The following is a 144,179-nucleotide window of genomic DNA, read 5'->3' on the forward strand; positions in this document are numbered from 1 at the left end:
AGGCATTGCCATTCAAAAGTTGTGTTTGTGCCACATCATGTGTTGAATTATGCAGGCCAGGGCTTACTTGCCCCCCCCCCCAAATATATTATTCAAGTTGGTACCCGTTTGTGTGTGTGTGTGTGTGTGTGTGTGTGAGTGAGAGAGAGAGAGAGAGAGAGAGAGAAACAGTTAATTCTTTGAGAATAATTAGTGCATGGAAAGCATTTTTCTGTTAGGTAGGTGGTAGAAATTTGATGGAGCTGAAATTTTAGAAGCATTCCTAAATTTAATTAAATGAAAAAATAAAGTTGGCATTGTAATGCTGTAGCACCCTGCTTGTGGTTAACGCTTAGCTGGAATGAAATATTCAACGCAGCAATAGAGAAATTAAAATAATAATTTATTTGTCAGACAAATAATGATATGCACAGTGGTATATGGTTACCAAAAGCTCTGCCCCCTCCAGCCCTGATGGCCAACACTTATATTTCCTCAGCCCAGCCCCCTTGCTCCTCCTTTGGCTGCCTCTGTCCAATCAGCCTGGTTGAAATTCCTATTGGCTGTTTGCTAGAACCAATCATAAAAGATACACCCATTTCCTATTACCTTTTATGGGAGACAAAGAGCTATATTTCCTTCTATCCATAAATGGCAGACAAGTAGCCATATATCTTACATTTGTCTCGACAAGGCACCTTAATTAACATTTCACCTTTTGCCCTATTCACTGCAAAACAGATGGCTCAAACAGATGGCTCATGGTTTAAAATTCTATCTAAACAGAGATCTTGGGTTCACCTTCTCACACACCATCAATGAAATAAGAATCTAACATAAGAATCTAACATTTATTACTTCCTAAATCCTTTGCATAATTACATTAAGCCAATAAATTTCATACATAACATAGATAGCTTTTTAGAAGAAAAGGAACTCAGTAAAACAGCTTCAAAAGCAGCCTCTTCAATTTACAACCCTCTTTCCCAGCCAGCTGCTTTTCCCATTAGCTCTTGCCCTTTAACCTTAGGAAAATATGACTCGAGTCGGATGGGAGGCACATGGTATTATTTTCTAATAAACAATAAATCTTACTATTTACCAACTCTTAATTAGTGTTTTTGCAGCTTGATTGTATTCTGTAATATGTAGGGTCAATATAACCTTTGCTCCCAGCCTGTAATTTCCTTTTTACAACTTTGAGAAATTTGTCTCCTGGTACTGCTATAAATCAGGGGAGCCCTTTTCAGGAGAGCAGGAAGATAAACAGCTGCCAAAGTACTTAGCCAGCTGCTTTATGCCTGCCATGAAACATACAAACATTTGCAAATATATCTTTAAGCTCATTTTAAAATACAGGCCTTGATCGGATGCCTCAATGCCAGCACTTTCAAACCTTGACATGAACATATTGGTAGCTGTTGTTCTACCTTCTCATTTTTAACTTTTCGGCACCGAACCATCTGTACTGTAACCTTGACATATTTTGTGTCAATTTGCAAAGAAATGAAACAAACATTGATGGAATGACTGTGCGTGTGTATGCACACACACGCACACACTCTTAAGACTACATATCCCATTTTTGCAGTGTGACAGCAAGTGAAATACGAAAGCATGAAAATAGCTGGGATCTTTTAACAGTTTAGTTAAGAAGCACATCTTACTAATCCTCTGCCAGTTTTTAGACCATGTTCTCACTTTTATACAGCAAAGACTAAGCACTGATTAATTTGTCAAAAATTATATTGAACTTTATCTTTCTGAGAGATCTGGATGATCTCTGGCTTATCTGTGATCAATATTGGCTGTGGAAGCAGAATGGTCAAAATATCTGAAGCGTTATTTCAACTGCATGCACAAAAATTGGAGGAAAACCTTCAAGATTTCTGCTTTTTTTGCTCTCTCTTTTGGCAGGTTTGAGAGATTTGTGTGATTCAGATAGAGTCAAAGTTATCATCCTTATATATTATAAAATGTCAGGAATTGGTAAATAAAATTATTATGACTGATAAGATAAAATTATTTCTGCTGGTAGTACAGTTCTCCCTTCTGGAATGCAGTAGGTTGTATAATTATTTTTTTCTGATCTGGACCATATTCATTTGTGATACAGTTAGTTTCACCCACGTCTTGCTTCCATGGTTTCTGTGTGCATGGGTGTTAATAATTCGCTGTAGGGAAGACATAGGGTGTGTGTGTGGGGGGGGTGAATTTGGACAGAAATAAATTCAGAAATGCTCTGTGCTGGACACACAACTGCCTGTCAGTTCACTTGTAATGACAGGTCACACACCTTTCTTTAGAAATCTGCTTTTTTTCCATCTCAAGTTTTTGATCTTTTTTTGTAATCACCTGCTGTTCATTGTTAGCAATGTGTGACATTTTATTTGGGAGTTTTGCCTTTGCAGCCTTAGAGGAATCCTCCGCTAGCTAGTCCTTGGTCTTTACCATCCTGACAAGTGTTCAAGCAGAGCTTATCTTTTCTTTTTAAAAAAGTGTGTTAACAACTCTCACGCTAGCTGCACCAGTTGTTGCTTCCTCTTGATAGCATCTGAAACTTTTCTCTCTGGAAGTGTGTATTTTATATAACAGTAATGGTTTAGAAGCCAGCGACCCGCCGTGCTTCTTTTGGGTTCCTTCAGTAATGGCTCCTGCTGAGACAAATGACTACGAGGTCATATACATCTATTTCAGAATACGCCTTCCCTCTGCTATTGTCTCCTAACAGCTTTGTCCTTCACATCCTGCGCGCTGAGTCTTCCTAACAGTATTTACCAACAAAAATATGTGTGCACATATCCAACTTGAAGAGCCAAACTTGGAGCTACTGAATGTCTTGCTATTTATGTAATAGTTCACCAGGTTATTGATGAGTCCTACTGACGACTCCTGTGCTGCAAGGCTAGATTTCATATCTACGTTTTCATTGCTAAGTAATAGGATGGGGGAGAGAGACATCACAGATCTCAAACACTACCGATGGAGCTTAATATTAGAACTGATACAGTGCAGTGGTTATGAGCATTGGCCCTGAACCAGAAAATTGCTTGCTCTTGATATCTGTTTGGAAGCCACTCCTTTCCGTCAGTAGCATGGGCATAATCCTGGTATAGTTTGGGTGGTTGATTTTAAAAAATTGCCAAGATTGTGTATATGAAGCATTGAGGAAAGATACTAATTAAATTAAACTTCATTCGTTCCGGAGGTCCATTCTTAACCTGAAACTGTTCTTAACCTGAAGCACCACTTTAGCTAATGGGGCCTCCCGCTGCCGCTGCGCCGCCGGAGCACGATTTCTGTTCTCATCCTGAAGCTAAGTTCTTAACCTGAGATACTATTTTTGGGTTAGCGGAGTCTGTAACCTGAAGCGTATGTAACCCGAGGTACCACTGTACTGAAACCAGGTTCTGCAACAGCGGCTGGATCACATGTGTGATGGCTTTTATCATCCTCTTCACTTTTCTCTTCAAGTGGCAATCCCCCCCAACCCTAAAAAGTTCCTTCTTGAGAATGGGAGATGCTTTCAGAATAATACCCCATAACACACATCATTGTGTAGACATGGAACATGTGTGTGAGTCCTTCTCTGGGGAATATCACTTATGTTTTTGCGCATGGAACTTAATGGAACTTTTATCATATTCATAAGATCTTTTAATGTCACTCATTCACCAATGATATCAAAGGCTCTGGAAATTAGCTTTAATGGAGAAATTCATGAAATAAATTCATGTCTCCACTGCTCAAGCACATAGAAGCACATTGAAACAGTTGTTAGTTCATGCCAGTGGATCAAGAAGGCAATGGGACATGAGAGGAGGACTGGAAGAAGAAGAAGAAGAAGCAAAGACCACCGCTTCCTTCTATAATATTATAATATATTGACTTGGATCCACATTTGCACACAAAATCCACCAACCTATTTGTAGGTAGAAATGTTGGGGAGGGGACAAATATATGGGGAACGAGCTGGAATTTTCCTGTTGTTTGCTGGAAATCTCCCTCTCACTTCAAACAACTTCAAAACAGTTCTTTATAAGAAATTTCAGCCCATCTCTAAAAACATGTTTGCTTGACAACCTTAAACTGTGTAACCTCTAGTGGTGGTTTTCTTGCATCAGTGACCCATTAAAAAGCAAATGTCATGGGCAGATTTTTGATACCAGCTCACAGTGCTTCAAACACAGTGTTATGTATAGTCAATTCATGGCAAAACATCAAACCGTGATTAATCAAAGGGATGAGAAATTAAATGATATGCATGTATATATGAAATGTCCATCAGAGAGTGGGTAAAACCACAACATTTTACCAAGATTTGACCTTTTGTCAGGATTGGACAACATCTGAAAGAAAACTGGGCTTAAAGGTAAAGGTAAAGGTACCCCTGCCCATACGGGCCAGTCATGTCCGACTCTAGGGTTGCGTGCTCATCTCGCTCAAGAGGCCGTGAGCCGGCGCCGTCTGAAGACACTTCCGGGTCACGTGGCCAGTGTGACGAAGCTGCAGCTGGCGAGCCAGCACCAGTGCAGCACACGGAAATGCCGTTTACCTTCCCGCTATAAAGCGGTACCTATTTATCTACTTGCACTTAAGGGTGCTTTCGAACTGCTAGGTGGGCAGGAGCTGGGACCGAACGACGGGAGCTCACCCCGCCACGGGGATTCGAACCGCCGACCATTTGATCAGCAAGTCCTAGGCACTGAGGTTTTACCCACAGCGCCACCCGCATCCCTGGGCTTAGTAAATGACAAAAACAAGGCTATAAATAGATAGGCTGCACCTTCCTGATTCAGTCCTAACCATTATCTCCCTTTGCATCCTAATAGCACTGTCAGCTTAGACATGATCGAAGGCTTTATTTTGAAAATGATGCAGTGAAAAATCATGTACTTTTTAATCCACTTGCTTCTCTAAATTGATCATTTATTTTAGAAATATCGCCTATTCATCAAGCTTTATGCCTTTAGTTCTTTGATGGGAACATTTGGTGCTTCTTTGCAGTGCTTAAGACACAAATGCTAATGTTATTCTGTTAAGCTACTATTAAGAAGACACCATGTGTGTTCTTAAATATACTTTGTAATGCAAAAAGTAAGTAGCATCAGATTTTTAACTGGGCAATTGGAATAGTTTAATGATGAACTGAGCAAAGGTATCTCGATGCCTAAGTAAGTTGTTAACCCTGATCTTCTTCCCCAAACTTTATAACTAGATGTTTTACATCACAACCTTATACAGATCCATTTAGAAGTCCAAGTAAGTTCAACTGAGCTTACTCCCAGGTAAGAATTCAATTTAATAATTGTACTGTTTGCTGCAAGAGATTTATAGCATACATGAACTTATGGACAATCAAAGAAATATGCAGCTGAAAAGCAGTACATTTAAAGTGATGTTTGTGGTGAAATGGAAAACTGTTGATGATTCAGTCATGTCATAATCTCTGCTTAATACCCATCAAGCAAATATGAATGTGTGGACCAGCCTATCAACACAGTCTTGATGCCCTCAGCATAAATGAGTAGAACTGCAAAGTGTTTAAGACCTCTTCTGGTGTTCAAAGATGTTAAAGGTAAAGGTAAAGGTACCCCTGCCCTTACGGGCCAGTCTTGCCAGACTCTAGGGTTGTGCGCTCATCTCACTCTATAGGCCGGGAGCCAGTGCTGTCCGCAGACACTTCCGGGTCACGTGGCCAGCGTGACATCGCTGCTCTGGCAAGCCAGCGCAGCACACGGAACACCGTTTACCTTCCCGCTAGAAAGCGGTCCCTATTTATCTACTTGCACCCGAAGGTGCTTTCGAACTGCTAGGTTGGCAGGCGCTGGGACCGAACGACAGGAGCGCACCCCGCCGCAGGGATTCGAACCGCCGACCTTTCGATCGGCAAGTCCTAGGTGCTGAGGCTTTAACCCACAGCACCACCTGCGTCCCCACGTTCAAAGATGTTACATGGGTTCAAGTTCCATAGGGGGTGTGAGCAAACGTACATTGGGCCAACTCCAAATGTATTTGGGACCTCAGCCATTCCTCTCTCCTCTCCCAACCTTCATGTGCTCAGCGCAGTTCAGTGCTGTGTTAGAATCCTCTCCTGCACTATACATTTAAAGCAGGATCCTACCACTTTACACAGCCATACCCACATCAGTTTCTCTTCCCTGAAATTGCCAAGGCTTTCCCCAAGCAATCAGAGACTGTGCCTGTGCCTGTGGGCAGCCTGTCAATGCTCCACCCATTTCAGCCATCTTCTGGTTTGGGGAGAAAGAGGGAGAGATACCTGTGGCACTTTGCCAGCCTGACTCATCTCTCGCTCTTGACCTCCCTCCTCCCATTGGCCTGCTTCATCTTCATCTTCTGCTCCTGATTCTTGTCTTTATTTGCCACAGGTTCTCTCAGCTCACTAATCCCTGGTCTACGGCCATACTACCCTGAACATGCCCGATCTCGTCTGATCTTGGAAGCTAAGCAGGGTCAGGTCTGGTTAGTACTTGGATGGGAGCTCACTAAGCCCTGCTCCCTCTTCAGCCTCCAACACTTCCTCTTCCTGGTCTTCTCCCTCTTCTCCCTCTGACCACTCATCATTGTCCTACCGCCACTCCCCAGGCTCTGAGCCTTCTTCTCTTGGTGGTACCCAAGCCAGTTCCTCCCACCATTCCTCTGTGTCCAGCCAGTCCATGATACCTGCTTTACACCTTTAGGGTTTCTGACCAGTGTTGATGAGGCAAATGCAGGTCTATAGCACCAGGTAAGTGTGAAATTTCAGAGAGAAAAGGGACTGGCAATGAAGCAGTCAAAGCACTCCATTCTCTCCTGTCCTCATCAAATCCAAAACGCCCCTTCCTGAGGGTACTTTGCACGAGAGAAGGATACATTAGGGCTTCATTACTGACAGCTGCAGTGGAACGAGCAGTTTGCCCCTTGGGTAACATTAGGAGAGAGTTTAGTGTACAGTCAAACCCAGTCAGCTTTGTTGTGTCTTTTACTACCAGTGTCTGAAAACTAACGGTAACTATTCACGGAATCTGTCCCCAAAGGGAAGTTTGCTGGATTTTTTGAATTATTGATGTCAAACCTGGGCCTTATATTACAGCAATGACCCATATTGCATGCAAAGAATCTGGTTTCAGGCAAATGCAAAACTCCCAATTGTCATAAGGTTCATTTTTGGTCATATTACCACTTACCAGCTTCACATTTGTCATACTCTCATTAACAATCTGAACCTCGGGGAATAGCCAGGATTTTATTAAACTGACACAGCGATTCCAATATAATTTCTTCTCCCAGAATTGGGTCTGATTTTCATATTTCTCCCCGTACCTGAGAATGCATAGCCAAACAGATGTGTAACCCATCAAATGTGAAGGGTATGCCTAATGAAACCACACAGAGAGCCAGGATGATATAGCTGTTTAGAGTGTCTTAGATGGAAAGAAGATCAAGTCCCTACCAGAAAAGAATGGCAGATTAAATTGATGGATCATGCTGAAATGGCAAAAATGACCGGAAGAATCAGAAATCAGGGAGAGAGACCAAAATTTTAATAAGGAACGGGGGGAATTTATAATTTATCTTGATAACCATTGTAAACAGCTAAAACCGTTAGTAGGATTGGAATAACACTTGTATTTTAATGGTGAATAGTGGACATAATGTAAAAGATTTGGATTACTATAAAAGATCTAGGACCCATAAAGGGGAGGAGGGAAGTCCAGGAGATTCCTTGGAATCTTGTCTTTGTGTTGTATGTTGGATATGTGATTGTAAAAGTTTAATCTGAAAAACTAAAAACTAAAATAAAAATATTTATTTATTTATGTATTTATTTATTTATTTAGAGTGTCATCAGAGAGCCAGTGTGGTGTAGTGGTTAAGAGCGGTAGTCTCGTAATCTGGGGAACCGGGTTCGAGTCTCCGCTCCTCCACCTGCAGCTGCTGGGTGACCTTGGGCCAGTCACATTTCTCTGAAGTCTCTCAGCCCCACTCACCTCACAGAGTGTTTCTTGTGGGGGAGGAAGGGAAAGGAAAATGTTAGCCGCTTTGAGACTCCTTAAAGGGAGTGAAAGGCGGGATATCAAATCCAAACTCTTCTTCTTCATCAAACTCCAACTCCACCATGAAGCTCAATGGATGACCTGAGTCAGGCAACCCGAAACTCGGCCCTCCAGATGTTTTGGGACTACAACTCCCACCATCCCTAGCTAACAGGACCAGTGGTCAGGGATGATGGGAATTGTAGTCCCAAAACATCTGGAAGGCTGAGTTTCATGATGCCTGACCTGACTCATGCTAGATCTACACAGGTATTTTACACAGGTATTTCAATGCTCTGAAATTGCTTGGGGTGGGGTGGGGGGAACCATTGTACAGCTCACAATGGAAAAAATAATGGATTTGTGATTTCAACTCTACAGCGCCATCTGGTGCCACAGTGTCACAATGCATTTATAACACTGTAATTTGACTAATTTGACTAGGGACGCAGGTGGCGCTGTGGGTAAAAGCCTCAGCGCCTAGGGCTTGCCGATCAAAAGGTCAGCGGTTCGAATCCCCGCGGCGGGGTGCGCTTCCGTTGCTCGGTCCCAGCGCCTGCCAACCTAGCAGTTCGAAAGCACCCCCGGGTGCAAGTAGATAAATAGGAACCGCTTACTAGTGGGAAGGTAAACAGCGTTTCCGTGTGCGGCTCTGGCTCGCCAGAGCAGCTTCGTCACACTGGCCACGTGACCCGGAAGTGTCTCCGGACAGCGCTGGCCCCCGGCCTCTTGAGTGAGATGAGCGCACAACCCTAGAGTCTGTCAAGACTGGCCCGTACGGGCAGGGGTACCTTTACCTTTACCTTTTAATTTGAGCAATATAGCTGAGTCCTTGGCGTGGCAGGGACTTATCTCATGGAATATCACTCACTGCCTCTTTAACTCTCCTGCTGTTGTTGAGAGAACAAAATGGGGAGGCAGCAACAATGACAAATAAATAAAGTCAACAATCCAATAAAATTATGGAGGAAGTTTTTAAGAGAGTTTAGAAGCATTAGTTGGGAAAGGATAGGACTGTCACTTGAAAGGTTTTCAAAGAGTTAATGTTTAGTCCACAGATGCACAAGCATTACTCAGTAGAGTGTATTGCTTTTCATATTCATGTGTGTGCATTTGTTTTTAGAATTGTAAAATGAGAATTGGGCCAAAGAAAAATGGAACACAACCACCTCCTTACAATTAATAAAATATATTCATTGTTCAGGGATCAGATTTGATAAATTTGGGGTGCCATAAAGGGAGGGTTGTATATATAATTATGGAGCACCGCACATGCAAGCACAAAAAAGTTCAAAATGTGGTATCTGTGCAGACAACAACACCCCAAGATTCTTTCCCCCCTTTTAGACAAGTTTGTAGTCCCTATGGTTATGAGATAAAAGCTGAAGACAGTGGGGAAAATATTTGGCAAAATCTCAGAAGTCAGAGAGTACCCAAGAGCCAGCCGAGGAGAATTTGTATACAGTGGTATCTCGGGTTAAGTACCGTACTTAATTCATTCTGGAGGTCCGTTCTGAACCTGAAACTGTTCTTAACCTGAAGCACCACTTTAGCTAATGGGGCCTCCTGCTGCTGCCGCGCCGCCGGAGCACGATTTCTGTTCTCATCCTGAAGCAAAGTTCTTAACCCGAGGTACTATTTCTGGGTTAGTGGAGTCTGTAACCTGAAGCGTATGTAACCCGAAGTACCACTGTATACCATCATTTTCTATTAGTAGTAGTAGTAGTATACCCCGCCCATCTGGCTGGATTTCTCCAGCCACTCTGGGCAGCTTACAGCACATTAAAAATTGTAAAACATTAAACAATGTTCTTAAAAGTTCAGCACCAGATAGTCCTCATCAGAATGAGACTGTATTTCCACCACAAAGCAAAAGAAAGTTGTCTTCCTCACTTTGCTGCATTTCAGAGCCCTCCCAGCTGTTCACATCAGCTTCATGGTGTGAGATTCCCTTCTGTTTGTGTGCGCACTAGGTGGCATTGATGGGGCAGGGATGTCTTTACCCTACGCAAAGGCCAGTGATGAATTAGGAACAGCCTAAGGACTCCAATCAGCGTGAAGCTGGTTTGAGAGAGAAAGTATACCATCAAACAGTGGTATTTTATAACGAAGTGCAAGATACTTTTTTAAAAAAATAATTTTAATTTGGTTTTACAAGTATAGAATTATAACCATACAACCATACATATCCATATTTAAAGATTCCTCCGAATCTCTGGGCTTCCCACCTTCCCCTCCATGGGTCCTAATGTCAACCTTTTCAACTGCGTATTGTTCAGTAGTCCATCTTTTATGTCACTCCATTTTCTCCATAGCATTTGCTACATTACAAGTGTTATTGCAGTTCTGCTGATGTTTTCATCTGCTTACGGTGGTGTTATGTACTGAAGTTCTCACCCTGGGCCAGCAGGGGGATACTGTAGATAGTTATGCAAATGAAGGATCGAAAGTGACGTTCAGTGATTGGATAGTTTTAGAAAGTTGCTACAGTAACTGTTGTACTGGAGCTCTATATAAGCAGGCTGACTGAACCCTTCAGTTCAGTTCTGTTCTGCCTCTGATTAAACAAGAGCTGTTTGAAGAATCACTGTGTCGTCTGATATATTCGCCCACAACTTAACAAGTGGTCTCCAAGATACGTTATAATTTCCCCCCATTCTTTGTTAAAGTTTTGGTCTTCTTGGTTCCTGAGCTTTCCACCAAGTTTTGCCATTTTGGCATAGTCCAACAGTTTAATTTGCCATTCTCCTCTGGTAGGGACTTTGTCTTCTTTCCATCTCTGGGGATACATATGTACTTTGGATAATGCTGTGTGAACATGGATTAAAAAGGCCTAGCACTGGATATGAAGTGAGTGCACAGGAAATATGCTTGCAAATACATCCTGCATCAATTGACTCCATTGAAAAGCCCTATGTGTGGGATAATATGAGGGGACATGAAGATCCTAGGTTTGGTTTGGGACCACATTCACATAAGGAAGTAGCCCCCTGATGCCGCAGTGTTCTAGAGCTGAGGCAGCCCACCCTCTGCACTCAAGTATTCTTCCACTTGCATTTTCTTATTGGGTTCAGGCTGGGGGAGGAAGAAAACATTATTCCCATATTGCCAGAGGAAGTGCCATGCTTAAGGGCTCAAAGGCTTGTAACCAGAAGAAATGTAATCATTCAGCAAAAAAAAAAAAAAAAAAAAAATTAAAATGAAATATATTAAGATTTCATACTTGAAAATATTTTAGAAGGCATCTGGGGATACGCTGGGGAAAAAATTGAGAAGCAAAAGAAATCACTGAGGAAGTTATAAAAACACTTCCATTTAATGAGGCAAAACAATTCAATAATTCAATATAATGATATATGCTGACACAGCCAGGTGTGATGTATCACACATAGGAAACTTCATAAAGATGCATCATTTTGTACAACAGCTTAAAACTCTTGGAATAAAATAAAAGCGATACTAATTAATCATATTGATTTTGAATTATCTGGTGTGTTAGCTGTAGATTGGAGAATCAAGATGGCATGTCCAAACTCCCACTGGTTTACTCACAAGCAATATTTTTTAAATGACAGGATAATCATAAAAAAGACCAGCACATTCATTGATGAATGTGCCATTGAAATGGTCCAGACATATTGAGGGAAATTAAAATGGGAGATCTGGAGGTGTCTTTGCCATATTCTTTAGGTTCTGATTGTGTTCATACATGTGAATATCCATAGCCCTGTTCAGATGTTTTCAATATTAGGGGGCATTAGGGAGGGGTATGTGCCTGTGAAGGGGGATTCTAACTTGTGCTAGGAGAAGATGTTTTAAATACTCCATGCAAAGAGGACAGGCTCCTAGTTTGTATGAATGTAAAGTGTGTTAATCCAAATGTACTTACAAGTCCCCTTCAGACCTTTCTGCTCAAAGTGGGAAGATCAAAGATATGATATGGCCAAAATACATATCTTTTCATGGCATGCCTCCAAATATTTCCAGTATCTAGAACAGGAGTCAGCAACCTTTTTCAGCAGGGGGTCGGTCCACCATCCCTCAGTCCATGTGGTGGGCTGGACTATATATATATATATATATATATATTGGGGGGGATGAACTAATTCCAATGCCCCACAAATAACTCAGAGATGCATTTTAAATAAAAGCACGCATTCTACTCATGTAAAAACACCAGACAGGTCCTACAAATAACCCAGAGATGCATTTTAAATAAAAGGACACATTCTACTGATGTAAAAACACACTGGTTCCTGGATCATCTGTGGGCCGGATTGACAAGGTGATTGGGCCGTATCTGGCCCCCGGGTCTTAGGCTGCCTACCCCTGATCTAGAGATTAATAGTGTCATGGATGACTAGAATTTTATTTTATTTTATTCCATCTGTGTTCTGGTTGTCCCAAACACTTAATAGTGCCAGTGGGGACACTGCTAACAAATCCTGTGTTGTTATTTGGTTTATTTTAATAAACACAGATTCTGCAAAGGAGGCTACCATAGGACATTCCCACCAATGATGAAAATGTCACCACAATACTATTTTGAGCATAGCTTCTTTTGAATGCTGAAATTATATTCATTGTAGGATTATCCCAAGTTTTCCCCCAACCAGAGTCATCTGGAGTATCTCCTATGTCACTTTCCCCACAGTCTTTTAGGCTTCGTAAAAATATTCTGTGTAGTTTAGATGTCAATCCTGTCGTGGATAGAACACTTGAAAGTACAAGTTGTTCAAAATCTGCAAGATGCGGCCAGCTTGAGCCTCGTTTCATGTTGTGATATAAAAAAAGGTCATTTGTTTTGGGGCCAGCCAATTACACCCTACGGTTCCAAGTTTCTCCTGCAATACCCTTCCTCTTATCTGCTTGGAGTTCAAGTAAAAATCCTTTAAATGATATAACCCCGTTTCCCCCCTCCAGCCATGGTAGTATTGGAGTCTGTTCTTACTTTATCATCCTGTCTTTTATGTATATAAAAATAATAGGGTAAGCAGATATATGGATAGTAAGTTCCTGGGTGAAGGAGAAGAAGAAGTTCCTATAGAGGTGAGAGACAGGAGGAAGTCATTGTGGGCCTGGAAGCTGGAGCTCCTTTTTCCACCATACTACTCTGAAATAAATCTATTCACGTTTGAATTTACCTAAAGGACCTAGAATCCTACTGGGGAACAACACAGTGAGGATATGAAAGGGGCTAAGCTTTTCATACTACAATTGTACATCTTAAGGGTCACCTCAGATATGCAGATGACACAACCTTGATGGCAGAAAGTGAGGAGGAATTAAAGAACTTTTTAATGAGAGTGAAAATGGAGAGTGCAAAATATGGTCTGAAGCTCAACATCAAAAAAACTAAGATCATGGCCACTGGTCCCATCACCTCCTGGCAAATAGAAGGGGGAAAAATGGAGGCAGTGAGAGATTTTACTTTCTTGGGCTCCATGATCACTGCAGATGGTGACAGCAGTCATGAAATTAAAAGATGCATGCTTCTTGGTAGAAAAGCAATGACAAACCCAGACAGCATCTTAAAAAGCAGAGACATCACCTTGCCAACAAAGGTCCGTATAGTAAAAGCTATGGTTTTCCCAGTAGTGATGTATGGAAGTGAGAGCTGGACCATAAAGAAGGCTGATCGCCGAAGAATTGATACTTTTGAATTATGATGCTGGAGGAGACTCTTGAGAGTCCCATGGACTGCAAGAAGATCAAACCTATCCATTCTGAAGGAAATCAGCCCTGAGTGCTCACTGGAAGGACAGATCCTGAAGCTGAGGCTCTAATACTTTGGCTACCTCATGAGAAGAGAAGACTCCCTGGAAAAGACCCTGATGTTGGGAAAGATGGAGGGCACAAGGAGAAGGGGATGACCTAGGACGAGATGGCTGGACAGTGTTGTTGAAGCTACAAGCATGAGTTTGACCAAACTGCGGGAGGCAGTGGAAGACAGGAGTGCCTGGGGTGCTCTGATCCATGGGGTCATGAAGAGTTGGACACGACTAAACGACTAAACAACAACAACAACAAGGGTCACCTTTAAATAATGGTTAAGTACCCAATCTAAAGTCTTTAACTGTTTGCCCATTAAGAGAATAGTATGTATTAGAACTCCCATATTGTACAGACCTTTTCTATATAGCATCCCTTAACTAGACAAAAGTTATTTTCCCCCTACTATAACATTCAAATGGAGGAAGGTCCTCTGATGACAGATGAATCAGTCTGTTTCCATTTCTCTGTTTCTTTTCAGTGTGGTGTAGTGGTTAAGAGCAGTAGCTCGTAATCGGGGGAACCGGGTCCGCGTCTCCGCTCCTCCACATGCAGCTGCTGGGTGACCTTGGGCCAGTCACACTTCTTTGAAGTCTCTCAGACCCACTCACCTCACAGAGTGTTTGTTGTGGGGGAGGAAGGGAAAGGAGAATGTTAGCCGCTTTGAGACTCCTTAAAGGGAGTGAAAGGCGGGATTTCAAATCCAAACTCTTCTTCTTCTTCTTGTCTTAAAATATGCTAAACCCGGTCTGCCACATTTCCACAGCATTATGCAATTCTTTAAGATTAAGAAATTGTGAAAATTTGTTGCATTTTAGCACTCATATACACATTTTTGCCCAATTTGCATGTTTTTGCAAGCAATTTCCTCTAATATATTGCATTTTATTGCTATTTTCACTAATGTATGCACTTTTATGCACCCCCCCCCCCCAATATACACATGCTTGTACACTAGATTTGGTGGCAGAACAACACTGCAAAAATCAGAGAACTGTTAATTGTGAAGGCTAGCTGTCTTTTGGTTCACCTAGTGTTTGAAGAAGTGTCAGGGAGGTTTGCATTAAGATGTGAGCACAGCTTAATTTCTCCCCCCCAACTCTACTTCTGAAATCCCTTCAAACAGAGAATTGCTCCCTGCATAGTAGGGCACCTGATTCCCCCATCAGGAATTTTATGTGGAATCTGAATTAGCTAGTTAGGGCTTGGCACAGAATTGTGTCTTCAGTGATCTATAACAAGGGGGTGGTTTTGAAAATAGAAAGACAATGCACTGATAATTGTTTAAGAAGTTGGGCAAAATTAATTGCCTGGCACACTAAAGCATGGGACTCGTAGAGAATAAATCTGTCAGTAGCCACAAGCCATGAAGTCTGTGTGCGCTTTCCAGTTTCAGAGAAACTGAATGCCATTTGATGAGGAACACAAATGGAGCAAGAGATGTGATGCTCATATGCTGCTTGCAGGCATCCCATAAGTATCTGTTTGGCCATTGTAAGAACAAGATGCTGGACCAGATGGGGTTTTGGTCTTATCTAGCAGGAATCTTATCATGTTATAAAATCATCTGAAGCAGCGAAGAACTGGAATTTAAATCTCTTTTTAGTTTTCATGATTCTCCTTTTGACTGTCAGATTTTTGGAATTTGTATGGGGTAGAAATGTTCTCAGATTCTAAATATACATTCTCTCTTCTTGTTCTTCTTCTTAAAAAAATAAAATAAAATTATTTATGCTTTTCAGGTTTCTACATTTCACTAATTTTACAATCATTTTAACGTTTCAAAAACTTGACTTCCTTCCCCCTCTTTCTGCAGTTCCTTAAATTTATTTTTAATATCTTCTGCATCTCCAAATTAACTTAAGTTGCTCATTTATTCTTCTACTTTAAATATATACTCTTAGAAAACTGCAGGTTATTACAATAATCCTGCCAATGTTCTTATCTGTTTACAATTTATCTGTAAATATTCAATAAACCCAATCTAAAGTCTTTAACTGTTTCCATTCTTTTATAAAACGTTTGTTATGTTGATTTCTTATTCTTCCAGTAAGTTTTGCCATTTGTGCATATTCCATAAGTTTTTGTATCCATTCCTCTTTTGCTGGGACTTCTTTCCATTTTGGGGCAAGTAACATTATTGCCGCTGTAGTGGCATATATGATTAAGTTTCTATACAGTTTGGATAGTTCTGTCCCTATAATTCCCAAATATACACTCTTAATGCATTAATAACATCACAAGCACGAGGGGTACCGCTCCTCTTAGTGCTACCCAAGCAGAGCTGATGCCATAATGGATTCAAATTTATGGGAAACATAACCATGATTTCGGAAATCAGCGAAGCTTTGTGTCTGTACAGAAAATCAGCTGGTGCTATTTCCCCTCTGCAATGCATATGGAAATCGGATTTAAATGCGGAACAGTTGGCATTTCCAGAACAGCTTTATTGAAAAACTGTGTCTCATTATAATAATGTATGGGAAAATGCTATTCTGGTGTGCCAAGGAAGAATTCACCATTCTTCAGTAATCTCAATGTGCTTGTTAATAGTATGGGATAGGAACCCAGTGAGCCATGATTTTGAAGCAGATACACCTGATCCAATATGCCCAGACCAATGAGGGGATTGGAACAGGGTTTCACTTCAGAATCAGTGCCTTTCTAGATTCCCACTCCATTACAGATTTGCATATGAAGTGATCTGAAGACTGCTTGCTGTCTTTTAAAGAGGTAATTTCAACCACGTAGGAGCAGCTAGCTAATATGCAGGGCCACTGTGCATATTGAGATCAATGTAAAAAGTATCTCTTTGAGCGATATGTCTTGATGTGTCATCGCTCTCATGTGTTTGCCTGTGCGCTCTGCATTTTATGTACATTTTACATTTTAAGTTCAGTTCTCCCAGGGCAGCGGTGTCAGTGCTATGCTAATACCTTTTCTTCAATTTCTCAGAAGTTTTCTTCTCCTGCAAAAGGGGCCTCTGTTTCTCTGCCTCTTTCACATGGGTTCTTATAATTTATTTATTCTTTTGGTGGGTGCAAAATGGCAGACCCCCCAAGCATCCCTATTTTCCAGGGACAGTCCCAGATTTATAGAAGCCGTCCTGGTTTCTGATTGAACCTGGAATGTTTCTTTTCCTTATTACATCCCTAGTTTCATCAGAGAAATGTTGGAGGGTATGGTAGGATGTCCCTATTTTCATCAGATAAATGTTGGAAGGTATGGAGTTATGTGACCCCGAGCTAAGGAGATAAGTAACTATACAACTTTTCAAAGACATCTGAAGGCAGCCCTGTATAGCAAAGTTTTAATTTTTAAAAAATGTTTTATTATGTTTTTATATGTGTTGGAAGTCGCCCAGAGTGGCTGGGGCAACCCAGTCAGATGGGCGGAGTATAAATAATAAAATTATTATTATCATTACTATTTTGGAGTAGAATGTCCCTATCTCCATTGGATCAATATTGGAGGGTATGATATCCTTTAATTCCTCCTTGAGGGATAAGCACATTGCCTTAAGCACATCATGATTCTTTAAACACCTAGGACGTATCGGCACCCTTACTTGTAAAAGGAACTAAGGAAATTCCAACTGCCTCTGTAGGCACTCTAAACCATGTAACATATTGTTTCTTATTACATTTGCTGCAGGTTCAATGGCTCCCAGTGGCACAGATGCTGTTATTGTCACATCTATTTGATGGATGCCTTTTATTTTTAGAAGAATTTGGTTGGAATAGCTGATTAGTGCTTCTATTTTCTTAATTCAGGAGTTCCTTTGTCATTCTAATAAACAACCAAATATATGTGTACAAAGGGTAGGGAAAGCTCTCTTAGGCTTGAATTCCTGTTTAGTGTTACAAACTAACACCTTTTCTAATTTAGCATCAGAATGATCACCTTCCCTTACTCTGGTCTCTATTTGTTCACCACTACAACATGCCCTGTGGACTAAGAGTGCAATTACATTTCAGTAAACCTACAATCCAAAGAATATTTAAAGGAATGTGCCTTTTGAATAGAAAGTAGGCAGTTTTCCATTCAAACTGGTACTATCATAACTCTATTGATTACACCCTCCAAATTTATGACCCTGTGAAATGTATTGGGGTCTGCATTGGGTCTGTGTGTACCCCAAATGATGAGATGGGTCAAGGTGATTCAGGGCAGTCTTTCACGTTTCACTGATTCAGATTACACTGTTAACAAGGCATGTGGTCTGCTTAACCCTCTCAGTAGCTCTGTTGCCTTGATTTTTCCATAAAGCCTAAACCTATGGCCACTCCCGGGATGCGGGTGGCGCTGTGGGTTAAACCACAGAGCCTAGGACTTGCCGATCAGAAGGTCAGCGGTTCGAATCCCTGCGACGAGGTGAGCTCTCGTTGCTCGGTCCCTGCTCCTGCCAACCTAGCAGTTCGAACTGCTAGGTTGGCAGGAGCAGGAACCGAGCAGTGGGAGCTCACCCCGCCGCAGGGATTCGCACCGCTGACCTTCTGATTGGCAAGTCCTACGCTCTGTGGTTTAACCCACAGCGCCACCCGTGTCCCTTGTCACAAAGGTAGTTTAAGGCAAAAAAATACTAAATCAGAGCTTGACACCTCCCTTTCTTGTGACAGTTGCTACTTACAGCAAGGCAAGCATCTTGACAGACCTCTCCTATTTCTTTTCGTAAAAATTAGGGAAACATATGTCTAACATTCAAGAGAGAGGTATGTATTATAGCATGCCTGAATCATATTCATGTGCAAATTCCAACATGGAAGTACAAATAAAAATAAAAATAAATGAATTATTGCCCAGTAACATCTGGATCCTGACCTCCTTATAACCTTATAATAGAAGCTGAATACTTAGTGAGGAGCAGAGCATCTGATCCCAAATTATTGAATCCAATGTAGCTCAAAGTTAAAGTCACTTAGTGGTATAATTGTTTGGGGTTGGTGAAATGTTTGAGGTCAGTGGCATTTGCACAAGAAATTGCACAAACAGGTTGCTGGTACATAACTGCTTTATTAACCCATTCCTTCTAGACTCTTAATCTCAGAGTCATGGGTTTGAACCCCACACTGTGCAAAATAAATATCCTGCATTGCAGGGGGTTAAACTGAATGAAGCTTGTCATCCTTTCCAACTCTACAAATCTATGATTCTATGATTAGATTCCTCTGTTGCACAGCACAAAAGTTCACCCATTCACTAGTGGAAGAGTCCTTGCACTATTGGACAGAGAATGATGAACACAGCCCATAATCCTTCCCCTTTCTCCAGTTTCCTGAACAGCTGATTGATGGATTGTAGCTTTTTTTTTGTACAGAAGTGCTAAATTAGACTGGGGAACAGAGATTAGTCAAGTTTATTGTTTTTGGTTTTTTAAATTTTTAATAGGAAAAAGCTATGTACATCACAACACAATATTATACCTGTCACTGCATAAGCAGTTCCCATTGTTTTCCATGAGGTTTACCCCCAGGGAAGTTTGTAGGATTGCAGCCTTAAGTCGTTATAGCTAATTCATAACTGTAAAAGTGCTCAATAAATTTAAATTTTCAATAAATGCTCACAAATTTATTGACAGCTGCACGAATTATGATAGCTAGAAAGTGGAAGGGGCATGATGAATACAAAATGGAAGAATGGTATAAAGAGGTGTGGGATATAGCTATGAATGATAAATTAACATGTGCCATTAAGGTAAGACCTGTCAATGCATAAGCAGTTCCCATTGTTTTCCATGAGGTTTACTCCCAGGGAAGTTTGTAGGATTGCAGCCTTAAGTCTTTATAACTGTAAAAGTACATTCATTCAGACACTCTTCAGCAAAAATTGAGCAGTCTCCACCTAAAACTATTTCTAAACATTATAATCAAATGATGATTATACATGGTTTACCTAATGATATGCTGGACTGTTATGTCAGAGGCTGTTCACCTAGAACTATATCTAAATATTATAATCAAATGATAGTTATGCATAATTTGCTTAAATTTAAGCTACACAACCAGAGAGGTAGCCATGTTTGACTGTTGCATCAGATAATGTGGACTTTATTTCAGAGAACCTTAGGCCATAACACATTGGTTAGTCTATAAGATCTTTTACTTTTAGACAGGTCATAGGTTGTTTGTGTCTCTCTGTGTGTATCTAATCTTTAAAAACTTGGAAACACGAAGAGAATGATTTAAAAAGATTGTGGAGTTTGTTGCTGAAATTATCATATCAAAATCTATTAAATCTGAATAGGTGGTGCATTTGTGTGCTCAAGATGAGTGGGTATTAAAAATCAAGAAGCACAATCCATTTCGTTGAAAGTAGCTCCATTGATCTCAGCTGGACTTATAACAGTCTTGCCAAGATAAGACACATTCCAATGCTTTTCAGTGTAAAATACAGTCCAATCCTATACCTGTCTACTCAAATGTGAGCTGAGTTCAATGAAACACACTCCCAAGTCAATGGCTATAGAATTGCAGCTTTACTCGTGACCCCTGTCTTTTGGTGGGGCTTTTGGATGGCTGCTGTTGTTTTCCTTTTGAGAGGAAACCATAGACCTACCACAATGCATGAGTTTCAAAAGCCGATGGCAATGTATGGAGTCAGGCTGCTGTTGAAAGGCAAAAGCCCCATTTGTGCAAACCTCAAAGGTCAGTGAAAACAATTCCACCTGGAGGCCATTACACTGTCTCTGTCACCCATAAGATCATTATAAGCAATGCAGTTGTTTTCCACTGGGGACACATTCCTTTGGTCTGTAGGTGGCAGCAGCCTGCTACAGTAACGGCCTCTGCATTGTCTCTTAGCGGACTTGGGGCTTTCAAAACTGGGATTAGTGATGCAATCAGTTATCCCTGCCGATCATTTGCTTGAATCTTGCAGACCTAATTGCAAAATACTTCATCTTCTGCTGGTATGAATAGGCTGCAGGTAGAGCTACCATTGTTAAAATGCAGAGAGTTCCTTATCCGCTGCTACAAAGCTTCTGAGAATGTGAAGCAATCTTACATCACCGGGGGCAAAGCTTACTGATTAAGGGCCCCTCACATATTACATTTTAAGGTGAACATCTTCAGGATTTAAGAGAACATCTAAAAAGCATGAATTTGACAGGGTAACAGACTCAGGACATTTCCATGCCAACTTGGAGATCCCAGGGTTGGCATCTGGGGCCTTCTGTCCTTCTAATGTATGATGCTTGTCAGGGGTGACCAAAGATCTGTTATGACTCTATGCTGAGTGTGCAATAGTCTTGCTGCAAACCTGGGTTTCTTCCTGTGCTAACAGCTCTCTGTGAAAACAGAGGACCCAAATGTTCTCTATTTCACATCTACTTCAAGTAAGTATGGGTGAAACTCACTAGAGTTTGCAATTCCATTTCCTCATCTTAAGTAGCAAGGTCCCATGGCCAATGTCATACCCTCTGACATGACTCTGTTCCTGCATGAATCATGTGACCCAAGATATATCATGGAGTCCCAAATTGGGATGCCCTGGTTTTATTAGGGCAGTTGATGAGTACGCAGTACAGATATCAGTTTGAATATTTGAAGGTTCTGGATGTGCACCCACACAATCAATTATATTTATTTTAATTGGTTTGGATTCCCACTTTTCTGAAACAACATTCAAGGTTGCTTTCATCTTAAAACAGCAGTGGGGGGACCTTTCAGATGTTGCTGGACTATAATTTCCATCATCCCTGAACATTGGGTAACTCATTAAGAGTTGCCTGCCAGCAGCGGGCATGGCCAAATTGGTCAACACATCCTCACATCTGTCTCACCCCTTATATACCCAACCTATCAATCTACTCTGCAGGGGAAGACCTCTTCTATTCTTCTTCTTTGGTGATCACTCTTAGCCAAGTAAGATTGTCTTCCATAAAGACATGGTTTTAACAGTGAGTCTGTAAGTGACTGTGGAGGCCAGTTCTGGATCCACACTTCCTTCCACATTGGGGGCATAGGTTTCTGGGTGGGAGTTGATCACGGTGAGGGTTTGCCAAATATGCCTTCTTCTTAGCATGTCTCTTCCTTTCATCCTGAGTTCAAGCATCTTCAAAGCACATGACACCTTTGGAAAAGGCTGTTCTCCAATTGGAGCGCTCCTGCATGTATTATCCTATATGAATCATGCATTGATTCTGCATGATGTCGAAAATGGGTCTATACTATGGTAGCACCTACCTTCTGAGACTTGTTCCCATGGCAGATACTGTCTTTACTATATTTCTGGTGCCTGGTGAAGACCTATTTCCCACTAAGTCTTTTATGTGGAGATTTTAAGGCCAGCCTGTGTCTGTATTGGATTTGAAATTGGTTTTCTTTTTGATGCTTTGATTGTTATCTGTTTTCGGTGGTGTCATGGGAAGTGATTCATAAATGAAACAAAGTAAACAAGGTTCCTGTCTTCCATGAAAGGATTCATTCAGTGCACCTGGCCTAACGAGAAAAAGGCAATGCTGGTCCTAATTGTCACCAGGCATCCGAGAATAAACCTGAATTCAGACAAAATCCAGACCAAGATCCTATTCAGAACCCCTTCTCACTGTCAACCACCCACAGTCATAACTAGCACTTCTTACTTGAACTTTTTGTTTGCATTTATCTTCTAACCCTTGAGTTCCATGCACTGGTTAGATATTTTGTTTTAAATAAATAAATATTCAGGAGTAACCAAAACTGCATTAGAGACTAGGATACTTTGTGGTACAAAATGATGTTAGAGGTTTCTATAGGTCTTTAAAGTCAGCAGTAGGCAACTCTCTTCAGTCATAGCAGGCGAGGAATAATGGGGGTTGAAATCCAACAACACGCAGAGGGGCACTTTCTTGGGAACCCCTGGTTGGCAGCATTACAGACTTCCATGCATCTGTGGAACAATATCTACCAATGAATTAATAAATCAACAAATTACATTTTGCCTCATCCTTGACTCGCTTAGGTACTGTATATTTTTTCTTAACAATATGGGCCTATGAGGTAAGCTAGGCTGAGAGACAGTGAGTAGCCAAAGGTCACCAGGTAAATCCCATGGCTGAGGAGGGATTTGATCCTCCCAATCCCAATCTGATATTTTCCTCAGCACACTCTGCTTGGCTTCTCTTAAAAGCCAAGGAATTTTGCTGCCTTCGGAAAAGTATGACCTTGTGAGAAACATGGCTTGAACAGATCGTGAAGTCTGCATTTTGGAATCTAACCACCACATCATTCTCCCTGAAGTCAGTTTTGCACTGTTGACCCGTAAAGGCCTTGAAATTTACTTCATGCTATGTGTGGGCTGCTTTTATTTATTTATTCCCCCCCCCCTTTTCTTTCTTTTTTGGTCCTAATTTGTTCACATGTTGCAACTGGCTCCTTAGAAATATTTCCACTTCCTTATCTGAAACATTTTGTTCAACAGCCTCTAGCTTCTGAATTTAGATCACATTAGCATATTTGTGAAAAACAAAACAACTGGCTAGCTTTCAAATGTCTTTGCTATATGCAAGTGCTAATTTAAGGACAGCAGTAAAAAAAAAAAAAGCACACAGAATGTTCCCGGGTAGCAGGAAAAATTATACATTTTGTCTGACCCTTCTGAAATGGCTGTCTCGGAAGCATACTCTTCTGAGTTGGGCTACCTCAATAACTCTGAATGAGTAGTCAGGGACATTAATTAAAGAGTCTCAACGGTCCTTAATGACTGAGAGATATCAGTCACATTCATGCAGTTGCTCAGGTGTAGCATCAGAAGTGGGTTTGCTGTGTTGCCACTGATCTTTGCATGTTGAGCACAGAAGTCTGTAGAGGGCTCGACATGAGTGTGAAGTCAAATTCTTCAGGTGTCCAACCATATGGACCGTCTTTGTGAACTCCCTTTGCAGACCTCAACATTCAGTCCCAAAAGTTGAGAGTGGCGTGGTGGTGCAACATCAAGAGTGGGCCAAGACGAAGCACCTGACTCTTACTGCTACTTGTGAATTCTCTACTCACCAATATAGTTTAGATTTTTAGCCTTGCTCAGACCACAACTGAAATACTGTGTCCAATTCTGGGCACACAATTTGAGAAGGATACAGTATTGGCAAGATGGAACGTGTGCAGAGGAGGGCAACCAAGATGATCAAGGGTCTGGAAACCAAGTCTTATGAGGAACAGTTGGAGGAGCGGGGTATGTTTTGCCTGGAAAAGAGGGTATTGAGAGGAGATGTGATAGCCATCTTCAAATATTTCAAGAGCTGTCACGTGGAAGAGGGAACAAGCTTGTTTCTCCTGCTCTGGAAGGGAGGACCCAAACCAATGAATCTGAATGACAAGAAAGGAGATTCTGACGAAACATCAGGAAGAATAGTTTGGATTTGATATCCTGCTTTATCACTACCCTAAGGAGTCTCAAAGTGGCTAACATTCTCCTTTTCCCTTCCTCCCCCACAACAAACACTCTGTGAGGTGAGTGGGGCTGAGAGACTTCAGAGAAGTGTGACTAGCCCAAGGTCACCCAGCAGCTGCATGTGGAGGAGCGGGGAAGCGAACCCGGTTCACCAGATTACGAGTCTACCGCTCTTAACCACTACACCATACTGGCTCCCAGGAAAGGCCTTCTGACAGTAAAAGCTGTTTGACAGTGGAATTTTCTCCTTCTGGAGGTTGTGGACTCTCCTTCCTTGGAGGTTTTTAAGCAGAGGTTGGATGGTCATTTGTTGCGGATGCTTTAGTTGAGATTCCTGCATTGCAAGGAGTTGGACTTGATGACCCTTGGGGTCCCTTCCAACTCTACAATTCTATGATTCTAATTCTGTGATAGCTTAGCAACAAGCTTTCAGAAGCTGACACCTCTCAAAGCTTAAAGGAGGATCAGAGAAACAGTTTGGAAGCAGATTTTCAGTATGATTTGAGACTGTAGCATTTGGGATTCTGCTTTGCATTCAGAAAGTCCAAGGTTCAATCCTTGACATTGCCAGGTAGGGATAGGAAAGACTTCTGTCAGAAACCCTGGAGAACCTCGATCAGTCAATATTAAGCTAGACTGACCAATGGTCTGATTCAGCTTCCTATGTTCTATGAGACAAGGTCAAAATGTTGCTTCTTAGGTTCTTATGAGAAAGGGCCAAAGTAGACATGTCAATTATGCAGCTCCAGCTTCACATGGATATTTTTGGTTCTGTAAATACAGTGGTACCTCGGGTTAAGAACCTAATTCGTTCTGGAGGTCCGTTCTTAACATGAAACTGTTCTTAACCTAAGGTACCACTTTAGCTAATGGGGCCTCCCGCTGCCGCCGTGCCACCGCCGAACAATTTCTGTTCTCATCCTGAAGCAAAGTTCTTAACCCGAGGAACTATTTCTGGGTTAGCGGAGCCTGTAACCTGAAGTGTCTTAACGTGAGGTGCCACTGTATAAGCTAAAGGGAGTTCTCAGGAGCATCAGGACTGAAGGGACTGAAAAGGTAGTTGTTGTTTTTTAATATGATTTATTTATTACGTAAATTTTCTATTTTACAATTTCAGAGAAGCATTTTACATCCTTAAGGTATCAATGACTTCCCTTCTTCTCTTTCCATGGTTCGTTTTACATATCTTTTAACCCTGCATATTTTACAAAAACTGTACCAATCGGCTTTCCATTATTACATCCATCAAAACTTATTTACACTGTTGAATTTATCTTGATGCTGCCAGCATTTTCAGCTGTACACAATTATTTTCCACATATTCAATAAACGCTTTCCAATCTTCTTTAAAGGTATGTTCTTCTTGTTCTCTTATTCTATATTTTAAGCAAGTTGTGCATATTCTGTTAACTTAAGTTGCCAATCTTCTTTGGTTGTGACCTCACTCATTTTCCATTTTGGGGTAACAAAACACCAGCCACAGTTGTTGCATACATAAATAACCTTTTCTAACACCTGGGAATTTCAGTCTGAATTATCCCCAACAGAAAGGACTCTGTTTTTTGGGGAAAAGTAGTTTTGAACATTTTTTTACAATTCATTATATATCATTTCCCAATACCCTTTTACCCTTTTACATGTCCAGAAAGGTAGTTTAAACCTTTCCCCTTCTATGGTCCCCATGGAAACCACCATGTTGAAGCTGCTATCACATTGGGAAGGGAGACTCAACAAACAGCATTTGGAGAGCAGTTTTCACCAGAGTGTGGTGGTGGTGGGGAAATTAAAATATTCCTTTCCACCCTCTGCAACCCAGTGCCCACGGCGCCTTCTCTGCAATTCCTATTTATGTAACACAAAGCACACAGACAAACAGATCCATGCAATTAATGTCACATCCAGTTTGGTCCATATAGAGGAGCCTTTCTCAACCTTGGGTCCCCAGATGTTTTTGGCCTACAACTCCCATCATCCCTAGCTAGCAAGGCCAGAGCTCAGGGATGATGGGACTTGTAGTCCAACAACATCTGGGGACCCAAGGTTGAGAAACACTGATAGAGAGAGAGGTAGAAAGGTGTGAATTGGCAGAAAGCAAAGCAACTTGGAGTTCAGAAGTTTCTTCTGGAGATCTAATGTGTTTCAGAAGGATTGGACAAAGTGAAGGAGTAGTGGGTTGTGAAACGACACTCAGTGATTGTAAAAAAATGGCCAAGGCTGTAAGCCTAACTATGTCTACTGGGAAGCAAGTCCTACAGAATTGGAAACCAGTCTTTCTACACTATGCAAGATGGCTTGTTCCATAACCCCAAGGCTCCAATTTGCATAATGGAGAAGACATGCATCCTTTCCCATGCACTAGTGGTGTCACTGCTGTACCCATATGTACAACCACCTACTTTGCACAATTTTTATTTCACTCTTGTGTCAATGTTATTGAATATAAATTCTCTTAGAGCTCTAATTTCCTGCTCTTAGCCATCTCTGGTGATCAGAACATGTGAACCAGAGCTCAATCTGTTTTCAGCCTTCTCTGCAACATACTGCAACCATATATAATGCAACATTCCAGTATTGTTGTATTTTCTGGTGTATGTTTCTTTTTATCCTCACTCTGTCCCCAGCTCTACATATGAAAAATGATCCTGTTTACTTGTTTCGTCCAAAGAGAATTACATGAGTCACTTACCCTATCCGATCTCAGTGTTTTATGCTTGTTTTTGTCATCTTCTGTGTCTTAGTAAAGGCAGCAGCAAGCAAGCAAACAAACAAACAGCAAGCAAATAAGTTGAAGCCTGAACAGCAGTTGTGGCATCATGGAGCAGGGATAGATGACTCTGTCAATTTCGCTTACTCTCCATTTCTCTCTTTTTCCCCTCCAGATTAAGTTTCACTTCTCCCACTCTTTCCATACCAGTTTGACATTGTTTTAAAAAGGTAAAGGTAAAGGACCCCCTGACAGTTAAGTCCAGTCACGAATGACTCGGGGGTTGCGGCGCTCATCTCACTTTACTGGCCGAGGGAGCTGAAGTTTGTCCGCAGACAGTTTTTCTGGGTCATGTGGCCAACATGACTAAGCCACTTCTGGCAAAACTAGAGCAGTGCATAGAAAGGCCATTTACCTTCCCGCTAGAGCAATACCTGTTTACCGTATTTTTCGCCCTATAGGACACACCGTCCCATAAGGCGCACCTAGTTTTTTTTTTGGGGGGGGGAATAAAGGGGAAAAAATTATTTCCCCCCCAGGCGCGGGGCTGGGGTGGGGGAGGCCCGAGCTTCCCCCGACCCCCGACCCCAAACAGGCAGCTCTCTGCAAGCCGTGGGAGCCCAGCGCTGGCTCCCGCGGCTTGCGGAGAGGTCCGTGAAGCCTGGACGCGCTGATCTCAGCGCGCGCAGGCTTCGGCATGCTGGCAACTCTCCGCAAGCAGCGGGAGCGCTCCCGCTGCTTGCAGAGAGGTCCGCAAAGCCTGGGTGCGCTGATCTCAGTGCATGCAGGCTTCGGCATGCAGGCAACTCTCCGCAAGCAGCGGGAGCGCTCCCGCTGCTTGCGGAGAGGTCCGCGAAGCCTGGAGAGCGAGAGGGGTCGGTGCGCACCGACCCCTCTCGCTCTCCAGGCTTCAGCGAAAGCCTGCATTCGCCCCATAGGACGCACCTAGATTTCCCCTTCATTTTTGGAGGGGAAAAAGTGCGTCCTATAGGGCGAAAAATGCGGTATCTACTTGCACTTTGACGTGCTTTCAAACTGCTAGGTTGGCAGGAGCTGGGACCGAGCAACGGGAGCTCATTCCGTTGCAGGGATTCAAACCACCAACCTTCCAACTGGCAAGCCCTAGGCTCAGTGGTTTAGACCACAGCACCACCCACGTCCCATTTGATATTGTCCTGAGTCCACATAAAATTCATATACATTTCACGTGTGTTTCACGAAGTATGCTCTGTTTTATAAGTAACTTTGCCACCTAAAAGCATCTTGCACTCAATTCTGTATGCTGTGTTCACTAATATAAGCTTTTTTTCTGCACATTTTCCCCTAATATATGCTGTTTTGCATGCATTGGGCAGGGGTGGAGAACTGAACTGCAAAATTCAGACACATGCAAATTTCAAGGTGTTGTGAATTTCAGTTCACCTCTTGGTTCAGGAAGTGTGAATTGGGAAGATGCATGTGAAAATGTGAACTGAATGAATCCCCCCCCCCCATCTTTTGGTGAGTTTTAAAAATTATTATCAGTGCCCCTTATTGTTGACCTCATGAACATTAACTGAATTTGAAAAAAGCTTGCTACACTTGTAAACAGCGGCACAATGACATCTGGATGGGCTTTTGAAAAAGGCATCCTGTTTTCAATTCCAATAATCCTCAGACATTTTAAGAATGTGATAAACCAAGGGAATCTAGTTGGTGGTCGATCAAATTCATTGAACTGAAAAGATATTTCCTGTATTCCTTTTGTAATGTTTTCTACAGCATATGGAATAAAAGAACCCTGTGCCATTTTAATGCAATAACAACATCGTTGTTGCTTTATGTTTCTTTTTCCTTGCACTGTCCCCAATTATTGCTTCCTATAATACACCAAAGGGGCACGGGTGGTGCTGTGGGTAAAACCTCAGTGCCTAGGACTTGCTGATCGTATGGTCGGCGGTTCGAATACCCGCGGCGGGGTGAGCTCCCGTCGTTCGGTCCCAGCGCCTGCCAACCTACCAGTTCGAAAGCACCCCTAAGTGCAAGTAGATAAATAGGGACCGCTTTATAGCGGGAAGGTAAACGGCGTTTCCGTGTGCGGCGCTGGTGCTGGCTCGCCAGATGCAGCTTCGTCACGCTGGCCATGTGACCCGGAAGTGTCTTCGGACAGCGCCGGTTCCCGGCCTCTTGAGCGAGATGAGCGCACAACCCTAGAGTCAGTCACGAATGGCCCTGTCGGGCAGGGGTACCTTTACCTTTATAATACACCAACATAAGGCAACTGACAATTTCTAGTTCTTTTTGCAAGTCTAGTTCTGGGCAAACGGAGGGGGAAATTTGGCCAGGGCCATGTGGCCTGGAGAGCTGTGGGGAAGGCATTAGTTCCGCCTCCCCATCATGTTCTCATCACATCTCATGGGATGGGATCATTCCATGGGATCTTGTGAGAAGGCACTGTTTGCCCCATGAGATTCCCACCCACCCTCAACATGGAGCCTCACTGATCTACTTTGGTCCCTGCTTAAACGGACTGGAAATGAATGTTTTCCTACCAATCTTAAGTGACCTTTGCTTGGATTTCTTTCTCTTTTTTAATCCTCTTTGCCTTTCCCTCAGTGAAACATAGCTTATTTCTGCTAGGTGTTTGGTAATATTCTGTTACAATTGTAGGTGCACTGGCATTGGGCAGAATCAACATTGTAAAAGGGCCCTCATAAAGGGACTGAGGGGAGAATCCCCTAAATTTAGGATGGTGTGCCCTAAGGTTGGTTTGGCACCTATAACGATCCCTGGTAACGAACCGGCTAACCAGCAGTAAGCAGGCTCCCATCAGTTCAAGATAGCTTTATATTTACAGAAACAAACATACAAAGCAAAGCTCCACACTCCCTCTCAGTGGCAATAGATGTTCTATTCTGAATCAGAGCTCTGCCTCCAACAGGAATGATGCCAGAACCTCATATTTTCACGCCTCCCCTTCCACTCCTCTTTGCAGCATTTCCAATGTTGAGACCTAGGACTGGGAAATTGGACTGGCCCTTACCCACTGTCAGTGGATAGAGTTTCTTAGCCTCTCTTATCTGTTTGCAGCCTGGCCTCACATTGGCCTCTTCCAACTCTCCCTCTGCATCTGAACTAGGAGCGTCTAAGGCATAGGCAAACTTGGCCCTCCAGATGTTTTGGGACTACAACTCCCATCATCCCTGACCACTGGTCCTGTTAGCCTAGTCCTGTTAGTTTGCCTATGCCTGGTCTGCCTTGTGAAGAAAGGAGAGTGGGCTGTCAGCTTTGGAATCTAGCTCTTCTCCCTCATCATAACAGTCAGCCTGTGGACTATTAGCTCTGAAGTTTAACCCTTCTGCCTCATCAGAAGAGTTGGACTCATGTTCACTTCCCGAGGCTAACCCTTCTGCTGGGTCCTGGGGTGGGGGCACGTTCCTGACAGCACCCCTGCCTGCCTGGAATCCTCACCCTGGTCACCCAGTGAGACCAGGAGGCTTGACTTGTACCACTTGTTATTGGCCTTCACAGTTCAATACACACCTCCTTAAGAGTACATTCCCTGAACTCTATGGACTAAGGTTGCATCCCACAATTCACTGATAAGTAGTGTCTGTGGAGTCTCACCTACCGTAACTCATTGGGGGCACCACTTTAGGATAGTTGTAGGGTATTTCAGCATGTTGTACAAGTCACAGTTCTTTTTGTCACGGTTGTATAAATGACTCACTGCCAGGGGCTTCGCAGAATAGTAATGATGCCGTTTTGAGAGTCAGTAGCGCTGCTAATCACTTTTCAGAATACTTGTACCTTTTCTCATTCTCATACCCTAGACTGATTAAGGGAATTTTAGGAAATAATGTGTGAGGGTTTTTTTTATTCTTTTCTTTTAAAAATGGAATAACTTTCCATTTTCTCTTGCTTCGTTTCCTTAAGAAACAGCCAGCTTCTTTGTACTCAAACGTCCTTAGCACTTCATTTTTCTTTTAAGAGTGGTCATAGGCCACAACTATATAGGAAAAACAAGTCCTACCATATTTTTCAGATATATATTCTCTCTCTCTCTCTCTTCCATAGCTATATTATTGGGATCCAAAGATCGGCTTTAACCTGAAAACAGCTTTGTGAAAAGTAACCAAACAGCTACTTTAGATACATCTAATGAAGGGAACGTCCATATGCACATCACAAACTGTTTTCCCAATCCATTTCATATGAGGCTTCCAATGGGGCAGAATGGCCCACAGATGTGAAATCAAGTCCCAAACAGGAAACTGAATGGTGTAAACTAAATATAGGCATTTCTGCCCTACAGCCGCTGAACATTCAGCAAATTAAAAGAACTCCACACTTCTAAGGTAATATATGGGCTCTGTCTCTGTGCCTATTTATTTCGCTCCTAAGAAGGTGATAGCTCAGCCACTGGTGGCTAAATCTTCCTCTAATCTTGAAAACCATGACAATGGATTATAATTTCCAGGATAGTCACTAAATTCAGTGCAATAAAATATTGTAATGATCTCGGGAGTTTAAAGAATTTACAGTATTCTTCAGGAGGTGACAGATGGAGCTAGGCATATAATTATGGATAAACTACCCTCCGCACTCTAGAATATCAAGCTTAAATCCAGTTCACACAGCAGCTTATGAACTAGCCACCATATGTTTCGGAAACCCCCAGGTGACTGTAGCAGCAGCTGTCAAAGCCAATAGCTACAGGCACTCTTAGACAGCCCTCTCCAACCTTATTGATGCCACTGCACACCAGTTCTCCCTCAGTCACCTACCAACCGCACCTGGCTTCTGCTAATAGCAGAAGACAGGGAAATCAAAATGAAGAAAAGCCCCACTGACTTCCTTATTGTACTCTGCTGTTGGAAGAAGCCATGCAGAAAGTACCCACGACACCAAGAAAGCAACAAGGAAGTTTTGCACAGGTGGCTATAACTTATGGTTTCAGCAACAGCTGTTACGGTCACCCGGAGGCTTAAGAACATTTGGTGACTGGTTTAAAGGTTGACCTTAGTCACAGCTACAAAGCCTGCATCTTGTCATTAATTTTTTGTATAAAATCTTTAAATTGCTTGTAGACAATAGCACCAATGCAAAGAGCCAGACTCAAAGTAGAAGACTGCATGTAAAGCTATGGTTTTCCCAGTAGTGATGTATGGAAGTGAGAGCTGGACCATCAAGAAGGCTGACCGCCGAAGAATTGATGCTTTTGAATTGTGGTGCTGGAGGAGACTCTTGAGAGTCCCATGGACTGCAAGAAGATCAAACCTATCCATTCTTAAGGAAATCGGCCCTGAGTGCTCACTGGAAGGACAGATCCTGAAGCTGAGACTCCAATACTTTGGCCACCTCGTGAGAAGAGAAGATTCCCTGGAAAAAACCCTGATGTTGGGAAAGATGGAGGGCACAAGGAGAAGGGGACGACGGAGGACGAGATGGTTGGATAGTGTTCTCGAAGCTACCAGCATGAGTTTGACCAAACTGCGGGAGGCAGTGGAAGACAGGAGTGCCTGGAGTGCTCTGGTCCATGGGGTCACAAAGAGTTGAACATGAATAAACGACTAAACAACAACTACAACATTCAGGGGCTGGGGTGAAGATGATCCACAAAGAAGGGATTTATCTTATCTTCAGGCAAGATGGCTGAGGGGATTTGGTTATGTGGAGGGAATATTTGCATTATTCTTGCAGCTGTGTTTTCAAAGTAGAATACCTGTATCTTGAAAGCTTTTGCATAGAATTGTGCACAGAAAGGTGCTCTGGTGATCCTCAAAAGGACGTGGCAGGGCCAAGCATCTTCGTCCTGCTGTGTCCTTTTTCAGAGCACCACAGAATTTTGTGGGGCCCCAGCCCCCTTCTTGAAAATTTTGAAGGGGCTCTGGCAGCCCATGGCCCCCCATAGTGTTATTCTAAAGCACCAATGCTGCAGCAAGCAAAGGCTCCAGCAGTTCAGTCTGCTGCTTGTGGCTGGAAAGCCAGACAGGATGTTTGTGACTGTTGCCATGGAAACAAAGGGGCAGTACATTCTGTACTGAGCACCGGATGTTAGCTCAGTGTGTGTATCATATGACCTGTACTGGAAGTACTTGGGCGGAGTTTCTTCTTGCTGTTGTCGAGTGCAGACATGTTTTTCTGTACTGATATGAGAGGCAGAAATAAAAGATGTAAATAGTTTTCTGTCTGCTTCTTTCCCCTCCCTGGGGGACACCAAAGGGGAGAGAGGAAGAACGGTGTGTTCCTCTCACACATCTGAGAAGAATCGCCGGGACCTCGCCTGCTTATCAGCAGAGTGGAGACGCGGGGAGGTCGACAGGAATATCTGCCGGTGCCTACGCTATGGCACATTCCTCTGACCCAGGCAGAATTCCAATAGTGGCAGCCTTCGGATGGTTGCGATTCATCGGACATCTGCATGAGAGGCTGGTGAATTGTCCTCCATTGCTCCATGGAAGCCTGTTGTGAGAGGCTGATCCTCTGCAGCCAGAAGCTGACCAGAAGAAGCTGACAGCCAAGCCGATGCCCAAGGTATGAGATTTTTAAGGGCTTAAAAGTGTGAATGCAGATTGATTCATTCTCTGTTTCACGGAGAGCGTGTGTGGGAAAGCAGCTCCAACTTAGAAGAGGCCTGCATTCCAGGCATTCTTGTGGTTTCCTGTCCGAGGAAAGATATGCGCTGTTGCTAAGCAACGTCCTTCAGTGAAGGAGGACTGGAAAGTTAATCGAGAGGGCTGGACAGTCAGTCTATGCCTCAGAGAGGCGAAAACAAAGGTTTTGTTATGACTAGGTCCTCACGAACTGGTGGAAGGGACTTTCCAACGCAGCCAGAGTCAGAACTGCCAGGTGTCAAGAGTGTAAACAGACCAGCTATTGGATTTTAGAGGCTTGTGTTTCAGAGTCAATGCAAGGACTCAAAATGGATGCTAAGAAGGGGGGAGGCTTGCCTTCTCCACCCCTCCTGACCAATGACAATTATTCATCTTGGTCTGTAAAGATGAAGGCCCTGCTGCAGAATCAGAGACTGTTTGAGGTGATTGAAAACCCCATCCCTGCAGCACCAACGCGTGCTTGGGAGTCACAGAATGTGAAGGCTAGGACTGCTATAATTCTGTGCGTCTCAGATGATCAATTGGTGCATATTCAGCATTTGGAACATGCGCAAGAGGTTTGGGATACGCTGCGTACAACGCATCAAAGAGATGCCGGTTCTTCAGCGTTGCTGTATTTTGAGAAGTTGACCAATCTGAGATTAGCGCCTGATGGAGATGTTCAAGCGCACCTGACAGAAATGAAGTTTTTGCGTCAACAGATGGTGGAACGCAATTTTCGTCTACAGGAGGAAGTGTTTTGCTTCATGATGATAAACAGCCTGAATAGGACTTACAAGGTTGTTGCCAGTCAGCTTGGTTCTCTACCTGCCGCCGATCTGACCGCGGAGAGAGTGTGTGCGGTGGTCCTGAACGAACACGACAGACTTGCTGCACTGGAAGTGAAGGACAGGGGGAGGCAAGAACAGAGTTCAAATCTTCCCACTGCTGATGCTACTGGAGAGCATGCTGTAGCATTGAGCGCTGTCCGATGCTACAATTGTGGACAGACTGGGCATCTACAACGAAACTGTAGGAAGCCGCGACAGTCAAAAGGAGCCAAGAACAGCTCTACGAAGCCTGAGGCGTCAAGCAAAAGCCGTACCAACTGCCAGGTGAAACCTGCAAAGGCTATGATGGCGAAAGGAACAACGCCAGATGTTGGGAACGCATTCATAATCGACACGGGTGCAACGAAGCATCTCTGCCCACACAGACAATTTTTTCGACGTTGAAGAAGCAAAGCTTCACTGTGAAACAAGCCAACGGTCAAGAACTGGAAGCAACCGGAATTGGGACTGTGTATCTTGAGAGTCTGAACTTGACTATAAGCAATGTTTATTTGGTTCCAGAACTGAGATATAGTCTGCTGAGTGCTTCGCAGATTGCAAAGAAAGGGCTAAAACTATACTATGATGATAAAAGATGCCAGATCTACAAAGATGGAGAACTGTTTCTTACTGCCAAAGAGAAAGATGGACTGTATTTGTTGACTTTTGATCAAAGTGATTACATGAAATGTAATACTTTTGATTCTAACGAAATTTCTCTTGCAGATCCGACCAGCAAGGATACCAAGAAGGTGGCTAAGAAGGTCGACAGAGCGTTTCAGCGGGTGTATGCTGATGTGATTGGTCCTTTAGAACCATCTAGAGGCGGTGCAAAATATTACCTTTTGTGTGTTGATTGTTACACTAATTATTCTTGGGTTTATATGATGAAGAAACCGCAGGAAACTTTAGAAAAGTTTCAGGAGTTTTGTGACAAGGTTAAAAGTATGCATGATGCTAACATTGATTGTCTTTTCACAGATGACAAGCCAATTTTTCTGTTACAGAAGTTCCAGAAGTTCCTGGATGGAAAAGGGATAAGACACAAACTTGCTAGTTCCGAAGAAGCATGGAAGAAATGTGTCTGTGTAAAAGTGAACAAAGAATTGCAGAAAGGCATGCATGCGCAATTGCTTAGTTCACATTTACCACATGAATATTGGGCCGAGTCGCTAGCGTCCTATCTTCATGTGTGGTTGAGAAAGGGGAGAGAGGAAGAACGGTGTGTTCCTCTCACACATCTGAGAAGAATCGCCGGGACCTCGCCTGCTTATCAGCAGAGTGGAGACGCGGGGAGGTCGACAGGAATATCTGCCGGTGCCTACGCTATGGCACATTCCTCTGACCCAGGCAGAATTCCAACACATAGATGGTGCCCCTGGTGTGCAAGGAGCCTCCATGAATTCCAGAATCTCCCCATTTCAGACATTAACCCTCCAATTCATAGAGAATCACAGGAAGATAAGAAGAAGAAGGGAAGAAGAGTTTGGATTTGATATCCCGCTTTATCACTACCCGAAGGAGTCTCAAAGCGGCTAACATTCTCCTTTCCCTTCCTCCCCCACAACAAACACTCTGTGAGGTGAGTGGGGCTGAGAGACTTCAGAGAAGTGTGACTAGCCCAAGGTCACCCAGCAGCTGCATGTGGAGGAGTGGAGACGCGAACCCAGTTCCCCAGATTACGAGTCTACTGCTCTTAACCACTACACCATGGGGTGGGAGAGCAGAGCAAACATCCTCATCCCCACAACCTCCCCTCATTCTTGTTAAATTGACAACAAAGATCTCCCAAAAAGGACTTAAAGCATTTAGATAAGTGGCATCATTTTCACTAAGGAAGGAGCAAAAATCTTTTGAAACTGGGGCGCTTGGCTGCACGCACACATTTGCTCAAATTCTTATGAGTTGGTGGGAAGAGAAGGTCTCACTTTTTCTTGAAATAGCAGCTGTATTAAGTCATTTTTCACTGTGATAAGAAGCTCTGGCTACCCTTTCTCCTGCTTGAGTACAACCAAGGTCAGGACTTGGCATTTGAGACTGTTACTCTCCATCACCCTATGTGGGCAACCTATCACTTGTTCAATAATTCCTCTGCTTGACACAGCTACTCTTGAAAAATTAGCACAGCTTTTTGGGAACTTTACATATTACTGACACTTCCCACGCCACCAAGGTTGGCTTAATTAGAAACAACTTCCACAGAATACAGAATGAGGCCAGCGCTCTGCATTTTACACCTACTTCTTATGTGGGCTGAAGAAATAAGGCAGAATCCAATTGTAGTAATTATAGAGGCAGTTATTAAAAAGGAAGGGGGGGCATATCCATCTATTGGAGGTTATGGGATGAAAATCAGACACAGATCCACCACACTAGATGTCAGTAAAGTTACTATTTTATTATGTTTTATATTGTCATGTTTTCCCACCCTGGGATCTACGGGAGAAGGGAAGTATACAAATTTCAATAATTGTAACAATAATGCTATTTCTTTTCTGGTTACGTATTCCATTCAGAATATAATGGATCATTAATTTAAAATCAGCCACTATTTCTCACTTTTGTATCTCATTCTCCAAGGAGGTCAGGGCATGGGGGTTATTTCCTGCGAGGTAGGTTAAGCACAGGAAGTGTAATTGCCCCAGTGCCAGCCAGTGAGCTGTTCAAGGTAGCTCCCCATCAAAAGTAGAAGATATCTGTTTTATTGTGGTGCTGTGGGTAAAAGCCTCAGTGGCTAGGGGTGCGCTCCCGTTGCTCGGTCCCAGCGCCTGCCAACCTAGCAGTTCGAAAGCACCCCCGGGTGCAAGTAGATAAATAGGGACCGCTTACTAGCGGGAAGGTAAACGGCGTTTCCGTGTGCGGCTCTGGCTCGCCAGAGCAGTGATGTCATGCTGGCCACGTGACCCGGAAGTGTCTCCGGACAGCGCTGGCCCCTGGCCTCTTGAGTGAGATGAGCGCACAACCATAGAGTCTGTCAAGACTGGCCTGTACGGGCAGGGGTACCTTTACCTTTTTAAGAGTGTGTGTGACCATTTACAGATACAGATACAGATACAGATACAGATACAGATACAGATACAGATACAGATACAGATACAGATACAGATACAGATACAGAAACAGATACAGATACAGATACAGATACAGGCATCTCTGTTTCTATCAATCACTCTGCAGGCCTTTGGGACTCTCTGTGGCATAGCTACCAACTAGCAAACTTGATTTGCAAAAGAGGTAATCTCAAATCCCTAGATTAAATTATATTCCTCAACAAGGGCCAGCTCCCTTTCACACACCCACACACCTGAAAACACTTCATGATCCAAAGCAGATCAAAAGCAGACCTCTGGCTATCCTTTTTTGCTCAGCTGGTCCTAGTGAATGGAGTTGAATGTTAGGATATAAGCCTTTTGTGTGTAATGATGCATCTAGATTTGCAGTGACATTTTACAGAGAAAGGAGAAGGACATCTTCTAGGACTTGTTAGAAATAAAGATGGGGAAGATTGTCTCTCTGTCTCTCTCTTTTGTCTGGAGACTTCAGGGCTCAGCAGATACTGGTGACTGGCAAAGAATCAATTCTTTTATGGGTGAATTTGCCAGGAAGTTACTTTATAAAAACACCCTCTAGAAGTACTAAATGCTGTGTTCCACATCCCTTCAGCTTAATATTAATACATTACTTTGATTCTCTGTATTTGGCTTGAAGTATTGCTAGTTATGCAATGAGGAATGGAGATGGGCTAGCCAGCTTTTAGGATGCCCTATTTTCTGCATGCAGCTCTACAATTCTCATTCTTCTCCCTGCCATTTCTGAAACACTTAAGGTTTGAAATGAGCAGTGCTGTGGTCCTTCAGGGGATAGTCCAGTTAGAAGCTCGCTTGTCCATCAGAACAGCTGAGGTCAGAGGGGTTCAACACCTAGGAGAGGACAAGTGGAAGCTTATTCATGGCTGTCTGAGGAGCAGGGCAGCTGCTCGGGGTGTCAGATGTTGCCGAAGGGCAGAATGACACAGGCTTAGCAATGTTCCAAACTAAATGGGCAGATGGGAATGTGCATTCATATAGAGCGCAAATAGTTCTTTCACATGACAACATGGTTTTGAATTGAACTGGATTAGTCTGGGGGCAATAGCTTGTTATATGGGAAGGCAGCAAGCGAATGCAAACATTCTGCAATGGATGCATCTTCAGGTAAGTATCTGGCACATGGCCCCTTCAAGAGAAAAAAGGTATAACCCAGGAAATCAGCTCCTAGAAAGTTGACCCACGTCAACTTGCTTAGAGTTGTGGCCTGCTTAGAGAAGTTTGTTACTCAACTGTGATGGCTCCCAGGCCTAATCAGAAATAAAAAATTGTATCTGTTTACTCAGCTTCTAGTGAGTTTCCACATACATAATTCATACCTTACATTATACCAGTGCTATTTTTCTAGAAAAAAAGAGGTACCGAAACTCACCATGAACGCCTCCCTCTTTCTCTTAGAATGGTAATGGTGTCCACATGAGATGTGCTGGAACTGAGTTCTGGTGAGTTCTGGTTGAAAAAACCCCTACATTATACACATATGTAGACAAGCATGACACATGTTGGATGATTCCTGAAAACCATGGAATAATATGTGCGTAAGACTATTGATGAGCTTGGAGTTAATTTTTTTTTAAAGAATAAATGCATGCTAACACACAAAAAATGTATTTCCTCTTCAAATAATCAATTAGATACGCACACACAAACACACTGGAATCATATAATGGTGGACTTCGTTATAGGCTGATTTGTTGATAGGAAACACCTTAAATTAAGGGACGCGGGTGGCGCTGTGGGTAAAAACCTCAGCGCCTAGGACTTGTCGATCGCATGGTCGGCGGTTCGAATCGCATGGTTGGCGGTTTGAATCCCCGCGGCGGGGTGCGCTCCCGTCGTTTGGTCCCAGCGCCTGCCAACCTAGCAGTTTGAAAGCACCCTCGGGTGCAAGTAGATAAATAGGGACCGCTTACCAGCAGGGGTACCTTTACCTTTACCTAATAAACTCACAGACTCCCTCCCTTCTATAACCTACTCTTTTGTGTTGACTTTCCATTGTTCAGGCGTCTCGAGATGTGGCTTCTGAAATCAATGTTGTTAAGAGGTAGGAAAGAATAGCACAACATATTGTTTGCCTTGTTTGTCCGGTTGTCATTTATTGAAGCCCATAAACATTTTGTAGGATTTACGGTTAGTCAGCAATGACAAGCAAACAACAGGAGCATTTGAGGCTGTCAAATAAAGAGCCGTCACAAAGTTCCAGCAAATTTTGAACCGTGGCTTAAAGAGTCTGGCTTGGAAATTGCTGGCCTAGGGGGAGAAGGATCGACAAATCTGTCCATGTCAGTTTTCTATCAGTTTCCCATTTTCCCGATTATAAATTCTGTTTCCCACATTTCCACATCAGTTTGCCTAAAAAACAAAATAAATCCTTATGGAAATTTGTCAGCATTTTGGCATGAAACTATCTTAATATACACATCCCCCCCTATAATTTGCAAGTGTCCATGTATGTGTGTGACACACAGAGAGAGACAGAGAAAGAAAAAGAGAAAGAGAAAGAGAAAGAGAAAGAGAAAGAGAAAGAGAAAGAGAGAGAGACTTTTACTTACTAACACATTATAAGGGCTGCAGAACTTCATTACAATATTCTGAGAAGTGTGGCTTTTGAAGGAAAGCTGTGTTTAAGTTCACTTACTGTTTACGAAAGTGTGAATAGTGTAGGTTCACCTTTCAATGTGAAATGAATTGAATTATTTCCCTATCCCTAGCCCATCCATAGACTTTTTTTACCCACCCTCTCTAAACTTGAATTTACTAGATATGAGAAAGAGAGTGCACCAGGCAGGCATTTACATTTTCTCTTTCTTCCAAAAGTTTAAGACAGGATAACTCTACTGTGAAGATTAGGCTGAGTGAAAGGCCCTAGGTCACCCAGTGAGTTTCATGACTTCATGGGGATTCAAACTTGTGACTTCTTGATACGAATCTAACACTCTAACCAGTACACTATGCCAAAAAGTATGATGGCTAGCCTGGGTTAAAAAGAAAGAGATATGTAAGCCTCCCTTTACCTCGGAAAATCTCCTAATCTCACTGACATTAGGCTATCCTACAGATATTTAGTCTGAGCAGAACTCTGTATGTTCTGATTTGGGGGGGGGTAGTGGCAATTTTTGCAATATATAGCATCCTCTTCTTTCTGGTAAAATGCCACTAATAATCTTGTGGTCCTTCCTCTGATATCTTCCAAATGTGTCATCTGCACTTGATTCCTCTAAATGGGTCTTAGATATCCTACTGACAAAATTCAGTAGTCATTGGTGATTTGAATTGTTGTTGTTTTGATTTAGTGCCCATTCTCCATCCCAAAGTCCCAGCGCAAGAAACAACCATTTTAAATACAATACATTAAAAAGCAGTTTAAAACAAGTCACTTGACATCACTCCAAACATGGTTGCTTTCATCCGAATTGTTTGACCTATTCAGAAAAGGGAATATAATATAAACTAAAATAAAAATAAAAATTATCTGCTTTATACCTTTCTGATCATCATGGCTTCCCTGGAAATTGTAGTTTGTTTGAGAGTGTTAAGAGTTCCCCATCCCTTAGTAGCAGTTCCTGAGTTCCCGGGAGAGATGGGATAACTCTTGAATCTGTTTAAGGGGGCAGCCCTATGGCAAGATCCACGAGAATGAGCCGCTTGAGATACAGTGGATCTCCCACTATGCTGGTTGCTTCTTAGTGCAGTCAGCACTTTGACACTTTGGGGCGCTTTTTCCTTTGAGCATTTCTGATGTGCTCCCCATGACGCTGTTGCCTGGAAAATAAGGCCAAGGTATTTAAAAAACTTTATTTGTTTTTAAAAGATTTTTATTAAAGTTTTCAAAATATTACAAAAAGGAAAAAAAAAGAAAAAGAAAAAATACAAAATAAAAACAGTTAAAAACAATTCAATCTTACCGTGTCTTATCTTTCATTCGCTTGTTCCCCAGACCTCCTCACACCTCCCTTTTTTGTATCCAGTTCAATTGGTTGGTTCAGCAAATCCTTTCCCTCTTTATTTTTATCCTAATCTTTAATCTTAATCTATTATAACTTTAGATTATCCCCTGTTAACAATCCATTTTTACACATCCTTATAACATTACTGCTGAAAACCACTTAACTTCAATCCAACATCATTCTAACATTCATTAATTTTGCAGTATTTCTGTAAATAATCTTTAAATTTCTTCCAATCTTCTTCCACCGACTCTTCTCCCTGGTCTCGGATTCTGCCGGTCATTTCCGCCAGTTCCATATAGTCCATCACCTTCATCTGCCATTCTTCCAGGGTGGGTAGATCTTGTGTCTTCCAATACTTTGCGATGGTATTTAAAAAACTTTAACCTGTTTAACTGATTATCCACATACCATCTATGGGCCCCATAGTTTCTTGAGAACACCATGACTTCAGTTTTCTTGTAATTCACAACCAGCTGTTCTCTTTGGTAGTATCCTGATAATGCCCTCATCAATCTTTTTAGGCCTACTTTTGTTTGAGTTAGAAGTATTCCATCATCTGCATATAATAATATAGAGGTGGCTTTTGCGGCCAATTTAGGGGCATGATACTCTAGAGATGTTAAACTCTGGACAATATCATTTATATATAAATTAAGCAATGCAGGAGCTAGGATACAACCTTGCTTAACTCCCTTTGTGGCTGGTAGGGATCCTGTGAGCTGTCCATTTGTAGAACAACGCACTTTCAGCACAGTGTTTTCATATAGACATTGAATCAAGAACAATAATCTTTTATCTATACTTGAAGAGTTCAACTTCAGTCAGCTTCAGCTAGGATTAAGTCCCCAACTGCGGCTCAGCCAAATATATGTTGGCGTGACTTGTTCATCCCAGTTCATTTGGGGCTCATAGAATCATAAGATCATAGAGTTCAAAGGGACTTGTGGTGTTAGTCCCATAAAAAGGGGAATTTGGGGTGTGTGGCAAGGGTGGAACCAGAGTAGGGTGGACTTAGGCTGGATTCTAAGTCTGTTCAGCTTAGTGACATGTCCTGGCAATAGAACACTTAGTCACATGTCCTGGCAATTGAACAGTGGTACCTGGGGTTACAAGCACCTCGGCTTACAAACACTTCGGGTTACAGACTCTGCTAACCTGGAAGTAGTACCTCAGGTTAAGGACTTTGCCCCAGGATGAGAACAGAAATCGTGCCATGGTGGCACGGTGGCAGCGGGAGGCCCCATTATCTAAAGTGGTACCTCAGGTTAAGAATGGTTTCAGGTTAAGAAAGGACCTCCAGAATGAATTTACTTCATAACCAGAGGTACCACTGTATTTTAAAGACTAGTTTTCTCTCTCGATCCATTCTTAGGGAAATCAGCCCTGAGTGCTCACTGGAAGGACAGATCGTGAAGCTGAGGCTCCAATACTTTGGCCACCTCATGAGAAGAGAAGACTCCCTGGAAAAGACCCTGATGTTGGGAAAGATGGAGGGCACAAGGAGAAGGGGACGACTGAGGACGAGATGGTTAGATAGTGTCTTTGAAGCTACCAGCATGAGTTTGACCAAACTGCGGGAGGCAGTGGAAGACAGAAGTGCCTGGCGTGCTCTGGTCCATGGGGTCACGAAGAGTCGGACACGACTAAACGACTAAACAACAACAACAAGTTTTCTCTCTGCCAGGCTTAGGCATTGCAGCAGCAGCTCTGCTGCTGAAAAGGATTTGGATTTGGGTCAGTTTACTCCAGCTTAATTTGCAGACCATTTCCTTGCACCTAGGATTGCTCTTTACATTTGTGATGTTGATATGCCCTAAGAGGCACTGGGTGATGATAAGTAGCCAATAAGATATTGAGTGATGTTCATCCTTTTGCAATTCAGTCCTCAGGTGTCTCTAAAGAACGGTCTGGAGAATCCTCTCTGACATGCCAAAAATTATGTAGAGTAAATTTCCCCGTCTGTTTCCAATAAAGTTAATGCGGTGAAAGCTCTGCAGGCTTTCAGAGACAGTTTTCAACAAATGATCAACCAGGGTCGGAATTCACTTGTCATGTTTCATGGCATTCCTGTTCTGACTGGACCCAATTTAGCTATGGAGGGAAGCTCGGGCAAAATGTGTTATGGATTTATCTGATGGTGTCTGCAGAACAAGTGAATGCAGAATAAATGTTTTCTTACCCATCTCCACTGTAGCCCTGAACAAGATCGACCCCAGTAAGGAGTAAGGAAATAACCTTTAAAAGGGGTGTGGAGTTTGAATTTAGGGATACATGGCATGATACTTAGCAATTTACGTGATATCTTCCATCATGTGCACTCAGGTGGAATAGTGAGGGGATCATTGTCAATGAAAAATATGAGAAGCATACTCTAACTCTAAAAAATAGCCCCCAAACTAGCTTAATGTGGCAATGTGACATTATATTTTTATACGCATTACCAGAAATGATCCTTTTCACATTATTTTGTCTGTCTGTGTGTATGTAGCAAGCTATAGCACAGAAAATGGAATATGGTAATATGCCATATTTGTGCTTCAGATCCTTTGGGTAATCACATTCACATAGCTCCAGATTGCTAGGAATAGGTCAGCAATGGCCAAATGGAGGACTGAGGGGCAAATCTGCTCTTAACATGGCAGACTGTCCTTTTCAATTGTATAGAACTGTGGATTGTGAGGAAAGAGAGCTAAATTACATATGTAGTAGGATTCCCACATGATGTACCGTATTTTTCGCCCTATAGGACGCACTTTTCCCCCTCCAAAAATGAAGGGGGAATGTGTGTGCGTCCTATGGGGCGAATGCAGGCTTTCGCTGAGGCCTGGAGAGCGAGAGGGGTCGGTGCGCACCAACCCCTCTCGCTCTCCAGGCTTCGGGCAGCTCTCCGCAAGCCTGGGGAGCCCGGCAGGAGTTCCCGCCGGGCTCCCAAGGCTTGCGGACAGCAGCCTGCAGCTCGAAACCCAGGGAGCACTCTGCTGTGTACCCCGGGCTTCGGGCAGATGACTGCAAGCCTTGGGAGCCCGGCAGGAGTTCCTGCCGGGCTCCCAAGGCTTGCAGATAGCAGCCTGTTCTGGGGGCTGGGGTCGGGGGAAGCTCGGGCTTCCCCTGCCCCAGCCCCACGCCTGGGGGGGAAATAAAAAAATATTTTCTATATTTCCCCCCAAAAAACTAGGTGCGCCCTATGGGCCAGTGCGCCCTATAGGGCGAAAAATACGGTATCTTGTTGGTCAGGTCCACCATTGGAGGAAGATCAAATGTATGTATAGTTCCACGTGCTTAAAATAAAAGGCCCAGACATCTTTCTCCAAATCCAAAGTTGCGTATCAGGAAAAGCATTCTAAGGAAGTATACGTGTCTTTCTGGATGTGTCTGTATGTAAGCTGTTTGTTTTCTTGTATGCGGGGATCATTCAGTATGAAAAGGTACAACCTAAAAGCAGCAAATACAACATCTATGGCTTCTGTGCCCATTTATTTATTTATTTGCTCTCAGAAAAGGACGACTGTGGGGATATCATTTCTCTTACAATGCTGGTTCCATTGGCATGATGGCATGTTCATCATTATGTATGGACCGTCCCATCAGTTTGAACATTTCTACACCATGGGAAGAAGGAATCATTGGAGGAAACCAAGGGAATACGGGGGCTGAAGAAGTAAGTAAACACTTTTATATCCCTATGCAAAAGCATTATTCTTCAAGCACTATTTGGCTGAAATCATTTCGTTCCTGTAGCAGCAGAACATAAAAGTTAATGCAGGCAATACATTGAGTCCCCTGAAGGTCAGGCTATGCAGATCCAATGACATTTTTATTTGATGATCACAGGAGGGGGGAAAAGATGGAGTGTGTCTCCGTAGCTCCACAGCAAACACAAATTTGATGCTGCACAGACATAACATATCTATGTGTTCAATAATGTTAAGTAACAGAAGCCATTATGCCCCTGCTTTAGCTTTCAGCTCCAGTCATATAAACAGTCAGTAAAGACGTCCTCTGTTTGCTACGCGGTAAAGTTATGTCTGGCAGTGACAGATTTGTAACTCTCAGTGTGCAACATTTATTTGCAGAAGCAGAAATGGGGTGATTCCTCCTCCCCCCATCTCCATCTTGTTCCGCTGCACATTAATAGCCCCGTTCGAAAGCTGTGACCTCAGTACATCAACAGGCTGCTTTTGTCATATTGAGCCGCACTGTACATTTCTATGACAGCTGAAATCATGCGTTGGGAAAATATCACAAAAGCCTCTTACCGCTTCTGTATTAACATATGGGCCTGAATTAATTTAGAAATGCCTTTCAATAAAATGGCAAATGTGAGCACTTCATTTTAGTCAAAGTCAAGTGCTATTATGACAGAAAGGAGGATGGGATGAAGGGTTGATTAAAGCACCAACAGACTGAAGGGGTTTGAAGGGGTAGATGCAAACAGTAACCGTCTCTCCTTGGGGGAACATTTGCTTGAAAATATGTGTGGTGAAAAAGTGGGGAAGTAGGGTGCCCTCAATGTTTCAACCCAGATCTTTCTGCACTGAGAGGAAATTCAAAATTTGTGCGGATGGATGGTACCAGGGATGGGGGAACCTCAAAGATCTTGTTTGGCTGCCAACAGCCTCAGCCAGCATGATGGTTATGGAAACCAAAGTCCAGAATATCTGGAAAGCCACACCTTCCCCCAGCCCTGCTCTGTATAATCAGGAATTGATGATGATGATGATGATGATGATGATGATGTAGCATTCAATACCTGCAGGTCTCAAGGGAGTTTCAACATAAAATCACAATATGAAAGCACACACCACATAATAAAAACAAAAAACAGCCCAAGAACCCCCCTCCCCAACACATTTTATAAGGGCATTGGATGTCAGTCAGCCAAAGGCCTGGTTAAAGAGGTACCGGTACATTTTTGCCTGGCACTTAAAGGTGTATAATAAAAGCGCCAGGCAAACCTCACTGGGGAGAGCAGAAAAGGCCCGTTCTGGTGTTGCCACCCTCTCGTGGAGGGGACATATGAAGAAGGGCCTCAGAAGATGATCTCAGGGTCCGGAGTAGGTTCATATGAAAAGAAGCTGTCCTTGAGATATTGCAGTCCTGAGCAGTTTAAAGCAGAATTCTCAATAACGGAAGGAATTCAAAGCACATTCAGCTTAGACAGTCTGAGGGGGAGTTGGTGGAACTGATTTGCAGGGCCAGCCCAAAGCACTTTGCAGCCTCAGAAAGAATTGCAAATGGTGCCTGCCCCAACCCACCCTCAAAAAACCAAGAATTAAAGCAGGCAGGCAGACATGCATCTCTGCTTTTCCTTACTCCCCAGACACATAGCTTTAATACCTTCTTTAAAATTTCAGCTGCACCTCCTTGCATCTCCCAAGATGCAAAGAGGTTGAGGGAACATTCTTTCACATGTGGTGGACTTGTAAAAGGGTTAAAGAGTAATGGGAAATGATACATAATGAACTAGTCCTGCAGGGCCCTAGTCTCGTGGGACAGAGCATTCCACCACGTCAGAGCCATCACTGAAAAAGCCCTGGCCCTGGTAGAGGATAGTCTGGCTTCTTTAGGGCCTGGGACCTTTAAGCTATTATTATTCATGGACCTTAGGGTCCTCTGCAGGACATACCAGGAGAGCCGGTCCCATAAGTACGAGGGTCCTAGGCCAAAATGAGCAAGGTCCCAACCAAAGAAGAATGGCAACTTAAATTGTCATAATATGTGCAGTTTGCAGACTTAACATATAGAATAAGAGAACAAGAAGAACATATATTTAGAGAAGGTTGGAAAACGTGGTTCCCCCTCTGGCAGCCTCTCGGCTCATTGATTATTGTGGACGAACTGTTCATGCTGCCATAAATCCACCTCTGTTACTTGGTAGCTATAGTTTGTCAGGAACTCAAGCAAGTAAACATGGCCAGGACAGTTGGTCATGTTTCAACGGAGGCTCCAAGATAACATGGTCTCTCAAAATACATCCTTGGAATTAGAGCGCAATTCACAAAGCTTGCTTTGCTGCTCATGGGGTTGCAAAATGGCTTTCCTCTGGATGCTTTGGGAGGCTTCAGTTCTCTGTTAAATTGTTAAATATGAGGTGCCAACTGGGCCATCTGTCACAGGTCACCTGAGGCCTGTCACATCCTAGTGGAGGGAGGGAGACTTTGCCAGCCTGATACCTGGGTAATTTTCAGGAGACGAAAGATAAAGGGATGATAGGGCAGAAAGTGATATCGGCTGATACTGGGTCACATATGTAGAGAGAGCCAGTGTGGTGTTAGGAGCAGTAGTCTCGTACTCTGGGGAACCGGGTTCGCGTCTCCACTCCTCCACATGCAGCTGCTGGGTGACCTTGGGCTAGTCACACTTCTCTGAAGTCTCTCAGCCCCACTCACCTCACAGAGTGTTTGTTGTGGGGGAGGAAGGGAAAGGAGAATGTTAGCCGCTTTGAGACTCCTTCGGGTAGTGATAAAGCGGGATGTCAAATCCAATCCAAATCCAAAACTCCATTAAAGCAGAAAAGGTGCTAGAGGTATGGTATTCTTCCCTATGCGATGTTTTCCCCCTCTGTACAGGAAAATCTTTGTGCATTGAGAGGAGCACTTCAGCATGCAGCTCTTTGCCTACAGTAATAAGGTAAAAGATAAAAGTAAAGGACCCCTGGACAGTTAAGTCCAGTCAAAGGCGACTATGGGGTTGCGGCGCTCATCTTGCTTTCCGGCCAAGGGAGCTGGCGTCTGTCCACAGATAGTTTTCCAGGTCATGTGGCCAGCACGACTAAACTGCTTCTGGCACAACAGAACACCGTGACAGAAACCAAAGCACACGCAAATGCCATTTACCTTCCCGCCACAGCGGTACCTATTTATCTACTTGCACTGGCATGCTTTTGAACTGCTAGGTTGGCAGAAGCTGTGACAGAGCAACAGGAGCTCACCCTGTCGTGGGGATTCGAACCGCCGACCTTTTGATTGGCAAGCCCAAGAGGCTCAGTGATTTAGACCACAGCACCACCCGGTACAGCTCTGGGAAATGAAGTGTGGACTTTATCACTTGATTCCATTGAATGCATAAACTTGCCTAAGGCCTATATCTGCTCAAGCCAAAGACTGATTTGCTGGAAAATAGCCTTTGTACCAGGAAGAGGAACCCCGACTTTTGTGGAGAATCTGAACCATCCACATTTCAATACATTAAAACCTTTTAAAATTTCAAATCATGATGGAACTGCAAACCCAATCTGCACACAGAGAGCAATGATGAGGGTATAGCATTGGAATGCATACTAATAGCACACACTGTTAAATCAGTAATCTTGATTTTGACAGGTAATCAATGTCTCATTTAGTGCATTACGCTACCTTTTAGGTAACAAACCACTCACACATCAACTCAGAATTGGGCACCTCTGAGTATAAGCTTTCAAAACGGTCACTGCAAAAATAAAAATAAAAATTGGTGTCAAAACTTCCCTCATCTGTTCATAGACCATAATTTGTGACACAATACTCTACATATTTGCTCAGAAGTAAGCCCAATGAGTTGAATGGGATTTACTCTCCAAGCTTTCTGCAGAACTAACATAGGCATTTGATTGCAAGAGAGGTCACAATTTATTTTATTTTTTATATTGTGCTTGACTGACTGAGTCAGAGGGTCACAGCTCTGCTCTAATTGAAGTTTCTTTTAACCTGTTGTAGTTTGTATAATATTCCAGCATGACATGGTTTCCCTTGAAAATGAGCAGCTGAAGTAATATTCAAAATAAGGGGAAACACAAGCTCTGATTTACTAATTGACTGAGGAAATTATTTTTCGTCATTGTAAACAAAGCTAATCATGCAGATACGGCATGCAAAAGTACAAAAACAATAAAATGAAGATCTGTATTAGCAGCTAGCTTCTCTCTCTCTTCTTCTCTGTATCTTGGAAAAGGGTTTATCTATCTATTCTCTAAGGGTTCAGACACCACTCAAGATATCATCACACCAAATAGAGTGAATCCAGGCTAAAGTCACAATTCAGTCCACCATCTTGATTCAAAATGGCACCCACAATCTAAATGTAGATGGTGCCCACAGCTTCTACCACTGAAACCTTCATGCCAAATATCTTGCATTATATTTTTGTTCAGCACTCATATTAAAAAGCTCTCAAAGTACATTAAGGACTCTGTTTTCTGTTCAAGCTTTGAGTGCTTGGAGGGCAAGTTTACAGGAGTGTGGTGCTCCTGTTTGCTGCTAATTTATGTATATTTGGCCTAATTTTCTGATTTTAATTGTTTTATTTTACCTTAAAGGGCACAAGGTCAGGGACAAGATCTTGCCTTTTGGTTAATGGCATGTTGAACCACAGTTGTTGTTAGCCACACAAGAGTACCTGAAGTTTGTATGGTCATGGCTTCCAAATACATGTCAATGACATGTGCAATGGGGACACGTTTGTTTATTTCCTCTATGCACCCATGTGCTGTAAATTTAATGGTTGACTGATAAAGCTCTCAGCATCTTCTTCAATATGTACTGCTTCTGCATGATAGCAGTTGACATTTATTCAACAGCTGAGCAATGGTTGTTTCATCATTTTACTGTGACGGCAATCTCTGTTAATGGATGGTATCAGCTACTCGGTGAAAGATCTTTCTAATTTGACTTTAAAATCATTCAAAATGTGTAACTCATGGAGCTATAAATGATAAAGAAAGTGCATACCACTTGCTAGATCCCTGTGCTGCTGGCAGAATAGCACATTTATTCTGCTATTTCTTTCGACAATAAGAACCGGACTCAATTCACTACCACTATGCCGTTCTCTTTTCATTTACTTATCGTTCAGTAGCATCACTTTTCACTTTTTTATCACTTCAGAGCATTTCCAGATGTTAATATTTTCCTACACAACTTGTGACCAATCAAGTTGTGACCCATCAACCCTATGTAGCAGGCCAACCAGAAAATTATGGCCTGCTTCCATGTCTGACTGTCCTCTTAATATAACAGTGATAGGAAAGCAGAAGAAAAGAAAGTTTATGGAGTACCTAGTTGCCACTAGGTACAGTAGGTATAGTTAAAGCTATGGTTTTCCCAGTAGTGATGTATGGAAGTGAGAGCTGGAGCATAAAGAAGACTGATTGCCGAAGAATTGATGCTTTTGAATTATGGTGCTGGAGGAGACTCTTGAGAGTCCCATGGACTGCAAGAAGATCAAACCTCTCCATTCTGAAGGAAATCAGCCTGGAGTGCTCACTGGAAGGACAGATCGTGAAGCTGAGGCTCCAATACTTTGGCCACCTCATGAGAAGAGAAGACTCCCTGGAAAAGACCCTGATGTTGGGAAAGATGGAGGGCACAAGGAGAAAGGGACGACAGATGACAAGATGGTTGGACAGTGTTCTCGAAGCTACAAGCATGAGTTTGACCAAACTGCGGGAGGCAGTGGAAGACAGGAGTGCCTGGTATGCTCTGGTCCATGGGGTCACAAAGAGTCGGACACGACTAAATGACTAAACAACAACAACAACAGTAGGTACAGCCACTTTCCCCATTTTTCAATGTCCCTCCCTTTTAGCTGTACTTAAACCTCTCCCTCTTCCACTTCTCAGCTGCTTCGCGTGAAAAAGACAAAGGATCAAATAGTCCACAGTACTGTGCCTTCTTGTTTAAAAGTGCCATCTTCCTCCCCATTCCTACATCACAGCTTAACTCAGATTTCTATTATTGGTTAGGAAGTGGTTGGATGCAGATGAATGGTTGGGGGAACCAGCTGGAGAACCCCAAGGAAAGAAGTCTCAGAGTCCAGGAGTGGCAGCGAGGCAACAATGAGTGCTCAGAGGGAGGGGCCTGGGAGGATGAAGTGTCAGAAATTGTGTCAGAAGAACACGCCACCACTGGAAGTGTCAGAAGCTGAAGACGTAGCAGGGCTTAGTGAGCAGGGGGAGTCTGTGACAGAGAGAATTCAGAATCAGGTGCAAAAGCTGAAGCAGGAGAGGGGGGGGGCAACAGACAGAGATGAGTCAGGCTGGTGAAGGGACACAGGTGTCTCCCCCTCCTGCTGCAACAAGCTCCCCTCTCCCAGAACCAAAAGAGGAATGAAACAGGAGAGCAAAGACATGCATGCAGGCACAGTCTCAGATTGCTTGGGGAAAGACCTGTAGAGGAGGGGACTTTAGGCAGTTGTAGGGAGGTGGGGATCTTCAGCCTCAACAACTGCTTCATGGGGCAAGCTCCACTGAAGAAGAGTTGCTGTGCTCATTAGGTTGTGCAGATCCTGGTTTTGCTAATAAAGAGTTAACATCATTTACTTTGTGTGATTTACTGCTGGCTAACTCCTCTCATCAGTGTTTTAACCACCACTGGAGGTTCTCAGTATCTCTCCATTTTTGTTCCCATGTCTTAGCTACTTCTATTGTGCAACCTGCCTTTACCTTTGCTCTTCTATCCTACCCTGAGTTCATGCAAACCCAGAATTGTGATGAGGCACTACAAATCCGCCAATGGAGGCTGAGCATTGGCATTTTTCCATTTATATATATATATATATAGAGAGAGAGAGAGAGAGAGAGAGAGATATCACTCTGAAAAGAGTACTGGAAACTTGAGATGCATTTCTTACTCTGCAGTAGTTTTTCCTAGTCCATTCTACAACTACTTGTCAATAGCAGTACATTATCGCCTCTGTATTAGTGATTGATAAATCTGCCCATTTCAGTTTCTCTTAGTTTCTCTCCCACCCCCCGCTCTTAAATCCAGTTCACAAGAATATTGTGATTTCTTTAAGTCCTCATGAAAATCCATCAGGATTTTAGTATGCATTTTCACAACTATACACATTTTTGAAAGCAATTTTCCCTAACGTAAAACATTCTGAGTGTCACTTTCACAAATATATACATATTTATGCACAATTAACCCCAGCATTTATAGTGTGTGTGTGTGTGTGTGTGTGTGTGTGTGTGTGTGTGTAAATCAGAAAAGTGTGGACTTTGAAGGACATCTGCATTTTGGTTCAAGTATACAGGATACAATTAGAAAGGCCTACATGAAATGTGTACCAAATTTCTCCCTCATCCTTACGACTTTTACACATATGCATATATTCTACTTGACTTCTGGGAGTGCCTAATATAGCATGATTTCAACCCAATCGTAATCCCGTCAAGATTTGTCAGTTTGAGAGAGGGAACAATTTCTTACTTGATTTGTTTCTCTATTCCTATTAATAGCTGTAAATCTCTGAACACCATGAATGGAAGGTATATGTAAATTTGTAATACCTACTTCCCATACTTCCAATGAAGAACATTTGTCATCATCTAAAAGCAATGATAATCTCTTTTCAGATTACTTTGTATCTGAGATGCTGTGTCATCTGATGATTAACCTGATTAATGTTGCGTTGGAGTATTCTGTTGGAATTACTGGGAATTAAGCAAAATGAGACCATGCTGTATGCACAGTGACCTTTCAGGAACTCAAAAGAAAACGTGTTTATTTGTATGTGTATTTTCATAAATGGGTCCCCCAATCTCCACCATTTGAAGTTGAGAGAGACAAAAGGGAAACCATTTATGTTTAGCCATGAGATTCAGCTAGCATGAGAATCCCTGATTGTCTTGGCTGGGTGATTCAGACCCTTGGTTCATATTTTTTACAATACAACTTTATTGTCTCTACACCCACATACTAAGCAACAACTGTAAAGTTATGGAAACAATTAGAAGGATCTGGGAATATGAGACTATGCTAGGACTCTCGGGCTCTGGGATGCTCTGAACCCCACTTCTGAGCAACCTGAAAAATAAAACTACATTATGAAGATCAGATTATTATGTCAAATTCCATATGTAATTTCACAAATACTTAAGTGTTGTGATAAACAACAGGATTCTCCTCTGAAACCGATTTTCATATATGTCATTGTTGGTCCTGAAATGTACATAACAATAAGCAAAATGTGAAAACAGAGAGGACAAGCCCATGATCTCTAACTTATCATCACTAGTTTTCCAGGAGGATTTCTGATCTTTCCTCATTTGGTTCTTTGAAAAATGAAAGCTGAGATCTTGTAAATTGAAACAAAGCAAGAGAGCTTAGAAACTGCATCCTCCTCTGTCACTTGGTGGCCTTGAAATAATGAAAGGTCAGGGTTAGTGGTCGTCTGTCTCCATAATTTCACTAGCAATTGGCAAATACAATTTAGAAACTGCCAAGGAGTGAAATTGATCTTGCTTCAAGGGGGGAGGGAGTATCCATCACTTAGGATTCCTTTACTCATATGTCACAACAAAAATGAATTCAAACACATTGGTTGCTCACCTTTCCTTCCTGAGAATCTACTCTTCAGTGATCCTCACATATTATCAGTAAAACTGAAATTGCTGCACACATCAGGATAGGCTCACCTGAAGTTAATGTGCATTGTAGATGCTTTGACTGCAATCCTGTGCCTTCTGCATGGGCAACTGGAGAATAAGCTGAGAAGTGGATCTTCATAGGAGTCAAGCAGAACTCTCCTCCACATTGCCATTATGGTGGTTGGCCTTTCCCATGCCAGGTATGCTACAATGTAGCCAGGGAATTGGCCAGGGACTCTGCTTATGCATCCAGAAACTAATTATTTTATGGGTGAAGTGCAAGCAGACCTCTGCTTACCATGAATTACCTGGATGCATTGGAATTTGCCATAAATATCAAGTGCTCACCCAGCGTTGTAGTGGCATGGAAGAAGAGGGACTTCTGTGACCTTTATTACAGGCCGCTCCATGTTGTGCTTCCACAGAGGGGAGGCCTGTCGAATGGGAATGTGTTGTTCCCTGCCCCTGCCATTGCTGTGTAACCCCCACTTCTGCTGTGTCCCCTCTCCTCATTGAACTTTATGAGAGAGAGCATTCCACAATGCTTTGCTGCTTATCTGCTCTGCCCTAGGGGTGGGGAAGATGAAGGGCAAAGTGGTTCACCACAATGCCCTCTCTCTCTCGCTGAACTCAGTGAGAATGGAGTGTTTCAAAAGGTATGACACTCATGTTCTCCACCCAGTGGTGTAGCTTGGGTTGCCAGCCCCCGGGGCCATGTGGAGGGGGGAGGGAGAGAGGGAAACAGACAGTACGAATGCACATTGAACTGCCTAATAACACCAGCATCACCCAGAATATTGCAGCTGCAGAGATAATAGAAGAGTTGTTCCGTTGTCCGGGTTCACATGGAGAAGCTGTTTTTAATGGAGCCCAGCAACAAAAGCACACAGGTGTATGAGGCAGCCCCAGGTGTTGACATTTTGCGCCCCTAACAATGTTGCGCCCGAGGCAACTGCCCCTGTGCCTCCCCATACTACACCACTGTCTCCACCCCAGGGCAGGGAAGATTGATGGGAAGTTTTGCTTCTGCACATGACTTTGGCAAACCACTCTAAGCTGAAGCATTCCTTGCTACCCTAGAATGTTCAGTTCACATTGAGTTCATGAAACATCGTACCCTGACCTGTTCTTAATGCACGGTTGACCACATCTACGGAATACAATAGTTATGTCCTGTTAAGTTATGCCCTGTTAAGCTATATCAATCACTAGTAATAGTTTATATGCTCCTTTAAGTTTTGCTATATCAATCACTAGTTATAGTTTAATAAGGAGGTTTTCATACCTGTCCAATTCTTTGTTCCCTTTCCCAACCTTTAATCTATTGATGATTAATGTCTATATGCAACCCTTGCATTGTATTTGTGTTAACCAATCAGCAACAAGCACATATGTGGCAATGCTGTAATATTCAATAAAAGGGACTCCCCGAGACATGCTCGGTAGATGCCTCCCATATGACACTTGCCACTCGTCTGTCGTTTATTTCAACCCAACAGAAGATGAGTGGTAAAGCCAAGTGCCAGGACACTAATGGAGTGGGAACACATTCCCCCATTCATCAAAGTGGTGATGCAAGTAGGGTGCCATCTCTTGCACTTCTGCCACTTGAGGCAGCTGGTTCACCCTGCCTCATGGGCGAGCGGGCTCTGTGTCACAGACACACACACATGAAAGTAGCAGGATTGCAACATCCAGAAGTGTTCACAGCTTTTGAGACTATGCAATGAGGACCTCTCCTTTGTCTTCTCCCACTGTAGCCCCTGCATGCCTCTGAAATATTCAGTGGGGGATCTCAGCAACCTCTAAGGCAGATTTTGGTTCTGGGCAAGAGACTTCAACAGGAGAAGAGAAAGGTGAATTCCCATTACAGGAGCAGAAACATCAGTTTGTCTGACACTGGATGCCCTCTATTTGTCTACTTCAGTGGTTCCTAAACTGTGATCCACAGACACCCGTGGTCTCTGAGTTTCATTCAGATGGTCTGTAGATTTGTGGCTGAAGATGGAAGACAACCCATCCATTGCATGAATATTCATACTGATATGAATTGACTTGCATTTCTTAATTAATTTCTTATACAGTCATACCTCGGTTTACAGATGCTTCAGGTTGTGTTTTTTCGGGTTACAGACTGCCAAAACCTGGAAGTATCGGAACAGGTTACTTCCGGGTTTCGGCAGTTGCGCATGTGCAGAAGCGCTAAATCGCAACACGCGCATTCACAGATGTGCCACTGCGGGTTGCATGCACTGTGGATTGCAAACGTGCATCCCGCACAGATCACGTTCGCAACCTGAGCGTCCACTGTACTGTATTACAATTATATTGTATTGCATTTTATGAAATTCAAATTGCAATATAATAAAACACAATATATAAGAAATAAAGGAAGCAATAAAACCCAATTAAAAGCCATGCAGCATCTATAACTACCCATTGCAATTGCTACAACAGGCAGAAAGCTCATTAAGTGGTCCAGCAAGACCCACAACAATTTCAAGTGGTCCGTGGGGCTAAATGTTTGGGAACCACTGCTCTACTTCTTGTGTGCAATGAACAAGGACGGTTAAAATGTGTCCTTCAGACAAGTTATACTTTAAAAAAATACCAGTTTATCCTTCAAGAAAAGATGTCCTTTGACAATGCATGCATTTAAGAATATAATCTATTACTACAGACCCTATATTAGAGGCCGACAGAAAGTATTATTGAAGGGGGAAGGGGGAATAAGCCATGTTAGAAAAATATGTTTTGCTACATTGAGTTTAAATGTGATGTTCATTGAATTGTAAGGGGAATGTGTTTCTTCAGGATGCTCTAAAACATTATCCAATGATGAACATCAATTTGACATGCTGTCATTGTATGCTTCATGACTTGGATGAGGTCTGCAAGGCAACAAGTGTAAGGAGCAAAGACCGGATCCCAAAAGGCTAAATGTCATAACATTTGTTTAATGTAATCTCTGCATTAACATTGTTTTCTTGTTCAGGTTAGCTTTGAGCCCCCCCCCCCCCAATAGAATATGTTGTCTGTAATCCAACATAGAAGTGAGTGTATATTCAGTGCTTTTTTCTGGGGGTATGCAGGGATGTGTATGTGTGTGTGTGTGTGTGTGTGTGTGTGTGTGTGTGTGTGTGTGACAGTTGGAGGATGGATGGTGGCTAACAGATTGAGGTTGAATCCTGAGAAGACAGAAGTACTGCTTTGGGGGACAGGGGGCGGGTGGGTGTGGAGGACTCCCTGGTCCTGAATGGCGTAACTGTGCTCCTGAAGGACCAGGTGCACAGCATGGGAGCCATTTTGGACTCACGGCTGTCTATGGAGGCGCAGGTCAATTCTGTGTCCAGGGCAGCTGTCTACCAGCTCCATCTGGTACGCAGGCTGAGATCCTACCTGCCTGCAGACTGTCTTACAAGAGTGGTGCATGCTCTGGTTATCTCCCGCTTGGACTACTGCAATGCGCTCCACTTGAGTCTACCTTTGAAGGACGCATGGAAACTGCAACTAATCCAGAATGCAGTAGCTAGACTGGTGACTGGGAGTGGCCGCCGAGACCACATAACACCGGTCCTGAAAAACCTACATTGGCTCCCAGTACATTTCCGAGCACAATTCAAAGTGTTGGTGCTGACCTTTAAATCCCTAAACGGCCTCAGCCCAGTATACCTTAAGGAGCGTCTCCACCCCCATCATTCAGCCCAGACACTGGGGTCCAGCTAAGGGCCTTCTGGCGGCTCCCTCACTATGAGAAGTGAAGTTACAGGGAACCAGGCAGAGGGCCTTCTTGGTTGTGGCGCCCGCCCTGTGGAATGCCCTCGAAACAGATGTCAAGAAAATAAAATACTATCTGTCAGGGGCTCAGGAGCAGAGGCACAGGGGAGAGAGGAAATGGAGAGCGAAGGGGAAGAATCTGAGGGCAGCTTAGGGGAGTATGACAGTGACCCGAGAGATTCCATGAGCTTCTCCAGCGAATCAGAAGATTCCCAGAAGGAGGCGCCGATGGTCAGGGCAAGGGGGGTCCCAGGGGGGACGCACCAGAAACAAGGGGCCAGCGGGGACTCCCAAAGCAGCAGCGGGAGATCAGGACCAGCTTCCCCACCAGAGCGTAGTGGGGGGGAAGAGTCCCATGTGTCAGGGCCGGCTCCAGCAGGGAGAGAAGATGAGTCAGGGCTGACCACACCTCTATCAGAGAGTGGGGGAACGGAGGGGAGGTCAGGTCCAGCTAGCCTCCCCGAAGGGGGAAGCAGTGACAGGAGCAGTGTAACGGTCAGGAGGAAGGTTGCCGGCTGTGCGCGCGCGCCAAGTTCGAATGTACAGGCGCGCGGGACAGCAGAAAACCCGGATTGGGAACCAGGTCCTAAAGCCCGCCGGAGGCAGGGGGAAGACTCAGGGGACTCAGCGTCAGAAGAGTCTAGGAAGGGCAAGACCCCAGCGGACAGGCGGAACCAAAGGAGGAAAGAGCAAAGGAAGAGGTGGAGCAAGGCTAGAGTCTTAAACTGGTGTCTGGGGGGAGGAGATTCAGACGGAGCTTCAGCGGTCTAGAGTTTGAGACGTAGAGCTGCGCACTGCGGCTGTGAAAGCGAAACTGAACCAACTGGCGTTGGTCCTTTGTGAGCTGGGACCTCGGGCAGCTCTGACACTATCTGACTTTTAGAAGACATCTGAAGGCAGCCCTGTTTAGGGAAGTTTTTAATGACTGATGTTTTAATGTATTTTTAATATTTTGTTGAAAGCTGCCCAGAGTGGCTAGGGAAACCCAGCCAGATGGGCAGGGTATGTATGTATGTATGTATGTATGTATGTATGTACAGTGGTGCCTCGCAAGACGAAATTAATCCGTTCCACGAGTCTCTTCGTCTTGCGGTTTTTTCGTCTTGCGAAGCACGGCTATTAGCGGCTTAGCGGCTTAGCGGCTATTAGCAGCTATTAGCGGCTTAGCGGCTATTAACGGCTTAGTGGCTTAGCGGCTATTAACGGCTTAGCGGCTTTAAGAAAAAGGAAACAAACTCGCAAGAACTCGCAAGAAGTTTCGTCTTGCGAAGCAAGCCCATAGGGAAATTCATCTTGCAGAACGACTCAAAAAACGGAAAACCCTTTCGTCTAGCGAGTTTTTCGTCTTGCGAAGCATTCGTCTTGCGGGGCACCACTGTATAAATAAATAAATAAATAATATCAGACAGAAGCAAGTGTTTAATGTGTGAAGTAGAAGTTGGAATTTAGCATGGTGATTGGTTAGTTTTGTTGTTACCACCTCCAATGGTGGCTTCCTTTCCTTTCCCAGTGTAATGCATGTTCTTTGAACTTTTGTCCATTTACTGTATTTATTTCCCCCGATTTGAACTATAAAATGGTGATTTTCTTGAGTGAAAATGTGAGTACCCCTAAACATTTTTTCTTTTAGGAAAAAAAGCAATGGATGTATTTGTCTGGGAGTAAGATCCATTGAACCCAGTGGGGCTTGCTTCTCAGTAGATATGCATAGTATTGCACACTTAGTTGACATTATATCCTGTTGAGAATCAGTGGGGAAATCTAGTCACTTACAGAGCAATTCTAACTGCCCACTGGCTCTTTGGTGTGGTGGATGCTGGTGCTCCCAGTATCTGCAAGCTGGCCACAGTGGCAGTGGCGGGGAAAATGGGAAGGCAGGCAGATTGGTTCCATGGCAACTGGTGCTGAAGGAATGGGTTTCCAAAACCCAAAAACTGACTGTGCAGGCAGTTTTAAACCACCAAAATTCCTATTTTTCCTTAGCTAAAATCCATTAATTTGAGCTCTGAGCTCAATGCATAAACAAAAGCCCAGCTGTATAGACAAGTTCTCAGAGCCCTCTCCTTTATCAGTTGTGACGGCAACTATGGCCTTCACTGTAGCAGTAGTAGAACAGAACAGAACAGAGAGAAGACGCGTCTGTGCTTTATCTTATGTCCTGGACACACTCTGACACACAAACCCAGGTCCGGGAACAAACACCAGAGTGTGTTCCCGGAGATGATTACCTCTCCCCAGATAAGAGTAGGAAAAGGAAGATCCTTTTATGGTCAGAAGTACAGGAAGGAAGATCCTTTTATGGTTGAGAGTACCAGAGCAGGAACATATGTGATGTCAACCTGCATACGTAGGCTGACGTGGTTGGGCTCCTAGGGGAGGAGTGAGAGGATGCCTGGAGGATATATATACTGCATGAAACTTGTCATTTATCTGGACTTGCTGTGGACTTGATCACGCAGGTGCCTTCTGCTATCCGGAGAGCAGAATAAACTCTTTCTTTGAACCAACCTCGGTGTTATTTTGACTTCCTTCCTCCCGTCCCGGAGCAACGCAGAACCAATCGGTGAACTCCAATAAGGCTTCAGTGCCAGCTATGAGAGAAACTCTGGACCCACTCCTGCCCCTTCCTTATCCTTGGAACAGCTGATTTGGGAGCTTAACACTAGGGGGGGGGGGCTGCTGTGCACCTGCACATTTGGCAAAAGTACAGCCGCACTGCCAGAAGTGTGATGCCTTCAGTCAATTCAAACTTCCCACAGCTTGAGGGTGTGTGTGTGGATTGCATCCCTAGTCAGTTTCAGTTAAATATAAGTTCCAGCTCCACCAACCTTCACTTGCATGGAGCATCTAGAACCGAATCTTCCAGGGTTCTAAGCTGTACAATGACTCTCCACAAATGGTGGTGTGCACTTCAGAAGTTTGAGACTGATATGTGGGGCAGGTTGGCACACTTATTTCCACACTGTGTGCATTAGTTTTACTCACGAGTAGAATGTCTAAGGAGGGCTTCACTTCCTCTAGACTGGGGATCTGAAAACTTGAATTCCCCAAACATTTTGACAGCCTGAAGTTTGATCTGGAGAAACCAAAGGACAAAATCTGTGTTCATCAAATACACATACGTGGCCCTTGCGCCATTGTTAACTTTTGATGGAAGACAAAATAGCCTTTGCTGTCAGTGTAATCTTGTAAGAATGGAAAAGCCTTCAACCATGAGTGGAAATCTATAGTGTGAAATCAGAGAGTTGGAAGTAATTGCTCTGTGACCAGAACACCTCCTAAGAGCAGACAAAATTATGAACATGGAAGGGAACAAAGATTGGTGACAAAATTAAATGAAGAATTAAAGAAAGGGGGGGGGGTGATTTCTCAGAAAAGTCTGTGTTCCTTAAACTAAACAGTAAATCCTAATCTGGCATTTGCAAAATTCAATACATCATTGCTACAGTTGTATATGCAACCAAACTGAACTATATAATATCTAGTTCCTTCCTTCTTTTTTGCTCAGTTCTTTGAAGGACTGGAGCAGATTTACATAAAGTTTATTTACAGTTTCCTCCTTCCCACCCAAAAAAATTCCTTCACACCAGCCCTCAAAATAGGATATATATATATTTAATATTTTATTGTGAAAGTCTCAACTTTTTCTCAAAGAAGGAATAGTAAAGCACCAGTCTCAAGGAGCCCTCAGTCATAGCAAAGAGAATAATTTCAGCAGGCTCAATCTTCTAGTGCCTGTAATTTTTCCTCTGGTTCTAATTCCATTTAAAACACAAGCTTACAGATGCACCAGAAAATTTGGGTTTCAGCCATAATAGGAATCAAGGTCCTTGAGTTAAGGTCCTACTGTACGTGCCACCCCTCTGAGAGGTGTTTACTAAAAATATAAAATAAAAGGCCGAAGGTAAATTGTACCAGAGCTGACAAACACTCAACATCTGGCTTTCGATGGCCCCCCTACTGTTTGTTTATTTCCCGCTCAGTTTGGCATACAAAATTATAGACAGGAGACCCCTGAGTAACTCTAATTTAAATCAATATCTGAGGCAAATGCTGATTTGTATTTGACGTGAAATGGGCCAAAGCATTCATATTGGCTAAAGCCACGGTCTGTTTGGTCTATGCCACTTGACTTTCAATTGTGTTGGTAACATACAACTTTTGGGGGCACTCAGTGAATTCATTTTGTGCTTATCCTGAGAGATGCATGACATTGGCTGTGTTTAAACTTTTTAATCAAATCTAATGTCTCCCTGAAATTCCCTCCGTGCTTTGTTTTGCCTCATTGTGAACACAGAAAAGTAAATTCAGCTTTTCCCAGGTAGTTATCTTTCTACAAGTCTGATCATGTCGAGTCTCCTCTTATTATAATTTCCCATACTTTATCTTTGGCTCTCTGTTGCATAAAGATGCCCTGATTAGCGCAAGATTTATTGTGGTAACCTATGTGTGTCGAATATCAACAATATGGATAATGGGTAGGGGCTTTTTTGGTTGTTGCTCAAATTCCCACAACCGTTTACATTAACTCTGAGCCATTTCTTCCTAAATGGAACAATAAGGATCTGTGAAATTGCGTTGAGCCGTGATTGAATTCTCTCATAACGATGCTTTCGTTCAGCCACCTCCAACTGTGAATGAAAAGAATCCAAATCTAGAGTGAGATCTGACATCACATTTTTCAACAAACCGATGGCTCCTAGAATGAGCAAGTGAGAAGAGGGAAAGCAAACAGAAATACAATTTCCCCTGAAAAGAGACCTCAACTCTGAACTGAAGAAAAAGTTAAGTGCTAAAAAAAATTGGTCTTCGTTGCATTTGTTGTCTGGTGGGGAAAACTTTTCCCCAGAGGTCATGGGTAAAAAAGAAAAGAAAAAGGAAGATAATATTGGTGCAATGCAGGAATTCTAATGTTTGTCTTCCTCTCTATTGACCGTCAGAGCATCATCATGACAGGATGCAAAGTGGTGACCATTTTGGATATTGTGATTAAAGAGAAAGGTTGATTGTTTCTTGACTCATCCTGCACTGAAACTGAGAGGCAAGGCTTTCAACAGCAAAACTCATGAGGCTTCACCTCAGTAAATACGATAAACTAATAAATAAATTCAGCCTGTGAATATGCAGCCTGAGAATCTCATTCATGTTTGGGAAATTTTCAGAGGCAATATGCCAATTACTGTATAGATAGGACTAGAGGCAAGAGTTGGAGGTGATGGATGTTACTCTTGCCATAGTGCATTCCAAGCACACAAAGCCAGGTGTTTTGTGTTTTGTTAAAAAATCATTTTTATTTGATTTTACAATACAATTTTTTTTTAAAAAAAAAACAAGTATATAACCATATACAGTTTCCTCCAAATCTCAGGACTCCCCCCCCTTCCCTGGAGTCCCATTTTAAACATTAAAAACTGCATATTCTTCTGCACTCTATTATATCAATCCATATTTTACATGGTAATTGTTACACTACAAGTGAAATCAAAATCCTGCCAATGTTTCCATCTGCTTACAGCGGTCTCTTGGATAAGTTATAAAATTTTCCCATTCTATTGTAAAGTTTTTGTCCTCTTGGTTCCTGAGTTTTCCAGTCAACTTTGCCATTTCAGCATAGTCCATCAGCTTGGTTTGCCATTGTTCTCTGGTTGGGACTTTGTCTTCTTTCCATCTCTGGGCTAACAGCATTTGATTGGCTGTTGTTCCATACATAAAAAGTCTTTTCTGGTTCTTTGGAATGTCAGTACTTGTAATTCCTAATAAAAACGCTTCTGGTTTTTTAAACCAAAGTTATTTTAAACATTTGTTTTCATTTCATTGTATATCATCTCCCAGAAAGCTTTTGCCTCCTTACTGGTCCACCACATATGATAAAAGGTACCTTCTTTTTCTTTACATTTCCAGCATGTATTTGTACTTGTCCTATACATTTTTGCCAACTTAGTAGGAGTCAAATACCACCGGTACAAATACCGACTCCGCTAACCCAGAAATAGTACCTCAGGTTAAGAACTTTGCTTCAAGATGAGAACAGAAATTGTGTGGCGGCAGTGGGAGGCCCCATTAGCTAAAGTGGCACCTCAGGTTAAGAAAGGACCCCCGGAGAGAATTAAGCTCTTAACCCAAGGTACCACTGTAATTCTCTTTCACAAAGCCAGCTGCTTCAAGCATTCACACACCTCTTCATTCTCCATCCAGATGATGAAAAGTTAAGCAAGGCAAAAAGCATTGAAGAAGGGCATGGGGATGTCCAGTGGACATGGCCTAGAGAGGGAGCTTGTAGAGTCCTTAGAGCCAAACAGAGAAGCTGAGTGTTCCCTGCCCATAACATATGGCAATGCATTCTGTGGATTGTGGGCAAACATTCATTTAGCCTTGTTCACAGACTGTGACTAGTATATTAAAGAACAAGTAACATATGCATAATGGTCCACAACATTTCTTTGTTTCCTATTCTTCTCAAGAAGGGGGAAAGGCACGCCCAAACCAAATTTCTAATTCAAGAAAGCACATCTTTCCAGGCATGAATTAGCATTGTTGCCATCTCTTTTATGAGTTTTGATTCTCATTAGAGATCATTACTCTCTTGAGATAACGTACATCTTGCAGACAATCTAAGCGATGCCTCCTCAACCTTGATTGCAGTTTTTGTATTCCCAAATTATTGTCTGTGCACCAAGATCGATTAAGAATATAAAAAAAGGGATAAAAAGCCTATGGTCTTGCACGACAAATTGCCTCTAAATTGTCTTGTGGATAAAATAACAATGAGGATCAACTTCTCCTTTCATTCTCGAGTGGGTTTAAAGTTGAACAGAAAAATCTGACTTGCATTAACCTCCAGCTGATAGAGAAGAGTGGAGGTAATGAACATTTTTAAGGCATTGTAATGTTTCATAATACATGTTTATGTGCTGATATAATAGCTTAAGATAAGAATATTTAATAATGTGTAAAAATGCACCTTTCTCTTTATAGCATTGAATTTATAATACATTCTGAAATGAGGGACTATCATGAGCATAAGCTTCACATAATTGCAGTGTTATCATATTTATTTCAGTTAGGAATTGGAAGTTTCTAGTTATTGTTTCAGACTTAAATGTTTACTGCAGGGTTTGGAGCAATTGTGGAACAGTGAACAAATGCACGAGAAAGAATGCAAAAACAAACGAATGAATGAATGATAGCATAATTCAATTAATCAATTAATGGAAGAATTCATTTAAGTTGTTGTATGAGTTCTGCACAATTAATGGCTATTTTCATAAATTGCTCAAGACAGTGGAGAAAAAGGGAAGAAGCTTGTGGCCTCTCTCACAAGACCAGAATTGCAGCTGGGGTATAATAAAATTGACCTTGCCACTTAGCAGTATAAGACAAATGGCCAAAGTTGTTAAATGACTAAATACTAGGTAAACAATCATTTGGACCATACAGCATCTGCCACATTTGGTTCAGGAATATCTAATGGATCACATTCTCCCATACCAGATTGCCCACTGTCTAAGTTCTGGGGGAGTGTCCCAAAATAAAGGCATTTTAATAATAATAATAATAATAATAATAATGATAAAAAAATATATTATTTATACCCCGTCCATCTGGCTGGGTTTCCCTAACCACTCTGTGCATCTTCCAACTGAATATTAAAAACAATACAGCATCAGACATTAAAAACTTCCCTAAACAGGGCCACCTTCAGTTGTCTTTTAAAAGTAAAATAGTTGTTTATTGCCTTGACATCTGCTGGGAGGGCGGCCCACAGGGCAGGCACCATTACCAAGAAGGCCCTCTGTCTGGTTCCCTGTAACCTCACTTTTTGCAATGAGGGAACCGCCAGAAGGCCCTCGGCGCTGGATCTCAGTGGATGATGGGGATGGAGACGCTACTTCAGGTATGCAGGACCGAGGCTGTTTAGGGCTTTAAAGGTCAGCATCAACACTTTGAATTGTGCTCGGAATTGTACTGGGAGCCAATTAAGATCTTTCAGGATCGGTGTTATATGGTCTCGGCGGCCACTCCCGGACACCAGTCTAGCTGCTGCATGGTGGATTAATTGCAGTTTCTGAGTCACCTTCAAAGGTAGCCCGACGTAGAGCACATTGCAGTAGTCAAAGCGGGAGATAACTAGAGCATGCACCACTCTGGCAAGACAGTCTGTAGGCAGGTAGGGTCTCAGCCTGTGTACCAGATGGAGCTGGTAAGCAGCTGCCCTGGACACAGAATTGACCTGTGCCTCCATGGACAGCTGTGAGTCCAAAATGACTCCCAGACTGCGCACCTGGCTGCGCACAGTTACCCTATTCAGGATTACGGAGTCCTACACACCAGCCCGCCCCCTGTCCTCCAAGAACAGTACTTCTGTCTTGTCAGGATTCAACCTCAATCTGTTAGCTGACATCCATCCTCCAACCACCTCCAGACACTCACACAGGACCTTCACCACCTTCACTGGTTCTGATTTAAAAGAGAGGTAGAGCTGGGTATCATCCACATATTGATGAACACCCAACCCAACCCCCCTGATGATCTCTCCCAGTGGCTGCATGTAGATGTTGAAAAGCATGGGGGAGAGGGCAGAGCCCTGAGGCACCCCACAAGTGAGAGCCCAAGGGTCTGAACACACATCCCCCACGACCCTTGCAATACCCTTGCATCGTAAATCACAAGTTGTCCCCTCTCTTGTTATCCTCTCCTGGATGACATACATACATACATACATACATACATACATACATACATAGATACACAAATGAGTGTGTGTGTGTCAGGCTTTGCCCTTGCCAATTTGATATCTTATCTGGAGATAATTGTTTTATATGTCTTGTATGCTTCTGCAGTCTGCCGCACAATATTGTATTTGACGATACTGTTGCTGATTGTGAAATTGTAACCTATTTCTTGTAAGCTGCTTTCAGTGATAGAGGCACATGAGAGAAGCAGTGTGAGGAGAGACCTGGCCAGGACACAGGCCCCATGCTTCGCAGTAGGCCATAAAAGGAGCCCCTGGTGCTCTAACCCAGGGCTCACGTTTTTGCCAAAAACCTAGCTACATCCAATTCACTCAAAACTGGTGTGAAACTCCTGCAAATTGCCCCCTGCAACATTTGGTGGTGGAAACCTCACCTTTCACGGAAGGGCATAAAATGAGCACTTGGTGCCCTAACCCGCTGGGTTTCTGTTTTACTGAAAACCCGACGTGTGATTCACTCCCAAGTGCCGCCAAATGCTGATAAAAGGCCCCCCTGGAATGTTTGGCTCTGAAAACCCTATGTTTCACAGCAATCCACAAAATGAGCCCTAGGCACTCTAACAATGCAAGGTTACAGTTTTGCCAAAAATCTGACGGCATCAGAATTACTCCAAAGGAGAGCCAAAGGCCCGCCAAGGGCCGCCTGCAATGGTTGGCCATGAAAACCCCACATTCCCCAGCATCCCACAAAATTAGCCATCACTGCTCTAACCTTTTCGCCAAGCATCCGATGTCATCCGATTCACTCCCAAATGCTGAAATAAGGCCCCCTTCAACATTTGACATTGAAAACCCCATGTTTCACAGAGGTTCAGAAAATGAGCCCTTGGTGCCCTAAGTCACAGGGTCCCAGTTTCACTGAAAATACGTTGTCAGATTGAAACCAAAGCAGCCCCAAACTCTGATAAAAGGCCCCCTGCAACGTCTGGCACTGAAAACCTCAATGTTTTGTGGCACCCCGCAAAATGAGCCTTCGGCGCCCTAACCCGCAGGGTCACCATTTCGCCGAAAATCCACCATTGTCTGATGCACTCTAAAGTGGTGCCAATTCCTTGCACCCACCCTCTGCAATGCTTGGAAGTGAAAACCACACATTTCATGGCACCCAAAAAAATGAGCCCTCAGCACACTATCCTGCAATGCCACCGTTTCACCACAAAGCCCTTGTCAGTGAAAATTACACGTTTCATGGTACCCCACAAAATAAGCCCTCGGTGCCCTAACCTGCAGGGTCATGGTTTCGCTGAAAATCCTATGCTCAGAAGACTCTTGGACTTTCTCCTGGAAGAAGAAGAAGAGTTTGGATTTGATATCCCGCTTTATCACTACCCGAAGGAGTCTCAAAGCGGCTAACATTCTCCTTTCCCTTCCTCCCCCACAACAAACACTCTGTTAGGTGAGTGGGACTGAGAGACTTCAAAGAAGTGTGACTGGCCCAAGGTCACCCAGCAGCTGCATGTGGAGGAGCGGGGAAGCGAACCTGGTCCACCAGATTACGAGTCTACTGCTCTTAACCACTATACTACACTGGCTCTCACTAGAGGAACAAAGGATTCACCAGAACACCACAGTGTATGCTAGAGTATTCTAGGACTGTGGTGGTATATCAAGCCTATGCATTAAAAATATATGAGTGACTGAGCATGCATATGACTGTGTTAGGAGAAGCCAATATGGGTGAAGAATTATACCCAGAGGGCATCTGAACTACAAGGTCGAACACCTTTCTAATCCTTTCAAGATAATCTAAATAAAACTAATGTTGAAACATTCTCATTACATTACGAAAAACTCATTCATCCATGGTTAGAGATGCAATCAATGCTATTATGTAGGACGTAGTTTCTAACTTAATATAGCACCATTCTTGGAGGAGGAATATAGTACCATCTTTGGAGGAGGCGACCAAAAAGAAAAAGAAAAGAAGAAACGTTTATTTGATGTTTCTAGGCAAAGTAGCTAAGGCAGATGGCGTATCTCCTGAGATCAACAAACAAGGTGGACAGCATAAGGCAGAGCAACTTACAGGGCAAATTAAAATGTTTAAGCAGCATGACACTGTGCCACGATATTTCCTCAATAGTTAACTCCTATCTGGATGTATAAAGGGCTTAGGAACAACTGAGCTAACCCTCACATCAACTTATGTCCCTCCCAATACATGTCAGACAGGTGCTGCTTCAATTTTCTTTCCTCTGAAGACCTTCCTTTCATACATCTAATGGATATGACATTATTTTCCAATAGGAAACTGTTTTTAATTACCTTTTGATTGGTTATAATTGCACATGAAATTGCTTAGAGACATTTTATGGAAAGCGGTTTATAAATTAAATTAAATATATAAATGGTGTACTTGTGCATGCCCCCTTTGAACAAATTACTTACCGTATTTTTTGCTCTATAAGACTCACTTTTTCTCTCCTAAAATGTAAGGGGAAATGTGTGTGCATCTTATGGAGCGAATGCAGGCTGCACAGCTATCCCAGAAGCCAGAACAGCAAGAGGGATAGCTGCTTTCACTGCGCAGCGATCCCTCAGAGCTGTTCTGGCTTCTGAGATTCAGAATATTTTTTTTCTTGTTTTCCTCCTCCAAAAACTAGGTGCGTCTTGTGGTCTGGTGCATCTTATAGAGTGAAAAATACAATATCTTTCTTCCCTCTACAAAAGATCTAGAGAGTAAGAGAAAACTAATTTGGCTTGTGGATAATCAAATAGTCTTATTTGGCTTCCACACACATACACACACACACATTTTTTTATTTTTTTTTCTAATTTACATTTCAAAATATTCATTTAAACAACCTTAAATCAATGACTTTCCTTCTTCTCTTTCTGTGGTTCAATTCTCATACCATACATCCCTGCAAATTTTACATGAATTAAACCATTCAGTATTTCATTGTTACATCCATCAAAACGTATTTACACTGTTGAATTTATCATCATGCTACCAGTGTTTTAAAATGTGCACAAATTTCACCCATATATGCAGTAAACATTTTCCAGTCTTCATGTTAGGCTTCCTAACATGATATTTCTATTGTTTTTAGTCTCCTGTACCACACAACAGTGAGCATTCACTCTGTGGGAAGTTTCACTTGTGTGTCGAGGTCCCCAGGGCCACCCCAATAACTCACACATCACACGGAATTTTTGTTTAAGATTTTTGGCATAATTTTGGCCACAACTTTATTAAAATACAAATTTGTGAGTGGTTGCTTAGGCATTGGTCGCGACTATCTGCCCCCACCATGGGGGACAGACTAACATTCCGCACGATGCAAAAGTCAGAATAGGGGAATACACTTGGGGGTAGCGACGGAGCAGGGAACCTGCCCTCACCCCAAATGCAACCAGGAGCTCATTGCTATGGCTCGAGCCCCCTTGACACAGTGGACAAGCAATAGTTAGCCCCCAATTCCTTTAACGGAATCCCTTGCAGCAGCAGCATTAGAGGGGCAGGCACAGCCAATCCATTCCCCTCAACCAACCAAACCATAAACCAATGCCTAACCGCGAACCTTACAAGTTGTGACGATTTGCTACGCAGTAGGCAAAAACCAAATGGCCCCAGCCAATCAGCCAGATGGACAAAATTCCTACCAGGCCCCCGCTCCAAAGCAGATGACCCCATGACAGGCATTGCAAGGTCAAAGCGAACAACCCTATTCTAGGGAGGGAGGGACGGGCAATCCGATGCACGGGCGAAAAGAGGAAGTCCTAGCCTCGAGCAAGGAGTTTTAGTATTTCTGGCTGTCAATCAACAAATGGCAACATTAACTTCTTCCCAACAACAAGGGAAGCCCAATCGCATCAGTGACCAACGATCAATTAGCCCACCCCCAACTTTGGAGTGTCCTGGCGGCCCCCACCGCAACACGTGCTCTCCATGAAGGAGAACATGCTTTCTCACATTTTTGACAATGTTATGGATGTTCCATTTGCATAATAAAAAAAGGCTTGCACGTTTCCACTCTTTGCTTAGCAGCAAGAGTAGCTTGGTAGTGGAGCATAAGCTTTGCCTATGTAGCACCCCAAATTCAATCTCCAGGGAAAATAAATCCCTAGTACCATAGGCTGGGGAAGAAGACAGATCTCCACTTAAGAACCACTGCCAGCCAAAACAGATAACAGTAGCTGTACCAGTGGAATAAGATTGAAGATGGCTTCATTTGCTTGGGCTCCTCTTGTTTGCTCCTCTTGTTTACAAGAAGAGGGTGACCAGGATGGTGAGAGGTCTGGAGACCAAGTTCTATGGAGAAACGTTGAAAGAGGTGGGTATGTTTGGCCTGGAGAAGTTAAGATTCAAGTGGAGGAATGACATTGGTCTTGAAATATATGAAGGGCTGTCACACAAGAGATCCAGGCAACTTGTTGTTTTGGTGTTCCAGAATTGGAACCAGTGGGTAGAAACTGCAAGAAAAACTGATTTTAGCTGAACACTTGGAGAAACTTCCTAATGACAGTGGAACAAACATCCTTGGGAGTAGGAATTTTGGAGAATGAAAGCAGATGAAAGCAGAAACAAGAGTAGAAATTGGTGATGTTTCATATTAGTGCCATTTACAGAAAATGAATTGGATTCAATGAATACAAGTGTTGTTTTTAGTTCACAAACCGTAGCGAAATATATGCACATATTAAAAAAAATCATGAAAATCCTTTTTTAAAAAATGGTTTTAAAAATATCTCGCATTTGCCATAACTCCACAGGAGTGATTGTGGAATAATGATATAAAGTTTACAGCTTGTTATAATATGAGGAAAAATTATATGCAAATGATGTATAGATGGTACTTAACAACTAATAGGCTAGTAAAGATGTACAAATCTGAATTGAGTACATGTTGGAAATGTAAACTCTTTGAGCCTGGCTTCGGCTGGGAAGGGCAGGATATAAATAAAAATTTATTATTTATTATTATTAAAAGGAAAGAAGGTACCTTTTTCCATATGTGGTGGTCTTGTAATAAGGCAAAAGACTACTGGAAAATTATATATAATGAATTGATTTTTTTTAAACTTAAACTTTATTAAGAAACCAGAGACTTTTCTTTTGGGAATAATGGGATTAGAGTTACCTAAGCAATATAAAAATGGGTGGTTTACAACATATAAAAACACAACAAAGCATCAAACATTTTTAAAAATCTTATATGAGCAACAAACCAACCAATAAATCAATAGAAACAAATAATAACCAAAAGTAACAATAATAACAATAATAAACAGTTTACAGTTATTATGGTTCCCCAGCCACGTGTCTTGTGTTTCATTTGCATTAAAATGAATGAGGTGGAATAACTTAATGACAAAGTAACCCATGTAATTAATTACTTACTTACTTACTTATCAAACCTTTATTAGGCATTATGCAAATAAAACCATAAAAGAGAAAATAGCATATAAAAGCCTTAAAATATATATAGAAAGGCAGCAGTTGGCTACATACATATTTATATATATACATATAAAATTACATAATTTTGCCACAGTGGAAAGCAATGTGAATAATGTAGTTTCTGGTGAAAGACAAATTGCAGCAGAAGAGAAACAATGCTGTGTGCAACAAATAAATGTACTTTAAATGTACGGTGCAGATACATTAGCAGTTGAAACTGTTTTGCTTCTGAGGAGACACATATTGGGTTGCAATGATATCCCCCACCCCTTTGTTGGGCTAGAAGAGGGGAATCATAGAACTGTAAAGTTGGAAAGGACCTTGAGGGTTATTTAATCCAACCCCCTGCAATGAAGGAATCTCAACATAGTCCTCCATCCAATATGAAACCATATCGGATCCTGCTTGCCTTTGCAAATGTGGTAGAAGTTTTATTGGTGTGCCACTATTTAAACATTTGTTTGTTAGCATTGATGGTGTTTTCAAGACTAGTAGTCCTCTCCTGTTCATGAGAAACACCGGGGGATAAGTCACACTGAGGTCAGTGGGCTTACTTCTGAGAAGACACATACAGGGCTGCATTTGAATGAATGAATTTTATTATTTTGGTCACAGAACAGTTCCAGCCCACATACAATATCAAGGAAGTCATAAAACACGATAGGGATACATTTGAATTTGCAGTTAGGTATAACAGGGACATTACAGATATGTTGTTGTTGTTTAGTCATTTAGTCATGTCTGACTCTTCGTGACCCCATGGACCACAGCACGCCAGGCACTCCTGTCTTCCACTGCCTCCCACAGTTTGGTCAAACTCATGCTGGTAACTTCGAGAACACTGTCCAACCATCTCATCCTCTGTCGTCCCCTTCTCCTTGTGCCCTCCATCTTTCCCAACATCAGGGTCTTTTCCAGGGAGTCTTCTCTTCTCATGAGGTGGCCAAAGTATTGAAGCCTCAGCTTCAGGATCTGTTCTTCCAGTGAGCACTCAGGGCTGATTTCCTTAAGAATGGAGAGGTTTGATCTTCTTGCAGTCCATGGGACTCTCAAGAGTCTCCTCCAGCACCGTAATTCAAAAGCATCAATTCTTCGGCGATCAGCCTTCTTTATGGTCCAGCTCTCACTTCCATACATCACTACTGGGAAAACCATAGCAACAGTTAAAAATATATATAAATTAAAACTTAGTCACTAACATATAACCTACAGTAAAATTATCATTTAAGGCCTTAATCATTATGATAGCACAGCTTGTTCCCTACGTTTTATGGCAATCGCACAGAATTTGGCTACTCTTAACGTGATCTCAGGATCCTTGTCCAAGGATTTTTGACATTGAAGTTTGGATTCATTTGGAGATTTTTGCATAGCAGGGGTAATAAATACCAAGCGTATATCCCCATAGAAATGGCAGCGTAACAAGGCATGAGAGACAGTTTCTACCTCCATCAAGCCGCAGGGGCAGAGTCATTCCGCGTATGGTTTACCCTCGAATCTGCCCTGCAATAAGGCAGATGGCAGCATGTTGAATCTAGTGAGGGTAAATGGCCATCTGTATTTAGGTATTTGTAATTTTGACAAATAATTTGCTGGGGTAAATCCTCTCCCATTATCTTTTATTGCTGGGTGTTTATTCATCTCGGTCACGTGGGCTGCATTTATATTTACACTCCTCTTCCTGGGCTAGGAGAGGAGAATCCGGCACTTTCAATTACTGCTTGTTAATAATAATAATAATAATAATAATAATAATAATAATAATTTATTTATACCCCACCCTCCCCAGCCAAGACCAGGCTCAGGGCGGCTAACAACCAATAATAAAAACAAGTTGATTAAAATACAATTTAAAAGATTAAGATACAACATTATTGTTGTTAGTAGTAGTATTGATGCCCCCCCCCCCCAATATATATATTAAATCTTCCTTTGCCATTCCCTTGCCCTGTTCACAGGTGACATGCTGAGAAATGTCTGGGACAATAGTGAGCATTTAAGTAAAATGGGTCTTTCAGTCTCTTGAAATGGGCATTTGTAGATGTCAAGTAGTGAAGTGACTCACAAGTACCCTGCCTCATAATCACTGCATGTGTTCTAGCCAGTATCTATCCGCAATTTCTGAGTTAAAATGTTGAGTCATGCGTTCCCACAGACCACAGCTATTGTTCTCAAGAACTGTGTGGGCAAACTCTGTTTTGGCCTTGGTGAACCAGCAAGAGCATGGAGCTTGTTTTTGCTTTCATTTCATTCACTGTGTTTTATGGAAACGGCACTGCGATGAAACCAACCGTGGTGTGAACTTAAAATATGTTAACAGTAGTGACCGAGACACCAAAGTCTTGCTTCTAGGAGCCACAGGTGAGAGGGTGGAGACCAAAGGTGGACAAACTGTCCCGGCGTGTCTCCTGTCAGAGGTGCTATCCCTCCCCTAAAAGCCCCTAACACCCCTATTAAAAATAGGATTAAGAATAAGCCATTATATTCAAGATGTTTGTCTCAGAGCATCATCATTCTGCTGCTAATGCTTTTAATCACCTTGCCCCATTGAAAGGTCAAAACGTAAAATGGCTTTTTTATTGCTTCAAATTGTAATCAGAGTAGGGGTTGCTATTTGTCCCGCGTTCCAATTATTTTGCACCAGGATTGGAAGAATGAGCTCTTCTCATTTCCGACACACAATCTAGTGAAGGGAACATTTTGCACTTATCTTGTCCTTCTGTAATATGGTGTTGGCTCCAATGTATCTTTGCTGATGCAGCTCCATCATTTGGTAATTAGCAACCTTGCCACACTTCCCTACCTTATTAGACTAAAATTAGGGCAATGGCAATGAGAAGAGAGGATGATGGTGGTGGCGAGTGATGAAAATCTCTAACGTGGTTCTGTTTCTCTGCCAATCATTAAAAATAAAACGTCCAATCTAGCAAAAGATCCACATATTATAATCACACATTCTATATTTGTAAACAATTTTTAACTTTAAAAATGCTTCGAGCTATGGAGCCTAAAATACTTAGGGCAAAGTCCAGCCACACCCCTCACATATCTCTCGTGCACAATGTTCAGCACATGGGTGTTTCCTGCTGCTGTTTAAACACTGGCAGCTTCCCATAATTTGCACTTGAAAAAAGGCTGCATGTGTTTGGGACAATATGTTGCAGACTGCATGAAGCCCATAATATACAGGGAAACACCATCCCAACACAAACACGCGCACACACATACATTTCTGCAAAAACGTTTTATCTTTGATTTGAAAGAAACCAAGCATATTCCTATTCAATGGGACCTACTCCTAGGTAAAAGTGCCATCAGCCATATGATCAGAATATGCAGTACTTACTTGCTTCTTTTTCTCCTTTGAAACAAGGCTGCAATCTCAACATACTTACTAAGATGTAGGTACTGTAGAACATGGCACAATGAACTTTGGAGTAAACCTGAATCCAATTGTGCTGATTAACTTTTTAATTTTTTTAAAAGAATACTGACTAAGTGGTAAGTACAACTCGACACAGTGGAATGCGCTTCTGAGTAAACATGCATAAAATCGTGCTGATTAACTGTTTAATAAAAAAAATCTCCTCTATCCTTCCTGAATTTCCCAGATAGATTGCGTTTTAAACAATTAACCATGATTAAAACTGGAATGGGTACTTACAATCTATCGCTCCACACTAAAGAATAGGGGGGAAGTAGCAAAAAGAGTCAGGGTTGGGTAGTGACCACATAGTTAACTCTGCCCTTTGAAATTGACGGGTCTTAAATGTGCTTAACTTTTCGACTGGATGTTCCCTTGTGTTCCAATTGCGCTGAAAGAGACGTGAATATGGTTAAGAGGTGGCACATAAGAAAGGTGTGTTTAATAGACACATATGCAGAGGCCACATGAAAGAAAATCGAAAGCAACCGAAGAAGATGGATTAACCTGTTCAGTTTTCTGCAGGTACTGTGAGTGAATGGAAAATGTGTTCCGAAATGTTCCAACTGGTTGCAAGGATCCCTTGCCCCAGTCTCAAGAGGGTGTAAAAAAACCACTGCCTGTTAAATGTGCTAACATCACAGAAGATACTGGGATGAGGACAAGATGTTGAAGATGTTAAAACACCTTCCACATGAGTTAGTAAAACTGTATTGGGTTGTTTACATATAAATTTGATGTGTAAGCAAGGGTGAGAGCACTAATCTCCGACCCCTGAGTCACCATCATTGTCACTCGGGAAGGGAAAATATGTGAAATTGAGAGTTTTCTCTGCTCATGGAGACACAGAGCCCTTATTTTGCAAGGTTCTAGATTGTTTAGGTAGCTTTCATGAGTGGTAGAGGCTTCCTGCTTCCATGGGTTTGTGAGTGAGAAGGAAAATGACAGGAGCAGAGCTAAGGATGGAGTCTGCTTTTGTTTGCATTTCAATGAGAAAATACCTAATACACACACATACTGATGAACATCCATCCTTCAAAAATTTCACTTCTAACTCCACTGGACATCTTATATCTTTGGCGATCACTCGTAGCTGAGTAAGATTGTCTTCCATGAACACGGTTTTAACAATGAGTCCATAAGTGACTGTGGAGGCCGATTCTGGATCGGACACAGTGGGGACATAGGTTTCCGGGCGGGAGTTGATCACAGAGAGGGTTTGCCAAGCGTGCCTTCCTCTCAGCACATTTCTCCCTTTTGTCCTGAGTTTGAGCATCTTCAAAGCCCATGGCACCTTTGGTAAAGGCTGTTCTCCAATAGGAGCGCTTGCAGGCCAGTGTTTCCCAGTTGTCAGTGTTTATACTACATTTTTAAAGATTTGCCTTGGAGAGTCTTTAAACCTCTTTTGTTGACCACCAGCATTGCACTTTCCATGTTTAAGTTTGGAATAGAGTAGTTGCTTTGGAAGACGATAACCAGGCATCCGCACAAGCCACCCACTGGACATACTTCTGAGTTAAAATGTGCAGGAGTTCATTGTTATGCATGCTATGGCATCTGTCCTAAATCAGGTGAGCTGTGAGGAATCTTTGGCACTCCAGATGCTGCCAAACAAGTCCCAACAGGGATGATGGAAATTGTAGTTCAGTAACTTCTGGAGGGCCAAAGGTTCCCCACACCTAAATCATAGTGCAAAGGGGGCACTGATTCGTATTTATACCCTGTCCTTTCTTCCGTATAGAAGCACAGACTTCTAAATACAGCAGTGTTTTGGACACCTGTGGCCCTCCAGTTATTGCATCATCCCTGACCATTAGCCATAGTGGCTGGGGCTGATGGGGGCTGGGGTTCCAACAAGATGTTGTTGTTTAGTCGTTTAGTCGTGTCCGACTCTTTGTGACCCCATGGACCAGAGCACGCCAGGCACTCCTGTCTTCCACTGTCTCCCGCAGTTTGGTCAACCTCATGCTGGTAGCTTCGAGAACACTATCCAACCATCTCATCCTCTGTCATCCCCTTCTCCTTGTGCCCTCCATCGTTCCCAACATCAGGGTCTTTTCCAGGGAGTCTTCTCTTCTCATGAGGTGGCCAAAGTATTGGAGCCTCAGCTTCACGATCTGTCCTTCCAGTGAGCACTCAGGGCTGATTTCCTTAAGAATGGATACGTTTGATCTTCTTGCAGTCCATGGGACTCTCAAGAGTCTCCTCCAGCACCATAATTCAAAAGCATCAATTCTTCAGTGATCAGCCTTCTTTACGGTCCAGCTCTCACTTCCATACATCACTACTGGGAAAACCATGGCTTTAACTATACGGACCTTTGTTGGTAAGGTGATGTCTCTGCTTTTTAAGGTGCTGTCTAGGTTTGCCTTCGCCTTTCTCCCAAGAAGCAGGCGTCTTTTAATTTCGTGACTGCTGTCACCATCTGCAGTGATCATGGAGCCCAAGAAAGTAAAATCTCTCACTGCCTCCATTTCTTCCCCTTCTATTTGCCAGGGGATGATGGGCCCAGTGGCCATGATCTTCGTTTTTATCCAACAAGATATATAGGGCCAAATGTTCCCTACCCCTAAATCAACAAGAAAAGCTATCATCCAGCAATAACTGCAGTTGACTTTCTGCTTATTAATTCCATAATCAAAAACACTTTCTAGCCACATTTCTCCTTTGTCTGGAGAGCTATTTCAGACATGTTATTTCAGAGCTTATCTGCCCTGAAAATCTGAACAGGCCTTCTGTCACTAGGTGCTGCTCGCCAGTGTTTTCTTAACACTATTGCAATAGTAGGAGGATGCAAAGGAACCCTGGATCCAATCCAATGACTTAATACAATTGCAGTTGTTCACAGGCACAGTTACAGCAATGACTCGGCTTGTATGCTCTGCTGATTCACAATGATTATCTCCCCATTGATAGAAAACTCTTTCGGCATATTGTCATGCCTTAGTTTCTGAGAAGCAGAGTATGGATCCCCAGACATACAGCAACATCTGTATGCAGGAAACGCTGAGGAGCAATGCTTCAGCCTCCTTAAGTTCTCCTTACGTGTATCTCTTTCAAAGCCTCAAGCCAAAATATATTTGGCGTAAATCATAGATGTGAATTGACTAGTGAATGTGCATAAATGCTGAGAGTTGTGCACATTCACTGAAGGTGATGATATAGCACACACATTGACAGCTTTGATAAAGGATTACATGCATTGTGAACATGGATCACCACTGGTGAATATAAGAGGATATCAGCCGTCTTGTGGATTTTGTACACTGTCTAGGCAATATGCACAGACTACTGGAGGATTCGTGCCTAGACTGGCCAGCACGTACCCTACATGATTAGCATTTCCTTCTTGGGGATATCTTTCAAAATCTGTTTGAAGCACAGAGGTTGACCAGGCAAAATCCTCTACGCATGTTGAAAGTTTGTACGCATTCTCCATTTTTTCCTGTGAAGGTGTGCGGCCACTTAGTGTTTGTGTCTGCATCTTATACCTGAAGGAGCGTCTCCACCCCCATCGTTCAACCTGAACACTGAGGTCCAGTGCACAGGGCCTTCTGGCTATTCCCTCACTGCGAGAAGCAAAGTTACAGGGAACCAGGCAGAGGGTCTTTTCGGTAATGGCGCCCGCCCTGTGTAACACCCTCCCATCAGATGTCAAGGAAATAAGAAACTATCTGACATTTAGAAGACATTTAGAAGGCAGCCCTCTTTAGGGAAGTTTTTAATGACTGATGTTTTAGTGTACAGTATTCTTAATCTTTTGTTGGAAGCCACCCTGAGTGGATGGGGAAACCCAGCCAGATGGGAGGGGTATAAATGATGATAATAATAATAATAATAATAATAATAATAATAATAATAATTCCCCATTAAAACTTCATGGACCACAAAGTATTGAATTCTGCCTTCTGCAAAGCAGTTTTCTGAAAGTGGAATGTAATGCAGAAAAAAAATTAAATTATAAGCCTACTAAATGGAAGAAATATATTCAAACTGATATTATTTTTCCTTGCCATGTCAGTGTGTTCCAGTTCAGGACCTGACATTTTAGTTCAAGGTTCTCCGCTTTAGTAAGAAAATATATTTCAATTCCTTTTCTATTGCTCATAGCTGAATCTCACAGACAAAAATGTCCAAGTGCTTATTCAGGGCTTTCGCAAATGCTTTTCTTTCTTTCTTTAATGCGCTGCTGTACTGGAGCACTTGATGGAATGAGACAGAATTTAGACTCTATTTTTCTTTTACCTGGTAATAGGGGGACATATTTGCGATCTCTTCTCCCCTCCCCTCCATTCTCCTATCATGTGGAAGCCAGCCTGTGAGTGGGGAGGACAGTATGTTCAATTTTAAAGAGATTGAGGCTGAGTTCAAGACTAATCTGTGCACAAAAGCGGACAATTGAAAGTTGGACAAACTTTAGAAATATCATCCTGCAAGCTGGTAGCGACAGGTTAAAAGGGAAAATAATGCTTAAAAGTTCCCTGAGAAAGGTCAAATCAGTCCAAAAAGTACCAGAGAGGGTTATCCAATGAGCAAAGAGGTCAGGGGAAGAAATGTGACCTTTTCATGCTTTGTTCTATTGAAAGAAAGAAAGAAAAATTTGAAGAATTATCCTATGAAAAAGAATAATCAAAGCTACCTTAATTGTATAAGAGTATAAGTACTGGTATTCAATTACATGGACAAAAATAATTATCTAGTGTTCTTTATAACAAGGTACATGAAGTTCAATCACTTCACCAAACACATGATTTCTCAACATTAAATAAGCAAGTGATGCATTTTGACTCATAGTGTGGATCCCCTGTGGGGAACTGCAATTTCTGTGAAAGCCCATTTCTAAATTTCAGATTTGCCTTTTATATTATTTTGAAATGTTTGGAAGGCTGATTCATGTTCAGTGTAGAATAAAAGTGTCTACATTCCACTCATTAATTGTTGCCTATTTGTTTGTTGGGGTGGGGAGAGGAAGGGAGCTTCAAAAAACAAATCAAAACTGGAGCCAAAATAACTCCAATGAATTATAAAACGGGGTGTCAAAATGGATTCAGTTCCTAATTCATCTGCAGCACCTAAGCAAGCAAGCTTAGCGTTCTTTATAGCAGAGTAGATGAAGTTACATTTTTTAAAAAAAAAATGTGACAAATACATGGTTGAAGACATAGCTGTTGGAAGTTCTGAAGAATGTGGTTAGTGGAAGATTAGTGAAAACAACCCATTTGGTTCTCCTGAGTTGTGGGAATAGTTTGCTGGGTGATCACCATTGTACAATGTTGCGGCCATCAACATTCTGTTTGCAGAAATTTCTTGGAAGAGGCTTCCTGGACTAGGGGTGGGCAACTTGTGGTTCTAGCGCCATGAGCTCAGCCTTGGGATCCAGGATGGAAGAAGAGCAGGAAAGAAATGTTAGAAAAGAAGCAAGCAAGCAAACTAACAAACTTTCATGCAGCCCTTGCTCTCAATTCATGTAGATTACAAGGAGTGAGGTAGTGCAGTAGCAAGAAAAAAATGAAGGAAACTTAGAACAGCATCCTGGCTCATGACAATGACCTATGAGTCCAAAGTCCTCTTTTCATAGTGGCTAAACACTGTGAGAAACTACAAGGTAAAAAGGTAAAAGTAAAGGTAAAGGACCCCTGGTTAAGTCCAGTCAAATGTGACTATGGGGTGTGCAGTGCTCATTTTTCTTTCAGGCCGAGGGAGCCAGCGTTTGTTCACAGACAGCTTTCTGGGTCATGTGGCTAGCATGATTAAACTGCTACGGGTGCAACGGGACACTGTGACAGAAGCCAGAGGGCACGGAAACACCATTTACCTTCCTGCCGCAGTGGTACCTATTTATCTACTTGCACTGGTGTGCTTTCAAACTGCTAGATTGGCAGGAGCTAGGACAGAGCAATGGGAGCTCACCCTGTCATGGAGATTCGAACCACCAACCTTCTGATCGGCAAGCCCAAGAGTCTCAGTGGTTTAGACCACAGCCCCAACCACGTCCCCGGGAAACTACAAGCAGGACCTGAGCAGGTGTTCTTGCCTCCTTCGGCACACTGCCTCTGACAATTAAGTCAGAGCATTGCCTCCATGTTCCATGGAGGCAGAGCATAGCCATGATGGCTAATACTCATTGATAGCATGAAGCTCCATAAATGTGTCTAATCCTCTATTCAAGCCACCCCAAGTTAATGGCCATATCTGTCTCCTGTGGGAGCAAGTTCCACTGTTTATGTGTTGTGTGAATAAATACTTTATTTTACTTCTATTCCAGCACTCATGGGAAAATGTGATAAGATCTGTTAGATTAATCGAATGAAACTTTTACACATGACATGATAAAAGTCTGTAATTTTATCAGGACAAGTTATTTGTTGTTTACTGTTGCAACAATTGTTTTCTCAAAATTTATCTTCTGGACCATGAAAATTAATAAAAACATTAAAGAAAACTTTATCTGTCCTGAACCTTCCAACATTCAGCTTCATAGAATCATAGAATCATAGAGTTGGAAGAGACCACAAGGGCCATCGAGACCAACCCCCTGCCAAGCAGGAATGTTCATTGGATGTTCATGAAGGGATGCTGGTAACGCTGTAGTCTATACCACTGAGCCTCTTGGGCTTGCCGATTGGAAGGTTGGCAGTTCGAATCCCCGTGACGGAGTGAGCTCCCGTTGCTCTGTCCCAGATTCTGCCAGCCTAGCAGTTCGAAAGTATGCCAGTGCAAGAAGATAAATAGGTACCACTGTGGTGGTTAGGTAAATGGTGTTTCTGTGCACTCTGGCTTCTGTCATGGTGTTCTGTTGCACCAGAAGTGGTTTAGTCATGCTGTTCATATGACCCAGAAAGCTGTCTGTGGACGAACGCCGGCTCCCTCGGCCTGAAAGCAAGATGAGCGCCGTAACCCCATAGTCGCCTTTGCATGAGTTCAAGTGTTGTGAAAGAAAGAAGCAAAGGAAGGAAGGAAGGAAGGAAGGAAGGAAGGAAGGAAGGAAGGGGTGGCCCCACTTTCCTTCGGCTATGGCTCTACCCAATTTTGATTCGAGTTCTGCCTACTTCCAGCATGTGCCCCAATAAATTATCCTCAAGGGAATTGTGTCTCTCACCTTGGTCATAGATTGATGTACATGACAAGTTGGAAACTTTGTAGTTGTGTTCATTTATTGCAGCACTGACTGTCTCCCCCACCCCACCCCCAAATGTAATCAATGCAATTTACAGTATGCAATTTAGTTCTACCTGTGGTGTCTATCTTTCAGATTTCGTTTACAGAGCTGCAATATAATCCAACAATGTTATTCAAATCACTTTACATTTAAAAGCACAAAAAAAATTATCCACCATAAGTTGGCAGTTAATGACGAAGAAACATTTTGTAGGCATTTCACAAAGTTTGCACACTGCCTTTTTGTGGAAATAATTAAGCACCTTCATAAAAGAACGTGAATATTTTCGAAGCCAATATGCTGTCAACTGCTGAAACGAAAGGACGCGTTTTGTGAGAAATGCTTTCAGACGCTTATTCTTCCACTACCTCAATGCAATCATCCACTTTGGGTAACTCATTTTGAGATTTTGAAGGCCAAAGACAACCTTTTCAATAATGAACATATTTTACACTCCACTGCTCTCCATTAACTAGCTGCCATTAGTGGCATTATACAACATCTTTTCCAAATGCTGATATGCATTTAAATTGCAATAAATTGCAATATTTTGACAGCAAACCTTAGCTGCCTATATAGAATAAACATTTTACTCCTTTTCACAGTATTGTATATTTTTAAGTGCTCTGTGGATTTTCCTCTTTCATCCCCATACATGGTGGTCTGATGTCCCTGCCAAATTGATTATCTCTATCTGTCCCTCCACCCACCCATCAAACTATGATGTCAGTCAACTCTGAATAATATTTTAGGGTTATTATTGCCATATAAGTAAAGTATCCAATTAATGTACAGAACATACAGATTTTTTTTTTTTTTTTTTGGGGGGGGGGAGTTGGATCTCAACTAACAGCATTAAAACGGCATGCATGCCAGAATATAACAAGGGATTGGACACTTAAAACAGGGGTCAGCAAACTTTTTCAGCAGGGGGCCAGTCCACTGTCCCTCGGACCTTGTGGGGGGCTGGACTATATTTTGGAGGGGGGGGGAATGAACAAATTCCTATGCCCCACAAATAACCCGGAGATACATTTTAAATAAAAGGACACATTCTACTCATGTAAAAACACGCTGATTCCCAGACTGCTCGCAGGCCAGATTTAGAAGGCGATTGGGCCGGATCTGGCCCCCGGGCCTTAATTTGCCTTCTTGTTGTTTAGTCATTTAGTTGTGGCTGACTCTTCGTGACCCCGTGGACCAGAGCACGCCAGGCACTCCTGTCTTCCACTGCCTCCTGCAGTTTGGTCAAACTCATGTTAGTAGCTTCGAGAACACTGTCCAACCATCTTGTCCTCTGTCATCCCCTTCTCCTTGTGCCCTCCATCTTTCCCAACATCAGAGTCTTTCCTAGGGAGTCTTCTCTTCTCATGAGGTGGCCAAAGTATTGGAGCCTCAGCTTCAGGAATGAATCCTTCCAGTGAGCACTCAGGGCTGATTTCCTTAAGAATAGATAGGTTTGATCTTCTTGCAGTCCATGGGACTCTCAAGAGTCTCCTCCAGCACCATAATTCAAAAGCATCAATTCTTCAGCGATTAGCCTTCTTTATGATCCAGCTCTCACTTTCATACATCACTACTGAGAAAACCATAGCTTTAAGCCATTAATTTGCCTACCCATGGCTTTAAAAGTCTCCACCTGATAGCAGAAATACATGAAAGCACTCTCCAAGGGAGAACATCCCAAAGCCATCACCGAACAGGTCCTTTCTTGTCATGACTAAAGTCTTTGAGGGCAGAAAAAGGAAAATGCTAGAAGATATTTGTTCATTCTAAATGGTTCTGTCCCCCCCCCCCCCCCCGCAGCAGGGGATTGTCTTTCAGGAAAAACTTTCAGGATTGGAGAGCTTATAGAAAAGTTTATATAAATTAAGGGTAATTTGTGGGGAAGAGAATCATTCTCTACATCAGACACTTGATTTCTCAATATCAAGGAAGCCAAGTGATGCATTTTGACCCATAGCCTGGATCCATATCTAAGGCCCATATCTAAATTTCAGATTTTCCTTTTATACTCTTTTGAAACGTTTGAATAGCTGATTCATGTTCAATGCAGAATAACAGTGCCTCCATTCCAGCAACCAGTGATTAAATCCCCCCCCCCCCAATCATTAATTGCTGCCTATTTGTTTGCCAGGGCTGGGGAGAGGAAGGGACCTATAGGAATCTTTAAAAAACAAATCAAAACTGGGGCCAAAATGAGTGCAATGAATTAAAAAATGGAATGTCAAAATGGATTCAGTTCCTAACTCATCTGCAGCACCTAAGGAAGCAACATAATGAATAATGGAAAACGAAACCAAAAGAATCGTAAATAACAAGCAACAGATACAAAGGGGAAAGTTTGGAAACATTTTCATGTCCATAATGGCTATTCATCTAGTCCTAATTATAATGCAAAATGAGTGACCACTACTTGGAAACAAATTTGAGACTCACAGTTTTTATACTACCATATTTGCCTCTTCAGTATTCTAGATCCTTTCTCCCCCTCCTGCACGCCCTATTTTTCCATTATTATCACAGATAGGCATCTTTTGGACATTTTCCGTTACTTACAATAACACCTAATGACCCTTTCATTCTTTTAGAAAAAGATAAATTTGTGGTGCATTCATTTTCATGAACGGGAATCCCTTTAAAAGCTCCCCTTTAATCATTTCATGTAGGTTAATCCTTAACATCATCAAATCTTGTTATTAGATTTTAAATTTTAATGTGTAACTTTAAGGTTTTTCATATACAGCACCCAAACTCCCGTACTAAGCAAGTTGTAAAAGTCTTTCTGGTAAAATCCTACAATCGTGATGTCATTCCTTCCAAACTCTGCTTTCTCTAATGTTGGAGAAGCACACAAGGTTGACCCAAAATGAATCATTTGAACTTGTGTTTGCTGTTTGCGTGCTGAGGTCCCCAAAACACCCCTACCCCAATAACTCACACAACACACATAAATTTTTGTTTAAGGTTTTTGGCATAATTTTGGCCACAACTTTATTAACATACAAATTGTGAGTGGTTGCTTAGGCATTGGTTATGACTAGCTGTCCCCCCCACCTTGGGGGACAGCACTGACTCCCGGATTCCAGCGAGAGTCAGTGTGGAGGAACAAGATCAGGGATAACTGGAGCTGCGGCACAGACCCTCAGCTACTCCCCGCATGCTCCCAGGAGCTTACACGGCCCGCACCCTGCACCAAGGGTTTGGACGAGAGGATGGTAAGCCCCTGAATTCCTTTAACGGAATTCCCATGCAGCAGCAGCATTGGAGGGGTAGGCACAGCCAATCCATACCCCTCCACCAACCAATTTAACCAATGCCTAACCGCCAACCTTACAAGTTGTGACGATTTGCTACGCAGTAGGCAAAAACCAATTGGCACACACTAATCAGCCAAAAGGAAAAATTCCTACCAGGCCCCCGCACCAATGCGGACGACCCCATGACAGGCATAGCAAGGTCAAAGCACAAGCCCAATCAAGGGAGGGAGGGCGGGTGATCCGGTGTCCACAGCGAAAGAGAAAGGAGCATGCTGTGGACCTTGTTTAAATAACCTCTGATCCCACCCCTAAATTGGCAACATCAATTTTACCCCAGTAACACCAACCACCAATCTGATCCCAGCCCCTTGAATCTAACCTGCCTGGCAACCCTGGGGTGTTTTGTTTGGCCCCATCCGCAACACGTGCTCTCCTTTAATGAGAACATGCTTTATAAAAAGGTAGGGGGCAGGAACAGTCATTCAAGTTTGCTTAAATCATGAGTATGCAATCCAGCACTGGAATAAGATGAATAAAGGATAGACTTGCTCTGCCAACTGGACACAACTCCCAAGTATCCTGATGCATATTCTGTTTGTTACTCTCTGTATTTTTTGGCTCAAGAATTGTGCTCATTATCTTGAAATGGGCAAGAGAGCATACCACCAGTTGAGTTTTTTGTTGGCTGTGGTTTACCATGCAAACATCTGATTAACTAAGTTTATACGAGCTGATCTTTGCCAGTGGGTTTTGAGAAAAGGTAATCTAAATTTAGTACACTCCCAGTGTAACTTACAATTGACTGCAAACACTTATCTCCATCCTCGTTGGGATTCATCTGGCAAAGTTCAGCAACACTAGGGCAGCAAAGGGCTTGCTTGATGTGTCAGCAAAAGTGCCTGACGGATTGAAACCACTTTCGTTTCAATTGCACATTTGTATTGCTTTAGACTGTCTGATTGCCACTGGATTCTCAGCCTATTTAGCAGCATTTTCAAAAACCTCTCCTTAGCCAGAGAATTTTGAGAGTCCACTATGCAGCTGACCATAGAAATGAGCTGAATCTTTTGTTTCAATTGGGCAGATATTTCAACAATGGTGCATTTGTAACCTTGCATATTTGGGATATTTATCTGTGAGAGCAGATTGGCAGTTTTCACCATGGAGAAATGAATAGTTGCTGCATGTTGCATGTACACTACTCTACTTGCAGTTAGCTTAATTGTCCATCATCTTTATCATTCAAAAGCACATACAGATCAGTATGATGCTGATCTTAATTTTTGCTGTGCATCACCATCATTTGATGGTCTCAAATTAGCAACTGCTTGCACCTCCAGCTACTAGTTTTCTTCAAAATTCTTTTGTTTTAGGTCACTTATCTACATCAATAAATTTTCAGTATTATAATTCAAAAGAGAGGCTAGGAGACCATCAAACACAGGAAAGAAAGAGAGGTATCTCAGCAGTAGCAGGTGGTTAAAAAAAAAGAAAGTTAAAGGACCTCAGGAAGGCTACGTCCCGTCAAAGGCGACTATGGGGTTGTGGCGCTCATCTCGTTTTCAGGCCGAGAGAGCTGGCACTTTGTCCACAGACAGCTTTCTGGGTCATGTGGCCAGCATGACTAAACTGCTTCTGGTACAATGGGACACTGTGAAGGAAACCAAAGTGCACAGAAACACTGTTTAGCTTCCCGCTGCAGCGGTACCTATTTATCTACTTGCACTGGTGTGCTTTCAATCTGCTAGGTAGACAGGAGCTGGGACAGAGCAATGGAAGTTCACCCCGTCATGGGGATTCGAACCGCCGACCTTCTGATCAGCAAGCCCAAGAGGCTTGGTGGTTTAGACCACAGCTCCATCCACAGCAGCAGGGCTTACTTGATCTCCCATTTTCATTGTCACTGCAGTTTACCAAGAGGGAGAGGGTGAGGGTGAAGTGACAGCAAGTCCAGCAAAGTGCAAATACACTCTGACGGAAAGACCAGACTGGCATGTCTGGTAAGTTTGCACAATGCCAACCTCACCGCTGCTTCAACCCTCCCCACACAAAAAACAGCTGGTGTGTCAATCTGTAGCAAAACATTGATCCTTCTTTCTACAAGTACCATCGAATCCGATCTCATGTTTGAATTCACCTGCAATTTGCAGCTTGTAAATGAGGGAAGAAGACCTGGGAATATTGCTTGTTTAAAAGACAGAATGCGCTTCCAGAACTGAGCTGATCTGCTAGGCTGACATTTTTTAAACCTGCACGCTTATCGTGCTGATAGCAAATGAAAGACCTGTGAACATTTTGCTGAACTGAAACGTTTGATGCAGACCGGAGGAACCCTTGTCCTTTGAAATTCTGATGTCTGCCTTCCGCCTAAGGTAAAACAAAAGCATCCTGCATTTAGAGTCTGATGTTCCTTACATCTTTAGAGAGATTTGAAGAAATCACCCATGTTTTGACAGGTTTCGTTAGCAAGGAATGTTCACAAACTGCATCTGTCACTTACTGGATCAAAAGGGATAGGTTCCAGCAACAGAGATTGCTGGTGTTCATTGTCTTGATCCAATTTCATCCCACGATACTTAAGCAGTGACGGCAATTTATGTTTCATGGGCAGAAACATCATTGATTCGGTGACAGCAGCTTCTGGAAGGTGATGACTAACCGCCACCATGGTTTTTGGACAGCAGACAACTACGACAGAAGTAAATGTTTTCTCAGTGACAACACATCAGCTTTTGTGCTGTATTGACCATCTGTTATAACTGGTGATGCATACAGCTCCCCCACTCTTAAGCCCCTTGGAAAATACCCTTTCATTTTCATATCTTCCCCACCCACATGAACTGTAAGTTTAATTTCCGCTTGAATCTCTTACTGCTGTTCCATTCCTTGTCCTTTAGGACCTGACAAATGCTTAGCAGAAAACAGCTTCGTTCAAGTAAAATGAGTGTGCTTTTTCTGTTGGCAAAATATGGTCCTTTGGGCTGGATCATCCTTTGTACACTTTGCCTGATAGAGTGCATAACCGGTGCTCATAAGTCCTCTCCCTCTGCCCCTTCCAAATCAAGCAAAGCCATGTAGATGTATGTTACAACATTACACAGGGCACAAAAAGATTGCAGCATCCAATCAAATGAAAACACTCCAATCCATGCATTAAAAAAAGTAAAAAGGTAAAGGACGGAGGTTCAAATACCCACCACGGGGGAGCTCCTGGTGCTCTGGCCCAGCTCCTGCCAACATAGCAATTCGAAAGCATGCCAGCGCAAGTAGATAAATAGGTACCACTGCTGCAGTGGAAAGGTAAACCGTGTTTCTGTGCGCTCTGGCACTCGTCACAGTGTCCCGTTGTGCCAAAAGCAGTTTAGTCATGCTGGCGGCATGACCCGGAAAGCTGTCTGTGGACAAACACCAGCTCCCTCAGCCTGAACGCGAGATGAGTGCCGCAACCCCATAGTCACCTTTGACTGGACTGAACTGTCCAGGGGTCCTTTACCTTTTCTCCCCCCCTTTTTTTTACTACTTGTGTATGGTCCCCAAAAAGTTCTCCATGAGCAAATATGAGCTTTAGACTAAAAAAGGTTTCCCAGCCTGGTCTAATTTTGATCCAAAATATAAAGAACTTTTATCTTTAAATTTGAGTGCAATTTGGGGGTGAATGATGGAATGACATGACGTTAATAATAACAATAATAATTTTATTATTACACCCTGCCCATCTGGCTAAAATAGGATCTCTGCGGGGGGGGGGTGAGTTTTGCACCAACTTCACTCCTCCTCCCAGTTTTAAAATGTCTCTGCCATTGTTCCATGTAGGTGGTGCAGTAAAATTAGGGTGGCGTTTTAATTTTGCCCCAAATAATAAATGTTATCACTACGATAACACAACTTATCCGGTCTTGAGCATTTTGAAAGGTGACGCGAACACTACCGACTAGAGAAGCATTTTCTCTTCACATCGTGGGGGTCCTAAACCCAAAACACATAGTGCACTCATCATGCAGCGAGGGAACCAACACCACACCAGCCATGAAAAAAAATGTAAGGTCCATTTGCTCCTCATGAGAGACACAAACAGCACCGTCTCCAAATGTACAAAGCTGGCTGGAAAGCCCTGCAGGCTGTTCAGTACATTACTGTAGGTGTTAATGGGCTGGAAAAGGTTTTCAGTCCATTAGTAATTTAGTCATAACTTCACTGTCACAGAACTGGAAGGAACCTCCATAATCATCAGTCCATCACATTGCCCTGAGACAGGATGTGTATATTTAAGTCACCCCCAAAGAGAGGTTTTACTCGTTATCTTAAGGATTTCCAGTGCAGAGCATTTGAAAGCTTCCAAAGTTAGCCTGTTCTTTTGCCGCTAGCGGAGATCTGTGGAGCCTGTTACCCACCACTCTGAATGGAGGCCAACAACTCTATAAAGTGAATTTTACCAGTTCACTTAATAAGCCTCCTGTTTTGTTTTTCCCCCTGCCTGCATGGGACTGCAAAAATGGGCAGAGATCCTAAGAAACCAGAGGCCTTCCTTTTGGGCATTGTCGGCCAAATGGTGCCAAGAAAGGACAGAACTTTCTTTATGTATGCAGTAACAGCAGCAAGAATACTTATCGCAAAGCATTGGAAGACACAAGATTTGCCCACTCTGGAAGAATGGCAGATGCAACTGATAGACTATATGGAATTGGTAGAAATGACTGGCAGAATCCGAGACCTGGGAGAAGAGCTAGTGGAAGAGGACTGGAAGAAATTTAAAGACTACTTGCAAAAGTATTGTAAATTGTATGAATGTTAGAAGGATGCGGGATATAAAGATAATATGGTATTAGTGATATAGTTGAAAGGAGTATGCAAAAAATGGTTTACAGAACAAAGGTGAAGTCAGAATAATATTATGTCAAACTTAAATAACATGAAAAAATGGGGGAAAATTGGAGGCATAATAGTTGAAATGTATAATATGAAATAAGATTTGAAAGAAGGTGAGGCATTGCTGAATAAGATTTTGTAAAAGTGAACACAGAAAAGGGAGATGTGAGGGAGTCTGGAAAGAGGATTATGAGAACAATATTTAAGAAACTGGTTTTTATTTTCTTCATGTCTTTTTTATGTCTTTTTTCTTTTGCTTTTTTCTATTGTAATTTTCTGTTTTTGGATTGAATGTGATGGTGTAGCACCCTGCTTGTGGTTAACGCTTAGCTGGAATGAAATATTCAACGCAGCAATAGAGAAATTAAAATAATAATTTATTTGTCAGACAAATAAATGAGAGGCACAGTGGTATATGGTTACCAAGCTCTGGCCTGGCCTCCTGCCATTATGGCCAGCACTTATATTCCCTTAATCCAGCCCCCTTTGCTCCTCCTGTGGCTGCATCTGTCCAATCAGCCTGGTTGAAATTCCTATTGGCTGATTGCTATAACCAATCCTAAAAAATACACCCATTTCCTATTACCTTTTATGGGAGACAGAGAGCTATATTTTCTTCTATCTATAAATGGCAAACAAGTAGCCATTAACCTCTACAAGGCACCTTAATTACCAGATAACCTTTGGCCCCTCTTTCCCTATTCCCTACAAACCAGATGGTTTTTAATCTCATTTTAAACAGAGGCTCGGCCACCATATGTCAGGAGTGCTCTGATGGCAGGGTCTGTAGTCTCTTCCAACTCCATGATTCCATGACTCTATGAAATAAGAATCTAACATAAGAATCTAAATTTCTAAATCCTTTGCATAATTACATTTAAACCAATATATTTAATACATAACATATATAGTTTTTTTTATAAGCAAAGACGTTCACAGTAAGAAAAAACTTAAAAACACTTTCCTCAGAGAGAAGCCCCCCTTTCCCTAGCCAGTTGATGTTTCCATTAGCTCTTGCCGTTTGTCCTATTTGTGGCATAATACTCTTACTATTTACCAGCTTAATTGTGTTTTTGCAACTTGATTATTCTGTAATTTGTAAGTTCAGTGACCTTGCTTCTCAGCCTTTTTATGACCGCAATAAACCAATAAACCAAAGGGGCCCTCTTTAAGATGAGCACATCTGCCGATGCACTCACTGCCTGGCATGAGAGATGCTGCCTGGCATGAGAGATACAGATATTTTAAAATATATTTTAAGCTCATTTTAAGAATACAGGTATCTGATCAAAATATAAGCCAATATAAGCCTTGATTAAAAATGCAGTCTATATTCAGATGCCTCATTCCCCCCTTTCAAGCTCAAGGACCTTCATACCAAGTGTCCTTGATAGCTTGACCTTCATCATATTCCTGAGGTAAAGCTCTGTATAGGGCCATGATATGAGGTAGAGTTTCATTTGAAACCATCTTGCTAATTGTACTTCTAAAACATGAAATGATACATGGCATCATACATAAAACCATTACCACTACTGTCAAGAAAAACAAGCAAGACAATAGTATCCCTTTGAGTCCTGTGACATTAGGTAACCAATTGGTGAGCCATCCCATATCCCATCCTTCCCATGTTTGTACTGGTGCATGTGCTATATTCTCCATCTTTGTAGCCAACACACGGATTGCCTCACCATTATCAGAAATGTTAAAGCAACAGGCATTCCCTGTCAAGTTCAAGACTCCACATAGGCCTCCCTGCCTGGCAAGTACATAATCCATTCCCATTTTCAGCTGCAAAATGGCGGCTCTACTTTCATCCAACTGTTGTGCAATAAGTCTCAAACTCTGGGCCGCTGCATTGGTTACAAGTTCCACTACTGCTTGCAATCGAATTATTCTGTTTAGATTATAAATAGGATCCCGTGCCCCTTGTATGAGCTCACCAGGATTCCAGGAGGCAGGATCATAATAGGCTATAATGCGCTCTGGCGGCCAATCATCAGTACCGCTCCAACTTTGGGTACTTCCTCCTGCTATACGAGAAATATCAGCATTCCTTCGTGTTCGCTTGGCCGAACTAGTGGGCATAATCCACATTGGTGGTAATACCCATCCCAGGAAACAAGTCCCACTCCATTTGGAAGGGAGTTTCTTGTATGCCCATTCTCCACATATCCACCACAACCATCGGGTCTGAGGTTTTTGGTACGTGGAGTACAGAAGGCGAAATATCAAAAGAGGTAGAGAGTTCACAGTGCAGTATGTTAGATTGCCTTTTTCTGTCACAGTTATGTTCCATACCGCTTTCCATGCATGAATAAAAGGAGGTGCACAGGGCAAGGTATTCCGAGTTCGATAGGTAGTACCGTGTGCCCAGGTATGACTATTCTTAATATAATCCCAAGTATAGTGACAATGAGAAGAGCCTATCATGGTAGAATCAGCTGCATCTGATGATTTATGTACACAGAATTCCCCTTGTACAGGTATAACTCGTAATGGTTTAGTTGAGTTCCATCCGGGGAAATTCTGTATTTCTGTTTGGTGTGGCATTTCGCTTACCATACCAATGGCATCTAATGGTATCGGTAATAAGGGCATACCTCCCTCTGAATCATCTGGCCCAAGAGAGCAAACAAGGCAATTGGTCCTATTTGCAACATTGGCTACCATTTCAGCTAAACCTACCCACATATTGTGGTCATGGCTGAATCCATATTTAGCAAATTTGGTCAGATTCAAGGACCCTTCCCCTTCCCAAGGGATCAGGATTAATAATAAAATCATGTTGATGTCTAGCATATGCATTCCTTCCACAAAAGATTACCTTATTGTGATAGCAAATAAATATTAGTCCCAATATAATTCCCCCAGTGACAGAAATGGGGAACCACCAAGACCAAAACATATATCCCGAGGATCCCCAATGAGTAATATCTCTGATAATTGTTCCACAAGGGGGGGCAGTCAATCAATTGTATAAGAGAATCTTCCCTTTCACAATCACTGGTTCAGATGCTCCTCAAGCTTCAGGCGTGCGCAGGTCAGCCAGCTTCCAGGTTGTGGCTGCAGCAGGCCGGTCGTCTAATGTTGCCCGTGACCTAGCCCGTTCCTGGTAGGGCTAGATACAGGGGTTTTTGGAGAGAGTCAGTTTTAAAGGATTAGAGGGGTCACCTTTGCACGTCCAACTGCCTTCGGACTTCTTCAAACGGGAGTGATGAATCCAGGGGGTCACCTCAGCTACCTTCACCGCTGTTGGAGTAGAGAGCAAGACAGTGTAAGGTCCACGCCACTTAGGTGCAAGTGGATCACGTTTCCACTCTTTCACCCATACGCTATCGCCAGCCTGGAACTGATGAATCGGCTCGGCAATGCTGCACGGCGTGCGCTCGAGGACCCACCTGTTAAGAGAAACAAAAACACGGGAGAGAGATTGCACTTGTCCCTGTGTCACATGGTCTCCTATTTGTTTAAGATCAGCTGGAATATCCTGAACAAAGGAGGGCGGTCTCCCATACAGGAGCTCAAAAGGTGACAACTTAAGTCTTTTTGTGGGTGCACACCGAACACGAAACAGTGTTATGGGTAACACATCTACCCATCCCAATCCCGTTTCCTGGGTTAATTTTGCCAATTGGGTTTTCAGAGTCCGATTCATTCTTTCAGTTTTCCCTGAACTCTGAGGCCTATAGGCTGCATGCAGTCTCCATTTCACTTGTAGGACTCGACATACTTCTTGTACTACTTGATCAATGAACGCTGGCCCATTATCACTTCCAATGCATCTAGGTAACCCAAACCTCGGGATCAATTCAGTGAGGAGTCTCTTAGTTACCTCTCGTGCCTTTTCAGTTCGGGTGGGAAAAGCTTCAACCCATCCGGTAAGAGTGTCTACAAACACAAGGAGATACTTGAATCCCTTAGAAGGGACCAGCTCTGTGAAGTCCACAATTAGACTTTCCATGGGGACATATCCCACATGTTGGATTCCAGGAGGTTGTACCGGTCCCTGCCTGGGATTGTTTTTAGCACAAAGAACACATTTCTGTGAAATGCAAGTTGCTAATTGTGATAGGTTAATAATATACAACTTCCGACTGAGACTCTCTCTGGTTGCAGTACCGCCAAGGTGAGTAGATTCATGATAATTTCTTACAATTGTGCCTGCTAGATGATGAGGTACATAAATCCTATTGTCCGGCAGGATCATCCAACCGTCCTTCACAACTGCTCCTTCCTGTTCAGCCCACTTCCTCTCTTCTGGGGTATAGTGAGGTTTAACTTCTTCTGGAACTACCTCTGGTATGAGGGCTGCTATAAATCCTCCCACAGGCTTTTGGGCTGCCTCTCGGGCTGCTTTGTCAGCCGCATGATTTCCTCTGGTTATTGGATCCCTTCCACGTCCATGACCTTTGCAGTGCATTACAGCAATCTGTTCTGGAGCCCATACTGCTTCTAACAGGATTTCTACTTCAGGTCCATATTTCAAGGCCTTCCCGTGGGCTCCTATTAGACCTCTTTCTTTCCATAGAGCTCCATGTGCATGCAGGGTTAAGAAGGCATATTTAGAATCAGTATAGATGTTTGCCTTACATCCGGCTGCCAATTGCAGAGCTCTAGTTAAACCTATAAGTTCAGCTTTTTGTGCTGAGGTGCCAGCAGGCAAAGCTTCAGCTTCCACAACTTCCTCATTGGTGACCACAGCATATCCTGCTCGTCTGGCACCTTCATGCAGGTAACTGCTACCATCAGTATAATATACAACATCTGGATTTTTCAATGGTTCATCTTTCAGATCGGGTCTACTGGAATAAACTTCATCCATTATTTGAAGACAATCATGTGATTCATCATCATCTACCTCTGGTAGGGGCAGCAAAGTCGCTGGATTGAGCATATTCACTACTCGTAGATGAATCCTGGGATTTTCACACAATAGGCCTTGGTATCTAGCCATCCTTGGGTTCGTTAGCCAATAACTACCCTTATATTCCATGAGTGTCAGAACAGCATGAGGTACATTCACATACATCGTTTGGCCGAAGGTAAATTTATCAGCTTCTTTGACAAGGCTTGCAGTGGCCGCTACTGCCCTTAGGCATGGAGGCCATCCTTTTGCTACTGAGTCCAATTGTTTTGACAAATAAGCTACTGGACGGTTCCAACTTCCTAATCTCTGGGTCAGGACTGCCGCTGCAATCCCATTCTGTTCATGTACATACAGCTGAAAGGGTTTTTCTGAGTTAGGCAGTCCAAGGGCGGGGGCCTCCATAAGTCGTTGTTTGATAACTAAAAAGGCTTGTTGCTGCTCAGGTCCCCATACGAATGGGTCCTTTTCTGCACCTCGAGTGCTTTCATGTAAGGGCTTGGCCAGACTGCTGAAATCAGGTATCCATAGTCTACAAAACCCTGCTGTTCCCAGGAATCCTCTAAGTTGTTTCCTTGTGGTAGGTTCCTTGATAAGGCAAATAGCTTCTTTCCTCTCTGGTCTCAATGCTCGTTGTTGGTGTGAGATGTCAAAGCCCAAATATTTGACCTTTTCTAAACATAACTGTGCCTTTTTCTGGGAAACTCGGTAGCCAGCTTGCCAGAGCAAGTGGAGCAGTTCCTCTGTCCCTTCTTTACAGGTATCAAAATCCTTTGCTGCTAGTATAAGGTCATCTACATATTGCAGAACCACCTTTTCTCCAGGTATTGAGGGGTAACTTGTTAGATCCTTCGCCAAGGCAGTGCCAAATAAAGTTGGGGAATTTTTAAATCCCTGGGGCAATCTTGTCCAGGTTAGCTGGCCTTTTGTTCCTGTTAAAGGGTCTTCCCACTGGAAGGCAAATATAGGTTGGCTCTGTGGTGCCAGCCGGCAACAGAAGAATGCATCTTTCAAGTCCAATACAGTAAAAAATGTTGCTTCTGGTGGGATCAAACTCAGCAAGGTATATGGGTTTGGTACATTTGGGTGCAAGGTCTCGATAGCCTGGTTTACGAGCCTCAAGTCCTGCACTGGCCTGTATTCATCTGTCCCAGGTTTTCGAACAGGCAAAAGGGGTGTGTTCCATTCTGATTGGCAGGGCTTAAGCAGACCATATTTTAATAGGCGGTCCAAATGTTTCTGGATGCCCTCTGCTGCTCGCCGGGGTAAAGGATATTGCTTTACAGATACAGGGGTAGCCATAGGTTTTAAGGTTACTACAATTGGAGCTATATTCTTGGCCATTCCTGGTGGGCTATTTTCGGCCCATACTCCTGGTGGCACCTGTAGGGTTCGGAGGAGCTTGTTTAATTCTGTATCCAATGTGGGTTGGACTTGCAAGGCTGACATTAGGCGCCATGATTGTTCCTTAGGTACTGAGAGGGTAATTATTCCTGCTGCCTTTGATGGCAGTTTCATTTCTGGACCTCGAGGAGTGAAGGTGATTTGGGCCTGCAGTTTGGACAGCATATCTCTACCTAAGAGAGGTATTGGACACTCAGGTATATACAAAAACTGATGGGTTAAACGATGTCCCCCAATCTGGCATTCCAAAGGTTGGAGGAAAGACCTCTTAGCTGACTGACCAGTGGCACTTTTAATGACTACACTTTTGGATGCCTTTTTCTGCAATAGTTCTGGGAGTACTGAGTATTCAGCCCCAGTATCAATCATAAAGTCTATTAAATGGCTCCCTAATTGAATCGTGACCGTGGGCTCCTGGAAGCCTAACTTTATGGAGTCCGGTCGTTCCTAGTCTTGGGTAAAATCCTCCTCTGCCAGTCCAATGAAATTGTCTCTACTCTGTCCTTGTCCAGGTCTCTGATATCTTCCATTTCGGATCATTCCCCGTCCCCGTCCCTGGTTTCTTGGGCCGGAGCCTGGGCCTGGGCCTGGGCCTGGGCGTACTTCTTCCAACCTCAGGGGTTCAGGACACTCCCGCTTCCAATGACCCTCCTTCTTGCAATTCGCACATTGATTCCTTCCCAGTGGTGGATTCCTTCCCCGCCCTCTTCCTCCATTTAAGGGGCGGTAGTCTTGCTTCACTGCTGTGGCTAGCATTACCATCTTTTCCTTCTGCCACTTCTTCTTCTCTTGCTTCTCAGCCTCATCCCTATTCCGATAAACTCGGCGTGCAATGGCCATAATTTGGCTCATCAGCATCCCTTCCCATCCTTCTGATTTCTGAATTTTCTTACGAATGTCAGAAGCGCACTGGGCCACAAAAGTAGCAGTAATCATTCTGCTGTTTTCAGGGGCTTCAGGGTCAAAAGGAGTCCATATACGATAGGCTTCCTGCAGCCTCTCTAAAAAGTCTCCCGGACTCTCATTTGGTTTCTGTTCTACTTCTGAGACTTTAGACATATTAGTGGGTTTTTGGCACGCCCTGCGGATACCTTGCACAAACGTCTGGCGGTAGGTGGTAAGCCTGGCCAGGTGAATTGCATTGTTTGGATCCCAATTAGGATCTTCCAAGGGAAAGTTGTCTTGGAGATGACGGTCAATATTAAAAATATTTCCCACTCTGGCCTGCTCACGCAAATATATCTGTGCCTTTTCAATTATGTCTCTTCTTTCCTCAGTGGTGAAAAGAGTATTCAGGAGCTGGCGACAATCTGTCCAAGTAGGACTATGAGTATTTACTATTGAAGTCACCAAGTCCATCATAGCCTGAGGTTTTTCTGCAAAAGATGGGGTGTGTGTTTTCCAATTCATCAGATCCGTAGTTGTGAATGGAATGTACTGCAGGGTCGAAGTTCGAGGTGGCCTTGGTCCAGGTAGCCCGTTAACCAGCACAGGCTCCTCAAGTGCATCAAATACTCTTCTGAGAGGGGCTACTACATGACCTTTCTCTTCACTTTGCTCTAGGGGCCTCAAATCATAGGGGATGGTATTTGTCCCAAGGCGTTCTTTTAGCAGCTTAATACGCCTGGCTGTATTGCTTGCTGACCGATTAAGGTCTCCCTGTAACTTCTGTAATAATTCTCTAGGACTTGGATGTACAGGGGTTTGGGGTAGGCAATCAGTTGTTCCATTAAAAGAGACTGTAGATGGAGTTCTACTGGGACTCACAGATGGAATAACCACTTCTGCTTGGGCTTCATTATAGGACTCCAATGCCTCCTGAAGATATTTATCATAATCTATCAAGGAGTCAAGTTCTGTGTCTCTACCCCCATTATTACACTGAGAGCCAGTGTGGTGTAGTGGTTAAGAGCGGTAGTCACGTAATCTGGGTAACCGGGTTCGCGTCTCCGCTCCTCCACATGCAGCTGCTGGGTGACCTTGGGCCAGTCACATTTCTTTGAAGTCTCTCAGCCCCACTCACCTCACAGAGTGTTTGTTGTGGGGGAGGAAGGGAAAGGAGATTGTTAGCCGCTTTGAGACTCCTGAAGGGGAGTGAAAGGCGGGATATCAAATCCAAACTCTTCTTCTTCTTCTTCTTATTCGTTCCACTTTCTTGCCTTGGGGTTACAACTGGTGGAGGGTTTGGATTAGGCTCCCTTCGATGTGGAGCATAGGGTGGAGGTGGAAGCACCTCTTCCTCTGGTCCCTCAAAAATGGGTTTGAGTTTATTTGGCAAGATTCCTTTCCTAGCTTCGGCTTTTACAGCCAATAATTTGCATCGTTGGACTTTGCATTCCCTTATCCATGGAGGATTTTTATTTAATGTGCTCAGCCAGGAATCTATATATGAAAATTGTTCTGGGCACCCTCCAGTTTCTTTGGTGATGTTAGACCAAAGTTTGCTTACTAAATTTATATCAAAAGTTCCCTGAGATGGCCATCCAGTATTTTGTTTTGGCCACTCTAATTCACATAACGTTCTCAAGCGCTCTGGCGTCATTTTGACTCCATATGCCCCTGAGAAGGCTTTCTTAAAATTATTTAACATACATTCAAGAGGTGTATTTCCCCCCTTTGAACCCCCAACTCCCATTGTATGGCCCTGTGAAGTATCCACTCAGTCACTCACACACACGCTTCGTGGGGTTTCTTGCCCAGATGGAGTCGCCTCACTGGGAACCGAAGTACTACCCACTCCACACTCAGGTCAGCTACAGATTGCTCTGTACTTTCTCACACATACAATGCGCAAGATACTTCACCACACTCTACCTCCCATTCTTCCCTTTTCCCCCACCAGACCACCATCTGATATACCCAACCACCTAGCGTACTCAGTTCCCACTTACTGAGACGCAGAAGTTTGATCAAGACTTCTCTTCCTCCCAATTAATTGGAGGGCCAAAAATCCCTTTGTGCACTTACCCTTGGTTGGTTCCGTTTCCCCCCGGTCCGTCGCCGCCAGTGAGCAGGGTATCAGACAGACGAGACTGCTGCGTTCCCCTGGAAAAAAATTTTCCCATGCGCGCTGGGTAGGCAATCAGTTGTCTTCTCTCTTGTACCCTGTCCAATAGGGCGAAGGGGCTGCGTTCCAGCAGACCACTTATCCGAGTCACAGGCGCACCATAAAATGTAGCACCCTGCTTGTGGTTAACGCTTAGCTGGAATGAAATATTCAACGCAGCAATAGAGAAATTAAAATAATAATTTATTTGTCAGACAAATAAATGAGAGGCACAGTGGTATATGGTTACCAAGCTCTGGCCTGGCCTCCTGCCATTATGGCCAGCACTTATATTCCCTTAATCCAGCCCCCTTTGCTCCTCCTGTGGCTGCATCTGTCCAATCAGCCTGGTTGAAATTCCTATTGGCTGATTGCTATAACCAATCCTAAAAAATACACCCATTTCCTATTACCTTTTATGGGAGACAGAGAGCTATATTTTCTTCTATCTATAAATGGCAAACAAGTAGCCATTAACCTCTACAAGGCACCTTAATTACCAGATAACCTTTGGCCCCTCTTTCCCTATTCCCTACAAACCAGATGGTTTTTAATCTCATTTTAAACAGAGGCTCGGCCACCATATGTCAGGAGTGCTCTGATGGCAGGGTCTGTAGTCTCTTCCAACTCCATGATTCCATGACTCTATGAAATAAGAATCTAACATAAGAATCTAAATTTCTAAATCCTTTGCATAATTACATTTAAACCAATATATTTAATACATAACATATATAGTTTTTTTTATAAGCAAAGACGTTCACAGTAAGAAAAAACTTAAAAACACTTTCCTCAGAGAGAAGCCCCCCTTTCCCTAGCCAGTTGCTGTTTCCATTAGCTCTTGCCGTTTGTCCTATTTGTGGCATAATACTCTTACTATTTACCAGCTTAATTGTGTTTTTGCAACTTGATTATTCTGTAATTTGTAAGTTCAGTGACCTTGCTTCTCAGCCTTTTTATGACCGCAATAAACCAATAAACCAAAGGGGCCCTCTTTAAGATGAGCACATCTGCCGATGCACTCACTGCCTGGCATGAGAGATGCTGCCTGGCATGAGAGATACAGATATTTTAAAATATATTTTAAGCTCATTTTAAGAATACAGGTATCTGATCAAAATATAAGCCAATATAAGCCTTGATTAAAAATGCAGTCTATATTCAGATGCCTCAATGGTGTTTTTTCTTTTTTTGTATCCTGCTTGGTGAAGTTTGTTTTATTGTTTGAAACTTTAATAAATATCTTTTTTAAAAAAATGGGCTGAGATCAAGCATGGCAGGTTGGCTGAATTTGGCTTACAGGTGCTTCCCCACTCGCACACACATTTGACTCACGCGGGACTGCGCATGAACGCGGTGCCAGGAAACAATGGAATAAATTGATCTGAACTGCAAAAAGGAGAATAAAAGGGCAAAAACAGAATAAATAGAGCAGGGGGAAATGCAAAAACTGCACAGAAGAGCGGGATAATGGCTAGCAATCCCAGAAGCCTTTGCAACTGCAATCTCAGCAGCCTTTGCACTGAGCCCTGTGGAGAGTTTGGGTTTGAGAAAGGAGGTTTGGAGTAAGCGATTGTGGTGGCATTCGGTGGATTTTTGTGGATTTTGGGCAGAGTTTAGAATTTTAGGTGGTGTTCCCCACTGTATGCGATTTCACAAGCATGAATGGTACCTGGGAACGTAACCTCTACATAAGTGGGGAGACGCCTGTAATTAATCACGGCTTGCCAATTGGAAGGTCAGCGGTTCGAATCCCCATGACGGAGTGAGCTCCCACTGCTCTGTCCCAGTTCCTGCCAACCTAGCAGTTCAAAAGCATACCAGCGCAAGTAGATAAATAGGTACTGCTGCAGTGGGAAGGTAAACGACATTTCCATGTGCTCTGGTTTCCGTCACGGTGTTCTGTTGTGCCAGAAGCGGCTAAGTCATGCTGGCCACATGACCTGGAAAGCTGTCTGTGGACAAACACCAGCTCCCTCGGCCTAAAAGCGAGATGAGCACTGCAACCCCATAGTCCCCTTTGACTGGACTTAACCATCCAAGGGCCCTTTACCTTTATCTAATCACACGTCATGTAGCTGAGTCATTCAAGGCACCAGCTACATCAGGGTTTGGGGACTCCAACGCAGCATGGCCAGTGTTTAGGAATGATGAGGGGCGGTGGTCCAGCAACGTATTGAGGGCAACAGGTACCCCACCCATACTCTGCTAAGGTGGATTTGCTTTCTGTGTCATAGTTGAGTTGTTATTACTCTTTTGGCAAGCCCCTTCCGTTCAGATGCTTCAGATCACATGACTTAGGACAGGGGCCAGCAAACTTTTTCAGCAGGGGGCCAGTCCACTGTATCTCAGACCTTGTGGGGGGCTGGACTATTTTTTTTTTTTGGGGGGGGGGAGGAGAACAAATTCCTATGCCCCACAAATAACCCAGAGATGCATTTTAAAGAAAAGCACACAAATAACCCAGAGATGCATTTAAAATAAAAGGACACACTATACTCATGTAAAAACATGCTGATTCCTGGACCGTCCATGGGCTGGATTTAGAAGGCTTGGTCTTGCAAGGTAATAAAAGCATTCTGGGAAATGATATATAATGAATACAAAAAATGTTTAAAATAACTTTTATATTAAAAACATCAACAACAACCAGAGGCTTTTCTATTAGGAATTGTAGGTGCTGATATTCCAAGGGAGCAGAGAAGACGTTTATGTATGTGAACACAGCTGCACAGATGTTGTTAGCCCAGAAGTGGAAAGAAGATAAAGTCCCTACCAGAGAAGACTGGCAAATTAAACTGTTGGACTATGCCGAAATGGCAAAATTGACTGGAAAGCTCAGGAACCAAGAAGACCAAAACTTCAATATGGAATGAGAAAAAAATATAATTTATCTTGGAGACCACTGTGAGCAGTTGAAAACATTAGCAGAATTGCAATAACACCTGTAATGTAACGAGAACTATGGAGACAATGGAGTTATAAAAAACACAGATTACTGAAAAAGATGCATTAGAGAAGGTTTCACAACAGAACCCATGAAGGGGAAGGTGGGAAGTCCATAGATTCTGAGGAATCTTTTAATTGTGGATGTGTATTGTGGTGTTACTATAATTTTATATTTGTAAAACCAAATAACAATTATTTTAAAAAGAAGAAGAAGAAATGCCTGGAAATGACGCCATATTTTCCAGTGATGAAAAATCTTCCTTTACAAGCCCAGGCCCAAAGGTCAGACAGCTGGGTGATTTTTTTTTTATTAAAAAAAGCCTGATTTGACTCATCATTTCCTAAACTGATGGTTCTTCAATAGCTGCAAAGAAAGTCATTAGAGGCCAGTGTTTCATTTAATGAGAACTGAGTACAGCTGAAGCCGAATAAGACCTTTTCAATTCAAGAATATGATTCATACTTTCAATAAGATCTGAATCCTCTGTGAGGCCTTCCTCGATTCAATTTGTATGGTCAGCATCACTTACGTTTCCAGGCGAGTATTTTCAGACACCTCCCAATGACAACATCAACAAACGAAAGCTCAAGTGTGATGGGGTTTTGTTTTGTTTGATTTTGTCTGTTTGGCTTTTGAAGCAATTTGTATGAATGGTTAAAGGTTTCTTAAGAAAGAGGCAGCTGTAAGCACAACCAAACAGCATGATGCTCATGTTGGCTCACTCAAATTATCTGGTTTTGCCACTTTGCAGTCTAGGTGGCATCAGATGATTTGGTGTGTAGAACCCTAAATTGGTAGGGCCAGCCAGAATTACACTCCTGAATGCTGCAGTCCCACCATCTTACAATCAAACTGACTGTGTTTTACATATACGGTGGTGCCCCGCAAAACAAATGCCTCGCAAGATGAAAAACCCGCTAGACGAAAGGGTTTTCCGTTTTTCGATGCGCTTCGCAAGACGATTTTCCCTATGGGCTTGCTTCGCAAGACGGAAACGTCTTGCGAGTCTTGCGAGTCTTGCGATTTTTTTCGCTCCCCCCCCTTTTTCTAAGCCGCTAAGACGCTAATAGCCTTTTAGCCGCTAAGCCTTTAATAGCTGCTAAGCCGCTAATAGCCTTTTAACCGCTAAGCCGCTAAGCCTTTAATAGCCGCTAAGCTGCTAATAGCCTTTTAGCCACTAAGCCGCTAAGCCTTTAATAGCTGCTAAGCCGCTAAGCCGCTAATAGCGCTAAGCCGCTAACAGGGTTGCTTCACAAGACGAAAAAACCGCTAGATGAAGAGACTCGCGGAACGGATTATTTTCGTCTTGCGAGGCACCACTGTATTAGTAATTTATTTATTTATCTGCTTATTTAAAAATGAGGTTGTTCCCTTTGGACACTGTCCTTTTTAAAAAAAAATATGTTTATTTGGTTTCTCAAATTCAACTTTTACAGAAATATATCAAACATAAATCATAAAGACAAGATTCCAAGGAATCTCCTGGACTTCCCAACTCCCCTTTGTGGGTCCTACTGTTAGTCTTTTCCTCCTGAATCTTTTATAATAATCCAAATCTTTTACATCTCCGTTATGTCCAGAATTCCACCTTAAACTACAAGTGCTATTCCAATCCTACTAATGATTTTAACTGTTTACAATGGTCTTTAAAGTAAAGTTATACATTTTCCCCATTCCTTGTTGAACTTTTGCTCTTCCTGATTTCTTATCTTTTTTTTTGTCATTTTTGCCATTTCCGCATAGTCCATTAACTTCATCTGCCAGTCTTCTCTGGTAGGAACTTTATCTTCTTTCCATCTCTGGGCCAATAACATCCATGCAGCCATGGCCTGCTCCTTTCTGCTCCTTTGGGATTTCGACACCTAGAATTCCTAAAAGTCTTTGGAGTCTGTCATGCTGGTGGAAACTTACATCAGCAAAATTGGACAGGGGAGGTGATTTTTGCCCATATTCCCTCCCCTTACAATCTGCCTACAGCAGCTTCCACATTGTTCTAAGAAGATTTCGGGTGTGTGCACACACTGGAGGTTAAGGGGAACTGGCAAAAAAACATTTCTCTTTTTTCCACTGATGGAGCCTCCAAAAGCTTTTCATCACTGTGAGGAACAGTATTAGGTACTACCAGAGCTTTCCCCCCCCAGCCAGAACTTGCCAGAACTCAGTTCTGGCACCTCTCTGGTGGGCGCCATTTCCATTCTTAGAGAATGAGGAAGGTGATCATGATGAGTTCTGGCACCTCTTTTTCTAGAAAAATAGCACAGAGTGGAAACAAACAAACAAAGCACATCTTATTTTTCAATAAACTACAGGGATACCTGAAAGTGTGGCTTGCCAGTTCCTTTGCTTACAGAGGCTCTTTGGTCTTTAACACGGAAGACATTCGCTAGGTAGCCATGTCTCCATTATTGCAGTTCCATGATAAGGAGCACTACAGTAGTGAATTTGATGTTTTGAGTCTCAAAAGTCTTGCTCCTATTGATTACATATTCACTATTCCTACCTAGGTTTGATAATTACATAACATACCTGGGATTTGTGTTGTTGCTGCTCTATTCCAATTCATATAGTGAGATTTAACTTTAGCTCAGTCAAGTAATCCTCAGAAATATGATGTAGCATTCCTGTGCTTACAGTGAAATAGCTGTAATGCACACTTAAGTATCTTTATCCTTCCACCAGGTTTATCTGTATTTATTCAAATGCTTTGGAAGCAGAACTGTAATTCAGCTTATTTCTTTAGATCCTTTTCCTGTATCTACCTCTTGGGAAACTGATGACTTTAGTTTTACATAATGGGGTGAAACGTTTTCAAATAACCCTTTAGAGAGGTGGAGCCCTCCCACATTGTATAAAACTCAGATCACTTGGAGGGAAAAGAAATAATGACCATTGTGTGTTTCATAGCAATACCAAAACATTTCCATCTCCTGCTCATTCTAGAAAGTAGACCAGTATGGTGTAATGGTTAAGAACGGTAGACTCGTAATCTGGTGAACCGGGTTCGCATCCCCGCTCCTCTACATGCAGCTGCTGGGTGACCTTGGGCTAGTCACACTTCTCTGAAGTCTCTCAGCCCCACTCACCTCACAGAGTGTTTGTTGTGGGAGAGAAAGGGAAAGGAGATTGTTAGCCACTTTGAGACTCCTTAGGGTAGTGATAAAGCGGGATTTCAAATCCAAAACTACTACTACTACTAGAAAGACAAGGGAACAAATTATAAAACCATTCATAGATACAGTCTGGTTTACATGCCATCTATCTTTTGCAACATTCCCTAATTTACCTCTTAAATAATTATAAGGTCCCTATTCCAAATTAGTTTTCTTTTATGTCCTACATTAAACAAATTATTTTGAAATTGTTCGGTTGTATTTATTTTATTTTAAAAACACATCTGAAAGTTCTATCACACATTATCAAGACTCTACGATGTTTCTCAAACTTGGGTCTCCAGCTGTTTTTAGACTACAACTCCCATCATCCTTAACTAGGAAGACCTGTGGTCAGGGAAGATGAGAATTGTAATCTGAAAACAGCTAGAGACCCAGATTTGGAAGACACTGGCTAATAATAATAATAATAATAATAATAATAATAATAATACTTTTATTACTTATACCCCGCCTTTCTGGCTTGGTTGTCCCAGCCACTCTAGGTGGTTTACAGTGCATAAAAAATCGTAAAACATTAGACATTAGAAATTTCCCAATACAGGGTTGCCTTCAGGTGTCTTCTAAAGGTTATATAGTTACTTGACAGTTGATGGGAGGGCTTTCCACAGGGCAGGCACCCCTACTGAGAAGGTCCTCTGCCTGGTTCCCTGTAACCTCACTTCTCCCAGCGAGGGAACCACCAGAAGGCCCTTGGAGATGGATCTCAGGCTGAACGATGGGGGTGGAGACACTTCTTCAGGTGCACTGAAGCTATATTGAGGCTATTGGGTAGATTCTCAAAGTTTGGGACCAGAAGGGTCAAGGGGAGTAGACATACCTCCCACTGCAGCCCATCTATGCTTGCTGCCATTTATCAGAAGAGGGTGGAAGCAAGTAAGGTACAACTCTTGAACAACTATTGCAGTACAACTATTGCAGTAAGGAGGGAATTTGCCCTGAACCCCTAACACCAAATGGTTTTGCACTCTGTAACTGTGATCCTGAAATACCTATATCCTTCCAATCTTGAGGCCCCTTGAAACTCACTCCACTCGTCAAAGCACCAGTTTGCGAGGGCAGAGATACAAATCACAGAGATATGTGAGATGTATGGCAACATCAGCCACAAAGTAATAAGAGCATTTTATGCACTCGTGGAACATGCATTTTTGAAGAAGCAGTTCTGGCACATTTAATAAAACATTTCTTTGTTAGAGTTGCTTCTCCATTTTTCACATGGTTAATATTAAAATGTAGCTTTGGAATCAATGTATTCTTAAATAATTCCCAGCCTGCTAAGTAGACATAAAAACATTATATCTACTCTGGACCAAAGTCTCCTCTTAGTTTTCACTGTTCTGAGTGCTGCTGGAAAGCAGATCATGAAAGTTAGCTAGGTGGTTTTAGGGTTATTGAAACAAGCAATGTTCTTCTTTTTAATTTGTCTCATACTTGCTTGAGTTTACCATCCTAGGCAATTGAAAAATATTCTCTATTGGCCCATGCCCAAACAGGTCACCAATATGTACCTAAACTATGTTACTGTGTTTCTCAAATTTGCATAGAGATTGTTCACACATATTCAGAATTGCTTAATATTACACCACTTTGATAACCATTGTCTGGTATCTTATCACTTGTTGATTCTGAACTGAATGTATGAATTATCTTCATTGAACAGCATTGGGTTTGATTTGACATAGTGTGGCATGAAAATTTTGTACATGTTAAATAATCTATGGTGGCTGGTTCACATATGCTGAGCAGCTTCGATAGTGCCATCAAAATATCTTAGTTCAGTCTTCCCTAACTGGTGCTCTTCAGATGTTTTGGCCCACGACTGAATCATGGGCTGAGTTAGATCCAGGTGCTAAGTCCTCACTAATTCATTTTAGAGAACCTGAGTAGGAGCTATGGACTGGTAACTGCCAAATGCGTTCAAGAGAAGGCATGTATTCTTCATGACAGAGTGAGATCCAGCTGCTATTTTATTTTTACATGGAAGAATGTTCCCCCACCTGCAATGGCACAGCCTAGGAAGACACCACCACATGCTGTTCTCTGGACGTTGGAACAGGCTCTTTGCTTCTAAATATGCTGTGTGCTTTGCCTGGTGTAAATCATTCCATTACAATTGCCATGAATCCCAAGCTGTTGTCAGGCTCAGGCATGGGTGGGCAGACTGAGATGGACAATGAGGAGGATGAAGACGAGATGGAGGGTGAATGACTGGAATTTAGGCTGGAGGAGTGAGTACCTCCACTTTCTCTGTCTCTAGCAGCTCTGGATAGAGAAACAGTGATTGCAGCTCTTCCCCCACTCTTGTGAAGAGGACAGCCTTAGAACCAGGTGACAACTCCACAGGTAACCCATCCATAGAGATGCAGTGCATGCCTGCAAACTTGACATAACTACAGGGCACAGGAATCCCATGAATAAGCTTCCTTCGCCTTTCAAATCTTCGCAGATGGGTATGGGAACCTGTTGGGACAACTCCATAGGTCCATAGGTCCAGTGCATCTGGCCATCCCATTCTAGTAGGAGCTTTGAAGCTGCTAGAACTCTGTCTGCTGTGGAGTGTGTATCCTACTTTGCTCCATAAAGATATCTTCCTTACTTCCAAGTAAGAACCTTCTTTACTTCCAAGTGAGAGGTAGGGACAAGAATCAATAAATATTGAATGATCAAACTTCTGACTGTTGAGTTGTTGTTGTTTAGTCGTTTAGTTGTGTCCAACTCTTTGTGACCCCATGGACCAGAGCATGCCAGGCACTTCTGTCTTCCACTGCCTCCTGCAGTTTGGTTAAACTCATGCTGGTAGCTTCAAGAACACTGTCCAACCATCTCGTCCTCCGTCGTCCCCTTCTCCTTGTGCCCTCCATCTTTCCCAACATCAGGGTCTTCTCCAGGGAGTCTTCTCTTCTCATGAGGTGGCCAAAGTATTGGAGCCTCAGCTTCACGATCTGTCCTTCCAGTGAGCACTCAGGGCTGATTTCCTTAAGAATGGAGAGGTTTGATCTTCTTGCAGTCCATGGGACTCTCATGAGTCTCCTCCAGCACCATAATTCAAAAGCATCAATTCTTCGGCGATCAGCCTTCTTTATGGTCCAGCTCCCACTTCCATACATCACTACTGGGAAAACCATGGCTTTAACTATACGGACCTTTGTTGGCAAGGTGTGTACAAATTTATATTCCAATTTGCAAAATGTTATCAGCAACATCATTCCATTCCAAATATGTTGTATTTGTTTTAAAATACACTTACAGGAACAGAATTATTATTTGAGGCTGCAATCCTAACCCCATTTGCTTGGGACTAAGCCCTATTGAATTCAATAGGGCTTGCTTCTGAGTAAACATGGTTAGATTGTACCATAAACCTCATTCCAGGGAGTGACTGCACACAGGGAGACTTTGCTCCCAGGAAGCAGAGTTGCCTTTCCCTGCTGGCTCTCACAAGATTGCATGGGATGGTGACTGGACTGTGAGATCTTTTAAGAGGGTCAAAATGGCCAAGACCTTTAAAGGCCTTTGCCCACAAGACCAAGGGCCATCATTTTGCTCTGCAAGCTTTACACACACACAAACACCCACACCCACACACCCTGGTGTTAGAGCCTCAGTGAGCTAGCAGACAGGGCCAGAAAGGACCCTTTCCCCGTCAACCTCAAATGCCCATTGATTGGTGGGTTTCCCCCTTTCCTTCAGTGAAATACAGCTGATGTCAAGGGGCTGACAGGACAATCAAGTCATTCAGAGGTCAGAGAGGGAGACGCGAGGTTAAAGTGCAGTTAGTTTCTTTATTAAGGAAAGGGGGGGGGGACCAAGGAAACTCAGAAAGGCAACCTCCCCAAATTGCTTGAACTGGCTTGCAGCTCCTCCTTCACTCTCTAGTGTTCTGAGTAAGGGACCCTCCCCTGTAATTTTCTGCTACAGCAAACAGCAGGAGCCTCTCTCTGTCTGGCCTGTTGCTCAGCAACATCTAACATCCTTCGCATTCTGGGTGTTAGTGGGGCTGGAGAGCCTTCAGCAGAGAGGCTATCCTGGAGAGATGGAGGGATGGCTCTCCTCTGTCATCTCTTTTGGAGCCTGCATCCGAAATGGAAACCTCATCACCCTGCCTGTGTTGGGCCACCTACCTGCTTCTGCCTCACCATGATTCCTCATGCTTCCTGCTTCTAGTACCTACCAGCTTGTCCCCTCCTCTGAGGCATGGCCAGTATCCCACCACCAGGATCCAGGATCTAAGTCATCTTCTTCTGAGACCTCCCTGGGTGGCTCTTAGGAATCATAGAACCATAGAATCATAGAATCATAGAGTTGGAATAGACCACAAGGGCCATCGAGTCCAACCCCCTGCCAAGCAGGAAACACCATCAGAGCACTCCTGACATATGGTTGTCAAGCCTCTGCTTAAAGACCTCCAAAGACGGAGACTCCACCACACTCCTTGGCAGCAAATTCCACTGTCGAACAGCTCTTACTGTCAGGAAGTTCTTCCTAATGTTTAGGTGGAATCTTCTTTCTTGTAGTTTGGATCCATTGCTCCGTGTCCGCTTCTCTGGAGCAGCAGAAAACAACCTTTCTCCATCCTCTATATGACATCCTTTTATATATTTGAACATGGCTATCATATCACCCCTTAACCTCCTCTTCTCCAGGCTAAACATGCCCAGTTCCCTTAGCCGTTCCTCATAAGGCATCGTTTCCAGGCCTTTGACCATTTTGGTTGCCCTCCTCTGGACACGTTCCAGTTTGTCAGTGTCCTTCTTGAACTGTGGTGCCCAGAACTGGACACAGTACTCCAGGTGAGGTCTGACCAGAGCAGAATATAGTGGCACTATTACTTCCCTTGATCTAGATGCTATACTCCTATTGATGCAGCCCAGATTTGCATTGGCTTTTTTAGCTGCCGCGTCACACTGTTGGCTCATGTCAAGTTTGTGGTCAACCAAGACTCCTAGATCCTTTTCACATGTACTGCTCTCAAGCCAGGTGTCACCCATCTTGTATTTGTGCCTCTCATTTTTTTTTTTTTATATTTTTTTTGGCCCAAGTGCAATACTTTACATTTCTCCCTGTTAAAGTTCATCTTGTTTGTTTTGGCCCAGTTCTCTAATCTGTCAAGGTCGTTTTGAAGTGTGATCCTGTCCTCTGGGGTGTTAGCCACCCCTCCCAGTTTGGTGTCATCTGCAAATTTGATCAGGATGCCCTTGAGTCCGTCAAGGAAGGCAGCTCCCACCACTCCTCTTCATCCAGCCAGTCCCTGACAGCTTACTTCTGTTAGGCATTGCTCAACTTTGTAAACAGGGCAGGATCAGCAAAGTAAGGGGCCTGGGAGGAGGATTAGCCATGACATGTCTTAAGCTTGGACTAGGGTCTTTGCCTAGCTGGAATCTCTTACCCTGATTGCCCAGTGGGACCCCGGATTCTTGGCTTGCACCACAACAAGCTTCAATGCTGGATAACTCAAATGGGGCACCCAATCCCAGTAGAGTGTCATTCCATCAGCAAGGGCTGAGTGAAATAAGCAACTGATCCTTGCCCTACTCCTATATTAACACAGCTTACCTTCTGCTAGTTAATAAAGATTTGGCTTGATTATCTTGAAAGACCTACACTGGCTCCCAGTACGTTTCCGAGCACAATTCAAAGTGTTGGTGCTGACCTTAAATCCCTAAACGGCCTCAGTCCAGTATACCTGAATGAGCGTCTCCACCCACATCGTTCTGCCCGGACACTGAGGTCCAGTACCGAGGGCCTTCTGGCGGTTCCCTCACTGTGAGAAGCCAAGTTACAGGGAACCAGGCAGAGGGCCTTCTTGGTAGTGGCACACACCCTGTGGAACACCCTCCCACCAGATGTCAAAGAGAACAACAACTACCAGACTTTTAGAAGACATCTGAAGGCAGCCCTGTTTAGGGAAGCTTTTAATGTTTAACAGACTATTGTGTTTTAATATTCTGTTGGGAGCCGCCCAGAGTGGCTGGGGAAACCCAACCAAATGGGCGGGGTATAAATAACAAATTATTATTATATTATTATAATGCCTGGTGTCTGTCTCAGTTATTTCACCAATCTCAAGGGATTATAAAATGTGCCTGCTGGGGAAAACTGTGACTTGACAGTGAATATGCACATAGATTTTTTTGAGGAGTTGGGATACCAGAGTTCCTAGGGCAAGCAATTTTAGATTGATAGAAAACAGCAGCTTGGATTTATGAAATGAATCACTTCCTTTCACAAGTACTTGTCTCATGGAGAAAGGTATGAAGTGAACTATTTGGAAGAAGGGGGAGGTAAAAAGAACCAAACAGAGCTAAAGTGTTAGGAAAATGAAATGCAAGATCCAAACTACTCAGCAGATAGCTTTTCTTCAGTTGCAGAAAAGCATCATCTTATCTGGAGGAGAAAGGAATATGGACTGCCAATTGTACAATCTGTCACACACATCAGCAGTGACGCTACTTACAGGAAATGTGCAAACCCCAGATGCATTGCATGAAGACCAAGACAAAGAGATTGCTTTTTAAGACCCATTGACACAAACAGAAAGCTTGAAAATTGCATGCTGTACTGGACAAACAGGAAATTGAATTCTATCTTGTAGGGCCAGCGCGGCATCAAAGAAGCAATAAATTGCACATTATGGAAAGGAAAGTCTTCTCATCTAATAAATAGTAATGTGACAGTTCAGCCGTTACTTGGAAAAGGGAGTCACTGCTGGCAGAAATGTGGGATCCAAATAAAGAGCAAAAATTAAAGCTGCCTCCAAATTCTGCCTAAGGGAAATGTGAAACTTCCCATGGAAAATGTGAGGAAATTGCTTGAATGTGTAGAATACGGCTTTTATTTAAGCCAGGTGTGGGAAATCTGTGGCCCTCCAGCTGCTGTTGAACCCTCAGTTCCTATCAGTCCCAGCCAGCATGCCCAGTGGTCAGGGACAATGGGCCTTATAGTAAAACAACACATGTAAGGCCATAGGCTCTTCATAGAGCAAATATTAAATTCTTTTGAAGGTGGAACATCTCTAGATAGCCACCAAGCTCTGCCAAAATCACATAGAAAAGTTGCTAATCTGAAAGGAAAGGCAATAGTCATGATTGTTTTGTATAGGAAAAGTGTCAGGCCCAATCACTGTCATATTTGCTATTTAGGAGGATCTTAGAGACAAAGGACATATTACGTTGGAATTCCATATTGAAATCCCCAGAGTAATTTGCTTTACTTTTTTCAAAAAGCATCCATGAAGTGCCCAATTCGGATTGGGGTCATAGCACAGGGCCATGGGTCTGTCTGTTTCCCCAAGTTATAAAAGTTTTTGTACACCACACCTTCATGAAAAAAAATATCAAAATGGTACGTGTGCGCTTTCTCTCGCTTCTTGTAGTAATAGCTTTCAAACTGCTAGGTTGGCAGGAGCTGGGACAGAGCAACGGGAGCTCACCCTATCACGCAGATTCAAACTGCCAACCTTTTGATCAGCAAGTCCAAGAGGCTCAGTGGTTTAGACCACAGCGCCACCTGCATACCAGCACTGGTGGAGGAACGGGAGTGCAGACCGCCCCTGGCACCACTTTTCTGGTAGGGTGCCATCATGGCAGCCCCCCCCCCCCCAGACATGTGCCACAGACCCCCTGCGTGCCGGGCGCTACACCCCCAGGATGCACGCCACGGCCCTGTGGGCAGCATGCCATGCCCCCGGGATGCACACCATGCCCCCTGGGGTGCGTGTCACACCCCTGCCTGCTCTCCGCTTACCAGTGCAAGTAGATAAATACTACCACTGCAGCAGGAAGGTAAACAGCATTTCCGTGCGTTCTGGCTTCTGTCACGGTGCCCTGTTGTGCCAGAAGCAGTTTAATCATGTTGGCCACATGACTTGGAAAGCTCTCTGTGGCCAGTTGTTGGCTCTCTTGGCCTGAAAGTAGAGATAAGTACTGTACCCCATAGTTGAATTTGACTGGACTCAACCATCCAAGGGTCCTCCTTTACCTTTTACCTGTAGTAATAGCAGTAGCATGAGGGGACAGGGTGGAACAATAAAGGGGAGAAAGATTTTACCCACTTCGTCTTCCCACCCAGCAGTGGCCACAGGTTGGAAGAATGAAGGAGACAAAGAAGTGTCTTTTTCCTCTTCAACCCCCTGCTACTTCTACCACCACCGTGGGAAACAAGACACATCGGAGGACGAAAGCAGGAGCAAGGGAAGGCTTGTACAGTGGTACCTTGGGTTAAGAACTTAATTCGTTCCGGAGGTCCGTTCTTAACCTGAAACTGTTCTTAACCTGAAGCACCACTTTAGCTAATGGGGCCTCCCACTGCCACCATGCAATTTCTGTTCTCATCCTGAAGCAAAGTTCTTAACCAGAGGTACTATTTCTGGGTTAGCTGAATCTGTATCCTGAAGCGTCTGTAACCTGAAGCATCTGTAACCCAAGGTACCACTGTAAAGTCCTCCAGTGTTGATCCTTTCAACCTTCCACACTGGAGGTTGGGAGGATCAGCACAAAGAGCAGCAAGAGGAGGGAAAAGACATTTCCATCAAATGGAAATTATTTACCCTTTCTTGAACAAGGACGCTTCTTTTGTCAGTCAGCTGATGGGCAGGTGGAAACATGCAAACCTCCAGCAATGAAGGAACTCGCAGTCCTCTTCCAGCTCTCAGTGTTTGTTCCTTTAAAGCCCCACACTTATTCATCCCATAACTGACATCAAGCATGACATCAGGTGTAGGGTGAGTAAGCATTGCGTAAAGAAAAGCCCCCCAAAACAATCTCACAGGTGAAATTTCTTTGGGTTTTTACTCACCTTATTAGCCATCTAAATATATTTTTGTTTTTACTAGTATGATTTTGTTATTCTTGTACAGGCTACATATGTGTGCTTTCCTACTTTTGTTTATGAGCATTGATCTTAGTCAGATAGAAAGTTTTGTGGGAAGTCCAGAATTGTCATCATCACAACGTTAGACAGAATGTCTTGCTTTAGAGAATTTCAGTCCTAGTGGCTGAGCTGTGAACTAGTAGAGAATGAATGGAAGGAAGAATGGATGCCTTTTTTGGACAATTTAAAGAAATATTTAAAGAAAATAAAGGAATATTATAGTATTGCAAACTCACAAGCAGGATTTGAGCTGTGAGCTACAAAAGTAATTAGATTACAGTGGTACCTTGGTTTATGAACTTAATCCATTCCAGAAGTCCATTCTCAAACCAAAGCATTCTTAAACCAAGGCGTGCTTTCCCACAGCAGCGGGGGACTCAGTTTACAAATAGAACACACTCAACAGGAAGCGAAACATGTTCTTATTCCAAGGCAAATTTCACAAACCAAAACACCTACTTCCGGGTTTGCAGTGTTCTTAATCCAAGTTGTTCATAAACTAAGCTGTTCTTAAACCAAGGTACCACTGTATAAGATTGTGGTTATGATTTGATAGACAGAAGACAGGGTACAGCAGCAGAAGAAGAGAAACAACAATTTCATGGCGAAAGGGATGGAAAGCCGACAAAAATAGGAGAAAATACAAAATTGTGTTTTAACTGTATATGTTAGAAATGTCGAAATTTAACAAACTATAACTGAAAAAAGGGAAAGTGGTATTAGCTCTCAGCATTCCAGTTATAATATATATTTACTTACTTATCTTCTTACATTTGCATCCTGACTTTCAACTGTCATGGATCTCAACCGGTTTACATTTCAGGGTTGTAACAATTATTGATACAATATAAGTGAAGGACTTTGAAAGCTTTTAAAAAATGGTTTTATACGTATATTATTTGTCAGGAGTTCATGGTATCTTTCTTAAGTACCTCCTTGATTAAAAGACATCATGACCTGGAAGTTAGTTTCTCAGATGATATATACTGTATTTTTCGCCCTATAGGACGCACTTTTTCCCCTCCAAAAATGAAGGGGAAATGTGTGTGCGTCCTATGGGGCGAATGCAGGCCCACCGACCCCTCTCGCTCTCCAGGATTCAGGAAGCTATCCGCAAGCCTTGCAAGCCCGGCAGGAGGTCCCGCGGGCTCGCAAGGCTTGCGGTCAGCAGCCTGCAGCCCAAAAGCTCGGGGGACAGCGGGGAGGCGCAGCGCCGCCACCCCGCTATTCCCCGACCTGATCTGGAGGCTGGCGGCTGGCAAGCCACTGCCCCACGGAGGCTAGAGAGGTTGTCCCTGAAGGCAGAAGAGGGAGACGGAGCGCTCCATCTCCCTCTTCTAGCTTGGGGATGGCTGCGCAAAGCCTCTGCAGGGCAACGGAGTGCGCTGCCCCACAGAGGCTAGGGAGGCTGTCCCTGAAGGCAGAAGAGGGAGACGGAGCGCTCCGTCTCCCTCTTCTAGCTTGGGGATGGCTGCGCAAACCTGGGGGGGAAATAAAAAAAATTTCCTTGATTTCCCCCCCAAAAAACTAGGTGCGTCCTATGGGCCGGTGCGTCCTATAGGGTGAAAAATACGGTATATAAAGCATTATTAAAACTAGGGGACTGCTCACCATTGCTCTATCTTTGTTTAGGATCTCTTGGTGTTTAGCATCAGTACTCACCATTTGGATAAGATACGAAACAGAAATTCAAAAATAATGCAAATTACAGTATCTGATGCTTGGCTTTTTTTGGAAAAGATAATTGCAGTATTTGTTCCTTGAAGTAAAGCTAATTAGAATCCTTTTGAATGCAAAAGTCACAGCCTCAAATGCAACTGTTGGATATCAACCCAGAAAACCAGGGATTAGCAGAATTAGCTCATTAATAAACATGCTGTTGATCAGCAGCACAAAACACTGAAAAATCACGTCGCAAACAAATTTTGGAATCCTGGAGTATTACAATCAAAGTAACAGAACATATATTAATCCCTTTAATCTTCTTGGCATGAAAAGGTGCAAATTTGCTCAATTAAGGAGGATCAATATTTTATGAGAAGAGTTTTTAAATCATGCAAAATTAACACACAAATTATTCTCCTTAAAAACATGGCGTGCATATTTGTTTTCTAAGCAGGAAAACATATATCATGTGAGGGTCAAGAATGTGGAGAGGAGGCACAGTGCCCTTGTGCAATGAAGCCGTATAAAACTCAGTAGAACCTGGTTTACTCTGTCCTTCATGCCAAGATTGCGCAGGCAGAGCAGAATATACTTCCACTGCAAGCTGATCTCCTACATGGCACATGACGTCATACACATGACGTCATGCACATGACGTCATGTGATGCCGGGCCCCCCTCAATGTGGGGGACAAGTCAGTGCCCCTACTCAGTGTGCATCATAACTCCAGTTTCTACTACCTAAGGTTCAGCTTCCTGTTTGCCCTACTAACACTGAGCTGAAGTATTTAGGCTGGATCTTTTAATCATTTGAGGGTCTATGGCAAAATACCCCTCTATGCTTGCAATCTTTAATTAATACTTGCCGTACTGAGAGGAAAAAGCCACTAGAGGGTTAATGTGCTCATTTCCAAGCACAATTCAGAGTGTTGGTGTTGACCTAGAAAGCCCTAAATGGCTTTGACCCTGTAAACCTGAAGGAGTGTCTCCACCCCCATCGTTCAGCCTGGACACTGAGGTCCAGCTCTGATAGCCTTCCGGCGGTTCCCTCCCTGCGATAAGTGAGGTTACAGGGAACCAGGCAGAGGGCCTTCTCGGTAGTCGCACCCACCCTGTGGAATGCCCTCCCATCAGATGTCAAAGAAATAAACAACTATTTGACTTTTAGAAGACATCTGAAAGTGGCCCTGTTTTGGGAAGTTTTTAATGTTTTATGTTTTATCGTGTTTTTAATATCTGTTGGGAGCCACCCACAGTGGCTGGGACAACCCAGTCAGATGGTGGCATACAATGAATAACAACAACAACAACAGCAACAACAGCAACAAGGAGAAAAACAGTCCTTCCCTAGTTGTCTGTTTCAGTTTTTCTTTATGTTTCCTCATTGCTTCTGCTGTAAGCAGTAACAACTGATGTTATTTGCGTATCGAGGCCCCTTGACGACCCAGTTCCCTAAGGTGCAAATAACTAGAAAGCACACAGCATATTGGTTTTTGGGATCAAATAAGGCCACAACTTTATTGGCTACAGATGTGAGGTTCTGGCCCTAGGCATTATGGTAAGCAATGGCACATGTCACTCTTGCCTGACTTCTGGGAATGTTTCTAAGGGTGAAGCCAGCAAGGGGGGGAGGGTGTCCCCCAAGTGGTTCCTGTTGGAGGAGTGGTATGCCCCTAGCCCCTGTATGGGCATCAGACAGGAGTGACTACTTCCGGATCCTTTTAACAGGATACCATTACCCATGGAGGGACAGGCGGAGGCTACAACCTCCCCTCCAACCAAGACTGGGCTTACCCAATGCCTATCCACCTTACAAAGTTGTGACGATTGCTGTAAGGTAGGTGTTAACCCAAATGGTGGTGCCAGTTAGCTAAGTGGGAAAAATTCCTTCCCAGCCCCTGAAAATATAGGTGACCAACATTGCCCATAGCAAGGTTGTACCATCCATGAAAAAAAAAAACCCTAATTTGAGGGTGGGTGGGAGAAGCAGGGTTGTGAGAGGCTGAAAGGCTCCACAGGCTGGGCATTTAAACTTCCGCTGGGCGTGGTGCCAAAGAGCAGCAATTGGTGAGTTGGTCTCATGCCGGCCAGACTGGCCAAAATGTATAAGATCATACTGGAAAAGAGGGGAGAGGATCGTTTATGGATATGGGGTGGGAATGTGGAAAAAATAGGAAGTTTTGGGACGTCATATATAACGAACTAAAAAAGATGTTTAAAATCCCATTCACAAAATGACCAGAAGCCTTCTTTTTAGGGATAATGTCAACTGAAATCAAAAAAGAAGTAAGACCTCTCTTTATGTATGCAACATCCACAACCAGAATTTTAATTGCTACGTGTTGGAAAAATGAACCTATACCTACAAAATCAGAATGGCAAGTTAAACTATTAGAATACTTGTGAATGGCAAAAATGACAGGGAGGGTAAGAGGGTATTCGATGCAAAAAGTAAATCAAGAATGGATTATATTCAAGGAATATCTGAAAAATTACTATGACAGCAAAAACCTCCTGGCAGATCTTGAATGAGTCTTGGAATGTACAGATAATATATGTAAATTTAATGTTTCTATTTAATTTCTATTTATTTTTTATTTTTTATCAAAATAATATAATAATATAACACTGTGTAAAATATAACAAGTGTAATTTAGCTTTTTTGAGAACTTTCAGAAGTCTACTTTAGGTCTTTAAAAAAATTCATTGTATTCTTTTTAAAAAATTTGTTATATGGGACAAGATATAAATTGTAATATAGTATGTTGTATAATTTTGTGAAATATGTTTAATAAAGATTTGAAATGAATAAATAAATAAAAACTCCTGCTGCCATTGGCCCATTCGGTGGCAGGAAGATGATCTGGCCTGTGATAGGCTGCTTTGCCACCCACAAAGCTGCCCGCCTAATAAGGGGGGGGGGGACAGACTAAGTAAAAAAAAATCTACTTTACAGTTTACAGCTGTGCCAGTCTTCAATGAGAGGCAACAGGACTACTCAGTAACAATGCTAGGGGTATTATTGTGGGGGGTTGGGGTTGGGGGAGGTATGTAAGGCTGTCCCCATAGGCTTTTGTAGCACAATTGAAACTGTATTTAAGGTGCTGACAATTAGCTATGTAATAGCAAGGAATTAAACAGCTTATATCAAAAGCAGTGGTACATACAAAAGAGATTCACTGCTTAGAAGACAATGATTCTGAAGCAGAAAAAGGTTAATTAATAATAACCATGTAAATCGGAAAATTAAAAGAAATGAATTAAAAGCAAAGCTTACCATCATTAAAATAAACTGATAACTGGTGACACTGATCTTCTTAAGTCCACAAGGGTTTTCTACCATTGGGGAAATGTGTTATGTGTGTGTGTGTGTGTGTGTAAATATCTCCCACTATTTTTTTCTGTTTCTTTTTAAATAAGAGGTAACCAGTTTTATCACCCATGGAGGGAGTTTGTGGGACAACTACATGGCCAGTTCATCCTGTCTGGTGTTAGGACGTACCTAAGATATATCAGCCTGCTTCTCCGCAAACTCTCCACCTCAATTTTTGCTGCACCTCCCATCCCTCCATAAATAGCTTCTAATTTGTGGAGGGCTGAGTAGGAATTTTGTGAGTAGCCCTTAATTGGCCTTTGGAACTCCTTTTCCCACTAACTGCATACTGCTGTGAGTTGTTCTTGTTACAGTGACATTTTTTTGTTTGGTTTAATTGGCTTTAAATTCAGACAGAAAAGAGAATGTTAAGATCTGGTGCTGTGATATCTATGGAATTATTGGGTTGGGACACTCTTGGCTTGTCCAATGCCTCATAGGCTTAGGGACCTTGAGGGTGTTGTTTAGGCTTGACATGTACATTTGAGTGAACATTGAACTGGCGGGCCCACGGTACTCCTGTCAGGTTACATACCCAAGGCTCTCATTGCTAGGAAGAAGAATTTCTTCCATGCTTCACAGTAGGCCCACAGGTGTACCCTGTAAACATGCCCAGAAGTAGGGAGCAAATTTATCCCTCCTACATTAGGAAACTTCCCTTCTCAGACTGTGTTTTGTTTGGCTAATCAGATTGTTTATTGTTTGCAGATAACATTTTGGGGAATTTAGCACTAATTGCAAAATATTTATTCCCCACACAGAGGTTGCAATGGGTAGAAGTGAAACTAATAAACTTACCAACTCCAAAATCCCTTCAATGGACCCATAAGGCCTCCATTTGCTTTCAGCCTTTGGTGAAACAAGTTGATCCTTTGGAACTTTCCATGGTGCTGAAACTACCAGGCTGCCATGCCTGTGTGGATAGATTAGAACAATAGCATTATCCAAACCAGTTTCTCTCAATGGGGCTGCTGGTGACAGTGAGCTTTGTGTTGGTGTACCGCTCTGGGCATCGTAACCAACTTGGGAAAATGCCAGGCAACTGCGTTCTTCCCCCTCTAGCGCCTCTCGGGATGATCCATCACTCCTCTATACCGATGTGCTTCTGCAACACATATCTGAAGATATATGCACACAATACTGTAGCAGACTCCAAGCAGAAACTAGGCATACAGGTGTGGAATCTAAGCTAATTTTTTATGCAGAATATTAAGTATTACAGAAGAAAGGAAACACGGTCCCTCTCTCCTTCTTCTCCGAGAGAGAACAGAAAATGCAAAAGTACAACAATAATGGAACAGTGTAACTGAACTTCCATTCTCATGACTCCAATAGTATGGAATGTCAACACAGACATGTGATGAAAACAATCACACATCAGCAGTGGAGAGAATGAAATCCCAACACTTTGGCTGTGCTAATGGCTGTGATGCTTTCACATCTATTGAAATTTTACTGAAATTCAACCGCAAAGAAACTACAAACATGCCACTCAGGCCTGAACTGGGCCTTTAACGTGACACTGACATCAGCATCAACATGCACACACAGCTCCCTGTTGTATATTTCTATAGAATGTCTAGTGTTTCATATGAAATACTGGGTGATATCAACCTGAGTCTTCTTCGTAGAGGAGCTGGGGTGTGGGAAAGATGCTCCATTGAAGTTGGGAGCAGCATTGACATTGAAATGGAAAAGCTCAGAAAACAACTGGTAGCAGCATGACCCATGGAAGCAGATGGGGCTATTCCAGTACAAACCAGGAGTACTTGCTCCATCTGCAACTGACAATATGTGTAGCATTACAAAGGTGCTTTGTCATGTGCCTGTTTTCTGTCGCAGTAATCCGTGAAAATGGCTTTAAAAATGGTACAACTGTATTTCTGGAATATCCAGATTTAAACTACTTATCAGCATTGATTTCACTTCAGTTCCCTGTGGTTATTATTGTCAGAAGGAAAGCCAGTTTTAAATCCCTTTTTCTTTTCATCAAAGAGGGTGCAGGGAGGAAGATGTTTAAGCATATGTGTGGCTTGCCTCGCTAAATGAAGCCATTATTTTTTATACCAAGTATTATTAGACCAATTAAAGTCTTAATCACACCAGTTAATCAGTTAACGCTTAGCCTTTTCCTGTATCTCATCTGAATGCTGACCCCCCCCTCCCCGAACAAACCTATTACTCACTGAACAATGTGCCTATGCAGTGAAAAATACCACGCAGAGATGGTATTTCAGCTTTATTTAAAAGAGTTCTAATCTAACGGAATACTATGAAAATGTTAAGGAACAAAACAGCCAGGATCCTCAGCTGACTCTTTCCTGAAACGCATGGAAAGTCTACTCAACTGAATTATAATCATTAGTTCTTTCAGCAGGTGGCTGGAGGTGACCAACCCAATCTCGGAACTTGTACTCCTTTGGCCGGTTGAAATCTGGTACTGTCACAGCTCAAGATGGCAAGGTCTGTAGATCAGAAGAATTTGGAACAGAGCTGTGGGAACAATTTTTACCTGTGTTTCAGCTTCCACAGAGGGAAAAGTTGCTTATCATTGTGCTGAAGGAAATTAATAGGCTCTACACAGGGGCACAGTTTGAAATGCCGTCCCGGGTCAGATCCACAGTTGTCGTTAATGCATGTTTGCATGTAAGGTCAGGATGGGGCAGTTTATATACCCATTGAAGTACCTTTATTAAAAAAAAAGCCTGTTCAATAGGTTTTTCTGCATCCTGTGTCATATAATTGACTGCTAGAGATCCTGAGGTTCATACATTAGTAGAACACAAAGGTCTGAAAGAGATACTTCAGTTTAGCGCTGTGTTTATATTTTCAGCTGGTTGTGGGGACATCTTTAGGGAGACCATGTAAAGCAGTGGTGTCCAAACTTTTTTCAAAGAGGGCCAGATTTGATGAAGTGAAGGGCCGTGAGGGCTGACCAAAGGGCCAACCTTTTTTTAGGGTTGAAGTTGTTGAGCTTTCTTTAGGATTTCCCCCCAGGAAATAAACAAACTTTGGACATGCCTGATCTAAAGGAAATTACCCTGAAACGCGAAGAAGACCCGGAGAAATACGGGTGAAATTATTCACGGGGGGAGCATAGCTCATCCCCCCCCAGGGGTCATGCATGAAAGGGGTCCATCAGCAAGCATTGTGAGGCCAAATTAGCACAGCTGTCTGAGTGACACCTACACATGAGTAGCTGCTCAAACATAGAGGTCCCACATGATCAGTATCCGGGCTATATGCCTTGTTGTGTTGCTGCTCCAAGCAATGTGGTTTCTGGCATTACCCATAATTCCCCTATACCACATTTTCACTCTATACAAGATGTACAACACTGAGCTGGGTCTCTGGTGATAATGTTTATAATTTCCCTTATTCCTGCTGCCACCCTATAGATTCATAGAGTTGGAAGGGACCCTGAGGACCAGCAATGCAGGAATATGCAGTTGCCCCATACGGGGATTGGACCTGCAACCTTGCAATATTTCACCCCAATGTGGCCAAATATGAGGAATGAGGTGTAATATGATAATGTACAATGACACAGACACAATAAACGATGGTTTTATGATTCCTTGGTGCACAAAAGCATCAGGTTTCAGGGGGGGTTTTCTGTTCCTTATTGGTTACTTTGTTATGTATTCAATCATGGACAAAGCAGTACCCATCATATCCTAATAAACCAACCCTGCTTCACATCCGCCTGCAATTTCCACACCCACTCCCTAACCCAACTCTCCACTGACTCTAAACCAGGCGTGGCGAAACTTGGCCCTCTAGCTGTTGTGGGACTACAATTCCCATCATTCCTGACCACTGGTCCTGTTAGCTAGGGGTGATGGGAGTTGTAGTCTCAAAACAGCTGGAGGGCCAAGTTTGGCCATGCCTGCTCTAAACCATCTCCCACCAGCATTCAAACTCCCGTTAAACTTCTCTCCCAATCACCACTCACTACCAACATTCCCAATTGCCCCCCTCTCCGTCTCTCTACCTAACGTTTACCTTAATTCCTCTAATAGACACTTAGCTTAATCACACTATTATTAAATATGCATACAGTGTTATGTACATAAACACTAGAACATCCCTCAACATCACATGCACAATATGTGTAGCACAGGAAAATGTGAAGGGAACTACAGATACAACTTGTGTAATGTCAAGGAACAAGAAAACTGGGATAAAAATTAAGCCTGGTAGGTATTCACTGCTTTTGTTTGTTCTTTCAGTGCCAACTTTTTAAATTCCCCATGCTACATTAGGTCCCAAACTTGTGTTTTTAATGTAATGCTATTTGTGTTCAGGGGGTAGGGGGTAGCAAGAAACCCTTGGTTTTAATAGTATGCAACTGGTTTAATTATTGATAAAAGCACTGAGATAAAGAGAACATTTTTCTCTGCCTTAAGTATCATTACAGGAAACAGCAAGGCTTTTTTTCTTTTAAAAAAGAAAGAAATAAAGAAAAGGAAATTGCAAGCAAACGATTAGTCCACCATGGATTTGTGCCTTTCAAGACATATTTGATGAATACGAACATAAAAACAACTGGCAAAGATTTGTGAATAAGATGGCTGCATTGTACAGAAATTGAGACAGATGGCTCTCTCTGCTTCACATCTTACCACTGGCTCTTGTTTGATTTTCTCATTTTCCTAACCACTTTGGCAATGTTCACTCCGTGCGGGGAAGAATTAAATATTAGAGGAGTTATGTCCTGTAATAAGAATTTCCTCCTTGCTAAGAGTTCTTTGATCTGCCTTAGTAGCCTCTAGCTAATACAGCATCTCAAGATAAGTTTCCCCCAGCAATGATTTTTCTCATTGGAAGCCAAACATGTGATGCACTCAAGAGAAAATAAAATCAATCAGGCCTCTACTGCTATGAGGGCTGGGAGTTTCCTTGAGGGATCCGAGTTTGGAGAGGTAACGTTCTGAGTGTGCTCCCCTCCCAGGGCCTGGAGGGACCAGGTAAACTTACCTGTGCCCTATCAGGCTTAGCTGGTGCATAAAATATTACGAAGCTTGTGTTTAGAATTACAAAGTTGCCAAGCTAACTCTGTACCAGTACAGGTGAAACTCGAAAAAATAGAATATTGTGGAAAAGTTCATTTATTTCAGTAATTCAACTTAAAAGGTGAAACTAATATATGAGATAGACTCATGACATGCAAAGCGAGATATGTCAAGCCTTTATTTGTTATAATTGTGATGATCATGGCATACATCTGATGAAAACCCCAAATTAACAAGCTCAGAAAATTAGAATATCAAATGAAATCAGCTAAATAAGGACTGCAGATAGAGCACTATTGGACTTCTGAGAAGTAGAAGCATGCATATGTACACAGTACTTGGTTTGGGCCCCTTTTGCATCTATTACTGCCTCAATGTGGGAGCCACGTCATGAGCTGGTGTTTGTCCACTGTGCTTCATTAAGTCCAGGGTCAACGCAGCTGTACTCCATGATCATCACAATTATAACAAATAAAGGCTTGACATCTCTAGCTTTGCATGTCATGAGTCTATCTCATATATTAGTTTCACCTTTTAAGTTGAATTACTGAAATAAATGAACTTTTCCACGATATTCTAATTTTTCAAGTTTTACCTGTAGGAATAGCTACTTATAGCCAAATTCTCTACAGCTTACTTGGATGTAATGTCTACTGAAGTTCATGGGACTTACTCTCAAGTAAATGTACTTAGGATTACTTGTAACCAGGCAGGCTGCTCCTTCATATTTACATTCAGAATTAAGTTAGGTTTTTTTAAATGAGTTTTGCTTCCTTGTAAGCATGCATAGGATTGCAGCCATATAACTTGATTTAATGCATAGGAGTCGACTCCTAGGGGCTGAGATACCTCCCCCCCATAAAATATTTGAGGGGGCTGGACCCCTACAAAGTTGATGGGCATTGTCAGTCACATGGTGTGTGCTGCATCATGTGATAAATTATGTGGGACGGGTCTCACCTAGCACCCCATTTTTTTTTCAAGTTGGCACCCGTGATCCGATGTGTTTGTATTTGGAAGTAGACGCAGCTTTACTTAAAGGGCCTGGCTCTCAGGTATGGATGGGGGAGAAACTCAATTCAGTACGCATTTAGAGCTGAATCGATCCATTTTGCACTTTCTGAAACCAAAAACCGCACTATATTTTGGGAAATTGCTTGCCAAAATCTGTACATTTGACAAAACCACAAATAAAAATGTCTTTGTTAGGAGAAAACAATGGCGAATTTTCAAGATGATTAAAAAACAACACTCACGAATTGTGTCAAAATGTGGCTGAAATGAAAAATGGAGAGAACCAATAGTAACAGATCCTTCCATCCCAATCCTTTGGTCAGTGTGGATAGGATTGTATCCTTAGTAATCTTCATAGCATCTACCAAAGCTTCATTTGATTTTAAGCTTTCCTCTACAGCATAGCTGTCAACTTACAGATTTGAAAATAAGGGACCAGCAGCCTTGAAAATAAGGGACCAGCAGCCAAAATAAGGGACCTGCAGCCTCACCTGTTCCAGGCACTCCAGTCTTCCTGTCCCCCTGCAGTCTGGTCAAACTCATGCTGGTCAAGCTTTGAGAACACTGTCCAACCAACTTTGTAACCAGAAGTTCAACTGAATAGAATCTGAATCACATGCACCACAAGACCTATGCAGCCTCAACTTAAGATGGCTCCCCGGCCTGGCTTTGCACTGCAAAGTTTGCAGCAGCACATGCAACAAAATGGCGTCCAGCATTCAAAAACTTCCTCAGCTTGCATTAACTAGCCACACACAAGGCATGCAAGATCCACCCCCCAGTCATTCTTAGACTTCTTATTGGGTGAGCAACACAGCCAAGCAACACAGTTGGAGCCTCCCTCCTCCCTGGCCGGCAGGGAGGGAGGGAGAGAAGCTGCTTCCTCAGAAATTTAAGGGACATTTAAGGGACATCTATCAATAAGGGACAGCAGCGGGACATGGTGCTGGAATAAGGGACTGTCCCTTCAAATAAGGGACACTTGACAGTTATGCTCTACAGATGTGCCCCCCCTCCAATATGTAGCAAGTATGCAGTACCAGTGGAGATGAGATTGAAGGGGTGAGCTATTTATCTATGGGCTAAAAGTGTTTATTAATCAGTAAGTTCCATTCCTCATAGGTTTACCACAAAAGTTTCTTGGAAGTTTCCTATCTGCAGCTTCTGCCGGTGTTACCCTTCCTATCTGATGTATCTGGAGAACGAGTGGTTAATTATCCCTTAATTAGTCACATTCCTTTAGCCCTGTGGGAAGGGGACTTCACTAATTCTTTCCTTTGCATTCTTCTACCCTTTACATTTTGTATAGGAGAATAGCATATGCTTTGATAAACAGCATGAAGCAGCTCTCCAGAAAAGCTGACTGAAGGGCAATTAAGGGGCACTTCTTCACAAATTCCCCTAGAAACACTGAACAAGGAACATTAAAATGGGCAGAACCTGAATATCATCAAGCTTTTCTTTTGCCAATAGAGCCAAAATAGTGACAAGGAAGCAGATGATCAAAAACACAACTAATAATATCTGGGGGTGGTGAACGGGACAGGGAGGGCAACACAGAAAGTATTGGAATGCAATGACTTGCACTGATGCACTGATTCCCTGTTAACAAGAAAAAAAACTAAGGGAGTGATCCTTCGGCAAGATCTGCTGGGATCAGCAGCTTAGGATGTAGTAGATCTCCAGCTCAGCCAGGCTCAGCAGACATGAAGTCTCTGATCCCACTGAAGATATGCTACTGCTGCGCCATTTAAGTTGAAGCTGGCTGAGCCACGGCCAGTGTTGTTTTGGTTGGCACCCATCTGTCTCAAGAGACAATGGAGGGCACTTTTGGGCTTGAAGTCGAATCACTGGAGAATCACAGGGCCTGCTGTGACTGCAGAGACTGGTAACTCATAACTGCTACCTCCCACATTGTTTTTGCCGTATTAGCAGCACTGAAAGGTCTTCTCCATGGTGCAAGCCTGGGCAGTGCACATGGAGCTCCTGGTCTGCTCAGATGACCTCTCTCCAAACATCTAAATCCCCAAAAGGGGGCATTCTGAGAGTGTGGTGGGTGCAGGACCAGGCAGCAGGGTCTTAGGGGAATCCCAAGCTTGTATAAAATAGTGCAAAACATGATTTTAAATGCTTGTTTTCCCTCTGCCAGGCTTAGCCAAAGCTGAACGGGGGTTGGATCTGGTGTATCTATATGCCAGTTGTGTCATGGAATTCTACTCAGTATTGATCCAGAGCAGATTCCAATGTATAGTTAGCAGAGTAAAAACTTAAACACTTTGCAGGATTCAAAGGGGAAAAAGGAGTTGGAGAGCGAAGGGGAGGAATCTGAGGGGAGCTTAGGAGGGTATCACAGTGACCCGAGAGATTCCATGAGTCTCTCCAGCGAATCAGAAGATTCTCAGAAAGAGGCGCCCAGGGTCAGGGCAAGGGGGGCCAGCGGTGAGTCCCCAAGCGGCAGCTGGAGATCAGGGCCAGCTTCCCTGCCAGAGCGTAGCGGGGGGGAAGAAACCCACAGATCAGAACCGGCGTCCACTCTAGCAGGGAGAGAGAGAGAGCCAGAGCTGACCACGCCTCCGTCGGAGAGTGGAGGGGCGGAGCAGAGGTCATTTCCAGCCAGCCCCTCCGAAGGAGGAAGCAGTGACAGGAGCAGTGTAGCCGTTAGGAGGAAAGTGGCTGGCTGGGCGCGCGTGCCAAGTTCAAATGTGCAGGCGCGCGGGTCAGCAGAAAATCTGGATTGGGAGCCAGGTCCCAAAGCCCGCCGGAGACAGGGGGAGGAGTCAGAGGAATCCGCCTCCGAAGAGTCCAGGAGGGGTGGAACCCCAGGGGGCAGGAGGACCCAGAGGAGAAAAGAGCAGAGGAAGAGGTGGAGCAAAGCTAGGGTGTTAAACTGGTGTAGGGGAGGGGAAGAGTCAGACGGAGCTTCGACAGTCTAGAGTTTCAGACGTAGGGATGCGCGCCACGGATGTAAAACCAACAATGAACTTCAATAAAGACTTCTGTATATAAAGAGACACTGGCGTTGGTCCTTTGTGAGCTGGGACCTGAGGCACCCCTGACACCTATACATTCAGGAATGGCACTGTCCATAAGAAATCCCATTGCAGCAGACCCAACTTAAACTTACAATAACTTATAAGTCTAAACCTTAACACTAAGCATACATAACACCACACCAGAAGGAAAAGAGAAAGTGAAACCCAGGCTCCTTCTGACCCTACTTTTATAGTCAGCATGCCCTTGACTGAAAGAGAACCAGTTTAAGCCAGCTGTACTCAGCTTCTCTGAAGGAATAACCCAAACATCATGAACCTTCTGCTTGTTTCTTTCACACAGAGAAGCTTCCAGAACCCTCTTGAACTAATTAGAATAGGAAAGGTCTTTACACATCATTTCAATACTTTCTGTACTAAGAAGTCCAAACTTTCCGCCAGCTTTGGTGCATAGGGTTCCTTCCCATGTCCTCTTTTGCTCCATGGTGTTTTAAAACTCAGCTACCAGCTGTTTGCATCTTCAGCCATCGCTCAAGCAGAAAACTCTTTTCTCTTAGGCAGTTCCTTTAAAGTCTTCCAATGCGGGTCTTCCAGGCAACTTTCCTTGGCCCTTAATTAAAGATTCCTAGTTTAACTGAATAAGTTTTACTAGCATCATGGGAGGCTACTCAAGACATTGGAATAGTACCCTTTCAAGAAAATATATGTGCAGCCTAAAGAACCCCTTCTCTTTGCTTCAGAGAATGTAGTAGATAGGAATACTATTTTATCTTTCTCCCTTTAGGGGAAAAAAACACCCAAAACCTCAGTTGCTCCATTAGCAATTATTTTCTCAGCTTTCACCACACAACCCCCAGTGTTCCTTAAACAACTTCAATTTTTAATGTGTGTGTTTTCCCCCTGCTGCTTTCTAAAATCTTGTCTACAGTAGTGACTGGTGCCAATTAGAGTTGGTGGCACATAAAACATGGCAGCTAATGGTAGGCGGAGCTATGATAACCTATACATTGTGAGGCTGCAATCCTTTACACACTCAGATGACAGTAAGCCCCACTGCACATAGTGGGACTTACTTCTGACTAAAATACTGCAGATCCTCAGTTAATTATGGGTAAATAGGATTTTCAAGGGGTTTCAAAGAGTTGCCTCTGGTTATGCGATCAAAAACCTTTGTTCTGCAGGGCTATGCCAATTCTGAAAAAGAACATGGACTAAGTGTATTTAAGAAACTTGAAGTTCAATCCCATGCACTGAAAATGGCAATCCTATGAACACTCACATGAAAGTGTGTCTCACTGAAGATAGTGGGATTTATTTTTGAGTAAAACACATAGGGTTGCAAGACCTTACAAATGCACTGATTTATGGATAATTAAGCAATCTGTTCCTACTCACAATATGTATGGATGCGCCTTTGACAAGCACACTAAGAAGAAGAGTCAAGACAACCAATGTGGATAAATAGCTTAGATTTATTAAATATAACAACTTGAGAGTCTGCAAAACAAATTAACTAGTCAGATTCAACCAATGTACTCAAATTAAGTCTGGGCAGGTGTTCATTAATTTATGGGGTAATTTCTACCCCCATCACATAGGCAAGTTAACAGCCTCACATTTAGTGCACGCAGAAAGGTTTCCTAAGATCTTCCCTCCCCATTGCGTGGACCTTGGGAATAAGAGCCAAACAGGCACACTGTGACCCCATTGCCTAACATTCACCCCAATGTGTCCATCAGGTCAAAGGGCACCCCACAGTACCCACAAGCCATGCCTGACAACAGTAAGGGATGCCCACAACCCAAATGTTCCATTCTTTCTGAAATCTCCCTGCCTGCCCAGACTACATGCCAACTAGTCAAACTGATGGTACACCACTCCAGAAAAGATCACCCAACAGTGTGGTGTAGGGAAAAAAGAGAAGACTTGAGACCACAGGGTCTTCCCGCAAAGTTCAGCCCATGGAAAACAGATGGCTATCTTGTAGGCCCACACTGCAAATGGGAGGGTGCTGAATGAAAAAGAGGAAAGAGTATGGGGGCAGAGGAAGCTTAAATAGCCTGTTGTGACCTCTCCCCATTGGGTGAAATTGCCCTCAGGCCATAATGCCCCTCCCTTAGGGAGATACCACCTCTCCTATACTTCCAAGGGAGGAGGATTGTGGCAAATTTGCCCCCTCCCCAGAAATGGGTGAACAACATTCTTTTGGATTCTTTAAAATGGATGAAATGGGTAGGTTATTTTGAAAACTTTACTACTGGCAGCATTGTCAATAGCAACAGTGCCAAAGGACATGGATGTACAACCCACGTCCCAAGTCAAAAGCAGCAGCACCACTCTCACATCTACTGCATCAGAGAAGACTATTTAACTTAGTCTGCCAGTTGCAAGTGGAAGCAACAAACAGGTATGAGGAAACTCTTCTAGCCAAACAGTGAGGCTCAGGTGCTCCATAAGGCAATATAGGTCTAGGACAGTATGGAACATCTGGTCCTCCATCTGGATCTGGACCTAAATGACCAAGGGAAAGACTGGTTGCACAGAGGGCAAGCTGTGAGGAAGTACAGTTTGTGACATTGCACAATATCATTTCTAATCATTAGGCACATCAGCCTTTGTTTCAAGGCTTTGTGAAGCTTGAGTCAACATGAGCTAGCCTCAATATTGGTCTTAAACTGGCAGGTTTTTTTTTTTTATTGCTGCATGAATAATTGAATTAATAAATAAATGCATGTCATGAATATGGGTCTCATCTCATGACAAAAGTTGGATTGCATAGAAAGAGGTTTCAAGTCACTCAGGCAATGGAAATATAACTCAGGCCAATCACAGCAAACTTATATACTCTTTTGGAACTCTCAACGGCCTTTCTAATTTCATGATGTGTTTTGCTTGAAGTCTTTAAAATGTACATTACTGGATTTCTATATTTGTTCTGTTTTACCCCTTTCAATCTTTTTTTTTTTTTTTTGGTACTTCATGATGAATTGATTTAATCCACGACTTTCACAGTGACACAATTAAATGGATTATATATAGCACATGTATACACAGCGCATAATGAAGTCCTGTGGGACAGCAAATGTAGCCCACTTTAGGATAAACAGCTTTTAAAAGCACATTATGGTTCGCACACAATTGGCATGAAATAGCATGTCCCTCGGGTATGCATTATGATTACAGTTTCTGCACTGGGTATAAATGCATACGACCAACCTACACAATTTGCATCTGAAATAGAAGGGTGTTGGAAAGTTCACCTGCAATCATAAGCAAAATATGGTAGGGGAAAAAGTTCACTTTCAAAAATATTTATACTAAACAGTTTCTGTTTAAACGTGGTTAGATCTCTGTGGATTATTGGTTTTCTTTTTTCCCTTCATCAACTGGCCTACTTAGCTGTCTCATTTCCTAACAGCAAGTTTTCTCCTGCTGTGATTAGAAAAAAATAAATCTAGATGCTAATAATATTTTTTTTCTAACACAAATAGCAAGTTTTAATGCAGATGTAGAAAAAATAATAATGGGATGTAGATGCTGTTTGAAATATGGAACCTACCATCATTAATTAATCTTGCATACATTAAAAATGCAAAAAGAATGATCTCTTAACCCTCTAAAGTTTTGATCTGTAAACACATTACGTGAATGGCACATTTATTTATTTCAGCAATTTGTATACTGCTTAATCATGGTCATCTCTCACACTGCAACTCTTTGGCAGATATTGCTGTGGTAACTTAAAACAAACCAGGGTTAGGCATCAAAATATGCTCCAGTACAGAACATGAGAACAGACATCTTTCATACTGCACTGCTGTATTTTGGTGCCAGAGAAAATAGGAGTAAATTCACGCCATACATTCAAAGCACATATAACACTCATTGAAGCACATGACTTTCATAAAAAATAATAATAGGAACTGTAGTTTTCCCCTCACAGAGCTACAATTTCCCAGTACCCTTCACATATTACAGCTCCCAGGATTCCTTGGGGGGAGCCTCCATATGCTTTCAATGTGTGCTGGATTTATTTTAAATATATGGTGTGGATCTGCTCTAAGTTACCTCACCACTGAAGCAATAAAGCAAAACAGATACTTGCGGCTGAAGTGAATTCTCACTAAAGGGAGTGCTAAACAAAATAGGTGTTTTGTGATTAACAATGTGGTGGCTTTGGTTCAAATCCAAAGGTCAAAAACCTCTGGTGAGTATAAGAAAACCTTTAGGAAAAGTGCTCCATGTTTGTGGTGATTTTCAGCCTCTTTAGTTTCCCTTCTTTCTGCTTCTCCAGTGCCATTTTCTTATTCCTCATTACATGATCCCAGGGCAGAGGTGACCAGTGTCACAAACCAGTTCTGCTTATCAGCCCTCCAAATACTACTACTAATAATTTATTATTTATACCCTGCCCATCTGCCTGGGTTTCCCCAGCCACTCTGGGCGACTCCCAACAGAATATTAAAAACACGACAAAACATCAAACATTAAAAACCTCCCTAAACAGGGCTGCCTTCAGATGTCTTCTAAAAGCCAGATAGTTGTTTATTTCCTTGACATCTGATGAGAGGGCATTCCACAGGGTGGGCACCACTACTGAGAAGGCCCTCTGCCTGGTTTCCTGTAACCTCACTTATCGCAGTGAGGGAACTGCCAGAAGGCCCTAGGGGCTGGACCTCAGTGTTCAGGCTGAACGATGGGGGTGGAGATGCTCCTTCAGGTATACTGGGCTGAGGCCATTTAGGGCTTTAAAGGTCAGCACCAACACTGAATTGTGCTCGGAAATGTACTAGGAACCAATGTAGATATTTCTGGACCGGTGCTATATGGTCTCACAGCAGCTCACCTGTATTGTGAAGGGTAGGGTGGCAACATGTTCATGACCGTGTTGCAAAGCCAGCTCAGAACTACACCAGAATATAATCCCCAAACCAGGAGAGCAGCTTCCACTGTTCCAACCACTCCTATCCTAGGGATCACCTAATACAGGATTGACATCATAGTATTACATGAGGCATTCTCAGTGCTATTTTTCTAGAAAAAAAGAGTGCCGGAACTCACCACAAACACCTCCCCTTGTTATCTTATAATGGCAATGGTTCCCACCTGAGAGGTGCCAGAACTGAGTTCCAGTGAATTCCAGCTGGAAGAAAACAACAACCTGGGTATCCTTCACCTCAAATGATGACAGGGAGAGCAAAGATATGCTAACTAGCTTCAGTTCTGTTGTGTCCTCGCTGCCAACCCAGCCACTCTCCAAACTTTGGAAGGCAAACGTCCATAGAAAGGAGTCACACAGCCCCATGGCCAGTCCAAGCAGGTGGTATAACTGGTCCTTCTGCTCTTTACTCTGGGGGAAGTTGCATGGTCTGCTCCCTGACAGCACAGCATACGAACATAGAGAACATTGTCCTGCTAACTCAGCAAGGATGTGATCGCTGCTTGTCTTTGAAGATGTCCATTTTAGCTTCAACTTTGTCAAGAAATGAGCTTTAAATCTGGTCTTTAACTAACAGGCACTTTTTTTGTCATTGAACCCAATACTGGCACCACTCAAACTATTACAGAGTAGAATTGCTAACTCATTGGGGTGGCATATTCTTTGACTGTAGATGGTCCAGATTCTGGCACCTTCATTTAAGGTTAAAAAAAGGTAAAAGACCCCTGAACGCAGGGGCATGTGGTGGGGGCGGGTCACCCCAGGTGTCACCTCTGAGGAGGGTGACAAAATGCCGGGCGGCACTCACCGTGGGGCCTGAAGCACGCCTGAGCCATGCATCACTCCTGGGAGTGATGCAGTGGCTTGGCCACCCAAATGGTCTGCCCACCTCGCTGCCCCAAATGGTCCGCCCACCGCCTCCCCCTCAGCTATAGGGCAGGTGAGAGGGAGGAGGCAGGCAAACTCCTCGGAGGCCCCGCAGAGTGTTCTGTCCCAGCTCTCCCCATCCCGCGGGTGGCTGGTTCCGCCCCTGAGTGCAGGGCGTGCGCACCACCCTAGATGCCCAATTGGCTTGCTCCACCACTGCCTGGATGGTTAAGTCCAGTCAAAGGAGACTATGGGGTTGCAAAACTCATCTTGCTTTCAGGCTGAGGGAGACAACGTTTGTCCACAGACAGCTTTCCAGGTCATGTGGGCAGCATGACTAAACAGCTACTGGCACAACAGAACACCATGACAGAAGCCGGAGTGCACAGAAATGCCATTTACCTTCCCACCGCAGCAGTACCTATTTATCTACTTGCACTGGCGTGCTTTCAAACTACTAGGTTGGCAGAAGCAACGGGAGCTCACCCCAACACAGGAATTTGAACCGCCAACCTTCTGATCGGCAAGACCAAGAGGCTCAGTGGTTTAGACCACAGCACAACATTTACCTTTTACCCAGTTAAAAGGATCAGGCAGCAAGTATGGGAATGACTTCTGCCTGAGACTCTGAAGAACAGCTGTCAGACAATACTGGGATTGATGGGCAGATAGACTGACCTCATATAAGGCATTTTCCTATACAGTGGTACCTCGGGTTACATACACTTCAGGTTACATACGCTTCAGGTTACAGACTCTGCTAACCCAGAAATAGTGCTTCAGGTTAAGAACTTTGCTTCAGGATGAGAACAGAAATTGTGCTCCAGCGGCGTGGCAGCAGCAGGAGGCCCCATTAGCTAAAGTGGTGCTTCAGGTTAAGAACAGTTTCAGGTTAAGAACGGATCTCCAGAACGAATTAAGTACTTAACCCGAGGTACCACTGTATTCTGATATCCAGCTTCCATTTCTGAATTTCCTCATGGTGCCATGAGATATACTACACGTGGTAACAGCTGGTGCCATGAGATATACTACACGTGGTAACAGCTGCTATTAGTTGAGATTTTCTGAAAAACAGATTTCCCCCCCCCCTTTAGCCTTCTAAACAATTTTCCACCAGTATTGTCAGTTGCAAAATGATTTTTTCATCTTCTCTGATTCCTCTGTTGAGTAGTCATCACTAGCGCTAGCTGAATGATGAAAATAATTGTTCAGTGAATAGATGCCAAATATCAATTATTGTTATTCACATTCTTTTCGTCTACATTCTGTAGAGCTGAAAAATTAAGAGCATTCATGAATAACTATAATATGAAATTATTCCAACATTCTCAATTAATGCTATTCACAACTTTGGGGAGAGCACTTAAAGACAAAAACAAGCGGAAATGTGATGAGTGAGACCTTTCTCTAAATGAGGGCACTGCTTATCCAAATATTCAAAATAAGCTTTGAATTTGGAAAAAGGTATTAAAATGTCCGAGTTATTTTATATTTGAAGAACAGAATTTTCAGTACTTTATTAGCATCCCAAACTACACGAGGAAATCCATTAACACATGCAGCTTTTGGTATGGCTATCATCTGCAGGATTAGGAACCACAAACACAAATCAGATTTACCCTGAAATGGTATCCAAGTACCCACCCCATCTATTTGCATGGGATTTCTTCAGTGGGGTGAATATCAACTGAATATTGTGGATTGGATTGAGAATTTTGTGTATTCAGAATCCAGACATTCAAAACAGAGCTCGGACCTGAAACACATCTTCCCACTCACACTCTTTCTATGAATAGGAATGGAATATGAACCATTGTTGAAAGCCTACAAAAAACTCAAATTTCAATAACAAAACAAATATCTTTGATTTGGTGGTTTTTTCCCACATGTTCCAAACCATATTACATTGTAATCCTGTAAAGCTAATGCCTAAGAACATTTCTATTAGCTATGGAATAACTTCTGTTGTGAAGAGTGGGTGGCAGTAAAGAGGAATTCTGGGAATGGACTGCAGCAGCAGTGAAATCCTCATATTTAAGACTTGGATGCTGATGAAGAATTTTTTTATTTTTTTTTTTGCCATGAGGGATCCTGGGAAAATAGAGTTCCCCATGGCCCCTGACTCAATCAACTGAACTGAATATCCCATTACCAAGGCTCCCCAGGATTAAGGGATGTTCTGTGCACCCTCTAGTCTTTAAAACAGGCTCTCCACTGCTGCCATAAAACTACTATACTGATCCCGTTTGTTGCAAATATGGATGAGCAAAACTGAGAATTTCAGTTTCTCATTTTTCCATTCTTATGTTAAATTCTCCACATTTTTGCATCAGTTTTTTTTTTAAGTTCTCGTGGAAATTCAACAGCATTTTATTGTGTTAAACACATTTTATACAGTTGTCTCCGATATGCATTTTTTTTGCAATCAATTTTCCTAATATATTATAATATGGGAAAATCTGTACATTTAGGTTTTTCTAGACTTTACAGTTTGTGATGTATTTATGTATTTATTTTAAAAGAATTCCTCATGAAGATTCTTAAGCATTGTTGTACGGATTCGTCCTAATACACACATTTTTTATGCAATTTTGCCTTGATTCACACACACATACACATTTTTTGCAAGCAATTTTCCCTGGTATAATCATAGAAGTGTAGAGTTGAAAGGGACCACACGGGTCATCTAGTTCAACCCACTGCAATACAGGAATGTTTTGCTCAATGTGGGGCTGGAAGCCACGACTGAGATTAAGAGATTAAGAGCCTCATGCTCTACCGACTGAGCTATCCATGCTCCATGTATTTTTATATATTATTTTCATCAATATATGCATCTTTATACACACTGTCCCCTAAATATACACACTTTTCTACAAGTTATCTTGTAGAACCGTATCACAAACTTTGGACAAGTGTGAATTTCAAAGGATAGCTTTGAGAAATAGGGAGGTTCACTTTAAAATTTGAACTGAACTGAACTGAATTTATCCCAGGAAGGGGAATAGGCACCTTTGTAGGCTAACTATCCATTTAACTAGAATTAATTCAGAGCTGCCCTAAAGTCTGTGCTGTGCAGGCCAGAGCCTACAGAAAGGCATCCTTGGTACTAATAACATCACTGGCAAGTGCCAAGTTCCCAGTAAACAGGCTCTGGGTTGCCCTGCATGAAACCTAGAGTGACCTGCTGCCCAGTGGCATAGCGTGGGTTGCCAGTACCCGGGGCTGCAAGGAGGTGGGAGGGAGGGGAACGGTCGGAATACACATGCACATTCAACTGCCTAACAGCCTCTGCAGCACCCAGAAGATTGCAGCCACAGAGATAATGAAAGAAGAGTCATTCTGTTGTCACTTCCTGATTCTCTTGGAGAAGTCATTTTCAATGGAGCCCACTGACGGAAGCACGCAGCTGTATCTGAGGCAGCACCAGATGTTGAAATTTTGCACTCCTAACAATTTTGTGCCCATGCTACGCCACTGCTGGTGCTTCAGAGGACCTAATCCAGATACAAGCACAACCCAACAAAAAGGCATCTTTGCATGTCTCCGACTTTATTGAATTCCATGTGCGGATACTTTTTAGATGGAATCTCCAGAAAGAAGCAGCTAACCTTATAAATTCAGCACCATAAACATCTTCTTTATAAGTGGGGGGAGAAGGAAGCTTTTAAATGGGACTGGAATAAAAATAGCAGGTTTCTGCCCTTCGCCGTTCTTAATAGAATAGAGGCATTGTGACAGACGCCAACAGCATAGAAATAAAATGATATAGATTTTTACCTTGGGTCTTTGCCATTTTCTCCTATGACACAGTAAATTCCAATCCCAAATCTGCTGTGAAAAAGGCAGGGAGGGGAGGGGATGATTACAACGTTAATGAGAAGCTGTGTCCTGAATTCCAATTTAAATTTATGTAAGACAGGCCTGAGAATACTCTCTATGTGAAAGGGGGGGGGGAGGCCATGTTGAGACTAGGTATGAAAAGCGTAAGAAGGCTAATGGTGACTGACGGTAATAAGAGGAAGAACAGGAGAACAACATAGCATTTAAAAGTTTCACCAAGGGGTTGGGGGAGATAAAGACAAAACTAGGTATCACGATTAGTGATCTATTAATCCATAATAAATTCAATATGTACTCTAATTCCATAACCATTTATGGGCATTCCTGAGCAGCCCCTCAGGAAAAATGTACCGTATTTTTTGCTCCATAAGACGCACCTGACCACCTAGTTTTTAGAGGGGGAATGCAAGAAAAAAAATATTCTTTAAAGGGAGTGCTGAGCAGAGCCTGTATGCATCCCAGACTCTGCTCAGCGCTCCCTTTCACGAGCTGCGCGGAGCGTGTGTGCGGTGCTTGGGGGCTTTTCCCCGAGGAGGGAGAAGGGACTGACGGGCTGCCCTTCTCCCTCCTCAGGGAAAAGCCCCACACACTCCATGCGGCTCTTTAAAGGGAGCGCTGAGCAGAGCTTCCCTCCTGCATTCGCTCCATAAGACACACACACACATTTCCCCTTACTTTTTAGGAGGGAAAGAGTGTGTCTTATGGAACAAAAAAACTGGTATGTTCCCTCCTCTGAAATCTTAGGGGTTTTGTTTGTTTGATTGTTTTTAAGAAAACCTTAGCTGCTTTATTAGTAAGGATCTTGGGAAAACATGCAGGCAATGTTCTCCTGAGTAGTTCAGAAGGAAGAAACCCTAAAGTACCTTCAGTCAATAGCTGGAAAGATATTGGGATGTCTGATATGAACTTAGAAAACACAATCCAACCCATCCCTCCTCTCACACATTTGGGATATGCCACCATGCAAATTTATAGTAATATTAACTATATGGTAAAAGATTAATAAATAATAATTGGTCCCCAAATGCATGTTTGGGTTAAAAGTGGCCCCTGGGTCTGAAATGGTTGAAGACTGCAGTGGGACCTCAGGTTAAGTACTTAATTCATTCCAGAGGTCCGTACTTAACCTGAAACTGTTCTCAACCTGAAGCACTTTAGCTAATGGGGCCTCCCACTGCCGCCACGCCGTTGCTGCGTGATTTCTGTTCTCATCCTGAAGCAAAGTTCTTAACCCGAGGTAATATTTCTGGGTTATCAGAGTCTGTAACCTGAAGTGTATGTAACTTGAAGCGTATGTATCCCGAGGTACCACTGTACTGCCCTAAATGCCCATTGAATAGTTGTCAAATACATATAAATAGTGCTAGTAAAGTCACAAAATGGAGCCAGTAATTCTGTAACCCTGCCTTGTTTAATTAGAATTAGTCCAAGACAGGAATCAGCAAACTTATGAATAGACTTGCTTTATGGTGCAGAATGATAGGGCGGGGATGGTGGTGAGGAGAGAATTAGCAGTATCAACAATGGAGCAATTGCAGCTGGCACATGTCTTCGCCTGCCCCAGCAGCAATGAAACAGGTCTCTTCCACATCGGTTTCTAGAGCCACAGTTGTGACTCTGCAACAGTTTGACTTCACCCCCGAAGGCGCATTCTCCCATTGTCTCCTGAAAGAGACAGATGCCAACCAGCAGCTGGAACATTTGAATTGGTTAGACTGAAAACCAACAAGCACTCTTTTTTATTATCACATTCCTTAGGCAGACAAAGCAACAGATCTTCAGCTGAGATAATTGCATCTTCAGCTAAGTCCAGTAGCTGACCCACAACAGTTTTCTCCACAGAAGTGGAATGCTTTAATTGCTTTCCCACATAGAATGGCTTCTATGCAAAATCTATGTACAATCTGTTGGGAAACTGCCAGGGAGATATAGTCCATCATGGCCCCAAGCCGGCTGCCGGACATCCATCGATCTCCCGTAGCCAGGCAGATCCAGCAGTTAGCGACACGAAGCCTTAGAAATAGATTGCCACATTCTAGGCTTGTGCACACTGTTCTTTATCAGCAGAAAACACAGCCAGAAAGCTTGCACCGCAGAAAGAGCATAATTTACAGACTTTATTTAGCGTTGAACAGAACAAAGGAAAAACATGACCGTTCTGTGTCAGTGCCTCTGACCGACTGAAATCGAAAGGAAACAGCAAGCATAAACATCCTGTAACAGGAAATACGCAGACTCTGTGACTCACAAGCCTGCTCTCTCTTAAGGTGGAACGGAAATATCCTAACATCCTCCCCCTTTCCGTGTAACCTGTAGTACCTGTGGTTCACCCAATTGCAACCTCTGTGTGTAAACCTTAAGTTGTTCTTTGTTAACAACCTTAGACAACAGATCAGCAGGAATTTCATTTCCTGCCATGTAGGACACCCGAATCAGTCCTTTCTGAATACACTCTCTTGCACGATGTAGCTTAATCTGCAAGTACTTGGTTCTTTGCTTGCAACTCTCGGAGTTCAGCAAAGCCAAACATGATCTATTGTCTTGATACACTTGTATAGGACATTTCACAGAAACCCCGATGTCCTTAAACAGTTGCATCAACCATTCACAATCCATGAGTGAAAATGACAGAGCATTGAGTTCTGCTTCACATGAACTTAGGCTCACTGTTGTTTGCTTCTTGCACAACCAGTCAAACAGGCAGTGGTTGTACATGTAGCATACTCCAGAAGTGCTTGTACCATCTGTGGTGTCACTTCCAAAACTTGCATCTGCAAAGATTTCAAGACCTCCAGTCTTCTGACTGGTGAACCTCAGCCTGTAGTGCATAGTCCCTTTCAAATAGCGGGCTATGCGCTTCAGAGCTTTCCAATCCTGAACCGTAGGATTGTTGGCATGTCTGCTAAGCAGATTACAGCTTACAGCTATGTCAGGTCTTGAACATCTGGCAATGAAATTCAGCTTGCCTAGAACGCATCTGTATAGCGTTGTGTCAGAAAACGCTTCAGCAGTACTGTCTACCTGGTAACCTGTCACCATCGGTGTGTCTGCTGGGTTTGCATCAACCAAATTCAACCTGGTTAATACATCAGCAATTTTCTGTGTTTGGTGTACCAGAAAATTACCTGCTTGGTCCTTCTCCACCTGCAGAGAAAGATAGTTGGATACCTCACCAAGATCCTTCATGTCAAAGTGCTCCTTCAGCTGAGCTAGGGTGCTTTGATAGAAAGCCTGATTCTTCCAAAACATCAGAAGATCATCAACAAAACATAAACAATACAGTTTGTTTTGCCCCTCCTCCTTGACAAACACACATGGATCAGCTTTGCCCTGGTGAAAACCTAGAGAAAGCAACGTTTCAGTGAGTTTTGTGTTCCAACACCTAGCACTCTGCTTGAGACCATATAAGGATTTCCGCAGTTTACAGACCATTCCCTTCTGTATCTGCATCCCGTCAGGTGGAAGCATAAACAGCTCCTCGTTCAAAATCCCGTACAAAAAAGCTGTATTAATGTCATGATGAGAAACATGCAGTTTCTCCTCCGCAGCGATCTTGAGCATCAGCCGAATGCTCTCATATTTGACGGTGGGCGAGTAAGTCTCGTGGTAATCCTGTCCTGGTACCTGTGAAAAACCTCTGGCAACCAATCTGGCTTTGTGTCTGACAACCTTGCCATTTTGGTCTGTCTTGGCCTTGAAGACCCATTTGCTGCCAACCAGTCTCATACCTGGGACTACCGGTACCAGCTCCCAAGTTTGGTTCCTGTTCAAGGAATCAACTTCAGCCTTCATGGCATTAAGCCAAGGCTCAGCATCTTTAGAGGTTAACTCCTGAACCTCTTTGAAGCTTGAAGGTTCCCACACCTTCTCTGAGCTACTAAGAACAGCAGTTGCCGTCTTAGCAAACTCATCAGCAAATCTCTTTGGAGGTCTGCCTTTGGTCGCCCTTTCAGACCTACGTACTAGACGCAAGTCTTCTGGACTCATCTCCTCTTTCTTAGGAGAAAAATGACCAATGGTGAACAGTGGTTCTTCCAGTTCATTGTCAGACGCATCAGATGGTCTGACTGAGCCCTTTGCACTCTTGTAGTCTGCTGTGTCATCACTCTCACTGACATCAGCAGCAGCGCCGCCCAATGAACTGGAATCCGAACTCTGATCATCATCATCATCATCATCATCATCCTCATCCTCAGTTTCCTCAGCTTTCTCAGCATGATCTGCTTTCTTCACACCACCTTCATCCTCCTCTGGGTAACTCTGGAAAATTCCCACATTTTCCCCCCACTTAGGATTGTACTCAACACTCCTTGTGAACTTAATGGATTTAGAGTTAGTCATCCATACCCTGTATGCACCTTTTTCGTACCCCATGAACAAACCATGTGCCCCACGCTTCCCAAGCTTGTTGGTTTGTGAGGTGCGTACCCACATGTCAGAACCAAAAATTCTCATGTGTTTGGTGTTGGGTTTCTTGCCAAACATCTTCTCATAGGGGGTACAACCAATGGGTGATGACAATCTGCGATTAACGGAGTAAACCAGATTCCCCAAAGCTTCCCCCCAAAACTTATCAGGGAGATTGGCATCATGCAACAAGGTTTTCATTCCTTGCAGCAATGTCTGATTTGCTCTCTCCGCAAGCCCATTCATCCATGGCGATCTGGGGGTTGACATGTCATGCTGGATTCCCTTCTCAGTCAGGAAAGCTTCAAACTGCTGAGAAGTGAACTCCCCGCCCCGATCGGTAAACAGACAGGAAATACGTTTACCGTGAGCATTCTCCAACCAAGTACAGAATGCCTTAAACTTCGGGAACGCTTGCGATTTCTGTTCGAGCAAAAACACATGAATGTACCTAGAAAAAGAATCAATTAGAACCATGAAGAACCTTGCTCCTCCTAAAGAGGGCGTAAGTGGCCCAACCAGGTCTGCGTGCACTAGCTGGTAGGGCTTGGAAGCCTGCCTGCTAGACTCTTTGCCTTTTGGAGCAACCTTCACCTTGTTCTCTGCACAAGATACACATTTCATGTGAAATTTACAGGGTTTGATGTTCAAACCTTCAACCACCTCTGGCATCTTGGCCAGTGCCTTCCAAGAGAGGTGACCAAACCTTCGATGTGCTTCATGAATGCAACCTGCATGAAGAACTTTGTTAGTTTGTGCAACACAACAAGAATCAGCATTAGATACAACAGCAGTGTCATCATAAGTTATATGGAACAAACCATCCATAAACTTTGCATGCAAATAGTCCTCTTTGCCTTTACTGATGACACAGACGCTCCTCTTGAAGGAAATCTGAAAACCACGCCCAGTGAGCTGCGGGACGCTCAACAAATTGCTTGCAGCGCCTGGAACATATAGTACACCGCTGATGGTTGTGTGCAAACTTGCAAGTTTCACAGTCCCTTCTCCTGCAATTTGCAACGTCCTTCCATCAGCCAGGTGGATCTCACCTTCCTGAGGCTTGAAGGAGATAAAGAGGTGCCGATCCTTCGAGATGTGGCGGGTACAGCCTGAATCAACAACAAAGCTGCCTTTGGCTGTTGGAGCAGTCTTTACAGCAAGCAAACCCTTGTTTTCCACTGGCGTGGGCTTTTGCAGCTTGCCCCCCTGCTTCTGGTCAGCAGACGTGCCTTTAGCCTTTGGTGAAGCTGTGCCAGCAGACATAGCTTTGTTTTTCCCTGGCGCGGGCTCTTCACCCTCCCTTCGCTCCTGGCCATCTGCAGACGCCTGTTTACCTTTGCCTTTCCGGCCTCTGCAAAGGCGATGACCTTGGTTCTCACGAGAAACAGAACTCTCAGCTGCCGACTCCTTGGCTCCCTCTGGAGGCTGGAATGCTGCCTGGGATGACGTGACGGTCAGCTCCCCC

The sequence above is a fragment of the Podarcis muralis genome, chromosome 4 (assembly GCF_964188315.1).
Source record: "Podarcis muralis chromosome 4, rPodMur119.hap1.1, whole genome shotgun sequence".
Taxonomy (NCBI): domain Eukaryota; kingdom Metazoa; phylum Chordata; class Lepidosauria; order Squamata; family Lacertidae; genus Podarcis; species Podarcis muralis.